Source organism: Gossypium hirsutum, chromosome D02, assembly GCF_007990345.1.
Source record: "Gossypium hirsutum isolate 1008001.06 chromosome D02, Gossypium_hirsutum_v2.1, whole genome shotgun sequence".
Taxonomy (NCBI): Eukaryota; Viridiplantae; Streptophyta; class Magnoliopsida; order Malvales; family Malvaceae; genus Gossypium; species Gossypium hirsutum.
This window is the reverse complement of record NC_053438.1, coordinates 690084-808340: the sequence shown is the minus strand read 5'-3', so window position 1 is coordinate 808340 and position 118257 is coordinate 690084. Positions and strand designations below refer to the sequence as shown.

Genomic DNA, 118257 nt, shown 5'->3' with positions numbered 1-118257 from the left:
AATAAGCAGTCAATTCCCAGTTAATAATTGGTTCTTACAATAATGGTTTAATATAATATTTGGTATCTAAACTTCACATTTTTTCTTAATTTGATATCTATTTTTTTTTGTCCAATTTAGTATCCAAACTTGCCTCTTTTTTCTTAAATTGGTACTTATATTTTTTGGGATCTAATTTAGTACCCGAACTTGACTCTTTTTCCTAATTTGGTACCTAATCTTTTCTTTTTATCACAATGGGTCAAAGTGTAATTTTATCATGTACTAACTTAAAATCTTATCAATTCTAAAGGTCCAAAAGTGAAAATTTTCATTTTAGGAGATCAGGTGCCTACCTCCCACCAACACTGCCCCTGAGTTTACTTATTCGAGTTATTTTGTGTTCTAATTAAATTAAATTGAGATTCAACTTGCTCAGTAGGTTCACAAATAATTTAATAATATTTGCAGGGCTTGGTGGATTTCCCATAGAAGTAATGATTTGGATATAGAAAGGAAGCTCATTAAAGAGATGGGTAGAAGCCAACCTAGACTCAATCATCTTTGATCTAAGCACTAGTAAGACAATTGTAGGATTTAGGGTTAACATCTATTATAATTGTAAGACAATTATAATGTCAAAAGAGACAACTATTTTCGTAGCTGTATATAAGATTTAAGGTTAATATCAAAATTAATCCCTTAACTTTTACCCAGTCATGTGCAATGTAATACATATACAAAGTAAATGTCAAAGTTAATACCTGTACTATTCCTTCATGTCTTTTCTTAATTGATCTACTATGAAGTATGTAACCCCCAACATCTCCGATGGGTGTATCAAATTTAAAGACACTTATCCTAAATTTAGTATGAAGTTTTGTTGAAGTACTCGTATTTATTGCAATTGATTATTTTCAATATTCACAATTACGATAACATTTCTCTTTTTCTTCTCTCATGAATTTAGGTTATTGCAAAAACTTGATTGAACCCAACTTTGGCCTAGGATAAGTTCCCAATAAGATTTTTAAGATTTTTACTCCATTCATTGGTTCAATTGGTTCATATCGTTTCGAATGTCAGACGATTCAACCACGTATTCCATATCAATATCCCGGTCCAACTAGCTGGTCCAGTTTTAAAAACAATGGTTCCCAGCAGCTAGCCTTTGCGATCTAATTAGATGCATAATTAACATGATATTGGACAATCCATTTCTCATATTAGACTAGAAAAGCCATAGTGTAAAGGACCTAAGTTTTTAACTTCTGTGATGATCGCATTTCAAGAACTTACATTACATATGCAGATTACCTATATCCATCAGCCAACTCTTACCATTTGCAGACATGTTCATAGTAAGATAAGAGATATGAGGAAGCATTACCTGAATTCTCCTCTCTTCAATAGTTAGCGATTCATTAAATCTGGACCATCTGCCTTTCAAAGGAGCTGTGTGTCGTCTCTACGATATACTGTCTTACCATCATACACTGTCGACTATTAAAGGCAGACCGGACTTGCATTGGCGGGAGGTTTAAGATTGGGTTATTTGTTTTAAAAAAAATCATAAAATAAAAAATAAATTATTTAAAGAATAGAAAAAACCAATTGAACCAGTTCATAGATTTTTCTAAGCTTCGTTATTTGTTTCAGTTCACGAGCTAATCGGTTCAACCTTTATCTTCAAACTAGTACCGCAATCAATTAAATTTTCAACCGAACGATCTAGTTTAAGTCTAATAACATTTATTTAATCGATGAAAAAACAAAAATGTTAAATTCAATTTTATTCCACCTACTTTATGAAAATGAAAATGTTAAAGAATTTAACTCTTAGTAGAGGGACTTTCATGGTACTTCTACCAAAAAATTTCTGTCATTATGTATTGTGAATATTATAGGAGCATACTAGAGTACAATTTGCTTGACAGGGATCTTCATTTTTTTTTTAAGTCTAGCAAACTCAATGAAAAAATTGAGAAAAAAAAAGAGCCGTCAACTCTATAAGCGAGGACAATAAAAAATCATACATAAAATATTTTAACTGAATAATTAAATAAAAATTATTAAATAATTAAATGAAATTGCTAGCAAATAAGAGAAGAAAGATACAAAAATGTAAAAAAATAAATAAAAATCCAAACCCCTATTAAATTAAAATATTTTAACTCAAAACCGAATTTGTATTTCACAAGAATCTGATAATTTAGTACTACAAAATCACAATTAGATCTTTCTTTGAACTCTTTAGTAACGGCAATAATTGGTTGCGAGCTTTACTTGCACGTGTCGCATTCATGGCATTCACCCTTATTATGAGCTTTTCTAGAACCATTGAATTATCTAATAAATAATGAACTATTTCAATCATATCTGTGGTATAGTCTGAAATTTCAATCTTCTTGAGGTGAAATGACAAACAAGAAGGAGCGTCTATATTCCATCAAGTTCCCGCAACATCCTAAACTCATGACAAAAAGAAGAAAAGTTATTTGGTTTGGGCCATGAATTTAGGTGATATCGAGTAAGTTTATCGTACTTAGACAAAGACTTCATACCTGAAGTAGGACGGTAAGTGTCTTTAGATTAGGCGCACAATGTAGAAACTCCACAAGCCAAATTTCTTTCCCAAGAAATTCGAATTCAATAAGATTGTGAAGTATAGGAAATCGACTTGTTAGGGGAATCTGCACACACAAAAACACAAAAACTTGGAGTCGTTATATTATATATTGTTAAAAGGAAAAAAGAACACATGAATACTAAGTTTACTAACCACTTCATGAATGGTTAGCCTTAGAGACCGTACATTGCAAATTCCTTGAAAGAGATGAATTGCACTTGTTTCATAATTACTGGAACCAAACCAGATGCAAATCTCGGCTTTTTCTAGGGATTTCATGTTACTCAGACTATAACCTTTAACTACTACGGAATCATATCGAAAATAAACAAGATTTGGAGCATTAATCACCACCACATAATTTAAAGCTCCGATTGGGAAAAAAAAATCTAAATACAAGCTCTTAAGTGATGGAATTTGGATAATGATCTCCCTTGCATACGCAACTGAACATTCATCAAAAGTCAAATCTTCTAAGACATGACAATTGGAAATTAACCTATTAAGAGAATCACCGATAAGTACCGAGTTTGTAATGCACAAAGTCTTCAGATTCCTTAAACAAACCTCGGATGGGACCTCAAAAATCTTAGAATCTTTTGCAACCAATGTCAGTGTCCGCAGTGAGTGGCAAGTGAATAACAGAGCTGGTAAAGTATGACAAAAATTATCTAAGTACAAATCAATTTCCTTAACACCACGGCACACTGCACCACATATCCAACCAGATACATCAAAATCATGATCCCCATCATTCCATGAAGCAATTTCATCACCACGTATCCTAAAGCAATCTAAACTTAGTTGATCGGGGAATTTCAGCAACCTATCAACAAAGTTCTTGAAGCTGTCAACGTTTCTGTCAGTCAAACCACACAGTAAATAAGTATCAAAGTCAACCGTAGAAATTGAAGCAAAGAGGTTTCTCCACTTGGTTGAAATAATAGAGGCTCGAACTGCTTCTTGAATGGGAAGGAATGACAAAATATGACAACGAATATGATCCGGAAAATTACTGATCCTGTCTTCGACATACATCGCCATAAGATAAGAAAACTACAGACCGGTGCGACGGCGGGCGATAGGAAGCTGCTAGAGATACAAAAATTTAGGATTAATTGTCAAAATTGGTCGCTTAACCTTTACTCAAAAGAATAGAATAGTCATGGAATAAAATGGGTGAGGGAGGTCTATTTATCGTTCGAGGTATAGATCGAGTTACATTGGTGGATGAGATCAAAGGATATTGAGATTATGTTAATCTCTTATATTACAAAATCAAATCTTATCAAATTACATGGGTTAAATAGTTGGGGAATTCACTTAAAATAAGGACTGAATTTCTAATGAATAATGGGTTCCGAAAATAATATAATATTTGGTATCTAAACTTCACATTTTTCTTAATTTGATATTTTTTTTATTGTCCAATTTAGTATCCAAACTTGACACTTTTTTCTTAAATTGGTACTTATATTTTTTGGGTCTAATTTAGTACCCAAACTTTACTCTTTTTCTTAATTTGGCACTTAATCTTTTTTTTATCACGAGGGGTCAAAGTGTAATTTTATCATGTACTAATTTAAAATCGTATCAATTCTAAAGGTCCAAAAGTGAAAATTTTCATTTTAGGAGATCAGGTGTCTACCTCCCACCAACACTGCCCCTGAATTTACTTATTCAAGTTATCTTGATTTCTAATTAAATTAAATTTAGATTCAACTAGCTCAATAGGTTCACAAAGGGCCCGGTGGATTTCCCATGGAAGTAATAATTTGGATATAGAAAAGAAGCTCATTAAAGAGATGGGTAGAAGCCAACCTAGACTCAATCATCTTTGATCTAAGCACTACAAATTTTGTAAGACAATTATAGGCTTTAGGGTTAATATCACAATTATAATGTCAAAAGAGAACTATTTTAGTAGCTGTATATAAGATTTAAGGTTAATATCAAAATTAATCCCTTAACTTTTACCCAGTGTGCAATGTAATACATATACAAAGTAAATGTCAAAGTTAATACCTGTACTATTCCTTCATGTCTTTTCTTAATTGATCTAGTATATGAAGTATGTAACCCCCAACATCCCCGATGGGTGTATCTAATTTAAAGACACGTATCCTACATTTAGTATGAAGTTTTGTTTAAGTTCACAATTATGATAACATTTCTCTTTTTCTTCTCTCATGAATTTAGGTTATTGCAAAAACTTGATTGAACCCAACTTTGGCCTAGGATAAGTTCCCAATAAGGGTTTTAAGATTTTTACTCCATCGATTGGTTCAATTGGTTCGTACTGTTTCGAAAGTCAGACGATTCAACCTCGTATTCCATATCAAAATTCCGGTCCAACTAGCCCGTCCAGTTTTAAAAACAATGGTTCCCAGCAGCTAGCTTTTGCGATCTAAGATGCATAATTAACATGATATAGGACAATCCATTTCTCATATTAGACTAGAAAAGCCATAGTGTAAAGGACCTAAGTTTTTAACTTCTGTGATGATCACATTTCAAGAACTTACATTACATATGCAGATTACCTATATCCATCAGCCAACTCTTACCATTTGCAGACACATGTTCACAGTAAGATAAGAGATATGAGGAAGCATTACCTGAATTCGCAAGGTTGCAAACATTAGAGATAACAATTTCTCCTCTCTTCAATAGTTAGCGATTCATTAAATCTGGAGCATCTGCCACGCAAAGGAGCTGTGTGTCGTCTCTACGATATACAGTCTTACCATCATACACTGTCGACTATTAAAGGCAGACCGGACTTGCATTGGCGGGAGGTTTAAGATTGGGTTATTTGTTTTAAAAAAATCATAAAATAAAAAATAAATTATTTAAAGAATAGAAAAAACCAATTCAACTAGTTCATAGATTTTTCTAAGCTTCGTTATTTGTTTCAGTTCACAGGCTAATCGATTCAACCTTTATCTTCGAATCAGTACGGTTATCAATTAAATTTTCAACCGAACGATCTAGTTTGATTCTAATAAAATTTATTTAATCGATAAAAAAATGTTAAATTCAATTTTATCCAACCTACTTTATGAAAATGAAAATGAAAATGTAAAAGAATTTGGCTCTTAGTATAAGGAATTCATGATACTTCTATCAAAAAATTTCTGTCATTATGTATTGTGAATATTATAGGAGCATGTTAGAGTACAATTTGCTTGACAGGGATCTTCATCCTCTTGTCGATGAGATATTACAGTAGAGGGGCTTTTTGGTACTATTTTATGTAAGTCATTGCGATGTTATTTTTTTTTTTAAGTCTAGCAAACTCTATGAAAAAATTGAGAAAAAAAAAACAGAAGCTATTGATTCTATAAGCGAGGACAATAAAAAATTATACATAAATTATTTTAACTGAATAATTCAATGAAAACTTTTAAATAATTAAATGAAATTGCTAGCAAATAAGATAAGAAAGATACAAAAATGTAAAAAAATAAAAATAAAAATCCAAACCCCTGTTAAATTAAAACATTTTAACTCAAAACCAAATTTGTATTTCACAAGAATCTAATAATTTAGTACTACAAAATCACAATTAGACCTTTCTTTGAACTCTTTAGTAACGGCAATAATTGGTTGCGAGCTTTACTTGCACGTGTCGCATTCATGGCATTCACCTTTATTATGAGCTTTTCTAGAACCATTGAATTATCTAATAAATAACGAACTATTTCAATCATATTTGTGGCATACTCTGAAATTTCAATCTTCTTAAGGTGAAATGACAAACAAGAAGGAGCGTCTATATTCCATCTAGTTCCCGCAACATCCTAAACTCATGACAAAAAGAAGAAAAGTTATTTGGTTTGGGCCATGAATTTAGGTGATATCGAGTAAGTTTATCGTACTTAGACAAAGACTTCATACCTGAAGTAGGACGGTAAGTGTCTTTAGATTAGGCGCACAATGTAGAAACTCCACAAGCCAAATTTCTTTCCCAAGAAATTCGAATTCAATAAGATTGTGAAGTATAGGAAATCGACTTGTTAGGGGAATCTGCACACACAAAAACACAAAAACTTGGAGCTGTTATATTATATAATGTTAAAAGGAAAAAAGAACACATGAATACTAAGTTTACTAACCACTTCATGAATGGTTAACCTTAGAGACCGTACATTGCAAATTCCTTGGAAGAGATGAATTGCACTTGTTTCATAATTACTGGAACCAAACCAGATGCAAATCTCGGCTTTTTCTAGGGATTTCATGTTACTCAGATTATAACCCTTAACTATTACAGAATCATATCGAAAATAAACAAGATTTGGAGCATTAATCACCACCACATAATTGGAATCTCCGATCGAGAAAAAAAAATCTAAAAACAAGCTCTTAAGTGATGGAATTTGGATATTGATGTCCCTTGCATTCACAACAGAACATTCATCAAAAGTCAAATCTTCTAAGACATGACAATTGGAAATTAACCTATTAAGAGAATCACCGACAAGTACCGAGTTTGTAATGCACAAAGTCTTCAGATTCCTTAAACAAACCTCGGATGGGACCTTAAAAATCTTAGAATCTTTTGCAACCAATGTCAGTGTCCGCAGTGAGTGGCAAGTGAATAAAAGAGCTGGTAAAGTATGACAAAAATTATCTAAGTACAAATCAATTTCCTTAACACCACGGCACACTGCACCACATATCCATCCAGATACATCAAAATCATGATATCCATCATTCCATGAAGCTATTCCATCAGCACGTAGCCTAAAGCAATCTAAACTTAGTTGATCGGGGAATTTCAGCAACCTATCAACAAAGTTCTTGAAGCTGTCAATTATGTTTCTTTCAGTCAAACCACGCAGTAAATAAGTATCAAAGTCAACCGTAGAAATTGAAGCAAAGAGGTTTCTCCACTTGGTTGAAAGAATAGAGGTTCGAACTGATTCATGAATGGGAAGGAATGACAAAATATGACAACGAATATGATCCGGAAAATTACTGATCCTGTCTTCGACATACATCGCCATAAGATACGAAAACTACAGACCGGCGACGGCGGGCGATAGGAAGCTGCTAGAGATACAAAAATTTAGAGTTAAATATAAAAATTGGTCGCTCAACCTTTACTCAAAAGAATAGAATAGTCATGGGTGTGAGAGGCTCTCTATTTATAGTTCGAGGTATAGATCGAGTTACATTGGTGTATGAGATCAAAGGATATTGAGATTATGTTAATCTCTTATATTACAAAATCAAATTTTATCAAATTATAAAGGTTAAATAGTTGGGGAATTCACTTAAAATAAGGAGTCAGTTTCATTTTACCGAAAACATTTTTCTTAATTTGATTTTTTTTTGTCCAATTTAGTATCAAACTTGACACTTTTTTCTTAAAGTGGTACTTATATTTTTTGGGTCTAATTTAGTACCCAAATTTGACTCTTTTTCCTAATTTGGCACTTAATTTTTTTTATCACGAGAGGTCAAAGTGTAATTTTATCATGTACTAACTTAAAATCTTATCAATTCTAAAGGTCTAAAAGTGAAAATTTTCATTTTAGGAGATTAGGTGCCTACTAGAGGTGATCATGTGTCGGGCCGGGTCGGGTCGGGCCTAGAAAAAATTTTAGCCCGTTTCCTAGGCCCGACCCGAAATATGGGCCTAAAATTTTGTCCAAGCTCGGCTCGGGGAAAAATACTAAGCCCGAGCCCGGCCCGGCCCGTTTTTAAAAGATTAAATTAACTTTTTAATCATTTGAGGGGCAAAGTGTAATTTTACCATTATAATTTTAAAATTTTATAAATTATAAAGAGTTAAAAAAAGAATTTTTATTTTTATTTTAGAGTAGAACCCTTGCCCATGAAATATCATATCAACAAATTTAACAATACTAATAATTAAATTTTAAATTTAAATTTTGAAATATAAAAATTAAAAAATTTAAAATAAAAAAATAAATTTCAAAATATACAGGCTTAGGGAAATGGGAAATGGGGAGGGGAAATGAGAAATTTATTTTAAAATATATATATTTATTATAGCCAAAAAAAATTTGCCCGAGGCCCTCATTTTTTGCCCAAACCCATATTTTAAGCCTATATTTTTACCCAAACCCTCCCATATTTTGGACAGGCCGTCGGGCCGAGCCGGGCTGTCTGGCCTATGATCACCTCTAGTGCCTACCTCCCACCAACATTACGCCTGAGTTTATATATTCGAGTTATTTTAAGTTTAGATTCAACAAGCTGAATGGGTTCACAAATAATTTAATAATATTTACAGGGGTTGGTGGATTTCCCATGGAAGTAATAATTTGGATATAGAAAGGAAGCTCATTAAAGATATAGGTAGAAGCCATCCTAGACTCAATCATCTTTGATTTAAGCACTACAAAATTTGTAAGACAATTATAATTTATTAAAGTTTTATTACTTGAATTTTATTTTTTTTCCATTATTTTTCTTTTTAATGACTGCTTAAAATATTTGCTTAATAATGATTTAAAATAATCTATTATATAGACAATTTGAATATGATGTTCAAGCCATCAATTTGTTGGTTCAACTGGTTTGATTAAATAAATTATCAAAACTGAAGCAGAAGAGAGCTTTTCCGGTCCTTTCCATGGCGGTGTGCAGTGAGATGTTGAAGTTGACATGGAAGAGTATTGGATACCTACAATCTTTGACTTTTCAAAGATGAATAGTGGCAGAAAGTTGGCACCGAAAGGCACCGAAAGTAGAAAGTAAGATTGGTTGGCAAGTTGGGTTAAAAGTTGGCATGGGATAATTGCAATTTTGGTCCCTAATTGTATAGGGACATTGCAAGTTGATCCTTAAACCTCAACTATAAATAGGCCTAACCATCTCTTACTTTCTTCATCCCACACTTGCCATTCTCTACTTAAGGCAATTGTTCTCTCTCCCTATTTGTAAACTTTCACTTGTATTTTTGGAGTGAAATATATTTGGTAGTGCCCGAGGACGTAGGCAAAATTTGCTGAACCTCGTTAAAATTCTAGTGTTCTTTATTTTTTGTTCTGCATATTTTGCAAGTGTCATTGTAGTGATTTATTGTGCTATTAAATTACGATAGAGGGATATTCTGGCTAGGAAAGATCTGGTATGTAAGCAATCCTCGTGATCCACCTCTCTTTCCTGGGAATTGAACTTAGTGTGATTTTTCAGTACAATAATTTTACTCTTTCACACGCTTCCGCGCAACAATTGGTATCAGAGCCAGGTTCATACTTGGGGAATACGACCGTTTACGGTACTATTCACGTATACGGCACTATTTACGTATATGATACTATTCATGTATACGGCACTATTCACGTATACGGTACTGTTCACATATACAGTAGTTGGGATTGAGGAGAAAATGGCAGCAGCATCGTCATCAGCAAGGACTACTGTGACAAATGCAAAATTTGAAGTAGAGAAATTTGACGGTACCAATAATTTTGGTATGTGGCAGTGTGAGATCCTGGATGTCTTATGTCAGCAAGAGCTGGATATAGCCCTTGAAGAAAAACCTGACAAAATGGATGACAAGGAGTGGGCCAAGATCAATAGACAGGCGTGTGGAACAATCCGCCTATGTTTGGCCAAAGAGCAAAAGTACTCCGTCATGAGGGAGACATCAGCGAAGAAGCTGTGGGATACATTGGAAGAAAAGTTTCTAATGAAAAGTCTTGAAAATAGGCTTTATATGAAAAAGAAACTTTATCGATTCATGTATGCACCCGGTATGTCGATGAATGACCATGTGAACTCATTCAATAAAATTTTAGCAGACTTGCTAAATTTGGATGAGAAATTTGAAGATGAAGACAAGGCATTATTGTTGTTGAATTCCCTTCCTGATGAATATGATCATCTTACCACCACATTGCTTCATGGGAAGGACACGATCACATTTGATGCAGTCTGTAGTGCGTTGTATAGATCTGAGACTCGAAAGAAAGATAAAAGAGATCACAGAGATACAACTGCAGAAGTCTTAACAGTAAGAGGTCGTTCACACAGCAGCAAACCTGGTAGAAGGGGTAAGTCCAAAGGGAGACCCGCCAAAGATGAATGTGCCTTTTGTCGTGAGAAAGGGCATTGGAAAAAGAATTGTCCTAAGCTACAAAAGGGCAAGGCTATTTCTAATGCATGTGTAGCGGAGCATGATGAGGAGTCAGACTTTAGCTTGGTTGGCATGGCAATGGCATGTCAAACGGATGAGTGGATTTTGGATTCAGGATGTACTTACCATATGTGTCCTAATAAGGACTGGTTTTCTAGTCTTAAAGAGCTAGAAGGTGGAATTGTTCTTATGGGCAATGATAGTGCTTGTAAGACAATGGGAGTGGGTACAGTCCAATTGAAGAATCACGACGGCTCAATCCAAGTCTTGACAGATGTTCGCTACGTACCTAGCTTGAAGAAAAATCTCATCTCATTAGGGGCCCTAGAATCTAAAGGGCTCACAATCACTTTGAGAGATGGATTACTAAAGGTAGTAGCTGGGGTATTGACGGTGATGAAAGGCACTAGAAGAAATAACTTGTACTATTTAAATGGAAGTACAGTTATTGGATCAACATCAACAGCTTCTGCGAAAGATGCAGATTCAGAGGCTACCAGGTTATGGCATAGGCGATTGGGACATGCTGGTGAAAAAGCTTTGCAGACTTTGGCGAAGCAAGGCTTGTTGAAAGGTGCAAATTCTTGCAAATTGGAATTCTGTGAACATTGTGTTCTGGGCAAGCAGACGAGGGTAAAATTTGGTTCAGCAATTCACAATACGAAAGGAATTCTGGACTATGTTCACAGTGATGTGTGGGGACCTACCAAAGTGGCTTCTTTGGGAGGTATGCACTATTTTGTCACTTTTCTTGATGATTATTCAAGAAAAGTATGGGTGTATCTAATGAAAAGAAAAAAATGAAGTTTTGGATGCATTTCTGAAATGGAAGAAGATGGTGGAGACTCAGACAGGTCGAAAGGTCAAACGACTTCGATCAGATAATGGTACTGAGTACAAAAATGATCCATTTCTACAAGTATGTCAAGATGAGGGCATTGTGCGACACTTCACTGTTCGAGATACACCACAGCAGAATGGGGTGGCAGAACGCATGAATCGGACTATACTGGAGAAAGTTCGATGTATGTTGTCCAATGCTGGATTGGGCAAGGAATTTTGGGCTGAGGCAGTTACATATGCGTGCCATCTAATTAACCGATTGCCATCAGCTGCAATAAATGGAAAAACTCCTATGGAGATATGGACTGGTAAACCTGCTACTGATTATGATTCTTTACATGTTTTTGGTTCCACTGCATATTATCATGTAAAAGAATCTAAGTTAGACCCAAGAGCAAAGAAAGCATTATTCATGGGTATAACTGATGGTGTAAAAGGATACCGTCTCTGGTGTCCTGATACAAGGAAGATTGTTTTCAGTAGAGATGTAACTTTTGATGAATCAACCATGATGAAGAACGAGGATTCACAAAAGGATGACAAAACCAGTAGTACTTTGCAGCAGGTGGAGTTTGAAAAGGTTAATGATGATCCAGCTAATATTGAAAGAACAAATGATGAAGAAGTTTCGACCCAAGAACTTCTACAGCAACAAGATTTGCATATAGGAGGCCAAGAAGAGAGATTCGTAAGCCTGCTCGCTTTGATGATATGGTGGCCTATGCACTTCCAATTGCAGATGATGATGTTCCTTCCACTTACACAGAAGCAATAAGTAACTCTGATGGTGTAAAGTGGAAGCAAGCTATGAATGAAGAAATGCAGTCTCTTCATAAAAATAGGACTTGGGAGTTGGTGAGACTGCCCAAGGGAAAGAAGGCAATTGGATGCAAATGGGTATATGCAAAGAAGGAAGGATTTCCTGGTAAAAATGAAATTCGATACAAGGCTAGATTGGTAGCAAAGGGTTACGCTCAGAAAGAAGGAATAGACTACAATGAAGTGTTTTCTCCAGTTGTGAAGCATTCGTCTATTCGAATTTTGCTAGCCTTGGTTGCGCAATACGATCTTGAACTAGTTCAGCTTGATGTGAAGACAGCATTTTTACACGGTGATTTGGAAGAGGAAATCTATATGACTCAGCCTGATGGATTCAATGTTGCTGATAAAGAAAATTGGGTTTGCAAACTGACAAAGTCGCTTTATGGATTGAAACAATCTCCGAGGCAGTGGTACAAGCGATTTGATCAGTTCATGAAAGGGCAAAGGTACAGAAGAAGTAAATTTGATCATTGCGTATATTTTCAGAAGCTACAAGAAGGAACTTTCATATACTTGCTCTTATATGTTGATGATATGCTGATAGCATCTAAGAGCAAAGTTGAGATTGAGAGATTGAAGACTCAACTCAATCTCGAGTTTGAGATGAAAGATCTAGGTGAAGCTAAGAAGATTCTTGGCATGGAAATATGTAGAGATAGAGCTCATGGCAGAGTTAGCTTGTCTCAGAAGCAGTATTTGAAGAAAGTACTACAGCAGTTTGGCATGAACAAGCAGACCAAACCTGTAAGTACCCCGTTGGCTTCTCATTTCAAGCTTTCTGCACAACTATCTCCTTCGACGAATACGGAACGAGAATACATGTTGCAAGTTCCGTATTCTAATGCAGTGGGTAGCTTGATGTATGCAATGGTGTGTACAAGACCCGACATTTCACAGGCAGTTAGTATAGTGAGCAGGTATATGCATAATCCTGGAAAAGGACATTGGCAAGCTGTGAAATGGATTCTACGGTATATTCAGAAGACCGTGGATGTTGGATTACTGTTCAAGCAGGATAATACACTTGGTAAAGGTGTTATTGGGTACGTTGATTCTGACTATGCCGGTGATTTGGACAAGCGAAGATCAACCACCGGTTATGTGTTTACACTTGCTGGAGGACCAATAAGTTGGAAGTCTACACTACAGTCTACAGTTGCATTGTCAACCACAGAAGCCGAATACATGGCTGTAACAGAGGCTGTAAAGGAGGCTATTTGGTTACAAGGTATGGCTAAAACCTTGGGGTTGGTTCAGGAGCATATTAACGTGTATTGTGATAGTCAAAGTGCTATTCATTTAGCAAAGAATCAAGTCTATCATGCACGTACAAAACATATCGACGTACGATTCCATTTTGTGCGGGAAATTATTGAAGAAGGGAAAATTTGTCTTCAGAAGATCAAGACTGCAGATAATCCCGCAGATATGATGACCAAGGTGGTAACAACAACCAAGTTCGAACATTGTTTGAACTTGATCAATATCCTGCAAGTTTAACAGTTGAAGAAGGCACTATCAAGTATTGTTGTCAAAGGAAGAAAGAATTGTGTGAAGATAAGATTATCCTAATCAAATCTTCAAGGTGGAGATTATTGGATACCTACAATCTTTGACTTTTCAAAGATGAATAGTGGCAGAAAGTTGGCACCGAAAGGCACCGAAAGTAGAAAGTAAGATTGGTTGGCAAGTTGGGTTAAAAGTTGGCATGGGATAATTGCAATTTTGGTCCCTAATTGTATAGGGACATTGCAAGTTGATCCTTAAACCTCAACTATAAATAGGCCTAACCATCTCTTACTTTCTTCATCCCACACTTGCCATTCTCTACTTAAGGCAATTGTTCTCTCTCCCTATTTGTAAACTTTCACTTGTATTTTTGGAGTGAAATATATTTGGTAGTGCCCGAGGACGTAGGCAAAATTTGCTGAACCTCGTTAAAATTCTAGTGTTCTTTATTTTTTGTTCTGCATATTTTGCAAGTGTCATTGTAGTGATTTATTGTGCTATTAAATTACGATAGAGGGATATTCTGGCTAGGAAAGATCTGGTATGTAAGCGATCCTCGTGATCCACCTCTCTTTCCTGGGAATTGAACTTAGTGTGATTTTTCAGTACAATAATTTTACTCTTTCACACGCTTCCGGGCAACAAAGAGAGCTTGCTTGTTCCGATCCATTCAATCTCAAGGGTTCGATGGGATGAGTTGAGGTGGTGACCGGGGATGTTGAAGTTGACTGCAACATAGGAATTCGTCATCTCTCTGGTGCATCCTGCAGTCAAAATATCAATGTTGCATGAAAGAAATTTCTTTCATTAGGATGTATTGTGAATATTATAGGAGCACATCGGTGAGACTTGAACTTACATTCTTAATGTTCATAGACTTGTTTTTGGTTGGCATGGGATCTTGAACCTCTTGCTGATGTAAGTCCGGTCTCCTTTTAACAGTGGACAGTTTGTTATAGAAAGATGTTGAAAATTGGAGAGACGATATGTGGCTCCCTTAGATGGCAGATGCTCCAGATTTCGACAAAAATCTATTGTCAAATCTTGAAGAGAGGAGAGGTTTCCCAACCACTTAGGAAAAGTTGTGACTCCATCGAATCCAGAAATAATTAAATTCTTGAGTGCGGCTAGGTGTTGAAGTTGATAATCTCATCCATTCAATGTCAAAATTTCAAGGGAAGAGTGGAGGTGGTGGGAATTCATCTAGCTCTTGTGAGAAATGACCCAATTTCATTGTCTTCAAAGACAAGTACAGGTTCGCAATCCACTTGGTATACTTGTCAATCCGTCTAATTTTCCCTATATGTATACATATTTTTCAAAAAATTTTATAAAATCACAAGTTGCTAGCAGATAAGAGAAGATAAAAATGCAAAAGTGTTGATAAAATCTAAAAATACACAGCATAATTTCTAAAGCGAAGATTAGGAGCATTAATCACCACCATATGGTCTATCGAAAAAAGCCTTAAAAGTAGCAATTCCTTAAGCGAAGGACTTTGGATATTAAGCCCGCTTGCATTCGCAACAGAAAATTCAGTAAAAGCCAAATCTTGTAAGACATGACAATTGGAAATTAACCTATGAATGGAATCACCGAATAATACCAAGCTTGTAAGGTACAAAGCCTTCAAATTACCTAAACAAACGTCAGATGAGACCTCAATCTTAGAACCTTGGAAGCATTTTGCTTCCAATGTCAGTGCCAGCAGTGAGTAGCAAGTGAAAAAAAGAGCTGGTAAAGTATCCTCAACATAATCTAAGCGCAAATCAATTTCCTTACACCACGGCACAATGCAGCACATATCCAACCAGGGACATCAAAATCATGAGCTCCATCATTCCATGAAGAAATCCCATCACCACGTAGCCTAAAGCAATCTAAACTTACTTGATCGGGGAATTTCAACAACCTATTAACAAAGTTCTTGAAGCTGTCAACGTTTCTCAGTCAAACCACGCAGTAAAGAACGATCAAATACAATGGTAGAAATTGAAACAAAGAGGTATCTCCACTTGGTTGAAATAATAGAGGTTCGAACTGCTTCTTTAATGGGAAGGAATGACGAAATACTACAAAGAATATGATCTGGAAAACTACTGATCCTGTCTTCCACACACATCGCCATAAGATAAGAAAACTACAGATCGACCTTAGTAGAGGAGCCTTGACGGTACTTTCACCAAAAATCTTTTGTCATTATGCATTGTGAAAATTATAGGATCTTCAGCCTCTTGTCGATGTTATGTTATAGTAGAGGGGCTTCTTGATACTAATTTAGCTTATGGATAGAACTTATCAATAATCAATTTGGTTTTGTATAAATTACATTTAAAGTTACTAAAAGGTTCCAAAATGGTTTTTGAAGTATTCGAAAGTTTACTTTTAAATAAGTGAATTATTTAAAATTCTTTATTTAACTTAAATTTAAAGAGCTATAAAATGATTATTTAATTATTTAAAAGTATTATTTTAAATCGCTGAACTATTTGAAACTTATTTTTCAAGTCATTGGGATGTTAAATTTTTTTAAGTAAAACTAGCTCTATGAAAAAATTAAGGAAAAAAAAAGGTGTAACAAGAACAAAAAAAAAACTATACATCAATTATTTTAACAGTCGAATGACTTAAATGAAAACTTTTAAATAATTTAATTAAGTTAAGTGACCAATTTAATGACGTATGTAATTTACCCTAAATATAACTATTTTTATATACATATTTTCCAAAAAAATTTAATAAAATCAAGTTGCTAGCAAATAAGAGATAATAATATAAATTTCTTGAGCCACAAAAATGCAAAAAAAAAAAAAACCCAAACCCCTGTTATAATTTAGTACTACAAAATTACAATTTGACATTTCTTTGAATTTTTTAATAACTGCAATAATTTGTTGCGGGCTTTCTCTCTTTGTGTCGCGGTCAGATCCCTCACCCTTATTATGAGCTTTTCCAGAACCATTGCATTATCCAAGAAATATCTAATCATATGCTTGTCAGAGCATGAAATTAGCATCTCAATCTCCTTGAGGTGAAATAACAGACAAGAAGGAACTTCTGTAAGTAAAGTCTTCCATCGAGTTCCTGGGACATCCTAAACTCATGACAAAAGAAGAAAAGTTATTAGTTTGTACCATGAATTTAGGTGATCTCGCATGCTTTCGATTTCTTTTAAGTTTATCGTAATTGTGGATGTACCTAACACTAAAACCATCAATTGCAACAAATACACATGTTTAAACAAAGACTTCATACCGAAAAACTGAACTTAAGCGTCTTCAGATTAGGAGCACAATATAGGAACTCCACAAGCCAAATTCCTCTCCCATAAAAGTTGAATTCAATAAGGTTGTGAAATATAGGAAATGGAACTGCTGGGGGAATCTGCACACACGAAAATTTGAGCTATTATATAATGTTGAAAGGAAAAAAAAACACATATGAATACTAAGTTTACTAACCACTCCATCGATGACTAAAGTTAGAGACCGAACATTGCAAATTCCTTGAATAAGACGAGTTGCATTTATTTCATCATCGCTGAAAAGTCGAGTTGCAGTAGTTTCATCATCTTCGAAATCAAACGCATCGATGTGAATATCGGCATTTTCTAGGGAGTTCATGTTGCTCAAAGTATAACCATCAACTATTTTGGAGTAATATCGAAAATAAACAAGATTTGGAGCATTAATCACCAGCACATAATTGAAATCTCCGACGCCTTCCGAAAAAAAATCTAAAACCAATTCCTTAAGCGAAGGACTTTGGATGGTAAGCTCACTTGTATTCGCAATACAACAGTCAGTAAAAGCCAAATCTTGTAAGACATGACAATTGGAAATTAATCTATTGATGGAATCACCGAAAAGAACCCAGTTTTCAAGCCACAAAGTCTTCAGATTCCCTAAACAAGCGTCAGGTGGGACCTCAAGCTTAGAACCTTTTCCTTCCAATGTCAGTTTCACCAGTGAGTGGCAAGTGAATAAAACAGGTGGAGCATCCCCAAGATTATCTAATTGCAAATCAATTTCCTTGACACCACGGCACAGTGCAGCACATATCCAACCAGAAACATCAAAATCATGATCTTCATCATTCCATGAAGAAATCCCATCACTTAGCCTAAAGCAATCTAAACTTACTTGATCGGAGAATTTCAATAACCTATCAACAAAGTTCTTGAAGCTGTCAACATTTCTGTCAGTCAAACCACTCAGTAAACAATGATCAAATTCAATGGTAGAAATGGAAGAAAAGAGGCATCTCCACTTGGTTGAAATAATAGAGGTTCGAACTGCTTCTTTAATGGGTAGGAATGACAAAATATGACAAAGAATATAATCCGGAAAACTACTAATTCTGTCTTCGACACACATCGCCATAAGATAAGAAAACTACAGACCTGTCCGACGGCCAGCGATAGGAACCGGAGTGTTTTTCGCTTTTGTTTTGTGGTTCGGCTTCACTAGCTTATGTTTGGCTTCAGACCAAACTTTGGAGACTTGAGAATAGAGAGGAGGTCCGGAAAGCTGAGCTGAGAACACTGACGGCGATCGTGGGTGGCGGTGAAAGTAGAAGGAAGTAAGAGAAAGGTGTTTGCTTTCGTAGAAGCGGCTAGATGTACAAAAATTTAGGGTTAAATGTTAAAATCGGCGCAGACTCTCTATTTATAGTTAAATTTGTAAAAACCGACAGCTATAGATCAAATTACATATTGGCGAATGAGATCAAAATATATATATCATTAAAAAATTAAATCTTATCAGATTACATGAAATTTTATTTGTTTATGTTAAGTTACGGGAATTTAAATTGTTGTTTTACTGAATTTAGATAAGGAAAAAGTAAATTACGCCCAATATTACTAAATGATTAGTACTTTTATATTTCGCTCAATTAATTTCAAAAAATTATAAAATTATCGCTAACTTAAATGAAAATTTTTGAATAATTCAATAATCAGTTTATGATTTGTACATTACACAAGAAGCTATGAGAGAAAAAGAATATCAAGCTATGGAGACTTGTACATTATTATAAGCAGAAAAAAATTTTGAATAGTTCAATAACCATTGTTCCTGTTACAGGTTATTAACTTTGGTTCAAGACAGGCCATTGAAGATTTGAGAACTCCGGGATTTAGCCTATTAGAATACTGAAATTTAGCCTCTCTGTAATGAACTGATGTTTGAAGATAATGGGACATCAACACCCCTGATTTGACCATGGAATTCACATCACCAATGCTTGTGCTTCACATCACTGTATCATTCTGATGGTCAGTATTAAAAGATTACTTGAATTTTAATTCACACTTTCATAACACTTAAAATTGTTTCATAAAAATTTTGAACTGTAAAAAGAAATAAAAAATTTAACAGTCCAATAACTTAAATTATATTTTTTTTATCAATTTAATGACCTTCAATATAATTTACCCTATATATAAATGTTTTTCTATACATATTTTTTAAAATTATTGATAAAATCACATGTTGGTGGCATATTTGACATTCAATCATTAGGGGTGAATATTTGACTAAGTTAAAAAATTTTGAGTTAGTCGAGTTGACGAATCTTATTTTAGCAATCGAATTCAATTTGAATTTTTACGAATCGAATTAAAAAATTTTGAGTCAAATCAAGTCGAGTTAACGAATATTATTATTTATACCCAATGTTGCGTTTATTCGATTGAGTTAAAAATTTTCGACTTAGTCGAATTGACGAATCATATTTTTGCAATCGAACTCACTTTGAATTTCTTTTGAATCAAGTCAAAAAATTTTGAGTCGACTTAACGAATCATATTATTTATACTTAATATTTCGTTTACATAGACTCACTATTTAACTGGTAAACAAAGTATAAGATTATTTAACTATATAAATAATATAATAAATTTATTTTTTAAATTTATAAGTAAACATTTATTAAAACGACTTAATTTTACCCTTTGATTTAATGGTTCTGATTTTTTATTTAAAAAAAATAAACATTTATCAAAACAACATAATTTTACATTTTCTTATTCAAAATTTTAGATAACTCAAATTGTAAAATTTATATTCGAGTTAAACCGAAAAACTTAAATTTTTATTCGAATTGGTCCGAATAACTTGATTAACTCAAATAACTTGGAACTATTTAATTCAAAATTTAAATTTTTTAATCAGATTTTGCTCACCCCACATCATAAGTTGCTCACAAATAAGAGAAGAAATATGGATTGGATTATAAAGTTTACAATCTTTACCCACAAAAATGCAAAAATAAATAAATAAATAAATCTGAACCCCTACAAAATTTTGACTCAAAACCGAATTCGCATTTCACAAGAATCTGATCATTCAGTCGCCTTCAGAAACTGTTTAAAAAAAAAGTACAGAACTCCTAATAACAAAATTGAAATTGAGAAGTAAATAAGCTAACCTAAACAAAAAAGAAATTAACTTCAAATAGTTCTTTATAGAACAGTAAAAACAAAAGCAGGTAAACAAGTTCAGTATTTTTCGAAATCAGCATACTACGTTCAATCCTCATCTTCGGAATCCGCACCAGCAGCGGCATTAAGGGTGTGTAATCGATCAATCAACTTAGCTTTCCTTTCCTCGTACGTCAGCTTCTTCAAGTTGAACCTGCGATTAGAAAACACGAACCCAGTAAAACAAAGCATGGAGAAATTTCAAGCTGTACGAGTTTCGTAGCATCTGAACGAAACAGGTTGCAGATGAAAACCAACCTCTTGTGTTGCTTAGGAGGAGCCTTTTCAGACTTCTTTGCAGAGGGATCTGCACGGATAGCAGCGTGAACCTTCTTGTACAAGGACTCAATGTTATCTGCTTCGATTCCTCTCTTAATATACTCGCTGAAGTGAGACTGATACTTTTCTGGCTCGTCTTCCATCAAAATCTACGACACGAACATACATTATCTTAACTAACAAAACTATATATATGACAAAGAAATGGGATGAACAATGATATACAGATAGCTTTTTTTTACCCTCATATATGCGGCTACGTGACCACCGTAAATGTAGTTGCGGTGAACTTCAGCATCGAGCTGCTTACTATCCTTGGAGAACCCGGCAAATCTCTTATCACTATGAGGAATATCCAAACCGGCATCCAAAGCTCCCTGACGAAAGCAAATTCTATTAACTCGATAGTTTAAAACTCGAGTAAATCAAAAGCCCTAACCGATTACATTAGATTGAGTTCTTGACCAAAAATGAAAATCAAATGCTTAAAAGGCACGCATAAATGTTTCAGCTATGAAGTGGTCTCTTACCTCGATCCAAGCTTACATAGAAAAGGGTAACTCAAAGGAAAAACAGTACAAACTAACAACCATTGCATCACAAAAGTGGACAATTCACGACAAAAAAGGGAAATGAAATGATCACTCTGAATCACATCTATAAGCCAACAGCTTTATATCTAAAACAGATAAACTTGTGATTAAATTTTTATGATACCTTTAGTGCACCAAAAACATTGTTTCCAGTGGTTGTCCTGATCAGTCCTACATCAAGGAGAGCTCGGAAAGGCCTCCTTGTGTCAGTTGGCTCAACTGAGAAATCCTCTCCGGTAGCCTAGGAATATATAAACCTTCAATAAAGAAACTACACGAAATAGACCATAATATGGTAGCAAGATCTTATATGTAAAATACCTCCACATTTCCTTGATATTCATCGTCCATTTCAAGCAACTTAAGGACACGGCGCCCCAAAAGTAATCCAGTGCAATAAGCTGGCCAAATGTATGAAAAAAACATATGAGAAACAGAACTGATTTATCGATACACAATCCAGGTCAAATAAATAGCTTACCAGCGGCATAGTTTGTAAGACCGACTTCAAGTCCATAACGAGGAAGCTCATGCGAGTAAGCCGAGGCAAGAATCATATCACCAGTAATATTAGCAGAAATTATTTGTGCAGTGATATCTTTGTTGCTCTAATCACAAAGGTTAAGGTTCGAAACATAAATCAAAATAAAGTTACAAACTAGAAAATTGAACCCAACAAAGACATGGTGATCCATGTCAGCAACGGTTGCATAATTAAATTACTTATCGAGCTATGCTCAGACAACATAAAATTTTCAGATACAAATCGAACAACGAATCAGTTTAGGGAACCTAATGCAACTGTTTGAACTAGTAAGCTTTTGCCCAAAATTTTCAAAATTGGACTGGTACTCAAACTGGTCAGGCCACTGTTTGCTGGTTTAACCAGTACTATTAAATAAATCATTAAAAAAATTCCAATTCAACCAGTCCGTACGAGTTCCTAGGTCAACCAATCTAATACATCTTCCCAGACCAGTACCCCAGCCAGTTCTCAATCCAACTGGTCCAACTAACCGGTCCAGTCAATACATATCAATTTCAAAGGCTACATTATGTACTCTCTATACATAATAAAATCAGTGAAGCATATCATTAGAACAAGCAGATTTTCGGATACAAATCGAACAACGAATCGGTATTTAGGCGTGTTGTATTTGTTCTTGTCTTGATTGGTTAAGCGAATCCTAGCCCTGTAATCAGTCTTTCCCTCTACACATAATAAATTCAATAAATCATTAACATTATAAGGGCATTCAAAGGACTAAAAAATTCAACATTCCAAAATTCAATAGTATTTCTAAGAAAAAATTGAACACAAAATAATCACAAAAAATATGAACTTAATACCTCTCCTTCTCTTGAATGGAACCTGAAAACGCTTAAAGTAAGCTTTGGTTTTTTGAGCCTTAACAAAGGCCTACAATCAACAAAGAGAAACATCCACTGTTGTTAGAGTTTTTATCAAAGAAATAGAAACCAAAAAGGTTTGAACTTTTTGAATAAAATGACTGTAATGTAATAGCCAGAAGATAAAGTCCATTAATAAGCAAATTATGAAGTGAATATTGGAAGATTGAAAAGTCCCAGATTAGAAAATGATCAAATACATAAAAAAATCCATGAGATTTCACTACATTCAAACTGTTTTAAGATCGTTTAAAAAGAAGAAATATGAACTCAGCTTAAAACACTTCATAAAAAAGAATCATTTTTTCAGTTAAAAAGGGAAATTGATGTTACCATTGTTGAAGGTTTTGATGATCTGAAAGTGAAGGAGGAAGAGACGGCTAACGGAGAAAGAGAGGGAGAAGAGAAGAGAAGCGTATATAAGGCGAAGTTTAGAACTTTAAAACCCTAAAGATGAAGGCCCATGATGATGGGTAGAGCAGACCTGCTTTCGTGCCAGTGGCCCGGACTGGCCCATTTGATCCTATCCACTTTGAGCTGGGCTTGAATAACGATTTTTTTGCAATTTTAGGGTCATAATTAAGTACTTTTAATTTTTTTTTTCTTTTTATTTTCAAGGGTGGTTCAAGTGACAAGGTTTTAGGTTGGGCTCGACTCGGCTCAGGTTTAGGCTTAAAAATATTTTTGTAATAGAGTTTCGACTCGACCCGATCATGAACAATTTTAACACAAAAAAATTTATCATTAACAATTGTGATTTATTTCGAGTCAAATCATTTCGAGCTTTACAATTTTTAAATTATTTTTATGTTTAAATCAATTTAAATTTTGATCACTTTACATTTGGATTCATATAAACTTTTATACTGATTTGGGTTTAAATTGTTTAGATCATTTTATATTTCTAAATCTACTCGAGTTTTTAAGTTTAAGTTATTTTGATTCAAGTCATATTTATTTTAAATTATTTATATTTTTTTATTATTTGTGTCGATTGTTGGAGTATTTTAAATTCAATTTATTATTTTAACATTAAATTAAATCAGATTCAAGCAATTATTTAATTAAGTTATATTTATTTAGAATTAATCAAAAAAAATAAATATAAAACAACATAGCTTTTAAATATAAAATAAAACTCTTTATACTTAAAATTTATAGCAGTTAAATTGATTTTTTTTTCTTTGGCCAAATTAAAACTTAACATCTTATGTATTACACTCTTAGATATTGGTTTAAAAAATTTACAAAAAAAAAAGTCAAAAGCCGGTAATAAATGGTACAATCATTATATGTAAATGTATAAAAATGTATAATTTAATAATACATATTTATATACTGAATCTGATCAATATTACTATACAAATATATATTATTTTATAATATTGATACAAATTGGTATCGTATTAATTATACGAATAACAGTACATCTTGATTTAATTTGATAAGGTTAAAAATATTCTAGTAAGCGTCCTATAAATAAAGTTTAAAATTGAGCATATTTTCATAAGGTTAAGTTGATATGTGAGCATGAGCGAATGTCATACATATAGATCGGTTATATTTCGAAGGAGTCAAAATTTAATTTAATTAGTGTTTTTACGACTATTTTTAAAAGATGAAATTTAATAAAATTGAGATTCGAATTGACATCCAAAAACTCCCCACAAAAACAACCGTCTTTAATTAATACCCACTCATCTCAGTCGATTTTATTCACAACCAATGACTAATTCTACTATATAATTTTATTTTCTATTCACATAGTTGGTATAGATCAAATTTAGTACACTTGATATATGCATAAAATTTCAAATAAATCCAACATATATATTATATCCATTGAAAATATTATATTTTAGTAAAAATAAAATTCTTGTATTAACCAATATAAATAGATACTTATTCATATGAACCGATACTTAACATACAAACTATAGAGTACAAACATATATAATCTAATACGTGTACATATTTTAGTAACGATACATACCGGTATCATAATGATTATATGAATAGTGATACAGCTTGATTTTGTTTGATAGAGATAAACTTGCAGGTGGAGCTCTAATACCCGAACCATCCTGCTCCGTCGTATCGTCTGCGAATGCCGACACATCTCCGACGAGTTTGAAACAGATTCTTCGAGTTTGTATTTGTTTAGGGAAATCAAAGAACATAGGTGTTCCCGGTTTGGTCTCTGGTAATCTATATTCCGCAATAGGTACCATCTTGGACCCCTTTCCTTCCTGCAAATATGTGGTAAGTTGTAGGAAATAGGGACAAACAAATGAAAGCAGGGTTAAGTTGAGATTGAATCTAATTGCAAGTGAATAGGTGGATTGTATTTTTGGAGAAATAACTTAATTGGTATTTTTATCGCTATCTTTAAAAGATGATATCTAATAAATTTGAAATTTGAATCTTAATATCTGCAATTCTTTTTTTAAAATCGAAAATACGAATAGTTTTTTCGTTAATCCTCACAATGAAAATTTCCCAAGTTAGTCAATGTGGCAACATTTGTAATAGGGCAGTCAATGACCTTAAGCACAGTTGACTAAATTAGTATTATTTCAGTCATAAGTCATGATATGAAACTATATCTCTATGATTAGAGATGACTGGAAGTTGAGTATAGCTTTGATTTTTTGGACTGGACTGAGTTGGTATAGTTTTGTTTTTTCGGGACGAGTTCAAAATAGGTAAATTAATATTTAATTTCAGGTTTCAGGTTGAGTCTAGGTCTGATATGTTGGGTATATTACGATTGGGGCGGGCAAAAAGCTACTCAACCCGCCCCGTTACTGTCTCAAAATTGACTATGGGCAAAGAGTTAGAGTTAGCAAAGTCCAAGACTTATGGAAAGTTGAAACTACTGTGACTTGCTAGATTCAGCTGCCAAGGAATCTTTCCATTGTCCGGTTTTCACTAAAAAGTGCATTCCTCTAGTAAAAAGAACGAGAATAAAGCTACGTTGGGAAAACCATGCCTAGTATATATCTCGATATGGGGTATGGAGATAGAATCCTCCAAATACTCTCCAAATACGTGAAAAACTTGAAAAGAATTGAACATACCATGTCGGACACATACACCCATTCATCAATTTCCATGTAAAATTTACAAGTACCATAAAGGCAGGTTTGAGAGATACCTGGATTGCAGATACTTGAATACATAAAACAGCTGGAGAGATATGCCTGTCCTCTAAGCTTGTTATTGATATATCCAAGATATCTGCATCTGAAGACGGTAAATGAGTTATTCGAGGCTTTATCGCATTGAAAGCATCCAGTTGGAATCCGGCAAGCAACGGTAAAGAAGGAGGCAGATACTGTTCTAAGACGAGATCATGGTACATTAGCCTCTCAGCCTCAATCGGAACCTAAAAGTGAACAAAGGATTAACAAAAGCAATGCACACACACAGAGAGTATGAACTTAGAGATCACTAAAGCACAATTACTACCTTGAATCTTAACTGCGGAGTTTGGTTCAACCGGTTTATATAATTTATTTGATCAGTACTTTGTGATGATCTAAGTCCTATCTCTTCGTTTGCAGGGCTTCCAGCTATCACGATTCGTTTGGCATGAAGGCATGGATCCCGTGGCATTGCTGCTTCGAAAGATCGAGTTTCTTGAGGAAAGGGAGTATCATCTAGAGACAAGAGATTAATGTCTTTATCAAAATTCACGGAGCTTGAACCAGGCCGCTGAAGGGGAAGGCTTAGTGTTATTTGAACAATGCGGCATCTAACAGGATTTGTGAAAGGAAATTTTATATGCCGAGGCAGCTTATTGTCTCTACCGGACTTTTCAGGTCCGTAAAATTCCGGTGAAGAGCTGATCAGAGACTGGACATCCCATTTTCCTATAAAGGACCTTTCTTCCCTCTCAAGTTTCTTGCTAACCCTGATTTGCACCTATGGAATAATAGGAGAAATTGAACCAAAATCAATCGCTAGACAAGAGGAAAAGAAACTCAAGGTGTATGACACATTGAGCAATGAAACAAGATCAACGCACGTTTAAACAGAACAAAAAGAAATGACAGGGAATGACTGAGCATAAAAGCATCAACCTCTATAGCACGAACACAACATGAATATACAAATGTGTTACTAAATTACTATCTTGCATTCTTTTATAAGAAAATTTTAGGGCAAAAATGATTTAGAATTTAATATTTGAGAATGAAAACAGCTTAAAGAAAGCATATCCAAGAATCATTCTAAGCCATGATAGCAATATCAAATTCATTTCTCAATTAGAGGTCTTTGGATAGGATATTAAAGAGGGGAATGGGGATTAATGGCCTTGGAGAGGGTTTATCCTATATTCCTATTGTAGCTCATTTCATATGTACTATAACAAAAACAAATAGATTCCTTGTTCATGTACTGTAACTAAAGCTCAACATTTCCACAGTAAAACATAAGAGAGAAAAGATACTAACTTAAGACGGCAACCAAAGTTCAACATTTGATCATAGATATTAATTTCAAGTTGCTTTTAAGAATGATACATGCACAAAAAAGGGTTTATTATGGATAGGATACTACTAGACCTTAGCCTTTAACAAGATAGAAGTATAGAAGGAAGAGTTACACTTACCATGGGAGCATCAGCTTCAGAATAACCACATGGACTTACAATCAATATGACTCCTTTGACATCCGAAAGTGTGTCAAGCACAATAACAAAATCAACAGAGGTAGTATTAAGGGGAGCCTTCCAATATGAATGCCATGATCCAGAATCCAGTGGAGTGAGTAATGACAAAAACGGTGCTGAATCTTTAGCTGTCTCAACCTACAGTTTTCTGGAAGTGGTTAGACCAAGCATGAAGCAACCTACAACTTATCCAGACATCACATCAATAGTAAAACAATGAACAAACATATCAAAGTAGAAGCCAAGGTTATACCGGGTGTAGAAAGCTGGCGAATGGGAACTCAGCAAGTGATTTCTCCCCAGAAAGTAATTGTTCCAAAACTTTAACACCTTGCTGATTACGATAGGGATGACTTCTGTCAGGAAGGCCATCCAGGAATGAGGATCCCATTACCTCATCCAAAGCCATATTGGCTGCACTATAGGCACGGGCTCTTCTTCGTGAGCTAATCAACACCCTAACATAGTCCAAGGCCAATGCATCAAGAATTATCTTATGACAGCACTTCTTGCAAATAGCAGTGTCCAGTATCACTGAATGATTTGCTGTACGATCAACTTGGCTACTATGACTTAACAAGCCATTACAGTTTGTTTCTTCCCGGATATAATTTTGCAGAAGAAGGGCTCCTCCCCCCGCACAACAAACTCGACAAGCCTTTCTCTTACATTGAGAACACATGAAAACAGACTCCGAGCCTTCTTTATATGACACCATCAAGGATGAAGATATGGTTGCCTTAGTCTTAACACGCACTTCACACATCCTACGAGAACAGCTCTCGCCTATTCTACTAATGTTCCAGAAATCTATAACATTATACTTGATCTTCCCAAGACCAATAGAACCAATCGTCTTGTCCTCAAGAGCATTTTGTCCAAGCAATGCAAGGATATTTGCAACCCTGTATAATCTGCCCATGTATGATTCATCAAGCAAAATATTTGGATTTACGCTAGCCTGATCTGTTCCAATAGACAACAAAGCTCTATCTCTTTCAGCTGCAGAAAGATTAAGCTGGAGACGTTCAATTTCCAATTTCATTGCTTCAAGGAAGTGTAAGTTTCTTTCCTGCAAAATTGGATAAATTGAATGGCAAGTTTTATATTCAATCAGGTCGACAATTGGCACCTAAAAATTGTATATTCGTCTATCTTAAGTGATCCAAATGATTATAATATGCATTATTTAATCCTCAAGATAAAAAAAAAAATACATGCATTCAGATCATGCAGCACTGAAAACGTTGAAAGCAATGTGGTACAATGAAATCCAAAAGAGGAAGAGGTGGAATATTCATAACATTTTGAACCTTAATTTAGAAGAGATACTGCTATTGAGATAAGCAGGGAACTGAAGCCCCTAGATATATCATCTTTAGCCTCACAGCAATGTTCCTAGGAATTTATCTCATTTTTTGTGCTAGTTGGGTTATGCTTCAAACAAACAGGGAGCTCATTGCTAATTGCAGAAAGGAAAAGCTAAAAATGACTGTGACCAAAAAAGGAAAAAAGAAAAACTCAGCACATCTCTTGCAGAGTTGATGACGAGGAGATACAGTGGAAACTTCAATTGAGCAGATCTTTCACATTAGAGACTAATTCTTGCTTAAGGGATTATTTTCAAGTTTAACTACTGATCATTTTACAGTATTTTTGGTTAAAAGTATTTTTCATCAGCAAAAGACTGTTTGGATGGGGAAAAGAGATGATCAGCCAAAATAGCAAAGTAACATCAAATAATGGAGTAGAGATCATTCCAAGTAAAAAATGTACGAGGATTCAGAGAACAAAAATTCAAAGCTCTATATCCTCACACTCCCTCATGTGCGTGCATATAAATTGAAACAACAAACCATTGAGCAAATCTATAATCAGAGATGACCTTCAATACAGATATGATAACTATGGGAATGTTATCCCATCATGTGCTTTCCATGACCAATTCTTATTTATCTTCTATTTGTGATATAGGATGTTGAATATATATAAATATTCATCTATAAACCCATTAATACACAAGAGCAATCACTTCATCAAGAAACAGGATTGATCAAAGGTGAAAAAAAGTAAATGGAGACAAGAAGGAACCATAAGTAGCACTCAGTTGACTCAGTGAGGACCAATTTAGTGTTTCATAGGAAACATATGAGGTCAAGGAACCATACAAGCAACAAGTAGTCACATACCATATTTGGCCCAGCAAGGGATTTTAGGCAATTTAAGTACTTCTCGGAACCATTCTCTTGAGGCTTACTATCCTGGGATGTAGAGGATTTACAATCTGTTTCAGGAACATGACAGCCACCAACAAAAGCTTGGTCGAGATCTGTAACTGGATAAGAAACAGGTTCAGAGGACAGGTCAGCAGGAGTTAAGAGGTCAAACCCTTTATAGGCAGCACCCTGCTTTGCTGATGCTGGGACAGCTTCATTGGATATACTAGTGCTAGAAAATGGGTTTGTGTCAGAACCAGACAAAGAAGGATTGGTTTCCTTTTGATATTTCGTTGCAAGCTCAGTTAGTTTGGCCCCACGCCCTTCATTAGCAAACACTTCATTCCAGGGGAGAGAAACTCCAAGGATTTCTACCTACATGCAGATGCCACACAGTTCAGCAGGCACACGTTTATTATAATTCCACAATGAGATGCAAACTTAGAACAATAGACATTAAGTACATCAAGCAACACATTTCTGCGGACTATTGTTACCTCACCAAGAGTTATAGGACTTCCAGAAGCAGCAGGATAAAATGTAAGTGCCACTATACGGGTAAGAAAGTCCAAATCTCCCTCTAATTCCTCAAAATCATACAATAATGATAAAGATGTATCTTCATTGGGAAGGTATGCACCAGCTCCAGTGACAGTCATGTCATCTGCACTAATTGGGCCTGTTAAGGGAATCAAAAGATTTGTCCCATTTCCACACTGGGGTATGAAAGCCCCCTGGCAACACAGTCAAAAATAAGATTAGAACACTAGTTGAATTCAAATAAATCAGAAAGTATGAAAAAAACCATGCTATTTTAGGGGAGGGAACTTTAGAGTAGTTTATATAAATTTCAAGGTAGACACTTTAAGCTACAATATGATAAGCCAAAGTAAACTGGGCAATTCGCAGAGGGCAACAATATAAGTGTACAAACCTCGACAACCAGTTTAAGCCCATCTAGGCTGCGCCCTGTTCTCACATCGACAGTTGAAGGATATGTTGAATCATCTGCACCATGTGAAACTGTGAGTAGCAGCTGACAGACATGGCAGGGTTCACAAAGATAGATAAAAACTTCAACAACATCAACGCCTTCAGGGCAAACCTGCAAATGCATTCCAATATAGAATAAAAACAACACAATAAAGAAGGGCATATCTCCCTGCAAATAACAATTGCTAAGTTGCATGGAATTTTCCTAGATGATGAAGAGGGAACTGTAAGTACCCAGATTAGATCCTTTTTCTTGAAACTCAGCAGACTATCTCCACCATTAGAGGTTTCAAACATGCCTCTGATTGGCTTAAGAAAGAAACCAGATGGACGAGAAAGTACCTGTGATGAGCAGCATGATAAGTAATGCGGGCTGATACAAATAAACAGCAAAATCACCTGTGACTTTCTTTCCAAATCGAAAATTGTTTTTAGACAAGAACAAAAACCCTTCATGATGAAACAAAATGTACACTTAAAAACAAAATCAAAATCTCTAATAAGTTAAAACTAATATTCCAAGTTAAAAGAACGCACAAGGTAACTCCGAATACTAAATCCATGTACTAACATATTGGCTTATTGTCTTCATATAACCAATTAGCGCCAAAAGTAGCTGACAAGGTAGCAATGAGTTTGGTTTCAGCAATAGAGTTTAGTATCCAAGGCCATTTTCAATTTTTTTGAAAAATTCCTTTTACCTATATAAGGTCAAGCTAAATATATAATAAAGAAGAGGCATATGAAGTAAAAGAAAAACCAAACATGTACTGCAATCTCAGGACAGCACAGGACTATCATCATGGTCAGATTGTAACAATAACCTGAAAATCCAGACATGCACTAGAATTACCTACTTGCAAAGGTTGAATTGGAACGGATGGAAGATGCTTGAAAAGCCTTATTCCAAGGAACATCTCTAACTGCTTTTGACGTGAACTATCCACAACTGCGTTTTTATATCTCCTTTGAAGAGTGATTTTCATATTTTGTGCAGCAGAAAACTGCTTGAATTTTCCTGCTTCTTCATTGAATATATTTAGAATATGGCTATGCATGGCTTTGGAACCTGTATATAGTATTGCATGGATATCACCAGCAAGCAGGAAAAGATCTGCTAGCTGAGATACAGGTGATAGAATTGTTGATCTCTTGAACTTGTCAAATGTCATTTCAAATCTCTTCCATGGTTTATCTGGACATGGATGATTCCACGTTGTGGCCCTCGTATTGTGATCAATATAGTAAGTTTTCCCTGTTGTTGCATCAGATCGTTTCTCCCAACCACGTGGGAGTGGTGCAGTATAGCCATCATAGTTCTTAACTGACTGGTATCCATTTGCCAAATCATTATCAAGAGATAACTGTAGTCGCTGACACTGCTCCACAAACACTTGCAGTGACCCGAAGTAACTAGCAGCATTGGTTCTATCCAAAGAATCTGCACAATTGAAACGAAACACGCCATTTTGATGGTATCTTAAGCAGAAAGCCCCTTCAAAGTCATCATTGTAGATGATTTCACCTCTGCAATCCTTAAGGTGCTGTCGCGATGGCAGATAATCACCTTCAGAAATGCCTATAGCCAGTGTGGGCGCCTTTAAAAGTTTCCATAATTCTTCAATTGTTTGTTGTTCACCTTGTAACTTTATCCGAGCATGCCAATCATAATTCATCAAATGAATTCGGGTACAAGGAAGTTTGCCAGTGGATTTAATATGGTTCAATGATTCCTCAAAATGCTGAACTAAAATGCGTTCAGACTTTCCTTCACCATTTCGAAGCAAGTTGATACATGCAATTGGAACGAAAGCATTTTTGCTCTGATTTTCCCCAGTATCACCATCTAAGGTACGAGTATCATATCGTTTACTTAATCTTTGATAATACTGTAGACTTCCTTTATAAGGATGCCGATCTGAAACATATATTTCTGCTTCAGCAGCAGTGATCTTTAGTTCTGCACCCCACCAGATCGGAATTGTGCCCCGTCGCCAAGTGAATGTGTTAAAAGGTACACTCTGATCAGTCCTTTTAGGCACCCATACAAGTTGTTCACACTCTACTTCATTCCCTATGAATATGAACATTCTTGATAAGTTACAAGTAAAACATGCAATACCAAACTGTGATGAAAATTTATGATAAAGTTAACAATGCAAAATGAAATGAAAAACAAGTTAATTTAAACAAAAATAAAGAAACTTAGATCTACATGACATGACATGACATGACATGACATACAATACAAATCCTGAGTGATACGAGATGCAGTCGGATGGAGACACTAGAAAAGAAGGTTTACCTTCAGGTTATACACATCTTGAACTCATTTTTTTGTTTCCATTCCAGTTGCTCAAAATAGCTTACATAGATCAGGGGTATTGTCATTAAGAGATTCCAAAACCAGTTATGTTGCATAAAGCTGAAAACATTTACAAATGAAGCTCTAACAAAAGGTGCCATGCCACTTCTCATGCATGCTACTTATGTGGATAACTAATCATCATTGTAACCCAAAGAAACAATATAGCTATGCACTGTAAGCTATTGTCAATCTCCTCCTAGTTTGAAATACAAAAAGCTGACCGAAAAGGAAAAAGAAAATAGTTACAATAAGAGAATGCGTTGATTAACCATAGCTAACTATTTGTATAAAAGAAAAAAAAAATTCCTCATGATAACCAACAACTGGAAAGGTTCTAAGAGAATGGGTCTGTTTTAAGACAGATTATCTTACCTGTGCTGAAACATGAATTTATGCCCCTAGCCAAGTATCGAGTACCAGGATGCAGCCTGCTTCGACGAGCTATGAGAGCCACAACACCTGCCTGACCTGAACTAACAAAACTTCGACTTTCTGCAAAACCCTATACATTAATATAAAGTAAGAAGTATCAAAATATCAAGTAAATCTAATACATCATAGCATTGTGTCGTAAACAATGATAAACCATTATTAAAGTAGTAGATTAGGCAGAAAATGTAAGAAAAGACAAGTTAGACTATCCAAACACAGGCTACAAGGACTAAAAGGGGAGTGTAAACAACTAGAGATGAGAAAAAAACTTTAAAAGGATTTTAGGACATAGTCATAAGATTGTAACTTCTTAAGAAAACAAAAGAAGCAAGCAAACTAGCATTAAAATAAAGATACCGAGTATGAAGCAAAACCTGTAGAAGAATAACACAGTGCTGCTTCAACCCAGTGTTTTTAAAAGGCATTGAAAGCCATCCATTCCAAACAAATTCATTATCAGGACTAAGCACAGGCATCCGACTTGGAAAAGGTCGAGTAAGATCTCTTGTCTCACTAAAGTAGTGCTTCCCATCAATGTCTAGCTCAGTCAATTCTTGTATATTCTTTACTTCCCCTCTACCCTGTGGTTGAGGATTATGAAGTGGTATTTTGATCCATTGAGACTCTATGACTGTAGACGCACATCCCCCACCAGGCAAAGAGGGAATGGTATCAGCTAATCTTGTAGCAACAAGAAGTAACCCATAACTTCCCAAAGCAGCATAGCCCAATATTGCCTTGGCATGGATTTTACTCTTACATAACCAGGGTGATCCATTGGTAAGATAATCTAAAGCTTTTTTCTCTGACTTAAAAACATCTAAACCAAATTTCCCATGATAACGAAGCACCCCTGTTGTTGGATCAACATAAATCACCTGAGTGTCAATCCTAGTAGACAAGCTAACAACAATATAAACTTCACCAGGATCCACCCCAACCACAACAATTGATGTGTTTCTTGAACCACCGACTACAAGTAAAAATAAACACAATCAACTAAACCAATCACTAAAAACACGATTAAATCAGCGCAATAAATACATAAATGTTATCACCTGGTGATTCCATGCGCTCTTAAAATGAAACTACTAGCTTAAAACTTCCTGAAAATCCACAATTTTTAGTATCCATAAAGGAGAAATTCAATAGCCTGTTCAAAAACACACTAAGCCACAAATTATAAAAAAGGAAAAAGTCAGTTTCTTACGTGAACAAATTGTGGAACTCTGTCAAATAACCAATAAATCCATCAAAATGCAAAATCAATTACAACGATCAATAAATTGATTAAATATAAAGAATAAATAAATTCACTAAATCAAGATCACAAGATTCAGAATTTCTCATTCCTAACATCAAAAGCATGCCAAAAAAAAAAACACGAAAAAAAGTGAGATTAAGAAACAAGGAAATACTTGAGCTAAAACTAAGACCGCTTGATTCATGTTCTTCTATAACAATCTCAATTCAAAGAATGCATTGAAAATAAAAATTATGCAATAAAATTACTTCTCATAATTAATGAAATATAAAATTAAATTTGAAAAGTAAAAGATGAACTTAGCGGAAAGTTAGAGCATCCAGCATCGCAGAGAAAAAAGCGCGGGGAAAATCAAAAAATGCCGGAGAAATGTTTAAACAGTAACCAAAAAAGGATTAAAGATTCTCTACGGTCGTATGCACGAGTCTTATCCAATGATATATGGCCATGTATTTAACCAATTTTTATTTGGTTTAAATTATGTTATTAATCCTTACATTATATGTAAATTATAGATTTTGTTTTTATATTTTTGTTAAGTCCATTTTAACCCTCTATACATTTTGAGTTTTAAAATTTCGGTCTCAATGAAACAATAATTGTTGAATTCATTAAATTTTATTTTTAAATTTTGATACAACAAACGTATTATTATAAATGAAATGTCACGTCAAATTATTATTATTATTATTTATTATTATGCATAAAAAATTTAATAAATATTATTTAAGTCAAGATTAAATTTTTGAAAATTTGAAAAGTATAGAAATAAAAAATAATTCAATTGAAAAATATGAATTAAATTTATAACTTTTCACACAATGCAAGTCTAATAATAAAATTCAACCAAGTAAATTTAACAGTTATTATTTAGATTAGGATTGAAATTTCAAATTTTAAAAAGTAAACTGACAACATAAATTATCATTTTATTTTTTGCCTAATGATAAAATTAGCACTTAACGTTTACATTTTTGGTCAATTTGATCATTACTCTTTTCTTTTATAGTTAAATTTAGCCTTCTATCTTTTGAAAAGAGACAATTTGATCATTAATCTTCCAAAAAAGTCGAATTATTATTTTTAATAGAAATACAGAATAAAGCATCACAAATTTTAAATATAACTTACATGACAATCTACGCGTACTTTAAGTTCTTTTTTTGAATTTTTATGAACTCTATATAAATTTTTTATTTTTAAATTATTTGTCTATATGGTATATAAAATAATATCATGAATATGAAATATAAATATACTATCAGGCAATTTATCACACCAACATTGTTAAAAAACAATTTTTAATCAATATTTTAAATAAAAATGACAATTTAACTCTTTTAATAATTAATGACCAAAATTTAGCTCTCAAAAAGAATAAAAATCAAAATAACAACCAATATAAACAATAAGAGCTAAAATTATCATTATATTAATAATATTTTTTATTATTCTTTTCCTTTACAAGCTTACTATATTTAGATTTGAAATCTTTCGAAATTTCATTTTGTTTTTATATCTTCTTCAAATGCTCAAATCATTGTTCTGTTTCCATGTTTGGTAAGTAGTAGAAAAATATAGAGTACTCGGAAATGGAAAATCAGGTTTTAAAATTACAATAGTATTGACTAAAATAAAGTAGCACTAATCATCATCACTTTCACCATAGCTTTCGCACAAGGATAGGAGACCAGTGCTTGTGTCATTACCCACTTTTTCTTCTTTCTTCTCTGGTTTCTTCTTCACAACCGAGATTTTCACCGACGACATGAATGGAGCTTTAACTTGACGACTCCCCGAGCCACTTGAACCTTCTGTTATTGAATACATACGTTCATTATCATATTTGCAATACAAAATCAATATATACCAATTCAAACAAGTTAAAACATTAGCCAGTCAATCATTTCCAAAATTTTATTTCAAGGATCTTCGAATCCTTACAGATACATACTATGGTGCGTGATAGCAGGCGGTAGGTGGATAGCAAGATTGACAGAAAGCACTAATGAAGCAGTGAAGCCTGGTGCTAACGTATTTTAGCAGGGTATCGTTTTAAATAAAATGCAGTGATATTTGAATTGACCAGGGCACTGGTCCAGAGAACGGTTTCGAACCAGTTAGACTGGTAACTAGTGCGGACCGGTTGAACCAGCTAAAAGCCAGTTGAACTGTATTTGTTTATTTTTGAATTTTTAATGATTTTTAATCAGACTGGCTAGACCCAAAAACCAATTACCTGACCAGTTCGAACACCAGTCTGATTCTAAAAACATTAATAAAATGTTTAGGTTTCTTTACCATTTTGGTGTCATGGAATCTATGAAAAGAAATGAATTGGTGATGAATACTGCAAATACCTTTACTGCTGGAATCATCAGGCAAACTAGCTTTTGTTAAAGCATCTGTAGGGTTACTTGAAGATTCTTCCGACACCTTTCTCCTCTGCAAACCATACACACCAGAGCATGAGTTCACGGATTCAATAGTGGCAATTTTATTTTCAACAGTTGAGGTAAAAAAAAGGAAAAATACAGCAAATCCCAGTTCTACAAACATAAATCGTTATGCGAAGCTTTGCATTGATGCAGGTCAAACTGACTACCCAATGGTATATTCTAGAACAAGCCTATTCCATTTTGAAACTAAAACTGAAAGTTCAAGCACATCCATCTTTTCATGATATAATAATTCATTCCGACAGCTTGGTTTCCTCCATATGGTTTCCTCTATATTAAACCGACTCTCAATTGCTCCTATAGTTGCTGATTTCAACAACTCAAAGTAAACATCGTATTTTGGATCTTGTCCCTTCACGTATAGTGAAACATTAAACATATCTAACACTTGACCCTCTTAGTCTATGCAATATTGTTAACCCTTTACCCACCTTAGAATATCTTGTTCTATCTTCAATATTACATGAAAACTATTACTAAAGGTCAGTAATCAATTTGGGTGTTAAATAAAAATTGCCTTAAATATAGATAATTTACTTAAAACTTGTATGCATTTAAAAGAAGTTTTGACCGTGAGTATAGGATGTGTTTGTTAACTAAATTCACACCATATACCTTTAAGCCATCATTTGAGGTTTCACTATTGCCACTCAATAAACGGGTCAGATCCTCATCATCGTCGAAAACATCATCTGAAATCCTTCGAACAAATTCCTTTGGCTTCTGCATTAAAGATGACACCAATATTAGAAACATGCCCGCCTAGAACAAGGAGCAATCACAACTGGTGATACTAAAAGCAATACACCGATTCTAACCTGGAAAATCGATTTAATGAGGGCTTCGTCTTCTTCTTCTATTTTCTTTTCCTGTTAGCATTATAACCTTGTAGTCAGAATCACAAAAGAGAAGAAATATAAGCATGCTAAGCAACGTGATTACTACTTATCACTTCAATCCACACTTGTATGTAACTGTACTCATCTCCCTCTCACATCAAGTATTAAGGTAAATAATGCAAGCATTCATAAATATTCTAATATCAGAGTTCAGATTTAAGAGAAATTCCGTTCATTAAGCATAATTCAAGAAGACTATCTTAATAACACCTGATATGATAAAATTAAGTTGGCATATTTCAGGGGAAAGATTTATCCATAGAAAGCAAATTCAACTTTTTACCCTATTTTCTAGGATTATGCATAATTACAGAAATGCAGCATAAAAGTGTTCTCAGCGAAACCATAAATTCCATCAGGATTCGCAATTGCAACCAAAGATGCACCTTTGATTTAGAAGAAATTGGAAATTTTCAAATAGAATACAAACAAAACACAATCATGAGATTTCTATTCAAAGAAGCCGCTTAAGCTATTAAGAAATAAGTAGAAGTATCTTACCTTTTCTGCGGCAGTGCGTTGCAAGGCCTCCAGCATTGAATCTACGCTCACCGTGGCATGTCTGGACTGCAATATAAGATAGTAAGATAGACTACCATTAGCATCAGAGAAAAGAATATTGTACCTATTCCCATTTTGATAGACAAATGTCTAACGGTAGACCCGTTAACACAGATTATTTTGGTCTTATCAATCGAAACTCAACATGTGCTCTTCCTAGCTTCAGATTCTAAAAATAAAAGACTCAAAAACCTGGTTCATTTGACATCCACAACAATCAAAAACAAGGTAAAAGCTTTATTTTCTTTTTATGACAGTAATGTTGCAGTTATCTCCTGCATGTTAAACAAAAGTTGGTTTAAGTGTTTAGCTACCTTCATAGACTTCATTTCATCAAGCGCAGCAAGGATATCCATCTCTCTTTTTGAATCCAACGTTCTGTTCTCCAAAGATTTCATCGCATCCCCCATTTCTTCAGATTCCCTTTTCTGTTTCTCTTTCTCCGCTTCCTAACAAAAGGAAAGATGAAAGAATATTATTATACATATCCAGCAATGTTAAAAGAACTGTAGCTACATTTAGCTTGATACACAAAGCTCTCACCTCATCTTCAGCACGCCAAGGTTCAAAATTTCTTGTTGCACCCGATTCAACAACATAATCTGAATTTTGTGGATCAGTCTTTATCGTCATCTCCGCAGAGCACTTGGTGCATTTGAAATAAAACCTAAATATTTGGATTCCCAAATATGTCTGCAAATAAGAGAAAAGTAACTAAATGCACTAAAACATTAAGCTCTCAATCATTAATTAGAGAGAAGTGAAAACCTGAAAGTTGTGTACTATCTACAGCATTTAACTACGTTATTTGGACTAAGTGTGAGTATAGTACAAGGCATGTGAAAGTTCCTTTTTACAATAAAATGCAAGATTTTACTTTCATATATAACAATGAGTTTACAATTAGTACATTGTTTACAATTAGTATTGCATTATAATTGTTTGCTCATCTTTCAACCAATTAACATGATTTTAATTACTATTACATTATAATAACCAAACATAACCTCACAAAAGCATAAAATAACTTCTAATTATTGCTGCTTCTACGTATTTTTTTCCTAAATTTAAAGTTAGAATGAAAAAAAAAACCTAATATTACTAAACAAATAAACCGAAGCTAAAGTGTAAAAAGAAAGCTCAAAACAAACCTCGCCGATAACATCTTCTTTGCGTGAATTGAACTTGGTGCCTTTATAAATATAGTTTCCGCAGGTATTACAACGTATGCTCATCGGAAGCATCATACGAACCTTCATCTGTTGATTCTTCGGCCGCCGGGCCCTCGGAAGCTTCGACGGATCGAAGTCCGGCGGGTAATATTTGTTCAGTACTTTTCTTTCTCCCATCTTTGAAGATCACAAAGATTTTCGATCGGGATCTCAAATCAAAATATAACAGAGCTATGCAGAGGCGGGGTAGAGCCGAAGGTAACTAAAAATCTTCTAAATAAAAAGTAATATTCAATATTCAAATCAAATTTAGGGTTTTGAGAATAGAAAGAAGAGAAAATAGAGGAGGGGAGGGGAGGGGAGGGGAGGAAGATGAATACTTTTTGTCGATTGGTATAATATATATTTATTTATTTGGATAAAATCTTATACGAATATAATTTAGATATCTTATTACTAGTTAACTACAAACATTTAAATAATTATTATATATATTAATTTAATATTTTTATATTAATTTTGAATTAACTTATATTTTTTATTATAATAAAATTTATTAAATAATATTAGAATTAGGTTTATATTATTTTTTAAATATTAAATATATTATTAATAATATAAAACATTTAAATATTTAAAGATATGACCTTTTACTTTTATTATTAGTTTTATAATATTTTAAATATTTTTTAATTTGTTTCACAATATTTTAAATTATGATTTTTAAATTATTTTAAAGATAGTCAAACCTTTTAAAATTTTGACTTTTATAAATTTTTTGTATGATTCTTTTCCTTTACAAGCTTTCTATATTTAGATTAATTTTTCTAATAAATAAAAAAATCAATTTTGAAAATTTTTTTTGAAAATTTTTATGATTCTTTTCCTTTACAATTAAAAAATCTTTTTCAAATCATATTTTTTTATATATGTTACATCAAAGCAATCGATTTTATTAATTCAATTTTGAAAACCATGTAAATTGGCTTTACACGTGTCATGCCATTAAGATTCTAAGGGTGACTTTAGATTGGCGGTGCGTTTATATTATTTTAGGGTAAACTACACAAAGGTCACTAAATTATTAGTAAATTACGTTTTAGTCACTCAACTTCAAAAAGTTACAAAATTATACTTAAAATATTATTTAAGTCATTGAGTTGCTAAAATTATTATTGTGTGGAGTTCATTGTTCGTACCGCCTACACCAATAAATAAATAAAAACTCTCATTCTCCTTTTCTACCATTCATTTTTTTCTTATGAAACAACTTCGAATGTCATAAATCTAAAAACCAAAATCCAAATAGCTTTCTTCTTCTACTCGTCGATAAGTATGGATCCATCGTACCGATTATCAAACCATCACTTGGAATTTGCTAGCTAAACTTTTAATAAAAAGAACATAACCTAATGACTTAAATAAAAATTTTTGGATAGTTAAGTGATTTAAAAGAAAACTTTCAAATAGTTTAAAGGTCTTCTTAAAATTAAAAGGACAAAACGTAAACTTAATAATAGTATAATGGTCATGAGTGTAATTTACCCTATCCAAAATTACTTAATAATAATAGTTTAATGGTCTCTTGTAATTCACGTCAGTGGGGGCAGCTGATAGTTTAATGGTCATTGGCTTTGCAATTTGCATTTACCAAAAGCAATTCATCTTCAAATCTCTCCTGCATTTCGTTTCCTTCACTCGGTATGATCTTTCACCCTTTTTAATTATCTGTTGCTTTAATTTCGTTTTCATTTACAAATGTTCTTCGCTTCTTTGATATAGAGTTAAGAGCTTTCCCTAATGAATTAATGAATTAATGGTTGCAATGTCATTGAAATTTTAAAATTTGAAAAGTATCAGGACTTAGAATGATTCAAATGGAGAAAGAGTACTAAATCTACAACTATACGCATTGTATAAAATTAGTAATTAAATTTAACCAATCGAATTTAACTACTATTTTTTGTGCGAAAAGTATAGGAACTAAACGAACCAATTTAAAAAGTAAAGGGATTAAAATTGATCAAACTAAAGTACATGAACTAAGTTTCACAACTTTGACAAAGTACAGGTACTAATAGCACAATTTAGTTACTAATATTTAAATAATTATTATATATATTAATTTAATACTTTCTATTAATTTTGAATTAAAGTTTATTAATAATATTAGAATTTAAGTTTATAATATTTTAGGGTAAACTACTCAAAGGTCACTAAATTATTAGTAAATTATGTTTTAGTCACTCAACTTCAAAAAGTTACAAAATGATCATTAAATTATTATTTAAGTCATTGAGTTGCTAAAATCATTATTGTGTGCAGTTCTCTGTTCGTACCGGCTACACCAAAAAAAAAAAAATCTCATTCTCATTTTCTACAATTCATTTCTTTTTCATGAAACAACTTTGAATATCATAAATCTGCAAATCAAAATCCAAACAGCTTTCTTCTTCCACTCGTTGATAGGTATGGATCCATCGTACCGATTATCGGACCACCAATTGGAATTTGCTAGCTAAACTTTAAAAAAAAAGAACATAACCTAATGACTTAAATAAAAACTTTTGAATCGTTAAGTGACTTAAACGAAAACTTTCAAATAGTTTAATGGTCTATTTATAACTTCTTAAAATTAAATGGACAAAAGGTAAACTTAATAATGTATAATGATCATGAGTGTCATTTACCTTATCCAAAATTACTTATTAATAATAGTTTAATGGTCTCTTGTAATTCTCGTCAGCGGGGTTAACATATAGTTTAATGCTCATTGACTTTGCAATTTGCATTTACCAAAAGCAATTGATCTTCAGATCTCTCCTGCATTTCGTTTCCTTGACTCGGTATGATCTTTCACCCATTTCAATTATCTGTTGCTTTTCGTTTACAAATGTTCTTCGCTTCTTTGATATAGAGTTAAGAGCTTTCCCTAACATTTCAAGCTTTTTATTTTTGAAGCAAAGATGGCTGAAGCTTTCGTTAGTGCTGTTGTGGGAGAAGTGGCGTCAAAAGCGGCGTCAGTTGCGGTTGAGATGATAAGCCTTGGATGGGGCTTCAAGGATGACATGCAGAGGCTTGGTAACTCACTAGAAATGATTGGAGCTTTCTTGCAAGATGCAGAGGGAAACCAAAAGCAAATGAACTCAGTGAAGCTTTGGTTGAAGAGGCTCAGAGATGTTGCTTATGAGGCTGATGAGGTCCTGGATGAGATTGCTTATGAGTTTCTCAGAAGGAAAGTGGAGACTGGGGATCAGATGTTGAGAAAGGTACGAGACCTTCCATCTACTGTCACATTTCAGCACAACATGGCTAATAAAGTTAAGGACATCCTTAATTCCTTGGACGACCTTAACAAAATAGCCAAAGACTATGGTCTCCAACAGTTAGCCGTAGATCAAAGAATTTTTATTCCATCAAATGTGGAGACAGTCTCCTTCCTGGATGACTCAAACATTGTTGGAAGGAAAAATGATGTCTCAAAAGTTGTTGACATGTTACTCAGTCCCCAAGATGATCGAACTGTCTCTGTTGTGCCTATAGTTGGAATGGCGGGTATCGGGAAAACTACTTTAGCAAGGCTAGTTTACCATGATGTGGATGTGGAAAGGCGTTTTGATGTAAGATTTTGGGTGTGTGTTTCGGATGATTTCAATGTCAAAAGAATTTTAAGAGAAATGCTGGAGCATGATATGAATTATAAGCACACCTCGATACCTCAAAACTTGAATGCTTTAACGGCGAAACTGAAGGGGAAGATTGAGCAGGCCAAAAGGGGAAATGAACAGATCAAATATCTTCTTGTACTTGATGATGTGTGGGATGTTGAACAATGGGATGAACTAATGCGGTGTTTGGAAGGGGTTAATAAGAATCGGGGGAATAAAGTTATTGTAACAACCCGCATTGAAGATGTGGCATTAAAAGTGGAAACACTTCCTAATCAAAGGCATCAGCCTGGAAAATTAAAATATGAGGAGTGCTGGTCCATAATTAAAGAAAAAGCATGTGGAGACTCCCCAATATCTCCAAGCTTAGTGTTAATTGGCGAGGAAATTGCTAAACAATGTCACGGTGTGCCTTTAGCAGCAAAAGTTATTGGAGGGACAATGCGCAAAATCGAAAGGAGTCGGGCTGCATGGTTGAAAATTCAAAAAAGTGATGTATGGGATTCGGTTTATAGCGTGCTGAGGTTAAGTTTCGACCACTTGTCTTCTCCATGTTTGAAGAAGTGTTTTGCATACTGCGCCATGTTTCCTAAAGATTTTTGCTTTAGAAAGGAGCAATTAATCCAACTCTGGATGGCTGAAGGATTTCTTGGCGCTTCTAAAGAAATGATGGATACTGGTAACAGATATTTCCATGAATTGTTATCAAATTCCTTATTCCAAGATGTGGGGAAGGACAGGTGCGGAAATATTTTGACATGCAAGATGCATGACTTGGTGCATGACCTGGCTTTGTCTGTCTCAAAATTTGAGACTTTGATTTTCCAAGAAAATTCGATTTCCATCACAGATGAAGTTTCTCATATTCGGCATCTCAGTATTGGTTATGATGGGGAATCTTTACCAATAATTTTAACAGCTGTTGCTCCAAAATTGCACTCTTTGTTCTCAGAGATTGATGTGTTCAAGAAATTGTCAAGAACCTTCACAAGCTTACGAGTCCTAAAATTTTCCGGTGCTGATTATATTCTTGAGTTGCCTGCTTCCCTCGGCGAATTGAAGCACTTGAGGTATATGGACATCTCGAAGACTTCCATCAAAGTGCTGCCTCAATCCATAACCAAACTCTACATGTTACAAACATTAAGGTTCATGGGTTGTAGGGAAATCGCATTTCCAGATGGATTGAGAAATTTGATAAGCCTGAAGCACATCCATTTTGACCAGCAAAGTTCTCAACCAATTGAGCTTCGACACCTAATTTCTCTCCAAACATTGCCAATGTTTTTTGTTAGGGATAACGAACTTCATCTTGATGCTCTAGAATGCCTCAACGAACTTGGTCGACAATTGAAGATATGCGATCTTCAAAGTGTTAGAGACACGGATGAGGCTGGCAAAGCAAATCTACGGCTTAAAACAAAATTGTGCAAGGTAATATTTGAATGGTCAAAATTTAGCAATGACACCTGTGAGGAAGTGCTGGAAGGTCTTCAACCCCCCTCAGGTTTGCAAAGCTTAATTGTTTGGAATTATGGAGGAGAAAATCTCCCATCTTGGATGTCAAGACCTGTTCATGGTTCTAATATTGGTTCACTGCTTCTTGACAATTTGATGGAGTTGGAATTAAACAATTGCATCAATTGTAAAAGTCTTCCACCATTGGGCCAACTGCAGAGTCTCAAGTTTATTGCACTGAGGAATATGGAGCAGCTGAAACGCATCGGTAATGAGTTTTATTGCGATGGAAGTAGTCAATGTGAGATTGAGGTGTTTCCTGCATTAAAAACATTCATCCTACGGCAAATGAGAAATTTGGAAGAATGGACAGCAACGACAGCAGCAATCATGTTTCCTTGCTTAGAAGAGTTGCTTGTTTCTAACTGCCCCTTATTGGAAAGTGTTCCCCTGACGGGACAATGTTTATCTCTTAAAAAGCTATGTATTGAGGATTGTTCACGATTAAGCAGTATCGGGGATGGACTAGCTACTTCCACGGTTCTTGAGGAGCTAACTATAGTGACGTGTGGAGATTTGTTCTCAATTCCAAATTTAAATGGGTTTTCCGCTCTTCGAAGTGTTCATGTTTCTGATTGCGGAAGATTGGCAATTGTTCCAATAGCAGGAATATGTTCATCTCTTAAAGAATTTTGCATTTCTAAGTGCAATGGATTAAGCAAGATTGGAGAGGGGTTGTCAACCTCCATTTGTCTTGAAGAATTAAAGCTAAGTGATTGTGCTAAATTAAGTTCCATTCCAGATTTGGAAGAATTTTCCTCTCTCCGAATTTTAGATATATCAAACTGCCGCGAATTGAAAATTGTTCCGATAAGAGGAAGATGTCCATCTCTTAAAAAGATTCTCATTTCCTCGTGTCCTAAATTAAGCAAGATTGGAGACGGGTTGTCTACCTCCACTAGTCTTGAAGACTTAAAGCTAAATGATTGTGCTAATTTAAGTTCCATTCCAGATTTGGAAGAATTGTCCTCTCTGCGAATTTTTGATATATCAGACTGCCACGAACTGGAAACTATTTCGATAAGAGGAAGGTGTCCATCTCTTAAAAAGCTTCACATTTCCTCATGTCCAAAATTAAGCAAGATAGGAGACTGGTTGTCTACCTCCACTAGTCTTGAAGAATTAAAGCTAGGTGGTTGTGCTAATTTAAGTTCCATTCCAGATTTGGTAGGATTTTTCTCTCTCCGAATTTTAGATGTATCAGACTGCCACGAACTGGAAACTTTTCTGATAAGAGGAAGATGTTCATCTCTTGAAAAGCTTCACATTTCCTCATGTCCAAAATTAAGCAAGATAGGAGACTGGTTGTCTACCTCCACCAGTCTTGAAGAATTAAAGCTAGGTGGTTGTGTTAATTTAAGTTCCATTCCAGATTTGGTTGGATTTTCCTCTCTCCGAATTTTTCATATATCAGACTGCCACGAACTGAAAATTATTCCGGTAAGAGGAAGATGTTCATCTCTTGAAAAGCTTCACATTTCCTCATGTCCAAAATTAAGCAGGATAGGAGACTGGTTGTCTACCTCCACTAGTCTTGAAGAATTAAAGCTAGGTGGTTGTGCTAATTTAAGTTCCATTCCAGATTTGGTAGGATTTTCCTCTCTCCGAATTTTAGATATATCAGAGTGCCACAAACTGGAAACTATTCCGATAAAAGGAAGATGTTCATCTCTTAGAAAGCTTCACATTTCCTCATGTCCAAAATTAAGCGAGATAGGAGACTGGTTGTCTACCTCCACTAGTCTTAAAAATTAAAGCTGGGTGGTTGTGCTAATTTAAGTTCCATTCCAGATTTGGAAGGAATTTCCTCTCTCCGAATTTTAGATATATCAAACTTCCACAAATTGGAAACTATTCCGATAAGAGGAAGACGTTCATCTCTTGAAAAGCTTCACATTTCCTCATGTCCAAAATTAAGCAAGATAGGAGACGGGCTGTCTACCTCCACTAATCTTGCAGAATTAAAGCAAGGTGGTTGTGCTAATTTAAGTTCCATTCCAGATTTGGTGGGATTTTCCTCTCTCCGAATTTTAGATATATCAGACTGCCACGAACTGGAAACTATTCCGATAAGAGGAAGATGTTCATCTCTTGAAAAGCTTCACATTTCCTCATGTCCAAAATTAAGCGAGATAGGAGACGGGCTGTCTACCTCCACTAATCTTGCAGAATTAAAGCTAGGTGGTTGTGCTAATTTAAGTTCCATTCCAGATTTGGTAGGATTTTCCTCTCTCCGAATTTTAGATATATCAGACTGCCACAAACTGGAAACTATTCCGATAAGAGGAAGATGTTCATCTCTTAAAAAGCTTCAGATTTCCTCATGTCCAAAATTAAGCGAGATAGGAGACAGGTTGTCTACCTCCCCTAATCTTGCAGAATTAAAGCTATCCCATTGTGGTAACTTAAATTCCATTCCAGATTTAGAAGGATTTTGCCCTCTTCATATTTTAAATATATCAAACTGCAACAATCTGGAAATTGTTCGAATAACAGGAAGGAACTCAACTCTCCAAGCGCTTGAAATTATTGCATGTAAAAAATTAAGCCAAATAGGAGATGAACTGCTTACCTTCACTCGTCTCAGAAAATTGAGGATAGTGAACTGCCCGAATTTGAGGCTCATTCCAAGAATACGTAATGCTTATGTCACGGAATTAGACTTCACTGATGTAGGCGAAGGCTTAACTCGTCTGTTACCAGATTTGCTGAAACCCAACGATTGCCTTCACAATCTGACACTATCTGATTTGCCTGGTCTAAGATCGATTCCAGAAAGTCTGGGGGACATGTATTTTCTTGTTCATTTAACAATCAAAAGGTGTCCAACATTGAGGAGCAATTCAATTGACATCCTTGGCCGCCTTTATTTCTTGCGAAGGTTAGATATTGGTGGTTTCTCAGAAGAGCTAGAAGAATTCCCAGGTATGGATTACATCCAACACCTCAGTGCTACCCTTAAAGAGTTGCGATTGCTTGGATGGGAAAACCTAAGTTCTCTTCCTCACCAACTCCAACACCTCACTGCCCTTGAAGAACTGGAGATACAGAGGTTTCACGGCATAGAAGCCTTGCCTGATTGGTTGGGAAACCTCTCCTCTGTAAAGTGTCTGAGAATCGTTTCATGTGATAAGCTCATGTATCTGCCTTCTGAACATGTTATGCGAAGCCTCTCCAAATTAACAACATTTATAATTTCAGCATGTCCTCCATTAGAGGCAAGATGTTCCAAGGAAAGCGGCCCTGAGTGGTCCAAGATTTCCCACATTTGTAGAACCTCAATTATACGCAAGCGGTAAGTTCAATATCTGAAACCAAAACACCTGTACTTTTTGCTTTTGATAAAAGAATGTCATTTTTCTCTAAATTCTTCTTATAATTATTCTTCTTGTTCTTTTCTTCCTAAACTCTAACTTCCATTTTTTTTTTTGCGGCATTTTTGCCAGAACTTTACAGGATTTGGATGGATATGAATGATTCATTGACTTATCGTCTCAGAAGTAAATATATAGATAGAAAAGTAAGTTCTTTTTTTATCCCCATTTCTTTTCGATGCAATTTACGTCAGTTCATTCTTCCTGTGATTATCTTTGCATTCCATGGATTTGAGAAGTCCCTTTGTATATATAGTCATTCTGGCAATTCTTTCAATTATTTGGTCGATTTCTCCATTTAGACAAGATATTTCCCTTCAACTTGGTAGCCTTATTTATTGCTTTTTAAAAAATAAGAGGTTAATTGTTCACAAATTTGGTTGATTAATCCACATGACAGATTTTTTGGCTTAATTAATATATTTAATATTTGGTTAAAGGACGGTGATGGGAGAAATGTTGAAGTTCCATCTCTCCCCTTTTCTTACTCTCAGACAGGGTGAGATCCATTAGATGAAAACCTTGGTTGTGGTTAAGCCTCCTGCTTGCCAAAATGGTGAGAGGAAGAAAGGAAATGGGGCTAAAAGGAGGAGGTAATTGGGTCCACCACCAGTGTACAAAATTGAAAAGAATGGAATTGGTAGGGAGTAGATGTGAATGCCCATAAAAAAGAGCAGAAATGATGAAGAAAGGTAAAATAGGAATCCAAAATATGTTGATCCCACAAAACCAAAGAATTAAATTACATGGTACAGTTTTTATATTCAGTTCAAAATTAATCTTTCAGATTTCTTAGTTCAAGACTGTCAATCATGTGCGATGAGTGAAGCCTTTTTAAGATAATTTCTTCTATTTTCACATATTTTAAGAGTCATGTATTTTTTTAATTAAATAGAGGAGTGTTTAATAATTGGACATATGCATATTTTACAATAAAAAGATAACGCTTGTTATAATTTTAATTAAATGATTTTCTTAAATTATTATAATTTTATGAGATCCTAAAATAATTTTAATATAATAAAATTTGTTTTTAAGTCAATTAAACACTTAAATCTTACATTTTAGTCAAATAAATTAAATAAAATAATCCTATTACAAATTTTAATCCAAAATTTGATGATCAAACGCCCCTTTATATTGTATTTGATAATATAAATGATAATTAACTACTATATATTTCGAAAATTAATTAATATGAAAATTTTTAATTCATCATCCTGGATTGTATCGCATAATTCTCCAAAAATTTCAACCTTCCTTTTTAGTATTCAAGCAAATAATTGTGTTATTTGATTTAGGGGACGTGATTTTTTTTTTTTTTTACTTTTGACTTATTCGAATTATATAATTCAAGTTATTAGGTTTTTTGAATCAACTCAAATAAGTAATTTAATTGTTTGAGGTGTAGCCCAATTGAACTTTTATAATTCAAACAATAAATTGGTATAAATATCATTTGGGCTCCTGTCAATTTCGAAAATGAACAAATTGCTCCTAGTAAAAACAATACAACAAAATAAAAATAATCTTCAACATTTTAAAATATCTATAAAAAATTACAAAAATATAAAAAAAATTAAAAATTATATAACAATGTTAAATTATAAAAATATTATTTTTTTCCAAAATGATAAATTTGAGACCTTAAAGTTAATCACAATGCTTCGTGCATCTATATCCCATGTTCCACGGTGAAGTCTTGGGCAAGCTCTACATGATGGATAATAAATTTTTTAATTTTTTTTTAAAATCAAATCGAGTTTATATATTTTGAATAATATAAAACATTTAAATATTTAAAGATATGACCTTTCACTTTATTATTAGTTTTATAATATTTTAAATATTTTTTAATTTGTTTCATAATATTTTAAATTATGATTTTTAAATTATTTTAAAAATATTCAAACCTTTTAAAATTTTTAAAAGGCATCAATTATTATAGTAAGTCAACTAAACAGGAAGACTGCTTACGAAAAATTTTTAAAGATCAACTCACTAGGTAATTATCATTGTTTATTCATTTTGACCACTTCTTTTGCCTCCTTGTCTTCAGTCATGCAACATCGCTCAAGTGTTTTTCCTACTTGTCTGAAGCATCAAGGACTGAATAAGGTTTCTCGTGATATCCGACCAGAATTTAGTTCTGTTCCTGAAAGTCATTCTTGTTTTGCTGCTGACAGAAGCACTTCCAATTGCCACCCTGTTATGGAACTAACCTTGGCTACCATATCACCTGTCCTTGACAACATATTGTATGCTTGTTCATTGCAGCATCTTGCCACTTTACCACCATTCTCTTTCTTAACCTATGCCTTTTGCATTTTTGCAGGCCAAGTGTCTCCCTGTAGAGAAGTGGCGAGATATCCGGACATGCAATTTTTTTTCCATTTTCTGCGGTCGTATGCAAGAACTTTTATGAGTCTTATCCAGTGATACATCGCCATGATGTATTTAATCTATTTTTATTTGGTTTAAATTGTGTTAGTCTTTATATTATCCATAAATTATAGATTTTATTTTTATACTTTAGTTGGGTCCATTTTAATTCCAATATCTTTTGAGTTGTAAAATTTCAGTATTATTACACATGAAATGATATGTTAACTTATTATTTTCATTTATTATTTAAAAAAATTAAATAATATATTTAATAGATCTTGTTTACACCAAGGTTAAATTTTCGAAAAATTGAAAAGTAAAAAGATTAAAAATATCAAAGAATATGAATTAAATTTACAACTTTACCCATAATGTAAATTTAATGATAAATTCAAGTAAATTTAACTGTCACTATTTAAATTAGAATTGAAATTTCAATATTCGACAAGTAACCAAACAACTAATAGATAAATTGAACTTTTATTTCTGCTTAATGATAAATTTAGCACTTAATATTTATATTTTTTTTTATCAATATGACTATTAATTGTTGTAGCTAAATTGAGTCTTCAACTTAAAAAAAAAAAAGACACATTTCACCACCAATTTTCCAAAAAAGAGTCAGTATTTCTGTTACAAACAATAAGTCTAACTAAAACATTACAGTTTTTAATTATGACAACTTGCACAACAATCTACCCTTACTTCAAGAATTTTTTTTTTGTATGCCATATATTAATGTATGTGGATAAAAAAAATAAAAACAAAAATATTTACACGTATATATACATAGTTTCGAAGAGAAAAAAAGAAACAAAAAAATACAAAGAATAAGAAGATTAAAGCAAAATCTGATCTACTTTTTTTTTTGTTACTTTGTATCGATTCTGTTGGGACCCAAAATACTATGTTCTTTCATGGCATTTATAGCCGAAATGAAAATGAAAATACAATGTTCTGTCTCTTTTTTCCGTGTTGGCTTGGTTTTGCAGGTGTCCGACGCGTGGAGGTGGCGTGCGACGGTGGTGGTGCGTATGGCAATGTACGTAGGTCAGAAGAGGCGCTGGAGGCTGTACGGCGCAGGAGGCTAGCTAGGGTTTTCATTTTTGTTTTTGTGTTGGGCTGATTTGCTGGGCTAGGGTTTAGGGTTAATTTGTGCTAGGCTTGGGCCATTTGTAAATTGGGCCTTTGTTGTATTGTGTGTTTCTTTTTGTTTTGTTTTTTGGTTCCTGGGCCTCGGGCAAAAATGGGCCATTACACGAGCTTTTGTCAAAGCATCTTCCGACACCTTTCTCCTCTGCAAACCATACACACCAAAGCATGAGTTCACGGATTCAATAGTGGCAATTTTATTTTCAACAATTGAGGTAAAAAAAGGAAAAATACGGCAAATCCCAGATCTACAAACATAAATAGTTATGTGAAACTTTGCATTGAGGCAGGTCAAACTGACTACCCAATGGTATATCCTCGAACAAGCCTATTCCATTTTGAAACTAAAACTGAAAGTTCAAGCTCATCCATCTTTTCATGAGATATTAATTCATTACAACAGCTTGGTTTCCCCCATATGGTTTCCTCTATATTAAACCGACTCTCAATTGCTCCTACAGTTGCTGATTTCAACAACTCAAAGTAAACATCGTATTTTGGATCTTGTCCCTTCACGTATAGTAAAACAGTAAACATATCTAACACTTGACCCTCTTAGTCTATGCAATATTGTTAACCCTTTACCCACCTTACAAAATCTTGTTCTATCTTCAATATTACATGAAGACTATTACTAACGGTCAGTAATCAATTTGGGTGTTAAATAAAAATTGCCTTAAATATAGATAATTTACTTAAAACTTGTACGCATTTAAAAGAAGTTTTGACCGTGAGGACAGGATGCGTTTGTTAACTAAATTCACACCATATACCTTTAAGCCATCATTTGAGGTTTCACCATTGCCACTCAATAAACGGGTCAGATCCTCATCATCGTTGAAAACATCATCCGAAATCCTTCGAACAAATTCCTTTGGCTTCTGCATTAAAGATGACACCAATGTTAGAAACATGCCCGCCTAGAACAAGGAGCAATCACAACTGGTGATACTAGAAGCAATACACCAATTCTAACCTGGAAAATCGATTTAATGAGGGCTTCATCTTCTTCTTCTATTTTCTTTTCCTGTTAGGATTATAACCTTGTAGTCAGAATCACAAAAGAGAAGAAATATAAGCATGCTAAGCGACGCGATTACTACTTATCACTTCAATCGACACTTGTATGTATTTGTACTCATCTCCCTCTCACATCAAGTATTAACGTAAATAATGCAAGCATTCTAATATCAGAGTTCAGATTTAAGAGAAATTACCTGATATGATAAAATTAGGTTGGCATATTTCAGGGGAAAGATTTATCCATAGAACGCAAATTCAACCTTTTCCCCTATTTTCTAGGATTATGTATAATTAAAGAAATGCAGCATAAAAGTGCGAAACCATAAATTCCATTCAGGATTCCAAATTGCAACCAAAGATGCACCTTTTGATTTGGAAGAAATTGGAAATTTTCAAATAGAATACAAACAAAACACAGTCATGAGATTTCTATTCAAAGAAGCCGCTTAAGCTATTACGAAATAAGCAGAAGTATCTTACCTTTTCTGCAGCAGTGCGTTGCAAGGCCTCCAGCATTGAATCTACGCTCACCGTGGCATGTCTGGACTGCAATATAAGATAGTAAGATAGACTACCATTAGCATCAGAGAAAAGAATATTGTACCTATTCCCATTTTGATAGACAAATGTCTAACGGTAGACCCGTTAACACAGATTATTTTGGTCATATCAATTGAAACTCAACATGTGCTCTTCCCAGATTCAGATTCTAAAAATAAAACAAAAGTTGGTTTAAGTGTTTAGCTACCTTCATAGACTTCATTTCATCAAGGGCAGCAAGGATATCCATCTCTCTTTTTGAATCCAACGTTCTGTTCTCCAAAGATTTCATCGCATCCCCCATTTCTTCAGATTCCCTTTTCCATCTCTCTTTCTCCACTTCCTAACAAAAGGAAAGATGAAAGAATATTATTATACATATCCAGCAATTTTACAAGAACTATAGCTACGTTTAGCTTGATACACAAAGCTCTCACCTCATCTTCAGCACGCCAAGGCTCAAAATTTCTTGTTGCGCCCGATTCAACAGCATAATCAGAATTTTGTGGATCAGTCTTTATCGCCATCTCCGTAGAGCACTTGGTGCATTTGAAATAAAACCTAAATATTTGGATTCCCAAATATGTCTGCAAATAAGAGAAAAGTGTAACTAAATGCACTAAAACATTAAGCTCTCAATCATTAATTAGAGAGAAGTGAAAACCTGAAAGTTGTGTACTAACTACAGCATTTAACTACGTTATTTGGACTAAGTGTGAGTATAGTACAAGGCATGTGAAAGTTCCTTTTTACAATAAAATGCAAGATTTTACTTTCATATATAACAATGAGTTTACAATTAGTATTGCATTATAATTGTTTGCTCATCTTTCAACCAATTAACATGATTTTAATTACTATTACATTCTAATAACCAAACGTAACCTCACAAAAGCATAAAATAACTTCTAATTATTGCTGCTCCTACGTATTCTTTTTCTTAAATTTAAAGTTAGAATGAAAGAAAAAACACTAATATTACTAAACAAATAAACAGAAGCTAAAGCGTATAAAGAAAGCTCAAAACAAACCTCGCCAATAACATTTTCTTTGCGTGAATTCAACTTGGTGCCTTTATAGATGTAGTTTCCGCAGGTATTACATCGTATGCTCATCGGAAGCATCATACGAACCTTCAACTGTTTATTCTTCGGTCGCCGGACCCTCAGAAGCTTCGACGGATCGAAGTTGGGTGGGTAATATTTGTTTAGTACTTTTCGTTCTCCCATCTTTGATGATCACAAAATTTTCGATCAGGATCCCCAATCAAAATATAGCAGAGCGATGCAGAGGCGGGGTAGAGCCGAAGGTAACTAAAAATCTTCTAAATAAAAAGTAGAAATTCGGTCTTGAAATCAAATTTAGGGTTTTGAGAATCGAAATAAGAGAAAATAGGGGAGGGGAGGGGAGGAAGATAATTTTTTTGTCGATTGGTATAATATATATAGAGTTATTTGGATAAATTCTTATAGGAATATGATTTAGATATCTTATTCCTAGTTAACTACTAACACTTAAATAATTATTATATATATTAATTTAATATTTTTATATTAATTTTGAGTTAACTTATATTTTTTATTATAATAAAATTTATTAAATAATATTAGAATTCGGTTTACATTATTTTTTAAATATTAAATATATTATTAATTTAATATTATTTTTTAAATATTAAATATATTTTGAATAATATAAAACATTTAAATATTTAAATATATGACAGCACTTCATCCAAATAACAGTGTCCAGTATCACTGAATGATTTGCTGTACGATCAACTTGGCTACCATGACTTAACAAGCCATTCTTCCCGGATATAATTTTGCAGAAGAAGGGCTCCTCCCCCTGCACAACAAACTCGACAAGCCTTTCTCCGTCATTGAGAACACGTGAAAACAGACTCCGAGCCTTCTTTATATGACACCATCAAGGATGAAGATATAGTTGCCTTAGTCTTAACACGCACTTCGCAGTTCGCACATCCTACGAGAACAGCTTTCGCCAATTCTACTAATGTTCCAGAAATCGATAACATTATACTTTGTCTTCCCAAGACCAATAGCGCCAATCGTCTTGTCCTCAAGAGCATTTTGTCCAAGCAATGCAAGGATATTTGCAACCCTGTATAATCTTCCCATGTATGATTCATCAAGCAAAATATTTGGATTTACGCTACCCTGATCTGTTCCAATAGACAACAAAGCTCTATCTCTTTCAGCTGCAGAAAGATTAAGCTGGAGACGTTCAATTTCCAATTTCATTGCTTCAAGGAAGTGTAAGTTTCTTTCCTGCAAAATTGGATAAATTGACTGGCAAGTTTTATATTCAATCAGGTCGATGATTGGCACCTAAAAATTGTATATTCGTCTATCTTAAGTGATCCAAATGATTATAATATGCATTATTTAATCCTCAAGATAAAAAAATACATGCATTCAGATCATGCAGCACTGAAAACGTTGAAAGCAATGCGGTACAATGAAACCCAAAAGAGGAAGAGGTGGAATATTCATAACATTTTGAACCTTAATTTAGAAGAGATGCTGCTATTGTGATAAGCGGGGAACTGAAGCCCCTAGATATATCATCTTTAGCCTCACAGCAATGTTCCTAGGAATTTATCTCATTTTTTGTGCTAGTTGGGTTATGCTTCAAACAAACAGGGAGCTCATTGCTAATTGCAGAAAGGAAAAGCTAAAAATGACTGTGACCAACAAAAGAAAAAAGAAAAACTCAGCACATCTCTTGCAGAGTTGATGATGAGGAGATACAGTGGAAATTTCAATTGAGCAGATCTTTCACATTGGAGACTAATTCTTGCTTAAGGGATTATTTTCAAGTTTAACTACTGATCATTTTACAGTATTTTTGTTTAAAAGTATTTTCATCAGCAAAAGACTGTTTGGATGGGAAAAGAGATGATCAGCCAAAATAGCAAAGTGACATCAAATAATGGAGTAGAGATCATTCCAAGTAAAAAATGCAAGAGGATTCAGAGAACAAAAATTCAAAGCTCTATATCCTCACACTCCCTCATGTGCATGCATATAAATTGAAACAACAAACCATTGAGCAAATCTCTAATCAGAGATGACCTTCAATACAGATATGATAACTATGGGAATGTTATCCCATCATGTGCTTTCCATGACCAATTCTTATTTATCTTCTATTTGTGATATAGAATGTTGAATATATATATATATATATATTCATCTATAAACCCATTAATACACAAGAGCGATCACTTCATCAAGAAACAGGAATGATCAAAGGTAAAAAAAAGTAAATGGAGACAAGAAGGAACCATAAGTAGCACTACACTCAGTTGACTAAGTGAGGACCAATTTAGTGTTTCATAGGAAACATATGAGGTCAAGGAAACATACAACCAACAAGTAGTCACATACCATATTTTGCCCAGCAAGGGATTTTAGGCAATTTAAGTACTTCTCAGAACCATTCTCTTGAGGCTTACTATCCTGGGATGTAGAGGATTTACAATCTGTTTCAGGACCATGACAGCCACCAACAAAAGCTTGGTCGAGATCTGTAACTGGATAAGAAACAGGTTCAGAGGACAGGTCAGCAGGAGTTAAGAGGTCAGACCCTTTATAGGTAGCACCCTGCTTTGCTGATGCTGGCACAGCTTCATTGGATATACTAGTGCTAGAAAATGGGTTTGTGTCAGAACCAGACAAAAAAGGATTGTTTTCCTTTTGATATTTCGTTGCAAGCTCAGTTAGTTTGGCCCCACGCCCTTCATTAGCAAACACTTCATTCCAGGGGAGAGAAACCCCAAGGATTTCTACCTACATGCAGATGCCACACAGTTCAGCAGGCACACGTTTATTATAATTGCACAATGAGATGCAAACTTAGAACAAAAGACATTAAGTACATCAAGCAACATATTTCTGCGGACTATTGTTACCTCACCAAGAGTTATAGGACTTCCAGAAGCAGCAGGATAAAATGTAAGTGCCACTATACGGGTAAGAAAGTCCAAATCTCCCTCTAATTCCTCAAAATCATACAATAATGATAAAGATGTAGCTTCATTGGGAAGGTATGCACCAGCTCCAGTAACAGTCATGTCATCTGCACTAATTGGGCCTGTTAAGGGAATCAAAAGATTTGTCCCATTTCCACACTGGGGTATGAAATCCATATGCCAAATCATTATCAAGAGATAACTGTAGCCAATGACACTGCTCCACAAACACTTGCAGTGCCCCGAAGTAACTAGCAGCATTGGTTCTATCCAAAGAATCTGCACAATTGAAACGAAACACGCCATTTTGATGGTATCTTAAGCAGAAAGCCCCTTCAAAGTCATCATTGTAGATGATTTCACCTCTGCAATCCTTAAGGTGCTGTCGCGATGGCAAATAATCACCTTCAGAAATGCCTATAGCCAGTGTGGGCGCCTTTATAAGTTTCCATAATTCTTCAATTGTTTGTTGTTCACCTTGTAACTTTATCCGAGCATGCCAAGCGTAATTCATCAAATGAATTCGGGTACAAGGAAGTTTGCCAGTGGATTTAATATGGTTCAATGATTCCTCAAAATGCTGAACTAAAATGCGTTCAGACTTTCCTTCACCATTTCGAAGCAAGTTGATACATGCAATTGGAACAAAAGCCTTTTTGCTCTGATTTTCCCCAGTATCACCGTCTAAGGTACGAGTATCATATCGTTTACTTAATCTTTGATAATATTTTAGACTTCCTTTATAAGGATGCCGATCTGAAACATATATTTCTGCTTCAGCAGCAGTGATCTTTAGTTCTGCACCCCACCAGATCGGAATTGTGCCCCGTCGCCAAGTGTATGTGTTAAAAGGTACACACTGATCAGTCCAGCACCCATACAAGTTGTTCACACTCTACTTCATTCCCTATGAATATGAACATTCTTGATAAGTTACAAGTAAAACATGCAATGACAAACTGTGATGAAAATTTATGATAAAGTTAGCAATGCAAAATGAAATGAAAAACAAGTTAATTTAAACAAAAATAAAGAAACTTAGATCTACATGACATGACATACAATACAAATCCTGAGTTATATGAGATGCAGTCTGATGGAGGCACTAGAAGAGAAGGTTTACCACCAGGTTATACACATCTTGAACTCATTCTTTTGTTTCCATTCCAGTTGCTCAAAATAGCTTACATGGATCAGGGGTATTGGCATTAAGAGATTGCAAAACCAGTTATGTTGCATAAAGCTGAAAACATTTACAAATCAAGCTCTAACAAAAGGTGCCATGCCACACCTCATGCATGCTACTTATGTGGATAACTAATCATCATTGTAACCCAAAGAAACAATATAGATATGCATTGTAAGCTATTGTCAATCTCCTCCTAGTTTGAAATACAAAAAGCTGATAGAAAAGGAAAAGGAAAATAGTTACAATAAGATTAACCGTAGCTAACTATTTGTATAAAAGAAAAAAAATATTCCTCATGATAACCAACAACTGGAAAGGTTCTAAGAGAATGGATCTGTTTTAAGACAGATTACCTTACCTGTGCTGAAACATGAATTTATACCCCTAGCCAAGTATCGAGTACCAGGATGCAGCCTGCTTCGACGAGCTATGAGAGCAACAACACCTGCCTGACCTGAACTACCAAAACTTCGACTTTCTGCAAAACCCTATACATTAATATAAAGTAAGAAGTATCAAAATATCAAGTAAATCTAATACATCATACCATTGTGTCGTAAACAATGATAAACCATTATTAAAGTAGTAGATTAGGCAGAGAATGTAAGAAAAGTTAGATTATTCAAACACAGGTTACAAGGACTAAAAGGGGAGTGTAGACAACTAGAGATGAGAAAAAAACTTTAAAATGATTTTAGGACAGAATCATAAGCTTGTAACTTCTTAAGAAAACAAAAGAAACAAGCAAACTTGCATTAAAATAAAGATACCGAGTATGAAGCAAAACCTGTAGAAGAATATAACACAGTGCTGCTTCAACCCAGTGTTTTTAAAAGGCATTGAAAGCCATCCATTCCAAACAAATTCATTATCAGGACTAAGCACAGGCATCCGACTTGGAAAAGGTCGAGTAAGATCTCTTGTCTCACAAAAGTAGTGCTTCCCATCAATGTCTAGCTCAGTCAATTCTTGTATATTCTTTACTTCCCCTCTACCCTGGGGTTGGGGATTATGAAGTGGTATTTTGATCCATTGACTCTCTATGACTGTAAACGCACATCCGCCACCAGGCAAGGAGGGAATGGTATGAGCTAATCTTGTAGCAACAAGAAGTAACCCATAACTTCCCAAAGCAGCATAGCCCAATATTGCCTTGGCATGGATTTTACTCTTACATAACCAGGATGATCCATTGGTAAGATAATCTAAAGCTTCATTCTCTGACTTAAAAACATCTAAACCAAATTTCCCATGATAACGAAGCACCCCAGTTGTTGGATCAACATAAATCACCTGGGTGCCAATCCTAGTAGACAAGCTAACAACAATATAAACCTCACCAGGATCCACCCCAACCACAACAACTGATGTGTTTCTTGAACCACCGACTACAAGTAAAAATAAACACACTCAACTAAACCAATCACTAAAAACACGATTAAATCAGAGCAATAAATACATATATGTTATCACCTGGTGATTCCATGCGCTCTTAAAATGAAACTACTAGCTTAAAACTTCCTGAAAATCCACAATTTTTAGTATCCATATAGGAGAAATTCAATAACCTGTTCAAAACCAGACTAAGGCACAAATTATAAAAAAGGAAAAGGTCAACTTCTCTACTTTTCTCTTATTTACGTGAACAAATTGTAGAACTCTGTCAAATAACCAATAAATCCATCAAAATGCAAAATCAATTACAACGATCAATAAATTGATTAAATATAAAGAATAAATAAATTCACTAAATCAAGATCACAAGATTCAGAATTTCTCATTCCTAACATCAAAAGCATGCCAAAAAAAAAATGAGATTAAGAAACAAGGAAATACTTGAGCTAAAACTAAGACCATGATGGGGGTCGAGTCTAATTAATTTGCAATTTAAGCAGTATAGGGAGTAGGGTCGATCCCTTAAAGACTGGGTTTACTGAAAATTGTTTCTCTTTCTCGACCAGATTCGTGTCTAGGCAATTATCGTGCCCAAGAAATTTGGGGAGGATAAAATTAAAAACCTGGAACCTGAAATAAACAGGGAAAAAATGCGTGAAAAGTAAAAGTTGAAAATAAATTAATAAAAAGCAGTTAAATAAATCTGAAAAAAAATTAATCAAACTAAGCTCAGCTTTAGGCACGGGTTTTTCTCGTCTTTGAACCAATACTCGAAATTAGATAAACTCCTCTTTTCCAATAAGCTAGTTATAGTTACCAAGGACGCTTCGGACACCAACTCTTCCTTGTGTAAATTAGTTATAGAACCTCCTATAACTAACCCTTACCGATCGAAAAACCAACGAAACGTTCGTGATTTAGAATTCCGGCAACTTTGCATTCTAGAATAGCCTAGCTCGAACCAATGTACTCAACCGCGTGGGACATTTAAATCCGGTTACTACTTCCCTTGACGGAACCAAACAGAAATCCCCACTTGGCACGCCAATGTGTTCATAGAAAACCGATTAGACAATCGATCATTTTGGAATTCCAACTGTACGTCTAACAACACTAATTCAAACGATGTCTTTTTTTTATTTAGTGTTGATTTGACTTTGTGAGTTGACAAAATCATACTCTTAATCCGGAGAAATAATAAGTACTGAAATTTATGAGTTAAATTGCTCGGGTTCATAACTCACAGATCTTTGACGAAGTTAACTCCGACCTAAAGCTGAAAATGGATTTAGTTGACTAAGCTTGATTGAAAACTTGATTAATGACTTCATTTAAGACTTGATAATTAAATGAACAAAGTAGCCCCCTATTTGTACTAGTGGCTTTACTAAATTAAGAGCCACTAGCCATAAAAAATTAAGAAAATAAAATATTCCATGATAAAAATATTCCTACATAATCTCCCACTAAGTTAACATAAAATTTCAGATAATTATATCTTGAAAAAATTCTGCTTTGGGCCGCCTTCTTTGCTCCTTTTTTCAATCTAGCCCAATTGTTTCATTTTTCTTTTGCTTAGCCCCAAATTGCACCTCTGCACAAAATTCAATATAAACATGAAAAAATTAGTAGTGTACTCTCATAAATTAACCAACTTAATTGTATAAAATATGTAACGTTAGCATTTAATCAGACCACTAGATTCATTTTCTTCTATAACAATCTCAATCAAAGAAAGCATTGAAAATAAAAGTTATGCAATAAAATTACTTCTCATAATTAATGAAATATAAAATTAAAATTTGAAAAGTAAAAGATGAACTTAGCGGAAAGTTGGAGCATCCAGCATCGCAGAGAAAAAAGCGCGGGGAAAATCAAAAAATGCCGGAGAAATGTTTAAACAGTAACCAATTCTCTATGGTCGTATGTAGAAATTTTTATGAGTCTCATCCAATGATACATAACCATGATATATTTAACCTGTTTTTATTTGCTTTTTATATTTTGGTTGAGTCCATTTTAACCCCTATACATTTTGCGTTTTAAAATTTCGGTGTGGACGAAACAATAATTATTAAATACATTAAAGTTTATTATTTTTAAATTTTGATACAACAAACGAATTATTATAAATGAAATGTCATGTTAGTTTACTATTTTTATTTATTATTACACATAAAAAAGTTAATAAATTTAATATTATTATTTAAGTCAATATTAAATTTTCAAAAGATTGAAAAGTATAGAAATTAAAAATAATTCAATTAAAGAATATGAATTAAATTTATTAATTTTCGCACGGTGCAAGTCTGATAATGAAATTCAACCAAGTAGATTTATTTTTTATTATTTAGATTAGGATTGAAATTTTAAAATTTAAATGGACAATTTATAACATAATTTGAAATTTTATTTTTTGCCTAATGATAAAATTAGCACTTAACATTTACATATTTGGTCAATTTGGTCATTACTCTTTTTTTAGTCAAATTTGACCTTCAATCTTTTGAAAAGAGGCGAATTTGATATCAATCTTCTAAAAAAAGTTGAATTATTTTTTTTAAATGGAAATACAAAATAAAGCATCACCAATTTTAAACATAACAACTTACATGACAATCCACGCGTACTTTAAGTTATTTTTTTGAATTTTTATGAACCCTATGTAACTTTTTTTTAAAAAATATTTTATATTTTTTAAATAATTTGTCTATATAGTATATAAAATAATGTGAATATGAAATACACATATACTACTAGGCAATTTATCATGCCAGTATCGTTAAAAATAATATTTTTATAACATTTTTAATAGAAATGACAATTTAACTCTTTTTAAATGATTAATGACCAAAATTTAACTCTCAAAAGGAATATAAATCAAAATAACAACAAATATAAACAGACATTCTTTCGACGATATTTAATCATTTCAAAAATGGCAGCAACATGCCCTTTTTTCTCTCTTTTTTTTTTTATCTATCAAAGAATCATATGAACGATTAATTCCCACATGATACGCTTTTGATCGAAAGAGTTTTACCAATTCCTACAACTTTACTTTTTAATTTGAAAAAACGAGAGCTAAAATTATTATTATATCAATTTTTTTTATGATTCTTTTCCTTTACAAGATTTCTATATTTAGATTAAATTTTTTTATAAATTATAAAAATAAAGCATTTTATTTTTTGAAGTTGTAGATCTTTCTAAATTTCATTTTGTTTTTATATCTTCTTCAAATGCTCTATTCATTGTCACAAAAATATAAAGTAGCACTAATCATCATCACTTTCACCATTTTTTGGCACAAAGATAGGAGACCAGTGCTTGTATCATTAGCAACTTTTTAAATCGGAATTTATTTGAAGTTGTATCATCTTTCCAAATTTCATTTTGTTTTTATATCTTCTTCAAATGCTCAAATCATTATCCCGTTTCCATGTTTGTAAATGGTAGAAAAATATAAAGAGTACTTGGACTTGGAAAATCAGGTTTTTAATTACAAGAAAATTTACTAAAATAAAGTAACACTAATCATCATCACTTTCACCATAGTTTTGGCACAAGGATAGGAGACCGTTGCTTGTGTCATTACCAACTTTTTCTTCTTTCTTCTCTGGTTTCTGCTTCACAACCGAGATTATCACCGACGGCTTGAATGGAACTTTAACTTGACGACTCCCCGAGCCACTTGAACCTTCTGTTAATGAATCATATTCGCAATACAAAATCAATATATACCAATTCAAACAAGTTAAAAACATTAGCCAGTCTATCATTTCCAAAATTTTATTTGAAGGATCTTTGAATCCTTGCAGATACATACTATGGTGCGTGATAGCAGGCGGTGGATAGCAAGATTAACAGAAAGCACTAATGAGGCAGTCAAGCCTTGGTGCTAACGTATTTTAGCAGGGTGTCGTTTTAAATAAAATGCAGTGATATTTGAATCGACCAGGGTAGCGGTCTAGAGAAAGGTTTCGAACCAATTAGACATGACCTAATCAGAGATGACCTTCAATACAGATATGATAACTATGGGAATGTTATCCCATCATGTGCTTTCCATGACCAATTCTTATTTATCTTCTATTTGTGATATAGAATGTTGAATATATATATATATTCATCTATAAACCCATTAATACACATGCGATCACTTCATCAAGAAACAGGAATGATCAAAGGTAAAAAAAAGTAAATGGAGACAAGAAGGAACCATAAGTAGCACTCGTTGACTAAGTGAGGACCAATTTAGTGTTTCATAGGAAACATATGAGGTCAAGGAAGCATACAACCAACAAGTAGTCACATACCATATTTGGCCCAGCAAGGGATTTTAGGCAATTTAAGTACTTCTCAGAACCATTCTCTAGAGGCTTACTATCCTGGGATGTAGAGGATTTACAATCTGTTTCAGGACCATGACAGCCACCAACAAAAGCTTGGTCGAGATCTGTAACTGGATAAGAAACAGGTTCAGAGGACAGGTCAGCAGGAGTTAAGAGGTCAAACCCTTTATAGGTAGCACCCTGCTTTGCTGATGCTGGCACAGCTTCATTGGATATACTAGTGCTAGAAAATGGGTTTGTGTCTGAACCAGACAAAAAAGGATTGTTTTCCTTTTGATACTTCGTTGCAAGCTCAGTTAGTTTGGCCCCACGCCCTTCATTAGCAAACACTTCATTCCAGGGGAGAGAAACCCCAAGGATTTCCACCTACATGCAGATGCCACACAGTTCAGCAGGCACACGTTTATTATAATTGCACAATGAGATGCAAACTTAGAACAAAAGACATTAAGTACATCAAGCAACATATTTCTGCGGACTATTGTTACCTCACCAAGAGTTATAGGACTTCCAGAAGCAGCAGGATAAAATGTAAGTGCCACTATACGGGTAAGAAAGTCCAAATCTCCCTCTAATTCCTCAAAATCATACAATAATGATAAAGATGTAGCTTCATTGGGAAGGTATGCACCAGCTCCAGTAACAGTCATGTCATCTGCACTAATTGGGCCTGTTAAGGGAATCAAAAGATTTGTCCCATTTCCACACTGGGGTATGAAATCCCCCTGTCAACACAGTCAAAAATAAGATTAGAACACTAGTTGAATTCAAAAAAATCAGAAAGTATGAAAAAACCATGCTGTTTGAGGGGAGGGAACTTTAGAGAAGTTTATATAAATTTCAAGGTAGACACTTTAAGCTACAATATGATAAGCCAAAGTAAACTGGGCAATTCGCAGAGGGCAACAATATACGTGCACAAACCTCAACTACCAGTTTAAGCCCATCTAGGCTGCGCCCTGTTCTCACATCGACAGTTGAAGGATATGTTGAATCATCTGCACCATGGGAAACTGTGAGTAGCAGCTGACAGACATGGCAGGGTTCACAAAGATAGATAAAAACTTCAACAACATCAACGCGTTCAGGGCAAACCTGCAAATGCATTCCAACATAGAATAAAAACAACACAATAAAGAAGGGCATATCTCCCTGCAAATAGCAATTGCTAAGTTGCATGGAATTTTCCTAGATGATGAAGAGGGAACTGTAAGTACCCAGATTAGATCCCTTTTTCTTGAAACTCAGCAGACTATCTCCACCATTAGAGGTTTCAAACATGCCTCTGATTGGCTTAAGAAAGAAACCAGATGGACGAGGAAGTACCTGTGATGAACAGCATGATAAGTAATGCGGGCTGATACAAATAAACAGCAAAATCACCAGTGACTTTCTTTCCAAATTGAAAATTGTTTTTAGACAAGAACAAAAACCCTTCATGATGAAACAAAATGTACACTTAAAACAAAACCAAAATCTCTAATAAGTTAAAACTAATATTCCAAGTTAAAAGGACGCACAAGGTAACTCCGAATACTAAATCCATGTACTAACATATTGGCTTATTGTCTTCCTATAGCCAATTAGCACCAAAAGTAGCTGACAAGGTAGCAATGAGTTTGGTTTCAGCAATAGAGTTTAGTATCCAAGGCCATTTTCAATTTTTTTGAAAAATTCCTTTTACCCATATAAGGTCAAGCTAAATATATAATAAAGAAAAGGCTTATGAAGTAAAAGAAAAACAAAACATGTACTACAATCCCAGGACAGTACAGGACTATCATCATGGTCAGATTGTAACAATAACCTGAAAATCCAGACATGCACTAGAATTACCTACTTGCAAAGGTTGAATTGGAACAGATGGAAGATGCTTGAAAAGCCTTATTCCAAGGAACATCTCTAACTGCTTTTGACGTGAACTATCCACAACTGCGTTTTTATATCTCCTTTGAAGAGTGATTTTCATATTTTGTGCAGCAGAAAACTGCTTGAATTTTCCTGTTTCTTCATTGAATATGTTTAGAATATGGCTATGCATGGCTTTGGAACCTGTATATAGTGTTGCATGGATATCACCAGCAAGCAGGAAAAGATCTGCTAGCTGAGATACAGGTGATAGAATTGTTGATCTCTTGAACTTGTCAAATGTCATTTCAAATCTCTTCCATGGTTTATCTGGACATGGATGATTCCACGTTGTGGTCCTCGTATTGTGATCAATATAGTAAGTTTTCCCTGTTGTTGCATCAGATCGTTTCTCCCAACCACGTGGGAGTGGTGCAGTATAGCCACCATAGTTCTTAACTGACTGGTATCCATATGCCAAATCATTATCAAGAGATAACTGTAGCCGCTGACACTGCTCCACAAACACTTGCAGTGCCCCGAAGTAACTAGCAGCATTGGTTCTATCCAAAGAATCTGCACAATTGAAACGAAACACGCCATTTTGATGGTATCTTAAGCAGAAAGCCCCTTCAAAGTCATCATTGTAGATGATTTCACCTCTGCAATCCTTAAGGTGCTGTCGCGATGGCAAATAATCACCTTCAGAAATGCCTATAGCCAGTGTGGGCGCCTTTAAAAGTTTCCATAATTCTTCAATTGTTTGTTGTTCACCTTGTAACTTTATCCGAGCATGCCAAGCATAATTCATCAAATGAATTCGGGTACAAGGAAGTTTGCCAGTGGATTTAATATGGTTCAATGATTCCTCAAAATGCTGAACTAAAATGCGTTCAGACTTTCCTTCACCATTTCGAAGCAAGTTGATACATGCAATTGGACCAAAGCCTTTTTGCTCTGATTTTCCCCAGTATCACCGTCTAAGGTACGAGTATCATATCGTTTACTTAATCTTTGATAATATTTTAGACTTCCTTCATAAGGATGCCGATCTGAAACATATATTTCTGCTTCAGCAGCAGTGATCTTTAGTTCTGCACCCCACCAGATCGGAATTGTGCCCCGTCGCAAAGTGTATGTGTTAAAAGGTACACACTGATCAGTCCTTTTAGGCACCCATACAAGTTTTGCTATTTTCAAAATCTAATTCTTCAAAATTATTATCATATGTGTAATGTTATGTTGCTTGTTATTTTTAGATATTACTTACTAAAAATTCAATTAATGAATTAATGATTTTAATTTCCATTAATATTGAAATTTCAAATTTTATAAAGTATTGGGACTTAAAATGATTCAAATGGAGAAAACGGACTAAATTTACTACTATATGTATAGTACAAAATTAGTAATTGAATTTAACCAATCGAATTTAACCACTATTTTTTGTGCGAAAAGTATAAACTAAGTTTCACAACTTTCACAAAGCATAAAGACTAATAGCACAATTTAACTACTAACATTTAAATAATTATTATATATATTAATTTAATATTTTATATTAATTTTGAATTAACTTATATTTTTTATTATAATAAAATTTATTAAATAATATTAGAATTAGTTTTATATTATTTTAGGGTAAACTACATAAAGGTCACTAAATTATTAGTAAATTACGTTTTAGTCACTCAACTTTAAAAAGTTACAAAATGATAATTAAAATATTATTTAAGTCATTGAGTTGCTATAATCATTATTGTGTGGAGTTCTCTATTCATACCGGCTACACCAGTAAATAAATAAATAAAAACTCTCATTCTCCTTTTCTACCATTCATTTTTTTCTCATGAAACAACTTCGAATGTCATAAATCTAAAAACCAAAATCCAAACAGCTTTCTTCTTCTACTCGTCGATAAGTATGGATCCATCGTACCGATTATCAAACCATCACTTGGAATTTGCTAGCTAAACTTTTAATAAAAAGAACATAACCTAATGACTTAAATAAAAAATTTTGAATAGTTAAAGTGACTTAAAAGAAAACTTTCAAATAGTTTAAAGGTCAATTACTTATTAATAACAGTATAATGGTCATGAGTGTAATTTACCCTATCCATAATTACTTATTAATAATAGTTTAATGGTCTCTTGTAATTCACGTCAGTGGGGGCAGCTGATAGTTTAATGCTCATTGTCTTTGCAATTTGCATTTACCAAAAGCAATTCATCTTCAAATCTCTCCTGCATTTCGTTTCCTTCACTCGGTATGATCTTTCACCCTTTTTAATTCTCTGTTGCTTTAATTTCGTTTTCATTTACAAATGTTCTTCGCTTCTTTGATATAGAGTTAAGAGCTTTCCGTAATGAATTAATGAATTAATGGTTGTAATGTCATTGAAATTTTAAAATTTGAAAAGTATCAGAACTTAGAATGATTCAAATGGAGAAATAGTACTAAATCTACAACTATACGCATTGTATAAAATTAGTAATTAAATTTAACCAATCGAATTTAACTACTATTTTTTGTGCGAAAAGTATAGGAACTAAACGAACCAATTTGAAAAGTCAAGGGATTAAAATTGATCAAACTAAAGTACATGAACTAAGTTTCACAACTTTGACAAAGTACAGGGACTAATAGCACAATTTAGTTACTAATATTAATTTAATACTTTCTATTATTTTTGAATTAAAATTTATTAATAATATTAGAATTTAAGTTTATAATATTTTAGGGTAAACTACTCAAAGGTTACTAAATTATTAGTAAATTATGTTTTAGTCACTCAACTTCAAAAAGTTACAAAATGATCATTAAAATATTATTTAAGTCATTAAGTTGCTAAAATCATTATTGTGTGCAGTTCTCTGTTTGTACCGGCTACACCCAAAAAAAAAATCTCATTCTCCTTTTCTACAATTCATTTCTTTTTCATGAAACAACTTTGAATATCATAAATCTGCAAATCAAAATCCAAACAGCTTTCTTCTTCCACTCGTTGATAGGTATGGATCCATCGTACCGATTATCGGACCACCAATTGGAATTTGCTAGCTAAACTTTTAATAAAAAGAACATAACCTAATGACTTAAATAAAAACTTTTGAATCGTTAAGTGACTTAAACGGAAACTTTCAAATAGTTTAATGGTCTATTTATAACTTCTTAAAATTAAATGGACAAAAGGTAAACTTAATAATGTATAATGATCATGAGTGTAATTTACCTTATCCAAAATTACTTATTAATAATAGTTTAATGGTCTTTTGTAATTCTCGTCAGCGGGGTTAACATATAGTTTAATGCTCATTGACTTTGCAATTTGCATTTACCAAACGCAATTGATCTTCAGATCTCTCCTGCATTTCGTTTCCTTGACTCGGTATGATCTTTCACCCATTTCAATTATCTGTTGCTTTTCGTTTACAAATGTTCTTCGCTTCTTTGATATCGGGTGAAGAGCTTTCCCTAACATTTCAAGCTTTTTATTTTTGAAGCAAAGATGGCTGAAGCTTTCGTTAGTGCTGTTGTGGGAGAAGTGGCGTCAAAAGCGGCGTCAGTTGCGGTTGAGATGATAAGCCTTGGATGGGGCTTCAAGGATGAGATGCAGAGGCTTGGTAACTCACTAGAAATGATTGGAGCTTTCTTGCAAGATGCAGAGGGAAACCAAAAGCAAATGAACTCAGTGAAGCTTTGGTTGAAGAGGCTCAGAGATGTTGCTTATGAGGCTGATGAGGTCCTGGATGAGATTGCTTATGAGTTTCTCAGAAAGAAAGTGGAGACTGGGGATCAGATGTTGAGAAAGGTACGAGACCTTCCATCTACTGTCACATTTCAGCACAACATGGCTAATAAAGTTAAGGACATCCTTAATTCCTTGGACGACCTTAACAAAATAGCCAAAGACTATGGTCTCCAACAGTTAGCCGTAGATCAAAGAATTTTTATTCCATCAAATGTGGAGACAGTCTCCTTCCTGGATGACTCAAACATTGTTGGAAGGAAAAATGATGTCTCAAAAGTTGTTGACATGTTACTCAGTCCCCAAGATGATCGAACTGTCTCTGTTGTGCCTATAGTTGGAATGGCGGGTATCGGGAAAACTACTTTAGCAAGGCTAGTTTACCATGATGTGGATGTGGAAAGGCGTTTTGATGTAAGATTTTGGGTGTGTGTTTCGGATGATTTCAATGTCAAAAGAATTTTAAGAGAAATGCTGGAGCATGATATGAATTATAAGCACACCTCGATACCTCAAAACTTGAATGCTTTAACGGCGAAACTGAAGGGGAAGATTGAGCAGGCCAAAAGGGGAAATGAACAGATCAAATATCTTCTTGTACTTGATGATGTGTGGGATGTTGAACAATGGGATGAACTAATGCGGTGTTTGGAAGGGGTTAATAAGAATCGGGGGAATAAAGTTATTGTAACAACCCGCATTGAAGATGTGGCATTAAAAGTGGAAACACTTCCTAATCAAAGGCATCAGCCTGGAAAATTAAAATATGAGGAGTGCTGGTCCATAATTAAAGAAAAAGCATGTGGAGACTCCCCAATATCTCCAAGCTTAGTGTTAATTGGCGAGGAAATTGCTAAACAATGTCACGGTGTGCCTTTAGCAGCAAAAGTTATTGGAGGGACAATGCGCAAAATCGAAAGGAGTCGGGCTGCATGGTTGAAAATTCAAAAAAGTGATGTATGGGATTCGGTTTATAGCGTGCTGAGGTTAAGTTTCGACCACTTGTCTTCTCCATGTTTGAAGAAGTGTTTTGCATACTGCGCCATGTTTCCTAAAGATTTTTGCTTTAGAAAGGAGCAATTAATCCAACTCTGGATGGCTGAAGGATTTCTTGGCGCTTCTAAAGAAATGATGGATACTGGTAACAGATATTTCCATGAATTGTTATCAAATTCCTTATTCCAAGATGTGGGGAAGGACAGGTGCGGAAATATTTTGACATGCAAGATGCATGACTTGGTGCATGACCTGGCTTTGTCTGTCTCAAAATTTGAGACTTTGATTTTCCAAGAAAATTCCATTTCCATCACAGATGAAGTTTCTCATATTCGGCATCTCAGAATTGGTTATGATGGGGAATCCTTACCAATAATTTTAACAGCTGTTGCTCCAAAATTGCACTCTTTGTTCTCAGAGATTGATGTGTTCAAGAAATTGTCAAGAACCTTCACAAGCTTACGAGTCCTAAAATTTTCCGGTGCTGATTATATTCTTAAGTTGCCTGCTTCCCTCGGCGAATTGAAGCACTTGAGGTATATGGACATCTCGAAGACTTCTATCAAAGTGCTGCCTCAATCCATAACCAAACTCTACATGTTACAAACATTAAGGTTCATGGGTTGTAGGGAAATCGCATTTCCAGATGGATTGAGAAATTTGATAAGCGTGAAGCACATCCATTTTGACCAGCAAAGTTCTCAACCAATTGAGCTTCGACACCTAACTTCTCTCCAAACATTGCCAATGTTTTTTGTTAGGGATAACGAACTTCATCTCGATGCTCTAGAATGCCTCAACGAACTTGGTGGACAATTGAAGATATGCGATCTTCAAAGTGTTAGAGACAAGGAAGAGGCTGGCAAAGCAAATCTACGGCTTAAAACAAAATTGTGCAAGGTAATATTTGAATGGTCAAAATTTAGCAATGACACCTGTGAGGAAGTGCTGGAAGGTCTTCAACCCCCCTCAGGTTTGCAAAGCTTAATTGTTTGGAATTATGGAGGAGAAAATCTCCCATCTTGGATGTCAAGACCTGTTCATGGTTCTAATATTGGTTCACTGCTTCTTGACAATTTGATGGAGTTGGAATTAAACAATTGCATCAATTGTAAAAGTCTTCCACCATTGGGCCAACTGCAGAGTCTCAAGTTTCTTGCACTGAGGAATATGGAGCAGCTGAAACGCATCGGTAATGAGTTTTATTGCGATGGAAGTAGTCAATGTGAGATTGAGGTGTTTCCTGCATTAAAAACATTCATCCTACGGCAAATGAGAAATTTGGAAGAATGGACAGCAACGACAGCAGCAATCGTGTTTCCTTGCTTAGAAGAGTTGCTTGTTTCTAACTGCCCCTTATTGGAAAGTGTTCCCCTGACGGGACAATGTTTATCTCTTAAAAAGCTATGTATTGAGGATTGTTCACGATTAAGCAGTATCGGGGATGGACTAGCTACTTCCACGGTTCTTGAGGAGCTAACTATAGTGAAGTGTGGAGATTTGTTCTCAATTCCAAATTTAAATGGGTTTTCCGCTCTTCGAAGTGTTTATGTTTCTGATTGCGGAAGATTGGCAATTGTTCCAATAGCAGGAATATGTTCATCTCTTAAAGAATTTTGCATTTCTAAGTGCAATGGATTAAGCAAGATTGGAGAGGGGTTATCTACCTCCATTTGTCTTGAAGAATTAAAGCTAAGTGATTGTGCCAAATTAAGTTTCATTCCAGATTTGGAAGAATTTTCCTCTCTCCGTATTTTAGATATATCAGATTGCCACAAACTAGAAACTATTACGATAAGAGGAAGATGTCCATCTCTTGAAAAGCTTCACATTTCCTCATGTCCAAAATTAAGCAAGATCGGAGACTGGCTGTCTACCTCCACTAGTCTTGAAGAATTAAAGCTAGGTGGTTGTGCTAATTTAAGTTCCATTCCAGATTTGGTAGGATTTTTCTCTCTCCGAATTTTAGATATATTAGATTGCCACGAACTTGAAACTGTTCCGATAAGAGGAAGATATACATCTCTTAAAAAGCTTCATGTTTCCTTGTGTCCAAAATTAAGCAAGATTGGAGACGGGTTGTCTACCTCCACTAGTCTTGAAGAATTAAAGCTAAGTGGTTGTTCTAATTTAAGTTTCATTCCAGATTTGGAAGGATTTTCCTCTCTCCGAATTTTAGATATATTAGACTGCCACGAGCTGGAAACTGTTCCGATAGAAGGAAGATGTTCATCTCTTGAAAAGCTTCACGTTTCCTCGTGTCCAAAATTAAGCAAGATAGGAGACGGGTTATCTACCTCCACTATTCTTGAAGAATTAAAGCTAAGTGGTTGTTCTAATTTAAATTCCATTCCAGATTTGGAAGGATTTTCCTCTCTCCAAATTTTAGATATATCAGACTGCCACGAATTGAAAACTGTTCCGATAAGAGGAAGATGTTCATCTCTTGAAAAGCTTCACGTTTCCTCGTGTCCAAAATTAAGCAAGATAGGAGACGGGCTGTCTACCTCCACTATTCTTGAAGAATTAAAGCTAAGCGGTTGTTCTAATTTAAGTTCCATTCCAGATTTGGAAGGATTTTCCTCTCTCCAAATTTTAGATATATCAGACTGCCACGAATTGGAAATTGTTCCGATAAGAGGAAGATGTTCATCTCTTGAAAAGCTTCACGTTTCCTCGTGTCCAAAATTAAGCAAGATAGGAGACGGGCTGTCTACCTCCACTATTCTTGAAGAATTAAAGTTAAGTGGTTGTGCTAATTTAAGTTTCATTCCAGATTTGGAAGAAATTTCCTCTCTCCGAATTTTAGATATATCAGACTGCCACGAATTGAAAATTGTTCCGATTAGAGGAAGATGTTCATCTCTTGAAAAGCTTCACGTTTCCTCGTGTTCAAAATTAAGCAAGATAGGAGATGGGTTGTCTACCTCCACTAGTCTTGAAGAATTAAAGCTAAGTGGTTGTTCTAATTTAAGTTCCATTCCAGATTTGGTAGGATTTTCCTCTCTCCAAATTTTAAATATATCAGACTGCCACGAACTGGAAACTATTCCGGTAAGAGGAATATGTTCATCTCTTGAAAAGCTTTACATTTTCTCGTGTCCAAAATTAAGCAAGATAGGAGACTGGTTGTCTACCTCCACTAGTCTTGAAAAAGTAAAGCTAATTGGTTGTGCTAATTTAAGTTCCATTCCAGATTTGGAAGGATTTTCCTCTCTACGAATTTTAGATATATCAAACTGTCATGAACTGAAAACTGTTTTGATAAGAGGAAGATGTCCATCTCTTGAGAAGCTTCTCATTTCCTGGTGTCCTAAATTAAGCAAGATAGGAGATGGGTTGTCTACAGCCACTTGCCTCAAAAAGTTAAAACTACCCCATTGTGGTAACTTAAATTCCATTCCAGATTTAGTAGGATTTTCCTCTCTTCATATTTTAAATATATCAAACTGCAACAATCTGGAAATTGTTCGAATAACAGGAAGGAACTCAACTCTCCAAGTGCTTGAAATTATTGCATGTAAAAAATTAAGCCAAATGGGAGATGCACTGCTTACCTTCACTCGTCTCAGAAAATTGAGGATAGTGAACTGCCCGAATTTGGGGCCCATTCCAAGAATACATAATGCTTATCTCACGGAATTAGACTTCACTGGAGTAGGCGAAGGCTTAACTCGTCTGTTACCAGATTTGCTGCAACCCAACCGTTATCTTCAGAGTCTGACACTATCTGATTTGCCTGATCTAAGATCGATTCCAGAAAGTCTGGGGGACACGGATTTTCTTCGTCATTTAACAATCAAAAGGTGTCCAACATTGAGGAGCATTCCAATTGACCTCCTTGGCCGCCTTGATTTCTTGAGAAGGTTAGATATTGGTGGTTTCTCAGAAGAGCTAGAAGAATTCCCAGGTATGGATTCCATCCAACATCAACTTCAAGAATTGCGTTTGCTTGGATGGGAAAAGCTACGTTCTCTTCCTTACCAACTCCTACGCCTCACTGCCCTTGAAGAACTGGAGATACAGAGGTTTCACGGCATAGAAGCCTTGCCTGATTGGTTGGGAAACCTCTCCTATTTAAAGTGTCTGAGAATCGTTTCATGTGATAAGCTCATGTATCTGCCTTCTGAACGTGTTATGCGAAGCCTCTCCAAATTAACAACATTTATAATTTCAGAGTGTCCTCGATTAGAGGCAAGATGTTCCAAGGAAAGCGGCCCTGAGTGGTCCAAGATTTCCCACATTTGTAGAATCTCAATTATGTGCAAGCGGTAAGTTCAATATCTGAAACCAAAACACCTGTACTTTTTGCTTTTGATAAAAGAATGTCATTTTCTCTAAATTCTTCTTATAATTATTCTCCTTGTTCTTTTCCTCCTAAACTCTTTTGTCTAGTTTCAAACTAAACTTCCATTTTTGGGGGGCTTTTTCGCCAGACCATTACAGGATTTGGATGGATATGAATGATTCATAGACTTATTGTCTCAGAAGTAAATATATAGATAGAAAAGTAAGTTCTTTTTTTATCCCCATTTCTTTTCAATGCAATTTACATCAGTTCATTCTTCCTGTGATTATCTTTGCATTTTAGTAGACAACCTTTTAATTTTGCTTGGATAAACATTTCATGGATATGAGAAGTCCCTTTGTATATATAGTCATTTTGGCAATTCTTTCAAGTTTTTGGTCGATTTCTCCATTTAGACAAGATATTTCCCTTCAACTTGGTAGGATTTTTTATTTATTCTTTTTAAAAAATGAAAGGTTATTTGTTCACAAATTTGGTTGATTAATCCATATGTCAGATTTTTTGGCTTTATTTTGCAGGATTCACTAATTAGCTTGTACAGCTCAAAGACTCATCAGTCATAGAGAGAACGTAGAAACTAAATTTATCCATCGAAAAGTAAGTCCTGGTCACAATTTCTTTTCCATGTAATTGATGACACTACAATTTATTAACTTTTAGTTTTTCTTGGATGAAGACTACTTAAAAATTTATTTCAAATTTTAACAAACTATATAATTGAACATTCTTTGTGTTTTGACCACTTGTTTTACCTTGCTTATGAAGTCTTTGGTTTAGCAACTTATCTGAACCATTAAGGATTACTACGTATAAAGCTCTAGTCACATCTGTGAGGTATTCATCATCGTTCTTGTCTTCTGGAAGCCCATTCTTAGCTTGCTTCCAATGGAAGTTATGGTACTACCATCCATGTTCCATTTTTACCCAAATCAGCTGTTCTTGACAACATATCACGTACTTGTTCATTGGAGCCAGCCTATCTTCCGCTTTACCTCCGTTCTCTTTCTGTTTTCCAGAAGGCATCAACTATTATAGTAGGTCAATTAAACAAGAATACTGCTTAAGAAATGTTTTCAAAACTCAACTCACTAGGTAATTACCATTGTTTATGCATTTTGATCACTTATTTTAACTTGTTTGTAATGTCTTTGGTCATGCAACATTTGCTAAATATATCTCCTACTTGTCTGAAGCATCAAGGATTATGAATAAGGGTTCTTATGAGATCCAACTGGAATTTAGCTTTGTTCCTGAGTCCCATTATTGTTTAGCTCCTGATGGAAGCACTTAGGATAGCCACCCGTTATGGTACTAACCTTGTTACATGTTTCTCCAAGTCAGTTGTCCTTGACAAACATATCATATGCTTGTTCATCATATCTTGCTGCTTTACCACCATTCTCTTTCTTAGCCTAGCCTTTTGCATATTGGCAGGCAAAGTGTCTCCCTGCAGAGAAGTGGTGTTACTTAAGATCATAGAGGAAGTCTCTTGCAAGAATCTTCGATACAAGAGATCCAGGCATGCTTCAGATAGGCCAGTGATGAGTGATGACCAACGTAAATTTTAATCTGAGGATTTAAACTTTTTTTTCTCTATGTAAAGATTTATGATATTGCTTTATCAGATGAGCTAGTGAGCTAAAAGGCCTCAGCCAAGACCAGAGGGGCGCAGCACCATATATGGGGTATTGGAAAAGCTCATACACCATACATGAATGGTGTGACTACTTGATGCTATTGAGCTGTGTTTGATTGCAGTCACAGAAAAGGTCCAAGTCAGCTGTGACTACTTGTACAGATTTAGTTTTGCTATGCATAAAATGTTTCTGACAGATTAGCCGGGAAAAAGCTGCATTTTTCCAAAAGGCATCAACTGTTATAGTAAGTCAACTAAACAGGAAGACTGCTTACGAAAAATTTTTATATATCAACTCACTAGGTAATTATCATTGTTTATGCATTTTGACCACTTCTTTTGCCTTGTTGTCTTCAGTCATGCAACATCACCCAATTGTTTTTCCTACTTGTCTGAAGCATCAAGGATTGTGAGTAAGGTTTCTCGTGATATCCGACCAGAATTTAGTTCTGTTCCTGAAAGCCATTCTTGTTTTGCTCCTGAGGGAAGCACTTACAATTGCCACCCCTTTATGGAACTAACCTTGGCTACCAAATCACCTGTCCTTGACAACATATTGTATGCTTGTTCATTGCAGCATCTTGCCACTTTACCACCATTCTCTTTCTTAACCTATGCCTTTATCCGGACATGCTTCACATAGGTCAGTGATAAAACAACTAAAATTCAAATCCAAGGGTAAATTTTTTTTCTTCATGTAAAGATATATGATTTTGCTTTATCTGAAGGGGTAGTAAGCTAGAAGGACTTAGCCATGATCGGAGAGGACCAGCACCAGATTTGATTGGAAAAGCTATTCACAAAGGTACTTTTCCCTCGTAGAATTTCTAGGAGCCAAAACTTATTGAGTTCACCAATTGGATTGCCTTGGAATTAAAAATAGTAACTTAGTATATCATAAATACTGTGTTTGGATTTTAGCAGGAAAAGGAGCTCGCATCTGTGTATCTAGCTAAGTTGAAGATTTGAGCTTCCATGTCATAATCCAAAATCATCAGAAAAAAAAAGTTGGCTGCCCTGTATTTATATCAAAGAGAGCTTGTTAGTGCCGATTATAATTGTCAGCTTCAACGGTGGTACGTCAGTGCAGACTATACATGCTAGAATCAAGCCAAGTAAAGATTGTTTCAATACAATCAAAGTTCTCTTAAATAGAAGATTTGATCTTTAAGGAATTTGATGACAGTAAGATGTTTTTAGTGGGATTAGTGAATGTCATTGATTGTACTTGAACGCCCCTTTTATGCATATATAGTGAACGACTAGTGTAGGTTAATTGTAGAAATTGGAGAGCATTTTATTTGTTAAGTCAGGAACTACTTTTTTTAGTGCAAAACTGTAAGTAAACTGAATTGTGTTCATGAGCTTGGATCTAAGCTTTGAAGGGGAAATGATTGGGAAAGTTATTTAGTTAGAAGTATAGGACTGAGAAATGTTTAAACAGTGACCAATAATGAATTAAAGATTCTTTGCGGCCGTATGCTGGAACTTAAATTGTATTTAACCTTAAATTGTGCCATTAGTCCTTATATTATCCGTAAATTATAGATTTTATTTTCATAATTTAGTTGGGTCCATTTTAATTCCTATTCCTTTTGAGTTGTAAAATTTCGGTATTAGTACACATGAAATGATATGTCAATTTATTATTTTCATTTATTACTCACAAAAAATAATTAATAAATTTAATAGATCTTGTTTACACCAAGATTAAATTTTCGAAAAATTGCAAAGTAAAAAAATTAAAAATATCCAAACGAAATATATGAATTAAATTTACAACTTTACGCATAATGCAAGTTTAATGATAAAACTCAACCAAGTAAATTTAACTGTTACTATTTAAATTAGGATTGAAATTTCAATATTTGAAAGGTAATCAAACAACTAATACATAAATTGACCTTTTATTTTTTCTTAATGATAAATTTAGCACTTAATATTTACATTTTTTATCAATATGACTATTTTTTTTTAGCTAAATTTAGCCCTCAACCTTTTAAAAAGAGGTACATTTCACCACCAATTTTTCACAAAAGAGTTGGACTTATTGTTTATAACAGAAATACTGACTAAAACATTACAATTTTTAAACATAACAATTTGCATGACAATCTACACTTACTTCAAGCTCTCTTTTTTTTTTATTCTCTTCATAATTTTTATAATCTTGATATTTTATAATTTTTAAATTATTTGTCAATATAGTATATATAAAATAAATAGTACCGTATCAATATGAAATATACATTGACTATCACACTAATTGTCACGTCAATATCATCAAAAAATAATATTTTAGTTAGTATTTCTAATAAAAGTGATGATTCAACTCTTTTTAAAATATTAATGGTTAAATTTAACTAAAAAAAAATCAAGTTAACAATCTATACAAACATTAAAACAAGACAATACAAGGATATTCACCAAAATAAAGTACCACTACTTATCATCACTTTCATCGTAGTTTTGGCACAAAGATAGGAGAACAGTGCTTGTATCATCATCAACTTTTTCTTCTTTCTTCTCTGGTTTCTTCTTCATAACTGAGATTATCACCGATAACTTGAATGGACGACTCCCGGAACCACTTGGACCTTCTATTAACAAACAAATACGTTCATTATCATATTCGTAATACAAAATCAATATATATTAATTCAAAAAAGTTATAAACATTAGTCAGTCAGTCATTTCCAAAAATTTTATTTCAAACATCTTTGAATCTTTTCAGATACATACTAGGATAGATTTTGCAAATATTTGGATTGAAAATCAGTAATTCACTTACAGTCAACAACAGAGATGGTGTGATAACAAGCGTTAGGTTATGAGACAGTGAAGCCTTAGTGCTCACGTATTTTAGCAAGGTGTTGTTTTAAATAAAATGCAATGATATTTGAATAGTTCCAGATAATGGCTTTGACGTCTTTGAATCAATTAGATTGAGAATTAATGCGGATATACCAAAAAAATGAATTGGTGATGAATACTGTAAATACCTTTACTGCTAGAATCATCAGGCAGACTAGCTTTTGCCAAAGCATCTGTAGGGTTACACCAAAGCATCAGTTAAGGGATTCAATAATGCCTATTTTATTTTCAACAATTGAGGTGAAAAAAAAGGAAAAATACAGCAAGTCCCACTTCTACAAGCATAAATTGATATCATGTGGAACTTCGCATTGATGCAGGTCAAACTGACTACCCAATGGTATATTCTCGAGCAAACCTATTCCATTTTGAAACTAAAACTGGAAGTTCAAGCACATCCATCTTTTCATGAGATAATAATTCATTCGGACAGCTTGATTTCCTCCATATGGTTTCCTCCATATTAAATCGACTCTCAATTGTTCTTATAATTGCTGATTTCAACAACTTAAAATAAACATCGTATTTTGGATCTTGAACCTTCACATATAGTAAAACATTAAACAAGCTGACACTTAACCCTCTTCGTCTATACTACACCAAAATAGGCTTTCAGCGACAGTTTTAGTGGCGTTTGGATAAAAAACGCCGCTAAAGATAGAGGATTAGCGGCGCTTTAGGAAAAACGCCGCAAAAAACCTAAGCCCAACGGCATCGTTTTTAGACCATTCGGGGCTTTAGCGGCGTTTTTTGGAAAAGCGCCGCTAATTCTTTGGGATTTAGCAGCATTTTTGTAAAAGCGCCGCTAATGCTCTGGGCTTTAGTGGCGTTTTTTGTAAAGCGCCGCTAATGCTCTGGGCTTTAGCGGCGTTTTTAAAAAAGCGCCGCAAAAACATTTTATCTGTCTAATTGCTATTTAATTGTTTATTTATATTAATTAAAATTCAATTTATTTTTAATTGAATATTTGTTAAAAATGGATAAATTTGAAATAATGACACGTATAAATAAATTGAAATAAAAAACATAGAAAAATATTTGTTAAAAATGGAAAAATTAAAATACTGTTATTTAAAATAATTTTAAATTTTTTTGGGTACATGACTAATTGATTTTTAATTTATATATTAAATAATTTCATATATAATTGTAAAAGATACGGTAGTATTAATTTTAAAATATTTAAGTAATTGTCATTATAGTTTAGGGTTTAATATATATGGTTTAGGGTATATGGTTTAGGATATATGGTTAATTTAGGATTTAAGGCCGCTTTAGGAGTTAGAATTTTAAGGTTTATAGATTATGGAATTAGGGACTATGGATTAGGGGTTTTGGTTTAAGGGTTGTGATTTAGGGGTTAGGGATTAAGGGTTAGAGATTAAGAGTTAGGGATTTAGGGTTTATGGATTCGATGTCAAGTTAGGGTTTAGATTAATTAGTGTATTTTAATTTTTATTAAATAAGGTTTAGGGGTTAGGGGTTAGGTATTCGGGTTAGGATTTAGGGTTTAGATTAATTAGTATTTTTAATCTATATATTAAATAAGGTTTAGGGGTTAGTAGTTAAGGGTTAAATGTTTGTGGTTAGGGGTTAGAGGTTAGGGGTTTGTGGTTAGTGATTTAGGGTTTAGAGATTCGGGGCCGGGTTAGGGTTTTGGGTTTAGATTAACTAGTTTTTTGAATTTATATATATTAAATGGTTTAGGATTTAAGGTTTACTTGAGATTTGTTAAATGATGAAATTTTATACAATCAATTAATGCTTTTATATTTAAAAATATTTAATATAAACCATTTGATATATTTAAATATTATATTTAAAAAAATTGATAAATAAATAAATAAAAAGTAATTGATATTGATAGGTAACTATCTATTTTGGATAGGACTAAATTATAGCAAATAAAAATGAAATAAAAAAACTAAAATCATTTCACATCGAACATTTAGCAATATATATAGTTATATTTTAGTTAGGAAGAAATATCTCTAATAAAATGGAGATTAGATTGGAAAAGAATAATATAAAATCATGATTAACTAATCTTACATTGGATAATTCTAACTTAATAATTAAATACAACCATTTAATCATTTGTTTTCTTATTAAAATATACGATATTTATTTTGAAAGTACTTGTTTTTTTTTATAAAAATCAAGTTTATAAAAAATAATAATAATAAATATTTTATAAAATCACTTAACTAATAATTTTTAGCAGACAAAATAAAATATTTTTAGCTGAGTAAAACGGGGTCGTTTTGTTCAAAATGAAATGATTTTTTGCGGCGTTTCTATAAAAAACGCCACAAAAAATAAGTAATAGCGGCGTTTTTATAAAAACGCTGCAAATATGGAATTTTTCAAAACCCTGCCGTTTCAAAATCTCTTTTTTTCCCACTTTCCCTCCTCCCAGTTTTCCCTATTCTATTTTCATTTTTTTTACTCTCAGAATAAATAAGATTTTGAATCTTCCACAAATTTCTCTCTTTCTCTCTTTCTTTGTTCTCTGTTGAAATGTAGTAACGATTGAATTAAGGGGGAAAAAGAAGATTTTAATTGCTTAAAAACTCTTTGTTTTTTTTTTAAATTGGAGTTAAGTTTGACAGACGGTTGTGCGTAGACCTATCTATGGGCCGGGCGGCCCGGCCCGGCCCGACGGCCCGCCTGAAATATGGGAGGGTTCGGGTAAAAATGTAGGCCCGAAATATGGGCTTGGGCAAAAAACGAGGCCCGTTTAAAAAACGAGTCGAGCCTCTGGCACCACTTTTTTGGCCCGGGCCCGGCCCGGCCCGACCTGGCCCGAATATAATAAATATATATTTTTTGTTTTTATTTTTAATTTTAAAATACTTTAAAAATAATTTTATTTTTATTTTTTTATTTTTAAAATAATTTTTTAATGTTTATTAAAAAATGGGTCGAGCTGGGCCGGGCTCGGGCTTATGATATTTTTCCCGGGCCAGGCCGGTCCCGGGCCTAGGAGGCGGGCCGAAAATTTTTTCAGGCCCGGCCCGGCCCATGGACAGGTCTAGTTGTGCGTGGATTCGGAGTGCAACCTAAGTCCGATGGCTACAACTTTCAGTCCAGGTCGGAGCCTGGGGGTTCAATGCTTCAGTTAGGAGCAGGCAGTGGAGTGTCGAGGCTTAGATCTTCGTCGCTTAAGAAGCCACCGGAGCCGTTGCATCGTGCGGTGGCAGATTGTCTTTCGTCTTCTTCGTTTGCAGCGGTGGTTGGAGGAGTTAGCTCGCATCACCAAGGGGGTCCTTTGGTTTTAACTGAAGCTTCAAGGACGCTTCGGGTTCGTAATTTTGGTTGGATTTAAATTTTTTTGTTTGTTTGTTTGATTATTAGTAAATGGGAGAAATCTAAATAAGAAGAGAAGTTATGCACAGTTTCATTTAGAGTTAGGTCAATCTGATTTTCTTCTCCATGCCTGTTCAATTTGTGGGGTCAAGTGTTATCCCCGGGATGAAACTGATCAAAGGAACCATTCCATTTTTCACAAGAATTTCAGTCTTGGGGTTCAATTCAAGGTACATCTCTAATTTGCTTAATACTATATATATACACATGAAGAAGCTTCTCTATGTTTTCGCTTTGTGCTTTTTAACATGCATTCTGCAGTTCAGGATTGTTCTGCTACTATTTACATAAATACAATAGTAGCAAAAAAAGAAGTAGTGAATGAAGAAAATAGCGTATTTGAAGAATTTGAAAAGTAGTGAATGAATGGTAATTTTCACAGAATCTTTTGACTTCTAGCTTCATTTTACAGGGCATCAATGACATAACTTTATCATATATATGCTACATAACATAATGTGTCGGATTTATATTCATATTTGATACTTGTTTTGTGTTTGGTGCTAGATATTGCTTTGTATTGTTCATGATTTAACTCCATGAAAAGGGTTGAGAAGCATATAATAATTACATGGCTAAAGTGATGCCTTTTATTCACATGAATCAATGATGCAAAACCAAAAGATACTTATTCATGACTTAAATTTTATTAATTTTTGGGTAAGCTACAATTATGCTTTAAGTTTTATTCTTGGTCATCTAATTAAAAAAATTACAAAATAGTTATCCAAATTGTATTTGTTTTTTTGTCTAATTTTGTTAATTGTCGTTGACTTTGTGATGAAATGGCAGTTCTAAAATCTTCTATTTTCCTTTTTGTTCTAAACTCCTTCCCCGTAGAGGATGGATTTGGGAAAGTAATGGAGGATAAGAAAGGAGAATACAAGAGAAAAAAGAAAAAAAAGTTAGGGAAAGAAAGATGAAAAAAGGTTATAATTAGTTTGTTTTTAAATTACTTTTTAAGGCATGCACTTTATACAAAAAATATGTCCTCTACATGAAATTACTTGTTTTTAAACTTCTGTTTTGCTTATTCTTGGGTTTCCTGTTTCACTACCCAGTCCCGATCAGCTGTACGAGAAGTGCCGCGATGCAGTGTTTAAATGTGGGAATATCTCCATTGGATATCCTTTCTCCGGAGGTGATCGAGATCCAGAACGCGGAATCCTGGTTTGGCACTTCACTGTGACGTTTTTACTAATACCACTAAGATTGAAATTGTTGGTGTAAAGTATGAGGTGCTGGACATCCATCATGAAAATCAAATTCTAAGGATTGCGAGGGAGGACTTCATCAAGAATGGCTCTTGTCATCCTCAAATTCCAATTCAAGATTCGATCTTGAATTCTGAGCCATTCGTTCTCGGTTCTGGAAATACCAATCTTACTCTGTCTTATGACTGCCAATCTTCATCGAGTTTTGGAATCTTCCCTTGCAATTCTTCAAATTACAACAATGTTTCCATAACTACAGATAACATTCGTCCAGATGGATGTTCAGCTAATGTTAGAGTCCCGATTCTTCAATCTTCCTGGGAAAGACTTCGAAATGATCCCCTGGATTTGGAAGAAGCATTGGAAACAGGATTTGAGGTGCAATGGAAGGAAGATACGGAAGCCTGCCGGAAGTGCAATGCTTCTGGTGGAGCCTGCGGTTTTGACAAGTCCAACAATCAAACATTCTGCTACTGCCCATCAGGATTTGAGAGTTCCCCGGATTCCAACGAATGCCATCTAGCCCTTCTCCCACCATCCCCAACAAATACTGGAAGCAATAATACCAGAGGTATGTATGTACTTTCCATTTATACAATTCAACATGTTATTTATTTTCTGTTTTAAGATAGTAATATTAATTTGATGTGAATGTTTAACTCAAAAAAAAAAAAAAGGAGTTGAAATTATTTAAATAATTGAAATCGTAAAGTAACTAATTTATTGCTTTGTGTGGTATGTTGTAATTTAATAGGTGGGTCCAAATCCAAGTTGAAGCTGACTCCAATAATCATAGGTATGAAAAGTTGCATTTGAATGAATCTAAAAATTATATAATCCTAAACTTAGTGTTCCTGAACACAATTATAACATCTTTTCTTAGCATATAAACTTAGCATGATCAAGTCAATAATCAGTTAATCTTTTCTGGTTTGGAGCCATCAAACACTGGTGGTGTTGTCTTCTTTATGGTTCAGACTGCGAGAGTGGAGAGGAGGATAAATGAGACAGATAACTACAGCAAATTGGTGTATGTATAGGAAGCTTAAATTTTTATTTTGTAGCATTAAGTTTTTATTTGTATGCATTGGTGTATGTGATTTTATCATAAGGATAAATGTTTTCTGTAGCTATCTTTACCATTGTTTATTTTAGTTTTGATTCTAAATTTTTATTTTTACTTTAATATTTACGGTAACTTGAGTTCTAACTTTTGGATTTTAATTGTGTTATTAATTTATTATTTTAAATTCTAAAACTAAATTCATTAATTTTTATATTTAGTTTTAAAATTAAAATTTTTATAGAAAATTTAATTTACATAATATTTTTTATTTATCCTTAAAAAGTATATTTAAAGTTCACATTTAAAAAATAAAACATAATATAATATTTATCATAAAAATAAATATTATTTGATTAAAATAATTTTTTTCAAAGTTTATGTTTCTAGCGGCATTTTCGCTAGAAGCGCCGCTAAAATTTATGGTCTGTAGCAGCGTTTGTGATAAAAGCGCTGCTAAAGGTCTTGGTTTTTAGCGGCGTTCGTGGGAAAAGCGCCGCAAAAAGTCGTGGTCTTTAGCAACGTTTATGGGAAAAGCGCCGTTATTGTTAACCCTTTACCCACCTTAGAAAATCTTGTTCTATCTTCAATACTACATGAAACTATTACTAACAGTCGGTAATCGATTTGGGTAAGTTAAATAAAAATTGCAGTAAGTATAGATAATTTACTTAAAACATTACGCATTAAAAAAAGTTTTGATCATGAGTATAGGATGTGTTTGCTAACTAAACATGATTAATAATAGGGAAAAGTGGAGGAGGTTACATATCCTACTTCGATAATTGATTCATTATTTTACATTAATTGGGTAAAAAGCCGAGCAATATTAGAAGCAATAATTGAAGCATGTCTGTCACCGAATCTCGCCGTGTATTTCGTAATTTGCGTCAGAAGGGGCAGCTGATGGCTTTATTTTGCTTTACTTTTTGACTTTGGGTGCCAAGCTCATTCATATGTTTTTGCTTTTTTTCATCAAAGAGGGGACCTTTCAGTTTTCAATTACCAAAAGCAATTCATCTTCAGTTCACTTCTGCATTCCGTTTCCTTAACTCGGTATGATCTTTCACACATTTCAATTATCTGTTGCCTTAATTTCGTTTTCATTTACAAATGTTCTTCACTTCTTTGATATAGAGTTAATAGCTTTCCCTAACATTTCAATCTTTTTAGTTTTGAAGCGAAGATGGCTGAAGCTTTCGTTAGTGCTGTTATGGGAGAAGTGGCGTCAAAAGCGGCGTCAGTTGCGGTTGAGATGATAAGCCTTGGATGGGGCTTCAAGGATGAGATGCAGAGGCTTGGTAACTCACTAGAACTGATTGGAGCTTTCTTGCGAGATGCAGAGGGAAACCAAAAGCAAATGAACTCAGTGAAGCTTTGGTTGAAGAGGCTCAGAGATGTTGCTTATGAGGCTGATGAGGTCCTGGATGAGATTGCTTATGAGTTTCTCAGAAAGAAAGTGGAGACTGGGGATCAGATGTTGAGAAAGGTACGAGACCTTCCATCTACTGTCACATTTCAGCACAACATGGCTAATAAAGTTAAGGACATCCTTACTTCCTTGGACGACCTTAACAAAATAGCCAAAGACTATGGTCTTCAACAGTTGGCCGTAGATCAAAGAATTTTTATTCCATCAAATGTGGAGACAGTCTCCTTCCTGGATGACTCAAACATTGTTGGAAGGAAAAATGATGTCTCAAAAGTTGCTGACATGTTAGTCAGTCCCCAAGATGATCGAACTGTCTCTGTTGTGCCTATAGTTGGAATGGCGGGTATCGGGAAAACTACTTTAGCAAGGCTAGTTTACCATGATGTGGATGTGGAAAGGCGTTTTGATGTAAGATTTTGGGTGTGTGTTTCGGATGATTTCAATGTCAAAAGAATTTTAAGAGAAATGCTGGAGCATGATATGAATTATAAGCACACCTCGATACCTCAAAACTTGAATGCTTTAACGGCGAAACTGAAGGGGAAGATTGAGCAGGCCAAAAGGGGAAATGAACAGATCAAATATCTTCTTGTACTTGATGATGTGTAGAATGTTGAACAATGGGATGAACTAATGTGGTGTTTGGAAGGGGTTAATAAGAATCGGGGGGATAAAGTTATTGTAACAACCCGCATTGAAGATGTGGCATTAAAAGTGGAAACACTTCCTAATCAAAGGCATCAGCCTGGAAAATTAAAAGATGAGGAGTGCTGGTCCAAAATTAAAGAAAAAGCATGTGGAGACTCCCCAATATCTCCAAGCTTAGTGTTAATTGGCGAGGAAATTGCTAAACAATGTCACGGTATGCCTTTAGCAGCAAAAGTTATTGGAGGGACAATGCGCAAAATTGAAAGGAGTCGGGGTGCATGGTTGAAAATTCAAAAAGTGATGTATGGGATTCGGTTTATAGCGTGCTGAGGTTAAGTTTCGACCACTTGTCTTCTCCATGTTTGAAGAAGTGTTTTGCATACTGCGCCATGTTTCCTAAAGATTTTTGCTTTAGAAAGGAGCAATTAATCCAACTCTGGATGGCTGAAGGATTTCTTGGCGCTTCTAAAGAAATGATGGATACTGGTAACAGATATTTCCATGAATTGTTATCAAATTCCTTATTCCAAGATGTGGGGAAGGACAGGTGCGGAAATATTTTGACTTGCAAGATGCATGACTTGGTGCATGATCTGGCTTTGTCTGTCTCGAAGTTTGAGACTTTGATTTTCCAAGAAAATTCCAGTTCCAGCACAGATGAAGTTTCTCATATTCGGCATCTCAGTATTGGTTATGATGGGGAATCCTTACCAATAATTTTAACAGCTGTTACTCCAAAATTGCACTCTTTGTTCTCAGAGATTGATGTGTTCAAGAAATTGTCAAGAACCTTCACAAGCTTACGAGTCCTAAAATTTTCCGGTGCTGATTATATTCTTGAGTTGCCTGCTTCCCTCAGCGAATTGAAGCACTTGAGGTATATGGACATCTCGAAGACTTCTATCAAAGTGCTGCCTCAATCCATAACCAAACTTTACATGTTACAAACATTAAGGTTCATGGGTTGTAGGGAAATCGCATTTCCAGATGGATTGAGAAATTTGATAAGCGTGAAGCACATCCATTTTGACCAGCAAAGTTCTCAACCAATTGAGCTTCGACACCTAAAAGTGTTGCTTGTTTCTAACTGCCCCTTATTGGAAAGTGTTCCCCTGACGGGACAATGTTTATCTCTTAAAAAGCTCTGTATTGAGGATTGTTCACGATTAAGCAGTATCGGGGATGGACTAGCTACTTCCACGGTTCTTGAGGAGCTAACTATAGTGAAGTGTGGAGATTTGTTCTCAATTCCAAATTTAAATGGGTTTTCCGCTCTTCGAAGTGTCTATGTTTCTGATTGCGGAAGCTTGGGAATTTTTCCAATAGCATGAATATGTTCATCTCTTAAAAGAATTTTGCATTTCTAAGTGCAATGGATTAAGCAAGATTGGAGAGGGGTTGTCTACCTCCATTTGTCTTGCAGAATTAAAGCTAAGTGATTGTGCCAAATTAAGTTTCATTCCAGATTTGGAAGAATTTTCCTCTCTCCGAATTTTAGATATATCAGACTGCCATGAACTGGAAACTATTCCGATAAGAGGAAGATGTCCATCTCTTGAAAAGCTTCACATTTCCTCATGTCCAAAATTATGCAAGATCGGAGACTGGCTGTCTACCTCCACTAGTCTTGAAGAATTAAAGCTAGGTGGTTGTGCTAATTTAAGTTCCATTCCAGATTTGGTAGGATTTTATTCTCTCCGAATTTTAGATATATTAAACTGCCACAAACTAGAAACTGTTCCGATAAAAGGAAGATATTCATCTCTTAAAAAGCTTCATGTTTCCTTGTGTCCAAAATTAAGCAAGATTGGAGACGGGTTGTCTACCTCCACTAGTCTTGAAGAATTAAAGCTAAGTGGTTGTTCTAATTTCAGTTCCATTCCAGATTTGGAAGGATTTTCCTCTCTCCGAATTTTAGATATATTAGACTGCCACGAGCTGGAAACTGTTCCGATAGAAGGAAGATGTTTATCTCTTGAAAAGCTTCACGTTTCCTCGTGTCCAAAATTAAGCAAGATAGGAGACGGGTTGTCTACCTCCACTATTCTTGAAGAATTAAAGCTAAGTGGTTGTTCTAATTTAAGTTCCATTCCAGATTTGGAAGGATTTTCCTCTCTCCAAATTTTAGATATATCAGACTGCCACGAATTGGAAACTGTTCTGATAAGAGGAAGATGTTCATCTCTTGAAAAGCTTCACGTTTCCTCATGTCCAAAATTAAGCAAGATAGGAGACGGGATGTCTACCTCCACTATTCTTGAAGAATTAAAGTTAAGTGGTTGTGCTAATTTAAGTTCCATTCCAGATTTGGAAGAAATTTCCTCTCTCCGAATTTTAGATATATCAGGCTGCCACGAATTGGAAATTGTTCCGATTAGAGGAAGATGTTCATCTCTTGAAAAGCTTCACGTTTCCTTGTGTCCAAAATTAAGCAAGATAGGAGATGGGTTGTCTACCTCCACTAGTCTTGAAGAATTAAAGCTAAATGATTGTGCTTATTTAAGTTCCATTCCAGATTTGATAGGATTTTCCTCCTTCCGAATTTTAAATATATCAGACTGCCACGAACTGGAAACTATTCCGGTAAGAGGAAGATGTTCATCTCTTGAAAAGCTTTACGATTTCTCATGTCCAAAATTAAGCAAGATAGGAGACCGGTTGTCTACCTCCACTAGTCTTGAAAAAGTAAAGCCAATTGGTTGTGCTAATTTAAATTTCATTCCAGATTTAGAAGGAATTTCCTCTCTCCGAATTTTAGATATATCAAACTGCCACAAACTGAAAACTATTCCTATAAGAGGAAGATGTTCATCTCTTGAAAAGTTTCTCATTTCTTGGTGTCCTAAATTAAGCAAGATAGGAAACGGGCTGTCTACCGCCACTTACCTCAAAAAGTTAAAGCTATCCCATTGTGGTAACTTAAATTCCATTCCAGATTTAATAGGATTTTCCTCTCTTCATATTTTAAATATATCAGACTGCAACAATCTGGAAATTGTTCGAATAACAGGAAGGAACTCAACTCTCCAAGTGCTTGAAATTATTGCATGTAAAAAATTAAGCCAAATGGGAGATGCACTGCTTACCTTCACTCGTCTCAGAAAATTGAGGATAGTGAACTGCCCGAATTTGGGGCCCATTCCAAGAATACATAATGCTTATCTCACGGAATTAGACTTCACTGGAGTAGGCGAAGGCTTAACTCGTCTGTTACCAGATTTGCTGCAACCCAACCGTTATCTTCAGAGTCTGACACTATCTGATTTGCCTGATCTAAGATCGATTCCAGAAAGTCTGGGGGACACGGATTTTCTTCGTCATTTAACAATCAAAAGGTGTCCAACATTGAGGAGCATTCCAATTGACCTCCTTGGCCGCCTTGATTTCTTGAGAAGGTTAGATATTGGTGGTTTCTCAGAAGAGCTAGAAGAATTCCCAGGTATGGATTCCATCCAACATCTCAGACTTCAAGAATTGCGTTTGCTTGGATGGGAAAAGCTACGTTCTCTTCCTTACCAACTCCTACGCCTCACTGCCCTTGAAGAACTGGAGATACAGAGGTTTCACGGCATAGAAGCCTTGCCTGATTGGTTGGGAAACCTCTCCTATTTAAAGTGTCTGAGAATCGTTTCATGTGATAAGCTCATGTATCTGCCTTCTGAACGTGTTATGCGAAGCCTCTCCAAATTAACAACATTTATAATTTCAGAGTGTCCTCGATTAGAGGCAAGATGTTCCAAGGAAAGCGGCCCTGAGTGGTCCAAGATTTCCCACATTTGTAGAATCTCAATTAAGTGCAAGCGGTAAGTTCAATATCTGAAACCAAAACACCTGTACTTTTTGCTTTTGATAAAAGAATGTCATTTTCTCTAAATTCTTCTTATAATTATTCTCCTTGTTCTTTTCCTCCTAAACTCTTTTGTCTAGTTTCAAACTAAACTTCCATTTTTGGGGGGCTTTTTCGCCAGACCATTACAGGATTTGGATGGATATGAATGATTCATAGACTTATTGTCTCAGAAGTAAATATATAGATAGAAAAGTAAGTTCTTTTTTTATCCCCATTTCTTTTCAATGCAATTTACATCAGTTCATTCTTCCTGTGATTATCTTTGCATTTTAGTAGACAACCTTTTAATTTTGCTTGGATAAACATTTCATGGATATGAGAAGTCCCTTTGTATATATAGTCATTTTGGCAATTCTTTCAAGTTTTTGGTCGATTTCTCCATTTAGATTATTCTTTTTAAAAAATAAAAGGTTATTTGTTCACAAATTTGGTTGATTAATCCATATGTCAGATTTTTTGGCTTTATTTTGCAGGATTCACTAATTAGCTTGTACAGCTCAAAGACTCATCAGTCATAGAGAGAACGTAGAAACTAAATTTATCCATCGAAAAGTAAGTCCTGGTCACAATTTCTTTTCCATGTAATTGATGACACTACTTCAATTTATTAACTTTTAGTTTTTCTTGGATGAAGACTACTTAAAAATTCATTTCAAATTTTAACAAACTATATAATTGAACATTCTTTATGTTTTGACCACTTCTTTTACCTTGCTTATGAAGTCTTTGGTTTGGCAACTTATCTGAAGCGTTAAGGATTACTACATATAAAGCTCTATCACATCTGTGAGGTATTAATTAACGTTCTTGTCTTCTTGAAGCCCATTCTTAGTTTGCTTCCAAAGGAAGTTATGGTACTACCATCCTTGTTCCATTTTTACCCAAATCAGCAGTTCTTGACAACATATCACGTACTTGTTCATTGCAGCCAGCCTATCTTGCTGCTTTACCTCCGTTCTTTTTCTGTTTTCCAGAAGGCGTCAACTATTATAGTAGGTCAACAAAACAAGAATACTGCTTAAGAAATGTTTTCAAAACTCAACTCACTAGGTAATTATCATTGTTTATGCATTTTGATCACTTATTTTAACTTGTTTGTATTGTCTTTGGTCATGCAACATTTGCTAAATATATCTCCTACTTGTCTGAAGCATCAAGGATTATGAATAAGGGTTCTCATGACATCCGACTGGAATTTAGCTTTGTTTCTGAGTCTCATTATTGTTTAGCTTCTGATGGAAGCACTTAGGATAGCCACCCGTTATGGTATTACATGTTTCTCCAAGTCAGTTGTCCTTGACAAACATATCATATGCTTGTTCATCATATCTTGCTGCTTTACCACCATTCTCTTTCTTAGCCTAGCCTTTTGCATATTGGCAGGCAAAGTGTCTCCCTGCAGAGAAGTGGTGTTACTTAAGATCATAGAGGAAGTCTCTTGCAAGAATCTTCGATACGAGAGATCCAGGCATGCTTCAGATAGGTCAGTGATGAGTGATGACCAACTTAAATTTTAATCTGAGGATTAAACTTTTTTTCTCTACGTAAAGATTTATGATTTTGCTTTATTAGATGAGCTAGTGAGCTAAAAGGCCTCAGCCAAGACCAGAGGGGCCCAGCACCATACATGGGGTATTGGAAAAGCTCATACACCATACATGAATGGTGTGACTACTTGATGCTATTGAGCTGTGTTTAATTGCAGTCGCAGAAAAGGTCCAAGTCAGCTGTGACTACTTGTACAGATTTCGTTTTGCTGTACATAAAATGTTTCTGACAAATCAGCTAGGCAAAAGCTGCATTTTTCCAGAAGGCATCAACTATTATAGTAAGTCAACTAAACAGGAAGACTGATTACGAAAAATTTTCAAATATCAACTCACTAGGTAATTATCGTTGTTTATGCATTTTGACCACTTCTTTTGCCTTGTTGTCTTCAGTCATGCAACATCACCCAAGTGTTTTTCCTACTTGTCTGAAGCATCAAGAATTGTGAATAAGGTTTCTCGTGATATCCGACCAGAATTTAGTTCTGTTCCTGAAAGCCATTCTTGTTTTGCTCCTGACGGAAGCACTTACAATTGCCACCCCTTTATGGAACTAACCTTGGCTACCAAATCACCTGTCCTTGACAACATATTGTATGCTTGTTCGTTGCAGCATCTTGCCACTTTACCACCATTCTCTTTCTTAACCCATGCCTTTATCCTGACATGCTTCACATAGGTCAGTGATAAAACAACTAAAATCCAAATCCAAGGGTAAAATTTTTTTATTCATGTAAAGATATATGATTTTGCTTCATCTGAAGGGGTAGTAAGCTAGAAGGCCTTAGCCATGATCGAAGAGGACCAGCACCAGATTTGATTGGAAAAGCTATTCACAAATGTACTTTTCCCTCGTAGAATTTCTAGGAGCTAGAACTTATTGAGTTCACCAATTGGATTGCCTTGGAATTAAAAATAGTAACTTCGTTTATCATAAATACTGTGCTTGGATTTTAGCAGGAAAATGAGCTCGCATCTATGTATCTAGCTAAGTTGAAGATTTGAGCTTCCATGTCATAATCCAAAATCATCAGAAAAAAAAAGTTGGCTGCCCTGTATTTATATCAAAGAGAGCTTGTTAGTGCCGATTATAATTGTCAGCTTCAACGGTGGTACGTCAGTGCAGACTTTACATGCGAGAATGTTAAGTTTAGTTCCCATGCAAAGGTGGCCATGCACGACATGCAAAGGTGGTCATGCTTCTGGAATCGCAGCAGGCAGTGGTGCCATGGTGTGCAGCAAGCTGAAGCTATCCATTTAGTTTCCTTAATTGAATGTTTTGTATTTAGTTAGGATCAAACTTAGTTGGTAGCTGCATTTTGATGTAATTAGGTGCTGAATGACAAGTTTAGGTAGAAGCTTTTTGTTTTTCAATCAAGTTTACCAAGTTACTAGGCAATTTAGTGGTGTTAGGTATGTTATTAGGTGATTACTTGTTTGTTTTACTTGTTGACTGATATATGTAATGGCTTAATGCCTTGTTGGCTTGCTTAATGAAAGATATCAGCTCATTTTCATTCAATCTTTTTCTCTCTTTTCTGTTTTTCACTTGCTAGCTTCATCTTTCTGTTTTCTGCTTCCGAGTTTGCTTCTTCACCAAGCCTCGAGGCTTACTACTCAAGCAAGACTAGAAACAGCTTGCTGCTGCCTCTTGCACCAACAATTGGTATCGAGAGCTCTTGTCTTAGTAGACCTGTTGCTTCAAAACAAGGAACTTGATGGCTTCTTCAGGATTTTCACCAGCAGCCCCACCAGTCTTCAATGGAGAAGGCTTTCACATATGGCTGGTCAAGATGAAGACTTACCTACAGGCCTTCGATCTGTGGGAAGTTGTCAACACAGATACTGAGCCAGCACCACTGAGGGCTAATCCCACAGTAGCTCAGATTAGGCAACATGCTGATGAGAGGACCAAAAGGCACAAAGCCATGTCCTGCATCCAGAACTGTGTGTCAGATGTCATCTTCACCAGAATTATGGCCTGTGAGACTCCAAAACAGGCCTGGGATAAGCTCAAGGAGGAGTTTCAAGGCACTGAAAGAACAAGGCAACAGCAGCTGTTAAACTTGAGAAGGGATTTCGAGAATTTGAAGATGAAGGAAGAAGAAACAGTTAAGCAGTACTCAGATAGAATTATGGCAGTGGTTAACAGCATAAGGCTCCTAGGTGAGCACTTTGATGAGGCAAGAATTGTGGAGAAAGTCCTCTCCACTTTGCCTGAGAGATATGAGGCCAAGATATCCTCTCTAGAGGACTCAAGAGATCTTGCTAGCATCTCTTTGACTGAGCTAATCAACACCTTTTATGCTCAGGAACAAAGAAGAGCTAGTAGAGCTGAAGATCACCAAGAAGGTGCATTTCATGCCAAGGCCAGAGAAACCTCGAGCACTAATGCTCAAAGAGGCAAAAAGCCTTGGAAAAACAGGCCTAAGCCTGATGCTGCAAGGAGCAATGACCAGCCCTGCAGATATTGCAAGAAGCCTGGCCATCCAGAAGACAGATGCTGGTTTAGGCCAGATGCAGTATGCCAACACTGCAAGAAGAAGGGCCATGTTGAAAGGGTCTGCAAAAACAGAAGTAAGCCAAGGCAGAATCAATTTCAGCAGTCAAAGGTTGAAGCTCGAGTAGCTGAGGACAGTAGTGACCAAGAAGAACAGGTCTTTGCTGTTTCCTGTGTAGCTTCTGAGAAGAAATGCTCTAAAGGCTGGTTGCTGGACAGTGGTTGCACTAACCACATGTCACCAGATGCCTCCTTGTTTAAAACCTTGGACAAAAGTTATAAAACCAAGGTCAAGGTTGGAAATGGTCAGTTTATAAGGGCTGAAGGAAGAGGAGAAGTGCTGATATGTACTCCCACAGGCAACAAGATCATTCCAAATGTGCTGTTGGTACCACAGATTGACAGAAACCTTCTCAGCATAGCTCAACTGCTCGAGAAAGGTTATTCTGTTGTGTTCAAGGATAAACAATGCCATATTACTGATCCAAGTGGATCAAGCCTCATGACAGTCACAATGACTGATAAGTGCTTTGAGGTTCACTGGACAAATGACTCAAACTCAGCATACACAGCCTCTGTTGAAGACTCCAAGCTTTGGCATCAAAGGCTTGGACATGCCAACTTCAGATCAATGGCTCGATTGGCCAAAGAGGGCTTGGCAGAGAACTTCATCAGCTCAGTGGAGCATGATGATGTGTGTGAAGTTTGCCAAATGGGGAAACAGGCAAGACTGCCATTTCCTACAAATTCAACCTGGAGAGCTACTGAAAGACTGCAGCTGGTGCACTCTGATGTATGTGGCCCGATGAGGACTGAATCACTCAGCAAAAACAGGTATTTCATCCTCTTTATTGATGACCTTACAAGGTTTTGCTGGATTTTCTTTTTAAAACACAAGTCTGAGGTAGCTCAAGTGTTTGTGAAGTTTAAAAATGCTGTAGAAACAGAAACAGGTTGCAAGCTGAAATCGATAAGGACTGATAATGGCACTGAGTACACTTCAGCTCAGTTTCAAGCCATTTGCAATGATGCTGGTATCAAACATCAGCTTACAAATGTCTACACACCTCAGCAGAATGGGGTAGCTGAAAGAAAGAATAGAAGTCTGATGGATATGGCCAGATGTCTGCTGTTTGAGAAGAAACTGCCCAAGACCATGTGGGCTGAGGCAGTAAACACTGCTGTTTACCTTCAGAACAGGCTTCCCACTAAAGCTCTTGCATCCGAGACACCTTTCGAGGCTTGGTCTGGTTTCAAGCCTTCCTTAGCACATCTGAAGGTGTTTGGTTGCCTGTGTTATGCACAAATACCAGCAGCAAAGAGAGACAAGCTCTCTAAAAGGGCTCAACCAGGTGTTCTAGTAGGCTACAGCTCAGTCAAGAAGGGCTACAGGGTCCTGGATCCCTTGATAAACAAAGTCCAGGTGAGCAGAGATGTCATCTTTGATGAAAAAACCTGCTGGAATTGGGAGAAAAATGAGCCAGAAGCAGTTTCAGAAGACCTAGTGCCTAACCAAGCTGAACTTGAGCAGCTAGGACCTGAAATGGATGTTGATGATGTGCCTGTGAGAGGCACAAGGCCCCTAGATGATATTTATGAAAGGGCACAGGTTGCAATAGCAGAACCTAGCAGTTTTGAAGAGGCTGAGGCAGATGAAGGCTGGAAACTAGCTATGATCAATGAAATCAACATGATTGAAAAGAACCAGACATGGGAGCTTGTTGATAAACCTGCTGGAAAGAAGACCATTGGAGTAAAATGGGTCTATCGAGTAAAACAGAATGCAGATGGCAGTCTGAACAAGCTAAAAGCCAGGCTTGTTGTCAAAGGATTTAGCCAAAGGTATGGTCTGGACTACCTGGAGACATTTGCACCAGTAGCCAGGCTTGACACAGTTAGAATGATAGTTGCCTTGGCTGCTCAACATCAGTGGACCATTCATCAGCTTGATGTTAAGTCTGCATTTCTCAATGGCTTCCTGGAAGAAGAGATCTACATCGAGCAGCCTCAAGGATTTGTGATCACTGGCAAAGAACACATGGTGTACAGACTGAAAAAGGCTTTATATGGCCTGAAACAGGCTCCTCGAGCCTGGTATGCTCGAATTGACTCTTACTTGCTCAGTTTGGAATTTGAAAGAAGTCCCAGTGAACCAACACTGTATGTGAAGAAGAACCAAGCTCAAACTCAGCTTATTCTGTCACTCTATGTTGATGATCTATTGATAACTGGAGGAGATGGAAGAATGCTGGAAGATTTCAAAAGAAAAATGATGGAAATGTTTGAAATGTCTGATTTAGGCAGAATGAACTACTTCCTTGGAATGGAAGTGAACCAAACAGAAAAGGGAATCTTTCTTTGTCAGAGTTCTTTTACTATGAAGATCCTGGACAAGTTCTCTATGAAGAACTGCAAGCCAACAAGCACACCAATGGCTGTTGGAGTGAAGCTTTTGAGGCAAGGGAGTGGTGAACCAATTTGTGAGACCATGTACAAGAGTCTCATTGGTAGTCTGTTGTATTTGACTGCCACAAGGCCCGATATCATGTTTGCTGTTAGTGTGCTATCAAGATACATGAATTGCTGCAATGATCAGCACTTTCGAGCAGCTAAAAGAGTGCTGAGATACATCAAAGGCACCATTGGTCATGGTGTATTGTTCAAAAGGGCCAAAAACATGAAGTTAATAGGCTATGTTGATAGTGACTGGGCTGGATCAAGTGATGACATGAGAAGCACATCCGGATATGCATTCAGTCTTGGCTCAGGCATGTTTTGCTGGAGTTCTAAGAAACAAAGTCTGGTGGCACAGTCAACAGCAGAAGCTGAATATGTTGCTGCTGCATCTGCTGTGAACCAAGCCATATGGCTTAGAAAAATCTTGACTGATTTAAACCAAAACCAAAAGGAGGCAACAGAGATTTATTGTGACAACAAATCTGCTGTTGCAATTGCAAAAAATCCCATTTTTCATGGCAGAACCAAGCACTTCAATATTAAGTTGCATGTTATAAGGGAGATGGAACAAGCTCATGAAATCGAGCTGATTCATTGCAATTCAGAAGTGCAAATTGCTGATATCTTCACAAAGGCACTCAATGTGTCTAAATTTGCTAAATTCAAAAGGGAATTAGGTGTTACTAGCATGGAAACTAAGGAGGAGTGTTAAGTTTAGTTCCCATGCAAAGGTGGCCATGCACGACATGCAAAGGTGGTCATGCTTCTGGAATCGCAGCAGGCAGTGGTGCCATGGTGTGCAGCAAGCTGAAGCTATCCATTTAGTTTCCTTAATTGAATGTTTTGTATTTAGTTAGGATCAAACTTAGTTGGTAGCTGCATTTTGATGTAATTAGGTGCTGAATGACAAGTTTAGGTAGAAGCTTTTTGTTTTTCAATCAAGTTTACCAAGTTACTAGGCAATTTAGTGGTGTTAGGTATGTTATTAGGTGATTACTTGTTTGTTTTACTTGTTGACTGATATATGTAATGGCTTAATGCCTTGTTGGCTTGCTTAATGAAAGATATCAGCTCATTTTCATTCAATCTTTTTCTCTCTTTTCTGTTTTTCACTTGCTAGCTTCATCTTTCTGTTTTCTGCTTCCGAGTTTGCTTCTTCACCAAGCCTCGAGGCTTACTACTCAAGCAAGACTAGAAACAGCTTGCTGCTGCCTCTTGCACCAACAAAGAATCAAGCCAAGTAAAGATTGTTTCAATACAATCAAAGTTCTCTTAAATAGAAGATTTGATCTTCAAGGAATTTGATGACAGGAAGATGTTTTTAGTGGGATTAGTGAATGTCATTGATTGTACTTGAACGCCCCTTTTATGCATATATAGTGAACGACTTGTGTAGGTTAATTGTAGAAATTGAAGAGCATTTTATTTGTTAAGTCAGGAACTACTTTTTTAGTGCAAAACTGTAAGTAAACTGAATTGTGTTCATGAGCTTGGATCTAAGCTTTGAAGGGGAAATGATTTAGAGGGAAAGTTATTTAGTTAGAAGTATAGGACTGAAGCTGTAATTTGCTGAGTGAGTTGCCTCTGAATAAGGTTCCGTAGTCGTAGGAAATTTCCGAACTTCTTTAGCACTTTTAAGACTGAATTCTTTCTCGAAAATGCTGGAGAAATGTTTAAACAGTGACCAATAATGAATTAAAGATTCTCTGTGGTCGTATGCAGGAACTTTTATAAGTCTTATCCTGTGATACACCGCCATGATGTGTTTAAACTGTTTTTATTAGTTTAAATTGTACTATTAGTCCTTATATTATCCGTAAATTATAGATTTTATTTTTATACTTTAGTTGGGTCCATTTTATTTCCTATATCTTTTTAGTTGTAAAATTTCTGTAATACACATGAAATGATATGTCAACTTATTATTTTCATTTATTACTCAAAAAAATAATTAATAAATTTAATAGATCTTGTTTACACCAAGATTAAATTTTCAAAAAATTGAAAAGTAAAATATCCAAATGAAAAATATGAATTAAATTGACAACTTTACGCATTAATGATAAAACTCAACCAAGTAAATTTAACTGTTACTATTTAAATTAAGATTGAAATTTCAATATTTGAAAAGTAACCAAACAACTAATAGATAAATTGACCTTTTATTTTTGCTTAATGATTAATTTAACAAATATTTACATTTTTATTAATATGACTATTACTTTTTTTAGCTAAATTTAACCCTTAACCTTTTAGAAAGAGGTATATTTCACCACCAATTTTTCAAAAAAGAGTCAACTTATTGTTTATAGTAGAAATACTGACTAAAACATTACAATTTTTAAACATAACAATTTGCATGGCAATCTATCCTAGCTCTCTCTCTCTCTTTTTTTAATGCTCTTCATAATTTTTATAATCTTGATTTTTTATTATTTTTAAATTATTTGTCAATATAATATATATAAAATAAATAGTGCCGTATCAATATGAAATATACATTGACTATCACACTAATTGTCACGTCAACATCATCAAAAAATAGTATTTTAGTTAATATTTCTAATAAAAGTGATGATTCAACTCTTTTTAAAAGATTAATAGTTAAATTTAACTAAAAAAAATCAAATTAACAATCTATACAAACATTAAAACAAGACAATACAAGGATATTCACCAAAATAAAGTACCACTACTTATCATCTCGTTTGTCGTAGTTTTGGCACAAAGATAGGAGACCAGTGCTTGTATCATCATCAACTTTTTCTTCGTTCTTCTCTCGTTTCTTCTTCACAATTGAGATTATCACCGATAACTTGAATGGACGACTCCCCGAACCACTTGGACCTTCTGTTAACGAACAAATACGTTCATTATCATATTCGCAATACAAAATCAATATATATTAATTCAAAAAAATTATAAACATTAGTCAATCAGTCATTTCCAAAATTTTATTTCAATCTTTGAATCTTTTCAGATACATATTATGATAGATTTTGCAAATATTTGGATTGAAAATCAATAATTCACTTACAGCCAACAACAGAGATGGTGTGATAACAAGCGTTAGGTGGATAGCAAGATTGACAGAAAGCACTGATGAGACAGTGAAGCCTTGGTGCTCGCGTATTTTAGTAAGGTGTTGTTTTAAATAAAATGCAATGATATTTGAATAGTTCCAGATAATGGCTTTGAAGTCTTTGAATCAATTAGATTAAGAATTAATGCGGATATACGAAAAAAAATGAATTGGTGATGAATACTGTAAATACCTTTACTGTTGGAATCATCAGGCAAACTAGCTTTTGCCAAAACATCTGTAGGGTTACACCAAAGCATGAGTTAAGGGATTCAATAATGGCGATTTTATTTTCAACAATTGAGGTGAAAAAAAAGGAAAAATACAGCAAGTCCCACTTCTACAAACATAAATTGATATCATGTGGAACTTCGCATTGATGCAGGTCAAACTGACTACCCAATGGTATATTCTCGAACAAGCCTATTCCATTTTAAAACTAAAACTGAAAGTTCAAGCACATCCATCTTTTCATGAGATAATAATTCATTCGGACAGCTTGATTTCCTCCATATGGTTTCCTCCATATTAAATCGACTCTCAATTGTTCTTATAATTGCTGATTTCAACAACTTAAAATAAACATCGTATTTTGGATCTTGAACCTTCACATATAGTAAAACATTAAACAAGTCTGACACTTAACCCTCTTCGTCTATGCAATATTGTTAACCCTTTACCCACCTTAGAAAATCTTGTTCTATCTTCAATACTACATGAAACTATTACTAACAGTCGGTAATCGATTGGGTAAGTTAAATAAAAATTGCATTAAATGTAGATAATTTACTTAAAACATTACGCACTAAAAAAAAGTTTTGATCATGAGTATAGGATGTGTTTGCTAACCAAACATGATTAATAATAGGGAAAAGTGGAGGAGGTGCCGCTGGTTGGTCGAGTAAATGTATCAAATAGTTATTTGAATAAATTGATCCATTATTTTATATTAATTGGGTAAAAAGCCGAGCAATAATAGAAGCATGTCGGTCACCTAATCACGCCGTGTATTTCGTAATTCTCGTCAGAAGGGGCAGCTGATGGCTTTATTTTGCTTTACTTTTGACTTTGGGTGCTAAGCTTATTGATTTGTTTTTGCTTTTTTTCATCAAAGAGGGGACCTTTCAGTTTGAAATTACCAAAAGCAATTCATCTTCAGTTCTCTTCTGCATTCCGTTTCCTTAACCCGGTATGATCTTTCACCAATTTCAATTATCTGTTGCTTTAATTTCGTTTTCATTTACAAATGTTCTTCGCCTCTTTGATATAGAGTTAAGAGCTTTCCCTAACATTTCAAGCTTTTTATTTTTGAAGCGAAGATGGCTGAAGCTTTCGTTAGTGCTGTTGTGGGAGAAGTGGCGTCAAAAGCGGCGTCAGTTGCGGTTGAGATGATAAGCCTTGGATGGGGCTTCAAGGATGAGATGCAGAGGCTTGGTAACTCACTAGAAATGATTGGAGCTTTCTTGCGAGATGCAGAGGGAAACCAAAAGCAAATGAACTCAGTGAAGCTTTGGTTGAAGAGGCTCAGAGATGTTGCTTATGAGGCTGATGAGGTCCTGGATGAGATTGCTTATGAGTTTCTCAGAAGGAAAGTGGAGATTGGGGATCAGATGTGGAGAAAGCTTCGAGACACTCCATCTACTGTCACATTTCAGCACAACATGGCTAATAAAGTTAAGGACATCCTTAATTCCTTGGACGACCTTAACAAAATAGCCAAAGACTATGGTCTCCAACAATTAGCCATAGATCAAAGAATTTTTATTCCATCAAATGTGGAGACAGTCTCCTTCCTAGATGACTCAAACATTGTTGGAAGGAAAAATGATGTCTCAAAAGTTGTTGACATGTTACTCAGTCCCCAAGATGATCGAACTGTCTCTGTTGTGCCTATAGTTGGAATGGCGGGTATCGGGAAAACTACTTTAGCAAGGCTAGTTTACCATGATGTGGATGTGGAAAGGCGTTTTGATGTAAGATTTTGGGTGTGTGTTTCGGATGATTTCAATGTCAAAAGAATTTTGGGAGAAATGCTTGAGCATGATATGAATTATCAGCAGACCTCGATACCTCAAAACTTGAATGCTTTAACGGCGAAACTGAAGGGGAAGATTGAGCGGGCCAAAAGGGGAAATGAACAGATCAAATATCTTCTTGTACTTGATGATGTGTGGAATGTTGAACAATGGGATGAACTAATGTGGTGTTTGGAAGGGGTTAATAAGAATCGGGGGAATAAAGTTATTGTAACAACCCGCATTGAAGATGTGGCATTAAAAGTGGAAACACTTCCTAATCAAAGGCATCAGCCTGGAAAATTAAAAGATGAGGAGTGCTGGTCCATAATTAAAGAAAAAGCATGTGGAGACTCCCCAATATCTCCCAGCTTAGTGTTAATTGGCGAGGAAATTGCTAAACAATGTCACGGTGTGCCTTTAGCAGCAAAAGTTATTGGAGGTACAATGCGCAAAATTGAAAGGAGTCGGGCTGCATGGTTGAAAATTCAAAAAAGTGATGTATGGGATTCGGTTAATAGTGTGCTAAGGTTAAGTTTCGATCACTTGTCTTCTCCATGTTTAAAGAAGTGTTTTGCATACTGCGCCATGTTTCCTAAAGATTTTTGCTTTAGAAAGGAGCAATTAATCCAGCTCTGGATGGCTGAAGGATTTCTTGGCGCTTCTAAAGAAATTATGGATACTGGTAACAGATATTTCCATGAATTGTTATCAAATTCCTTATTCCAAGATGTGGGGAAGGACAGGTGCGGAAATATTTTGACTTGCAAGATGCATGACTTGGTGCATGATCTGGCTTTGTCTGTCTCAAAGTTTGAGACTTTGATTTTCCAAGAAAATTCCAGTTCCAGCACAGATGAAGTTTCTCATATTCGGCATCTCAGTATTGGTTATGATGGGGAATCCTTACCAATAATTTTAACAGCTGTTGCTCCAAAATTGCACTCTTTGTTCTCAGAGATTGATGTGTTCAAGAAATTGTCAAGAACCTTCACAAGCTTACGAGTCCTAAAATTTTCCAGTGCTGATTATATTCATGAGTTGCCTGCTTCCCTCGGCGAATTGAAGCACTTGAGGTATATGGACATCTCGAAGACTTCTATCAAAGTGCTGCCTCAATCCATAACCAAACTTTACATGTTACAAACATTAAGGTTCATGGGTTGTAGGGAAATCGCATTTCCAGATGGATTGAGAAATTTGATAAGCGTGAAGCACATCCATTTTGACCAGCAAAGTTCTCAACCAATTGAGCTTCGACACCTAATTTCTCTCCAAACATTGCCAATGTTTTTTGTTAGGGGTAACGAACTTCATCTTGATGCTCTAGAATGCCTCAACGAACTTGGTGGACAATTGAAGATATGCGATCTGCAGAGTGTTAGAGACAAGGAAGAGGCCCGCAAAGCAAATCTACGGCTTAAAACAAAATTGTGCAAGGTAATATTTGAATGGTCAAATTTTAGCAATGATAACTGTGAGGAAGTGCTGGAAGGTCTCCAACCCCCCTCAGGTTTGCAAAGCTTAATTGTTTGGAATTATGGAGGAGAAAAGCTCCCATCTTGGATGTCAAGACCTGTTCATGGTTCTAATATTGGTTCACTGCTTCTTGACAATTTGATGGAGTTGGAATTAAACAATTGCATCAATTGTAAAAGTCTTCCACCATTGGGCCAACTGCACAGTCTCAAGTTTCTTGCACTGAGGAATATGGAGGAGCTGAAACGCATCGGTAATGAGTTTTATTGCGATGGAAGTAGTCAATTTGAGATTGAGGTGTTTCCTGCATTAAAAACATTCATCCTACGGCGACTGGAAAATCTGAAAGAATGGACAGCAACGACAGCAGCAGTCATGTTTCCTTGCTTAGAAGAGTTGCTTGTTTCTAACTGCCCCTTATTGGAAAGTGTTCCCCTGACAGGACAATGTTTATCTCTTAAAAAGCTCTGTATTGAGGATTGTTCACGATTAAGCAGTATAGGGGATGGACTAGCTGTTGAATATTGGCAATATCCCACATTAGGAAAAGATAGAAATGGAGGGGGTTTGGTTTGTTATATATAGAACCCCTCCCCCTTTGGTTGTATCATCCCAAAATCTTCTCTTTTGTAATATTTCTAGAGGAAATATTAATTTGGTAGTGTCCGAGGACGTAAGCTAAATTGGCCGAACCTCGTTAAAACTCTGGTATTTTATTTCTTATTTGTTTGCTTTTATTTAATAGCTTTATGTTGGTTATATTTATTTAGTTATTATTGCTATAAATATCTAAGTGAGTTCTGTCTAGTTGTTGGGTTTTAAGCGGGACCATTGTGACCCCTCCAATTTAACTGGGAATTTTCTTAGTATAATTGTTGGCATAATAATTATCTAAATATTTCTGATAATATTGTTATTAATATTATCGTCGCTTCCGCAACAATTGGTATCCGAGCCAAGGTTTTGTAGTATGCTCTGTGTTTGCAGCTTAGTCTGATCTTACACATCAGAAACATTTCCTAAAGCTTGTGGGTATTCTGCATTTGGTGGCTATTAAGTAGAAGCTATGGCAAAAATGACAGAAGAAAAACCATCCATATCAACAACTTCCACTTCGTACATTTTGCCGAGGATTGGAACTGCAAATACGAGATTTGTAGTGGAAATTTTTGATGGAACAGGTCATTTCGGCATGTGGCAAAGTGAGCTTCTAGATGCCCTCTTTCAACAGGGTCTAGATATTGCCATTGAGGAAGAAAAACCAGAAGGGGTTGATGATAAAGAATGGAAGACCATCAACCGATTGGCATGTGGTACAATTCGATCATGTCTTTCCAGAGAGCAGAAGTATACATTCAGTAAAGAGACTTCTGCAAGTAAATTGTGGAAAGCATTGGAGGAGAAATTTCTGAAGAAGAACAGTCAAAATAAGTTACATATGAAGAAAAGACTGTTTCGTTTCAGTTATGTTCCTGGTACCACGATGAACGAGCACATTACCAATTTTAATCAGCTGGTGGCTGATTTGTTGAATTTGGATGTGACTTTTGAAGACGAAGACTTGGCGTTAATGTTGTTGGGATCGCTTCCTGAGGAGTTTGAGTACCTTGAAACTACTCTACTTCATGGAAAATCGGAAGTAACTTTCAATGAAGTAACTGCTGCATTGTATAGCTATGAACTACGCCGAAAGGATAAGTTGAAAGGTTCAGGTGAAGCAGCAGTGGAAGCATTGGTAACAAGAGGTCGTCAGCAAAGTCAGTCTAAGGGGAAGAGAAGAAAGTCCAAAGGTCGAGCTGTTGCCAAAGATGAATGTTCTTTTTGCAAAGAAAAAGGACATTGGAAGAAAGATTGTCCAAAATTGAAGAAAAAAGGGAAGACTCCGCAAGATGCAAATGTTGCAGAATGCAATAGTGAAGCAGAGTCAGACTTTTCTCTTAGTATGACATCTTCAACATTATATGCAGATGAGTGGATCATGGATTCTGGTTGTTCCTATCATATGTGTCCCATTCGGGAATGGTTCTTTGAATTTCAAAAACTAGATGAAGGGGTTGTTTACATGGGTAATGATAACACATGTAAAATAGCCGGGATAGGTTCAATTAAACTGAGGAGTCATGATGGATCTACTAGAATTTTGCGGGATGTACGATATGTCCCAAAGTTGAAGAAGAATCTCATCTCTTTGGGGTCGTTAGAATCTAAAGGCCTAGTTGTGACAATACGAGATGGAGTTCTTAAAGCAACTTCAGGAGCATTGGTGATGTTGAAAGGCATAAGAAAGAACAATCTGTATTACTACCAAGGTAGTACAGTGGTCGGGACAACAGCAGCAGCAATTACGAGTACCAAGAAGGACGCTGAGGCAACACAGCTGTGGCATATGCGTTTGGGCCATGCTGGTGAAAAATCCTTGCAAACTCTAGCCAAGCAAGGATTATTGAAAGGTACAAAGACTTGCAAACTTGAATTTTGCGAGCATTGTGTTCTGGGAAAACAACGAAGGGTGAAATTTGGCACTGGGATTCACAATACTAAAGGTATTCTGGATTATGTGCATTCTGATGTATGGGGACCGTCCAAGACTCCATCACTTGGAGGAAGACGTTATTTTGTCACCTTTATTGATGATTTTTCCAGACGAGTTTGGGTGTTCCCTATGAAGAACAAAGATGAGGTGCTTGAAGTTTTCCTTAAGTGGAAAACTAAAGTTGAAAATCAGACAGGAAGGAAGATTAAGGTTCTCCGATCAGACAACGGTGGAGAATATAAAAGCGATCCTTTCCTGAAGATATGCCAAGATTGTGGCATAGTAAGGCACTTCACCGTAGGTGGAACACCGCAACAGAATGGGGTGGCAGAGCGTATGAATCGAACGCTTGTGGAGAAAGTTCGATGTATGTTATCTAATGCTGGATTAGATAGAAAGTTTTGGACTGAGGCTGTGACGTACGCTCAACATCTCATCAATCATTTGCCATCATCTGCTATAAATGGCAAGACTCCTTTGGAGAAATGGTATGGAAAACCTGCTACTGATTATGACACCTTGCGCATTTTTGGTTCTATTGCATATTATCATGTGAAAGAATCAAAGTTAGATCCAAGAGCAAAGAAGGCTCTATTCATGGGCTTCAATGCTGGTGTTAAGGGATATCGTTTGTGGTGTCTAGAGGCAAAGAAGACGATAATCAGTAGGGATGTTACCTTTCATGAATCTGCCATGTTGAATAAGGTAAATCCAGAAGGAGTGAGTAGTACTTCACAGCAGGTGGAGTGTACTCCGCAGCAGGTGGAGTTTGAGCAGAGTGTGGTAATTCCAGCAAAAGGTACCACTAGTGATTCTTCATTGGCAGATGCAGAGTCAGATGAGGAAGAGGTTTCTACCCAAGAACCTCAACAGCAATCAGAGCCAATTGCAGTCAGAAGGCAGAGACGAGAAATTCAGAAACCTGCTCGTTTCACTGACATGGTAGCTTATGCACTTCCAGTTGTTGATAATATTCCATCCACTTACACCGAAGCCATTCAGAGTTTAGAGAATTATAGATGGTTAGGTGCAATGGAAGAGGAGATGCAATCTCTAGAGAAAAACAAGATGTGGAAGCTGGCACAACTACCAAAAGGGAAGAAGGCGATTGGTTGCAAAATTTGAAGACACTATTGAAGTTTGTGTTATGAGAAGATGTTCGAAGATGTGGAATATCGCCAAGGTGGAGATTTGTTGAATATTGGCAATATCCCACATTAGGAAAAGATAGAAATGGAGGGGGTTTGGTTTGTTATATATAGAACCCCTCCCCCTTTGGTTGTATCATCCCAAAATCTTCTCTTTTGTAATATTTCTAGAGGAAATATTAATTTGGTAGTGTCCGAGGACGTAAGCTAAATTGGCCGAACCTCGTTAAAACTCTGGTATTTTATTTCTTATTTGTTTGCTTTTATTTAATAGCTTTATGTTGGTTATATTTATTTAGTTATTATTGCTATAAATATCTAAGTGAGTTCTGTCTAGTTGTTGGGTTTTAAGCGGGACCATTGTGACCCCTCCAATTTAACTGGGAATTTTCTTAGTATAATTGTTGGCATAATAATTATCTAAATATTTCTGATAATATTGTTATTAATATTATCGTCGCTTCCGCAACACTAGCTACTTCCACGGTACTTGAGGAGCTAACTATAGTAAAGTGTGGAGATTTGTTCTCAATTCCAAATTTAAATGGGTTTTCCGCTCTTCGAAGTGTCTATGTTTCTGATTGCGGACGCTTGGGAATTGTTCCAATAGCAGGAATATGTTCATCTCTTGAAGAATTTTGCATTTCAGAGTGTAAGGAATTAAGCGAGATAGGAGGCGGGTTGTCTACCTCCACTTGTCTTAAAGAATTAAAGCTAAGTGGCTGTGCTAATTTAAGCTCCATTCCAGATTTGGAAGGATTTTCCTTTCTTCGAAATCTAGATATATCAGAGTGCAGCAAACTGGAAATTGTTCCAATAAGAGGAAGATGTTCATCTCTTGAAAAGCTTCACATTTCCTCGTGTCAAAACTTAAGCAAGATAGGAGATGGGTTGTCTACCTCCAGTTGTCTTAAAGAATTAAAGCTAAGTGGCTGTGCTAATTTAAGTTCCATTCCAGATTTGGAAGGATTTTCCTTTCTTCGAAATCTAGATATATCAGAGTGCAACAAACTGGAAATTGTTCCAATAAGGGGAAGATGTTCATCTCTTCAAAAGCTTCACATTTCCTCGTGTCAAAACTTAAGCAAGATAGGAGACTGGTTGTCGACTTCCACTTATCTTATAGAATTAAAGCTAAGTGGCTGTGCTAATTTAAGTTCCATTCCAGATTTGGAAGGATTTTCCGTTCTTCGAAATCTAGATATATCAGAGTGTAGCAAACTGGAAATTGTTCCAATAAGAGGAAGATGTTCATCTCTTCAAAAGCTTCACATTTCCTCGTGTCAAAACTTAAGCAAGATAGGAGACTGGTTGTCGACTTCCGCTTATCTTATAGAATTAAAGCTAAGTGGCTGTGCTAAATTAAGTTCCATTCCAGATTTGGAAGGATTTTCCGTTCTTCGAAATCTAGATATATCAGAGTGCAGCAAACTGGAAATTGTTCCAATAAGAGGAAGATGTTCATCTCTTCAAAAGTTTCACATTTCCTCGTGTCAAAACTTAAGCAAGATAGGAGATGGGTTGTCTACCTCCACTTATCTTAAAGAATTAAAGTTAAGCGATTGTCCTAATTTATGTTCCATTCTAGATTTGGAAGGATTTCCCTCTCTTAAAATTTTAGATTTATCAAACTGCAACGAACTGGAAATTGTTCCGATAAGAGGACAATGTTCATCTCTTGAAAAGCTTCTCATTTCCGGGTGTCAAAGCAAGATAGAAGATTGGTTGCCTATTGCCACTTGTCTCAAAGAGTTAAAGCTATCCCATTGTGGTAACTTAAATTCCATTCCAGATTTGGAATCTCTTCGAACTTTAGATATATCTAAATGTGACAACCTGGAAATTATTCCAACAGGAAGACTTCCTTTTCTTGAAAAGCTTCACATTTTTCAGTGTGAAAAACTAAGCAAGGTAGGAGACGGGTTTTCTATTTCCTCTTTTGTCAAAGAATTGAGGATAAGGCTTTGCCCTAATTTAAGTTCCATTCCAGATTTGAAAGGATTTTCGTCTCTTCAGAGTTTATGTATATCTGGGTGCAACAAACTGGAAATTGTTCCAATAACAGAAAGGTGCTCATCTCTTGAAGTTCTTGACATTCTTGCATGTGAAAAATTAAGCTACATAGGAAATGGACTGTCTAACTTCACTTGTCTCAAAAAATTGAGGATAGAGACTTGCCCGAATTTGAGGTCCATTCCAAGTATATGTCATGGTCGTCTCACTGAATTAGGTTTCACTGGTGTAGGCCAAGGCTTAACTTGTCTATTACCAGATTTGCTGCAATCCAACACTTGCCTTCGCAAGCTGACACTAGCTGATTTGCCTGATCTAAGATCGATTCCAGAAAGTGTGTGGGAATTGCATTCTCTTGTTCGTTTAACAACCAAAAGGTGTCCAACATTGAGGAGCATTCCAAATGACCGCCTTGGCAGCCTTACTTGCTTGAGAAGTTTAGATATTGGTGGTTTCTCAGAAGAGCTAGAAGAATTCCCAGGTTTTGATTCCATCCAACACCTCAGTGCCTCCCTTAAAGAGTTGCGATTGCTTGGATGGGAAAAGCTAAGTTCTCTTCCTTACCAACTCCGACACCTCACTGCCCTTGAAGGACTAGAGATACAGAGGTTTCACGGCATAGAAGCCTTGCCTGATTGGTTGGGAAACCTCTCCTCTGTAAAGCGTTTGAGAATTGTTTCATGTGATAAGCTCATGTATCTGCCTTCTGAACATGTTATCCGAAGCCTCTCCAAATTAACATCATTTATAATTTCAGCGTGTCCTCGATTAGAGGCAAGATGTTCCAAGGAAAGCGGCCCTGAGTGGTCCAAGATTTCCCACATTCGTAGGATCTCAATTATGAGCAAGCGGTAAGTTCAATATCTGAAACCAAAACGCCTGTACTTTTTGCTTTTGATAAAAGAATGTCATTTCTCTCTAAATTCTTCTTGTTCTTTTCCTCCTAAACTTTCATTTTTTTTCTGCATTTTCGCCAGACCTTTACAGGATTTGTATGGATATGAAGGATTCATAGACTTATTGTCTTGGATGTAAATATAGAGATAGAAAAGTAAGCTCTTTTTTATCCCCATTTCTTTTCAATGCAATTTACATCAGTTCATTCTTCCTGTGATTATCTTTGCATTTTAGTAGACAACCTTTTAATTTTGTTTTGATAAACATTTCATGGATATGAGAAGTCCCTTTGTATATATAATCATTTTGGCAATTCTCTAAGTATATAGTGGATTTCTCCAATTAGACAATATATTTCCGTTCAACTTGGTTGGCTTATTTATTTATTCTTTTTTCAAAAAAAAAAGGTTATTTGTTCACAAATTTGGTTGGTTAATCCATATGACAGATTTTTTGGCTTAATTTTGCAGGATTCACTAATTAGCTTGTACAGCTTAAAGACTCATCAGTCAAAGAGAGAACGTAGAAACTAAATTTATCCATCGAAAAGTAAGTCCTGGTCACCATTACTTTTCCATGTAATTGATGACACTTGTGCAATTTATTAACTTTTAATTTTGCTTTGATGAAGACTACTTAAAAATTTATTTTCAAAATTTAACAAACTATATAATTTAACATTCTTTGTGTTTTGACCACTTGTTTTACCTTGCTTATGAAGTCTTGGTTTAGCAACTTATCTGAAGCATTAAGGATTACTACGTATAAAGCTCTAGTCACATCTGTGAGGTATTCATCATCGTTCTTGTCTTCTGGAAGCCCATTCTTAGCTTGCTTCCAATGGAAGTTATGGTACTACCATCCATGTTCCATTTTTACCCAAATCAGCAGTTCTTGACAACATATGACGTACTTGTTCATTGCAGCCAGCCTATCTTCCGCTTTACCTCCGTTCTCTTTCTGTTTTCCAGAAGGCATCAACTATTATAGTAGGTCAATTAAACAAGAATACTGCTTAAGAAATGTTTTCAAAACTCAACTCACTAGGTAATGATCATTGTTTATGCATTTTGATCACTTATTTTAACTTGTTTGTAGTGTCTTTGGTCATGCAACATTTGCTAAATATATCTCCTACTTGTCTGAAGCATCAAGGATTATGAATAAGGGTTCTTATGAGATCCAACTGGAATTTAGCTTTGTTCCTGAGTCCCATTATTGTTTAGCTCCTGATGGAAGCACTTAGGATAGCCACCCGTTATGGTACTAACCTTGTTACATGTTTCTCCAAGTAAGTTGTCCATGACAAACATATCATATGCTTGTTCATCATATCTTGCTGCTTTACCACCATTCTCTTTCTTAGCCTAGCCTTTTGCATATTGGCAGGCAAAGTGTCTCCCTGCAGAGAAGTGGTGTTACTTAAGATCATAGAGGAAGTCTCTTGCAAGAATCTTCGATACGAGAGATCCAGGCATGCTTCAGATAGGCCAGTGATGAGTGATGACCAACGTAAATTTTAATCTGAGGATTTAAACTTTTATTTCTCTATGTAAAGATTTATGATATTGCTTTATCAGATGAGCTAGTGAGCTAAAAGGCCCCAGCCAAGACCAGAGAGGCCCAGCACCATATATGGGGTATTGGAAAAGTTCATCCACCTTACATGAATGGTGTGACTACTTGATACTATTGAGCAGTGTTTGATTGCAGTCACAGAAAAGGTCCAAGTCAGCTGTGACTACTTGTACAGATTTCGTTTTTCTGTACATAAAATGTTTCTGACAAATCGGCCAGGTAAAAGCTGCATTTTTCCAGAAGGCATCAACTATTATAGTAAGTCAACTAAACAGGAAGACTGCTTACGAAAAATTTTTATATATCAACTCACTAGGTAATTATCATTGTTTATGCATTTTGACCACTTCTTTTGCCTTGTTGTCTTCAGTCATGCAACATCACCCAAGTGTTTTCCCTACTTGTCTGAAGCATCAAGGATTGTGAGTAAGGTTTCTTGTGATATCCGACCAGAATTTAGTTCTGTTCCTGAAAGCCATTCTTGTTTTGCTCCTGACGGAAGCACTTACAATTGCCACCCTTTATGGAACTAACCTTGGCTACCAAATCACCTGTCCTTGACAACATATTGTATGGTTGTTCATTGCAGCATCTTGCCACTTTACCACCATTCTCTTTCTTAACCTATGCCTTTATCCGGACCTGCTTCACATAGGTCAGTGATAAAACAACTAAAATTCAAATCCAAGGGTAAAATTTTTTTCTTCATGTAAAGATATATGATTTTGCTTTATCTGAAGGGGTAGTAAGCTAGAAGGCCTTAGCCATGATCGGAGAGGACCAGCACCAGATTTGATTGGAAAAGCTATTCACAAAGGTACTTTTCCCTCGTAGAATTTCTAGGAGCTAAAACTTATTGAGTTCACCAATTGGATTGCCTTGGAATTAAAAATAGTAACTTCGTTTATCATAAATACTGTGTTTGGATTTTAGCAGGAAAAGGAGCTCGCATCTGTGTATCTAGCTAAGTTGAAGATTTGAGCTTCCATGTCATAATCCAAAATCATCAGAAAAAAAAAGTTGGCTGCCCTGTATTTAAACTTGTTAGTGCCGATTATAATTGTCAGCTTCAACGGTGATACTTCAGTGCAGACTTTACATGCGAGAATCAAAGTTCTCTTAAATAGAAGATTTGATCTTCAAGGAATTTGATGACAGTAAGATGTTTTTAGTGGGATTTGTGAATGTCATTGATTGTACTTGAACGCCCCTTCTATGCATATATAGTGAACGACTAGTGTAGGTTAATTGTAGAAATTGGAGAGCATTTTATTTGTTAAGTCAGGAACTACTTTTTTTAGTGCAAAACTGTAAGTAAACTGAATTGTGTTCATCAGCTTGGATCTAAGCTTTGAAGGGGAAAAGATTTAGAGGGAAAGTTATTTAGTTAGAAGTATAGGACTGAAGCTGTAACTTGCTGAGTGAGTTGCCGTTGAATAAGGCTCCGCAGTCGTAGGAAATTTCCGAACTTCTTTAGCATTTTTAAGACTGAATTCTTTCTCGAAAATGCCGGAGAAATGTTTGAACAGTGACCAGTAATGAATTAAAGATTCTCTGTGGTCGTATGCAGTAACTTTTATGAGTCTTATCCAATGATACATCGTCATGATGTATTTAACTTGTTTTTATTTGGTTTAAATTGTGCTATTAGTCATTATATTATCCGTAAATTATAGATTTTATTTTTATACTTTAGTTGGGTCCATTTTAATTGCTATATCTTTTGAGTTATAAAATTTCGGTATTATTACACATGAAATGATATGTCAACTTATTATTTTCATTTATTACTCAAAAATAATAATTAATAAATTTAATAGATCTTGTTTACACCAAGATTAAATTTTCGAAAAATTGAAAAGTAAAAAAATTAAAAATACAAATGAAAAATATGAATTAAATTTACTACTTTACGCATAATGCAAGTTTAATGATAAAACTCAACCAAGTAAATTTAATTGTTACTATTTAAATTAGGATTGAAATTTCAATATTTGAAAAGTAAGCAAACAACTAATACATAAATTGACCTTTTATTTTTGCTTAATGATAAATTTAGCACTTAATATTTACATTTTTAATCAATATGACTTACTTTTAGCTAATTTTAGCCCTCAACATTTTAGAAAGAGGTACATTTCACCACCAATTTTTCAAAAAAAAAGTCAAACTTATTGTTTATAACAGAAATACTGACTAAAACATTACGATTTTTAAACATAACAATTTGCATGACAATCTACACTTACTTCAAGCTCTTTTTTTTTTTTATGCTCTTCATAATTTTTATAATCTTGATTTTTTATTATTTGTAAATTATTTGTCAATATAGTATATATATAATAAATAGTGCCGTATCAATATGAAATATACATTAACTATCACATTAATTATCACGTCAACATCATCAAAAAATAGTATTTTAGTTGGCATTTCTAATAAAAGTGATGATTCAACTTTTTTTTTAAGATTAATGGTTAAATTTAACTAAAAAAAACATCAAATTAACAATCTATACAAACATTAAAACAAGACAATACAAGGATATTCACCAGAATAAAGTACCACTACTTATCATCACTTTCATCGTAGTTTTGGCACAAAGATAGGAGACCAGTGCTTGTATCATCATCAACTTTTTCTTCTTTCTTCTCTGGTTTCTTCTTCATCACAACGAGATTATCACGGCGCCAAAACTACAATGAAAGTGATGATGAATAGTGATACTTTATTTTAGACAATATTCTTGCGTGTTTGGTACATGGTAAAAAAATATAAAGAGTATTGGTACTTGGCAGTTGGCACAAGGATAGGAGACCAATACTCTGTATCATTAGTAACTTTTCTTCTTTCTTCTCTGGTTTCTTCTTCACAATCGAGATTATCACCGGTAACTTGAATGGACGACTCCTTGAACCACTTGGACCTTCTGTTAACGAACAAATACATTCATTATCATATTCGTAATACAAAATCAATATATACTAATTCAAAAAAGTTCTAAGCATTAGTCAGTCAATCATTTCCAAAATTTTATTTCAAGGATCTTTGAATCTTTTCAGGGTACTTATTACTATGATAAATTTTGCAAATATTTGGATTGAAAATCAGTAATTAACTTACAGTCAACAACAGAGATGGTGTGATAACAAGCGTTAGGAGGATAGCAAGATTGACAGAAAGCACTGATGAGACAGTGAAGCCTTGGTGCTCAAGTATTTTAGTAATGTTTTGTTTTAATAAATTGCAATGATATTTGAATAGTTCCAGATAATGGTTTTGTACCAAATAGATTGAGAATTAATGCAGACTAGTTGAACCGTTCTTTTTTATATATGAAAAAAATGAATTGGTGATGAATACTGCAAATACCTTTACTGCTAGAATCATCCGGCAAACTAGCTTTTGTCAAAGCATCTGTAGGGTTCTTCTGACACCTTTCTCCTCAGCACACCATGCACACCAAAGCTTGAGTTAAGGGATTCAATAATGGCGATTCTATTTTCAACAATTGAGGTGAAAAAAAGGGAAAAATACAGCAAGTCCCACTTCTGCAAACATAAATTGATATCATGTGGAACTTCGCATTGACGTAGGTCAAACTGACTACCCAATGGTATATTCTCGAACAAGCCTATTCCTTTTTGAAACTAAAACTGAACATGAGTATAGGAGTGTTTGGGCTTTTTTTATAAAAATAGCCTAAAAATTTTAATTAATTATCAAAATAATCCATTTTTTTAGTTAAACACAAAAATGACCTAAAATCTACCGTAAAAGTTGGTGGAGTCAATTTGGCTCCGCCAATATGCCACGTCAGCAACCAAGAAAAAAATTAATTTTTTGATGGAGCCATGTAGAATGGCACCACTTGTATAAATACTAAGAAGATACTGCAATTTCTAAAAATATGGAGGACTTTAAATTAAAATTTCTATTTTCTAGTGGAGCCCTTTCATTTGGCGCCACCAGATTCGCCTGACACCCTTTTACTTTTTTTTTTAAGTTTTGTCCTTTTTTTTAATACTTTTTTTAAGTTTTGTCTTTATTATTATTTTTTATTTTATTTTTTATTATTAATTTTAAAAAATTTAAAATGTATATTTGAAATTTTTTATAATATATATTTTTTTAAATTTTAAATATATATTTTTGAAATTATTTTTTCAATTTTAAATATTATTTTTTAAATATTAAATATTTTTTAATAATATAAAACATCTAAATATTTTATTATTAGTTTTATAATATTTTTAATATTTTTAATTTGTTTCATAATATTTTATATTATGATTCTTTTCCTTTACAAGCTTTCTATATTTAGATTAATTTTTTTTATAAATTAAAAACTCATTTTTGAAAAAAATCTTTGAATATTTTTATGATTCTTTTCCTTGACAATTAAAAAATCTTTTCAAAATCATATTTTTATATATGTTAAATCAAGCAATCGATTCTATTAATTCAATTTTAAAAATCATTATACCAAATGGCAAACAATAAATTGACTTTACACGTATCATGTCATTAAGATTTTAAGTGTTCATAAGACAACCATGATTGCAAAGCTATATTTTTTTTATTTAAGTCAGAACATTAATAATAATGATTGCAAACCATGATTTATATATTTGTTTTTTTATTTACGAGTTTTTAATTTTTTTATAATTTATTTATTATTAATAATAATGTTTAGGTTATATTATATCAAATAATAATTATTTACTAATTTTATATCAAATAAAATTATTTTTTATAGTTTTTGAACTCTAAAATTTTCTATTTCTTTAAATTTATATTATTTATTATTTTATTTTTCTAAGATGTCTATCTCAATTGATTTTGTTTTCGTTGATCCCAAAATTTGGTATATAATACCGTCTTTATAAGTAAATTTAAAAGCAAAAGCTGACTTTATAATTAATAAAAATTAAATAACTAATTATAAAAATAAAGCACTTTTTTAAAATTTTAAATATTATTTTTTAAATATTAAATATATTTTTAATAATATAAATCATTTAAATATTTTAAAGATATGACCTTTCACTTTTATTATTAGTTTTATAATATTTTAAATATTTTTTTAATTTGTTTCATAATATTTTAAATTATGATTTTTAATTATTTAAAGATATTCAAACCTTTTAAAATTTTGACTTTTGAAATTCGTTTGTGATTCTTTTCCTTTACAAGCTTTCTATATTTAGATTAATTTTTTTATAAATTAAAAAATCAATTTTGAAAAAAAATCTTAGAATATTTTTATGATTCTTTTCCTTTACAATTAAAAAATCTTTTCAAAATCATATTTTTTATATATGTTAAATCAAGGCAATCGATTCTATTAATTCAATTTTGAAAACCATGACACCAAATGGCAAACAGCAAATTGGCTTTACACGTGTCATGCCATTAGATTCTAAGTGTCCATAGGACAACTATGATTACAAAGCTATATTTTCTTCTTTTAAGTCAGAACATTATTTTAAGATTTATATATTTGTTTTTTATTTAAGAGTTTTTAATTATTTTATAATTTATTTTTATTAATAATAATGTTTAGGTTATATTATATCAAATAATAATTATTTACTAATTTTATATCAAATAAAATTATTTTTTATAATTTTTATGATCGGGTCACCTCGTAATTCAATCATTTGAATAAAAATTTAAAATTACTAAAACGACGATTTTTTGGTCTACGAAA

At 34.7% G+C, this 118257-nt stretch overlaps 14 protein-coding genes across 23 annotated transcripts; 6 read left to right on the top strand and 8 right to left on the bottom strand.

Moving 5' to 3' along the window:
• Positions 1 to 2094: 2094 nt before the first annotated feature.
• Positions 2095 to 3753, bottom strand: LOC121214401 (putative F-box/LRR-repeat protein At3g49150). Its single transcript, XM_041087939.1, has 3 exons — positions 2762 to 3753; positions 2544 to 2672; positions 2095 to 2446 (listed from the first exon to the last, which is right to left on the bottom strand). Exons 1-3 carry the CDS (start codon positions 3650 to 3652, stop codon positions 2429 to 2431), a joined length of 1038 nt encoding a protein of 345 aa, XP_040943873.1. The 5' UTR covers positions 3653 to 3753; the 3' UTR covers positions 2095 to 2428.
• A 2280-nt stretch (positions 3754 to 6033) lies between these two features.
• On the bottom strand, positions 6034 to 7702 carry LOC107960656 (F-box/LRR-repeat protein At4g14096). The gene is made up of 3 exons (XM_016896966.2): positions 6727 to 7702; positions 6509 to 6637; positions 6034 to 6411 (listed from the first exon to the last, which is right to left on the bottom strand). Exons 1-3 carry the CDS (start codon positions 7618 to 7620, stop codon positions 6163 to 6165), a joined length of 1272 nt encoding a protein of 423 aa, XP_016752455.2. The 5' UTR covers positions 7621 to 7702; the 3' UTR covers positions 6034 to 6162.
• An 8959-nt stretch (positions 7703 to 16661) lies between these two features.
• LOC107903166 (putative F-box/LRR-repeat protein At3g49150) lies at positions 16662 to 18547 on the bottom strand. The gene is made up of 3 exons (XM_016829212.2): positions 17363 to 18547; positions 17157 to 17285; positions 16662 to 16995 (listed from the first exon to the last, which is right to left on the bottom strand). Exons 1-3 carry the CDS (start codon positions 18281 to 18283, stop codon positions 16741 to 16743), a joined length of 1305 nt encoding a protein of 434 aa, XP_016684701.1. The 5' UTR covers positions 18284 to 18547; the 3' UTR covers positions 16662 to 16740.
• A 1660-nt stretch (positions 18548 to 20207) lies between these two features.
• On the bottom strand, positions 20208 to 23177 carry LOC107903176 (60S ribosomal protein L5). Of its 2 annotated transcripts, XM_016829221.2 has the most exons (9): positions 23001 to 23177; positions 22608 to 22677; positions 22378 to 22469; positions 21739 to 21865; positions 21579 to 21658; positions 21382 to 21498; positions 20907 to 21041; positions 20644 to 20813; positions 20208 to 20539 (listed from the first exon to the last, which is right to left on the bottom strand). In XM_016829221.2, the coding sequence occupies exons 1-9, from the start codon at positions 23001 to 23003 to the stop codon at positions 20434 to 20436; spliced, it is 900 nt and encodes a 299-aa protein (XP_016684710.1). In that variant the 5' UTR covers positions 23004 to 23177; the 3' UTR covers positions 20208 to 20433. The 2 variants fall into 2 exon arrangements, with proteins under 2 accessions (XP_016684710.1, XP_016684717.1); XM_016829228.2 differs by lacking the exons at positions 22378 to 22469; positions 22608 to 22677; positions 23001 to 23177 and adding an exon at positions 22021 to 22039.
• Positions 23178 to 24523: 1346 nt separating this feature from the next.
• Positions 24524 to 34958, bottom strand: LOC107903192 (probable phosphoinositide phosphatase SAC9). Of its 2 annotated transcripts, none has more exons than XM_041087937.1 (14): positions 34565 to 34958; positions 34413 to 34460; positions 33729 to 34327; positions 33295 to 33424; positions 31412 to 32628; positions 30789 to 30896; positions 30496 to 30666; positions 30059 to 30295; positions 29535 to 29936; positions 27599 to 28417; positions 27286 to 27483; positions 26139 to 26594; positions 25825 to 26055; positions 24524 to 24916 (listed from the first exon to the last, which is right to left on the bottom strand). In XM_041087937.1, the coding sequence occupies exons 2-14, from the start codon at positions 34423 to 34425 to the stop codon at positions 24644 to 24646; spliced, it is 4854 nt and encodes a 1617-aa protein (XP_040943871.1). In that variant the 5' UTR covers positions 34426 to 34460; positions 34565 to 34958; the 3' UTR covers positions 24524 to 24643. The 2 variants fall into 2 exon arrangements, with proteins under 2 accessions (XP_040943871.1, XP_040943870.1); XM_041087936.1 differs by having other exon boundaries at positions 34413 to 34522; positions 34773 to 34958.
• Positions 34959 to 36110: 1152 nt separating this feature from the next.
• LOC107903323 (splicing factor YJU2) lies at positions 36111 to 40134 on the bottom strand. The gene is made up of 8 exons (XM_016829343.2): positions 39689 to 40134; positions 39081 to 39230; positions 38852 to 38986; positions 38478 to 38543; positions 37896 to 37946; positions 37693 to 37800; positions 36979 to 37063; positions 36111 to 36432 (listed from the first exon to the last, which is right to left on the bottom strand). The coding sequence occupies exons 1-8, from the start codon at positions 39884 to 39886 to the stop codon at positions 36263 to 36265; spliced, it is 963 nt and encodes a 320-aa protein (XP_016684832.1). The 5' UTR covers positions 39887 to 40134; the 3' UTR covers positions 36111 to 36262.
• A 2156-nt stretch (positions 40135 to 42290) lies between these two features.
• LOC107960665 (putative disease resistance protein RGA3) lies at positions 42291 to 50804 on the top strand. 2 transcript variants are annotated; one of them, XM_041087934.1, is made up of 3 exons: positions 42291 to 48190; positions 48342 to 48415; positions 50605 to 50804. In XM_041087934.1, the coding sequence occupies exon 1, from the start codon at positions 42676 to 42678 to the stop codon at positions 46648 to 46650; it is 3975 nt and encodes a 1324-aa protein (XP_040943868.1). In that variant the 5' UTR covers positions 42291 to 42675; the 3' UTR covers positions 46651 to 48190; positions 48342 to 48415; positions 50605 to 50804. The 2 variants fall into 2 exon arrangements, with proteins under 2 accessions (XP_040943868.1, XP_040943869.1); XM_041087935.1 differs by lacking the exon at positions 50605 to 50804 and adding an exon at positions 48710 to 49230.
• A 689-nt stretch (positions 50805 to 51493) lies between these two features.
• LOC107903333 (splicing factor YJU2) lies at positions 51494 to 54871 on the bottom strand. Its single transcript, XM_016829354.2, has 7 exons — positions 54401 to 54871; positions 53807 to 53956; positions 53578 to 53712; positions 53310 to 53375; positions 52783 to 52833; positions 52580 to 52687; positions 51494 to 51951 (listed from the first exon to the last, which is right to left on the bottom strand). The coding sequence occupies exons 1-7, from the start codon at positions 54596 to 54598 to the stop codon at positions 51790 to 51792; spliced, it is 870 nt and encodes a 289-aa protein (XP_016684843.2). The 5' UTR covers positions 54599 to 54871; the 3' UTR covers positions 51494 to 51789.
• A 224-nt stretch (positions 54872 to 55095) lies between these two features.
• LOC107903318 (probable phosphoinositide phosphatase SAC9) lies at positions 55096 to 68405 on the bottom strand. The gene is given in 10 exon segments (XM_041089386.1): positions 55096 to 55329; positions 55331 to 55660; positions 64270 to 64671; positions 64794 to 65030; positions 65230 to 65400; positions 65523 to 65534; positions 65536 to 65631; positions 66146 to 67095; positions 67098 to 67356; positions 68373 to 68405. Coding segments are annotated over 10 exon segments (2664 nt in total). The 3' UTR covers positions 55096 to 55155.
• A 1181-nt stretch (positions 68406 to 69586) lies between these two features.
• LOC107960686 (uncharacterized) lies at positions 69587 to 78323 on the top strand. Of its 7 annotated transcripts, XM_041087928.1 has the most exons (12): positions 69587 to 75171; positions 75337 to 75410; positions 75728 to 75806; positions 75975 to 76043; positions 76181 to 76301; positions 76403 to 76545; positions 76644 to 76766; positions 76835 to 77090; positions 77203 to 77263; positions 77423 to 77488; positions 77574 to 77650; positions 77770 to 78323. In XM_041087928.1, the coding sequence occupies exons 1-2, from the start codon at positions 69665 to 69667 to the stop codon at positions 75365 to 75367; spliced, it is 5538 nt and encodes a 1845-aa protein (XP_040943862.1). In that variant the 5' UTR covers positions 69587 to 69664; the 3' UTR covers positions 75368 to 75410; positions 75728 to 75806; positions 75975 to 76043; positions 76181 to 76301; positions 76403 to 76545; positions 76644 to 76766; positions 76835 to 77090; positions 77203 to 77263; positions 77423 to 77488; positions 77574 to 77650; positions 77770 to 78323. The 7 variants fall into 7 exon arrangements, with proteins under 7 accessions (XP_040943862.1, XP_040943864.1, XP_040943859.1 ...); XM_041087930.1 differs by having other exon boundaries at positions 76644 to 77090; positions 77203 to 77254; XM_041087925.1 differs by having other exon boundaries at positions 76644 to 77090; positions 77203 to 77488.
• Positions 78324 to 82831: 4508 nt separating this feature from the next.
• LOC107960697 (uncharacterized) lies at positions 82832 to 85370 on the top strand. Its single transcript, XM_041089385.1, has 6 exons — positions 82832 to 83023; positions 83181 to 83258; positions 83355 to 83443; positions 84239 to 84873; positions 85057 to 85098; positions 85233 to 85370. Exons 1-6 carry the CDS (start codon positions 82832 to 82834, stop codon positions 85340 to 85342), a joined length of 1146 nt encoding a protein of 381 aa, XP_040945319.1. The 3' UTR covers positions 85343 to 85370.
• A 944-nt stretch (positions 85371 to 86314) lies between these two features.
• On the top strand, positions 86315 to 88773 carry LOC107960704 (putative disease resistance protein RGA1). Its single transcript, XM_041087933.1, has 2 exons — positions 86315 to 86421; positions 86539 to 88773. The coding sequence occupies exon 2, from the start codon at positions 86552 to 86554 to the stop codon at positions 87404 to 87406; it is 855 nt and encodes a 284-aa protein (XP_040943867.1). The 5' UTR covers positions 86315 to 86421; positions 86539 to 86551; the 3' UTR covers positions 87407 to 88773.
• LOC107903299 (protein SUPPRESSOR OF npr1-1, CONSTITUTIVE 1-like) lies at positions 87724 to 94258 on the top strand. The gene is made up of 7 exons (XM_041089384.1): positions 87724 to 88668; positions 88772 to 91248; positions 91414 to 91487; positions 91769 to 91847; positions 92679 to 92778; positions 92868 to 93123; positions 93236 to 94258. Exons 1-3 carry the CDS (start codon positions 87724 to 87726, stop codon positions 91442 to 91444), a joined length of 3453 nt encoding a protein of 1150 aa, XP_040945318.1. The 3' UTR covers positions 91445 to 91487; positions 91769 to 91847; positions 92679 to 92778; positions 92868 to 93123; positions 93236 to 94258.
• A 7651-nt stretch (positions 94259 to 101909) lies between these two features.
• Positions 101910 to 114234, top strand: LOC107960713 (putative disease resistance protein RGA1). Its single transcript, XM_041089383.1, has 11 exons — positions 101910 to 102070; positions 102196 to 104898; positions 108532 to 110920; positions 111047 to 111120; positions 111437 to 111515; positions 111688 to 112013; positions 112115 to 112257; positions 112356 to 112802; positions 112915 to 113199; positions 113285 to 113361; positions 113481 to 114234. Exons 2-4 carry the CDS (start codon positions 102201 to 102203, stop codon positions 111102 to 111104), a joined length of 5145 nt encoding a protein of 1714 aa, XP_040945317.1. The 5' UTR covers positions 101910 to 102070; positions 102196 to 102200; the 3' UTR covers positions 111105 to 111120; positions 111437 to 111515; positions 111688 to 112013; positions 112115 to 112257; positions 112356 to 112802; positions 112915 to 113199; positions 113285 to 113361; positions 113481 to 114234.
• Positions 114235 to 118257: the final 4023 nt, after the last annotated feature.

What these genes read in the sequence shown, in the direction of transcription:
- LOC121214401 (XM_041087939.1), bottom strand. Translation starts at nt 3,652, where the DNA reads ATGGCGATGTATGTCGAAGACAGGATCAGTAATTTTCCGGATCATATT. An exon ending in GGCTAACCATTCATGAAGTG is followed by an intron (nt 2,673 to 2,761) that starts GTTAGTAAACTT and finishes TTGTGTGTGCAG; the next exon opens with ATTCCCCTAACAAGTCGATT.
- LOC107960656 (XM_016896966.2), bottom strand. Translation starts at nt 7,620, where the DNA reads ATGGCGATGTATGTCGAAGACAGGATCAGTAATTTTCCGGATCATATT. An exon ending in GGTTAACCATTCATGAAGTG is followed by an intron (nt 6,638 to 6,726) that starts GTTAGTAAACTT and finishes TTGTGTGTGCAG; the next exon opens with ATTCCCCTAACAAGTCGATT. An exon ending in CACTTACCGTCCTACTTCAG is followed by an intron (nt 6,412 to 6,508) that starts GTATGAAGTCTT and finishes TCATGAGTTTAG; the next exon opens with GATGTTGCGGGAACTAGATG.
- LOC107903166 (XM_016829212.2), bottom strand. Translation starts at nt 18,283, where the DNA reads ATGGCGATGTGTGTCGAAGACAGAATTAGTAGTTTTCCGGATTATATT. An exon ending in CTTTAGTCATCGATGGAGTG is followed by an intron (nt 17,286 to 17,362) that starts GTTAGTAAACTT and finishes TCGTGTGTGCAG; the next exon opens with ATTCCCCCAGCAGTTCCATT. An exon ending in CGCTTAAGTTCAGTTTTTCG is followed by an intron (nt 16,996 to 17,156) that starts GTATGAAGTCTT and finishes TCATGAGTTTAG; the next exon opens with GATGTCCCAGGAACTCGATG.
- LOC107903176 (XM_016829221.2), bottom strand. An exon ending in TCTTACAAACTATGCCGCTG is followed by an intron (nt 21,659 to 21,738) that starts GTAAGCTATTTA and finishes ACATTTGGCCAG; the next exon opens with CTTATTGCACTGGATTACTT. An exon ending in AATATCAAGGAAATGTGGAG is followed by an intron (nt 21,499 to 21,578) that starts GTATTTTACATA and finishes ATATATTCCTAG; the next exon opens with GCTACCGGAGAGGATTTCTC.
- LOC107903192 (XM_041087937.1), bottom strand. An exon ending in AGAAAAAGGATCTAATCTGG is followed by an intron (nt 30,667 to 30,788) that starts GTACTTACAGTT and finishes ATGCATTTGCAG; the next exon opens with GTTTGCCCTGAAGGCGTTGA. An exon ending in CTCCGCAGTTAAGATTCAAG is followed by an intron (nt 26,056 to 26,138) that starts GTAGTAATTGTG and finishes GTTCACTTTTAG; the next exon opens with GTTCCGATTGAGGCTGAGAG.
- LOC107903323 (XM_016829343.2), bottom strand. Translation starts at nt 39,886, where the DNA reads ATGGGAGAAAGAAAAGTACTGAACAAATATTACCCGCCGGACTTCGAT. An exon ending in CCTCAAATGATGGCTTAAAG is followed by an intron (nt 37,064 to 37,692) that starts GTATATGGTGTG and finishes TATGGTTTGCAG; the next exon opens with AGGAGAAAGGTGTCGGAAGA. An exon ending in TGATGATTCCAGCAGTAAAG is followed by an intron (nt 36,433 to 36,978) that starts GTATTTGCAGTA and finishes ATTCAATAACAG; the next exon opens with AAGGTTCAAGTGGCTCGGGG.
- LOC107960665 (XM_041087934.1), top strand. Translation starts at nt 42,676, where the DNA reads ATGGCTGAAGCTTTCGTTAGTGCTGTTGTGGGAGAAGTGGCGTCAAAA.
- LOC107903333 (XM_016829354.2), bottom strand. Translation starts at nt 54,598, where the DNA reads ATGGGAGAACGAAAAGTACTAAACAAATATTACCCACCCAACTTCGAT. An exon ending in TCATTAAATCGATTTTCCAG is followed by an intron (nt 52,688 to 52,782) that starts GTTAGAATTGGT and finishes TCTTTAATGCAG; the next exon opens with AAGCCAAAGGAATTTGTTCG. An exon ending in CCTCAAATGATGGCTTAAAG is followed by an intron (nt 51,952 to 52,579) that starts GTATATGGTGTG and finishes TATGGTTTGCAG; the next exon opens with AGGAGAAAGGTGTCGGAAGA.
- LOC107960686 (XM_041087926.1), top strand. Translation starts at nt 69,665, where the DNA reads ATGGCTGAAGCTTTCGTTAGTGCTGTTGTGGGAGAAGTGGCGTCAAAA. An exon ending in ATCTCAATTATGTGCAAGCG is followed by an intron (nt 75,172 to 75,336) that starts GTAAGTTCAATA and finishes CTTTTTCGCCAG; the next exon opens with ACCATTACAGGATTTGGATG.
- LOC107960697 (XM_041089385.1), top strand. Translation starts at nt 82,832, where the DNA reads ATGCTTCAGTTAGGAGCAGGCAGTGGAGTGTCGAGGCTTAGATCTTCG. An exon ending in AAGCTTCAAGGACGCTTCGG is followed by an intron (nt 83,024 to 83,180) that starts GTTCGTAATTTT and finishes TGTGGGGTCAAG; the next exon opens with TGTTATCCCCGGGATGAAAC. An exon ending in GCTGACTCCAATAATCATAG is followed by an intron (nt 85,099 to 85,232) that starts GTATGAAAAGTT and finishes TAATCTTTTCTG; the next exon opens with GTTTGGAGCCATCAAACACT.
- LOC107960704 (XM_041087933.1), top strand. Translation starts at nt 86,552, where the DNA reads ATGGCTGAAGCTTTCGTTAGTGCTGTTATGGGAGAAGTGGCGTCAAAA.
- LOC107903299 (XM_041089384.1), top strand. Translation starts at nt 87,724, where the DNA reads ATGGTTGAAAATTCAAAAAGTGATGTATGGGATTCGGTTTATAGCGTG. An exon ending in TTCTTGAGGAGCTAACTATA is followed by an intron (nt 88,669 to 88,771) that starts GTGAAGTGTGGA and finishes TTTTTCCAATAG; the next exon opens with CATGAATATGTTCATCTCTT. An exon ending in ATCTCAATTAAGTGCAAGCG is followed by an intron (nt 91,249 to 91,413) that starts GTAAGTTCAATA and finishes CTTTTTCGCCAG; the next exon opens with ACCATTACAGGATTTGGATG.
- LOC107960713 (XM_041089383.1), top strand. Translation starts at nt 102,201, where the DNA reads ATGGCTGAAGCTTTCGTTAGTGCTGTTGTGGGAGAAGTGGCGTCAAAA. An exon ending in GGATGGACTAGCTGTTGAAT is followed by an intron (nt 104,899 to 108,531) that starts ATTGGCAATATC and finishes CCGCAACACTAG; the next exon opens with CTACTTCCACGGTACTTGAG. An exon ending in ATCTCAATTATGAGCAAGCG is followed by an intron (nt 110,921 to 111,046) that starts GTAAGTTCAATA and finishes CATTTTCGCCAG; the next exon opens with ACCTTTACAGGATTTGTATG.